This window comes from Manis pentadactyla, chromosome 12, assembly GCF_030020395.1.
Source record: "Manis pentadactyla isolate mManPen7 chromosome 12, mManPen7.hap1, whole genome shotgun sequence".
NCBI classification, from domain to species: domain Eukaryota; kingdom Metazoa; phylum Chordata; class Mammalia; order Pholidota; family Manidae; genus Manis; species Manis pentadactyla.
Window position 1 is genome coordinate 3,286,970 of NC_080030.1, and position 133,915 is coordinate 3,420,884.

General features: G+C 56.8%; 10 protein-coding genes across 24 annotated transcripts; 5 read left to right on the top strand and 5 right to left on the bottom strand.

Moving 5' to 3' along the window:
• Nucleotides 1–4,031: 4,031 nt before the first annotated feature.
• On the bottom strand, nt 4,032–7,198 carry CLEC4G (C-type lectin domain family 4 member G). The gene is made up of 9 exons (XM_036890831.2): nt 7,094–7,198; nt 6,674–6,775; nt 6,295–6,348; nt 6,039–6,101; nt 5,800–5,904; nt 5,389–5,478; nt 5,038–5,186; nt 4,835–4,950; nt 4,032–4,561 (listed from the first exon to the last, which is right to left on the bottom strand). The coding sequence occupies exons 1-9, from the start codon at nt 7,146–7,148 to the stop codon at nt 4,423–4,425; spliced, it is 873 nt and encodes a 290-aa protein (XP_036746726.2). The 5' UTR covers nt 7,149–7,198; the 3' UTR covers nt 4,032–4,422.
• A 15,933-nt stretch (nt 7,199–23,131) lies between these two features.
• On the bottom strand, nt 23,132–26,123 carry CD209 (CD209 molecule). 3 transcript variants are annotated; one of them, XM_036890826.2, is made up of 8 exons: nt 25,987–26,122; nt 25,780–25,851; nt 25,596–25,676; nt 25,237–25,299; nt 24,889–24,966; nt 24,509–24,660; nt 23,904–24,016; nt 23,132–23,515 (listed from the first exon to the last, which is right to left on the bottom strand). In XM_036890826.2, exons 1-8 carry the CDS (start codon nt 26,024–26,026, stop codon nt 23,374–23,376), a joined length of 741 nt encoding a protein of 246 aa, XP_036746721.1. In that variant the 5' UTR covers nt 26,027–26,122; the 3' UTR covers nt 23,132–23,373. The 3 variants fall into 3 exon arrangements, with proteins under 3 accessions (XP_036746721.1, XP_036746725.1, XP_036746724.1); XM_036890830.2 differs by lacking the exon at nt 25,596–25,676 and having other exon boundaries at nt 25,987–26,123; XM_036890829.2 differs by lacking the exon at nt 25,237–25,299 and having other exon boundaries at nt 25,987–26,123.
• Nucleotides 26,124–40,939: 14,816 nt separating this feature from the next.
• EVI5L (ecotropic viral integration site 5 like) lies at nt 40,940–66,815 on the top strand. 2 transcript variants are annotated; one of them, XM_036890689.2, is made up of 20 exons: nt 40,940–41,097; nt 50,700–50,883; nt 51,967–52,156; nt 52,522–52,746; nt 52,830–52,904; nt 53,477–53,602; nt 54,682–54,825; nt 54,975–55,064; nt 56,212–56,309; nt 56,388–56,448; nt 59,316–59,369; nt 60,234–60,266; nt 61,240–61,380; nt 62,910–63,038; nt 64,268–64,408; nt 64,485–64,640; nt 64,733–64,879; nt 64,957–65,052; nt 65,131–65,226; nt 65,340–66,815. In XM_036890689.2, exons 2-20 carry the CDS (start codon nt 50,747–50,749, stop codon nt 65,628–65,630), a joined length of 2,430 nt encoding a protein of 809 aa, XP_036746584.2. In that variant the 5' UTR covers nt 40,940–41,097; nt 50,700–50,746; the 3' UTR covers nt 65,631–66,815. The 2 variants fall into 2 exon arrangements, with proteins under 2 accessions (XP_036746584.2, XP_036746585.2); XM_036890690.2 differs by lacking the exon at nt 60,234–60,266.
• PRR36 (proline rich 36) lies at nt 53,611–73,884 on the bottom strand. Of its 3 annotated transcripts, none has more exons than XM_057489690.1 (8): nt 73,754–73,852; nt 73,477–73,623; nt 72,917–73,191; nt 72,706–72,805; nt 72,355–72,467; nt 70,994–72,261; nt 70,144–70,960; nt 53,611–53,841 (listed from the first exon to the last, which is right to left on the bottom strand). In XM_057489690.1, exons 3-8 carry the CDS (start codon nt 73,182–73,184, stop codon nt 53,819–53,821), a joined length of 2,589 nt encoding a protein of 862 aa, XP_057345673.1. In that variant the 5' UTR covers nt 73,185–73,191; nt 73,477–73,623; nt 73,754–73,852; the 3' UTR covers nt 53,611–53,818. The 3 variants fall into 3 exon arrangements, with proteins under 3 accessions (XP_057345673.1, XP_057345671.1, XP_057345672.1); XM_057489688.1 differs by lacking the exon at nt 53,611–53,841 and adding an exon at nt 69,071–69,908; XM_057489689.1 differs by lacking the exons at nt 53,611–53,841; nt 73,477–73,623 and adding an exon at nt 69,071–69,908 and having other exon boundaries at nt 73,754–73,884.
• Nucleotides 73,885–77,944: 4,060 nt separating this feature from the next.
• Nucleotides 77,945–85,114, top strand: LRRC8E (leucine rich repeat containing 8 VRAC subunit E). 4 transcript variants are annotated; one of them, XM_036890777.2, is made up of 3 exons: nt 77,945–78,016; nt 81,174–81,317; nt 81,890–85,114. In XM_036890777.2, exons 2-3 carry the CDS (start codon nt 81,180–81,182, stop codon nt 84,095–84,097), a joined length of 2,346 nt encoding a protein of 781 aa, XP_036746672.2. In that variant the 5' UTR covers nt 77,945–78,016; nt 81,174–81,179; the 3' UTR covers nt 84,098–85,114. The 4 variants fall into 4 exon arrangements, with proteins under 4 accessions (XP_036746672.2, XP_057345675.1, XP_057345674.1 ...); XM_057489691.1 differs by lacking the exon at nt 77,945–78,016 and adding an exon at nt 78,173–81,039 and having other exon boundaries at nt 81,175–81,317; XM_036890776.2 differs by lacking the exon at nt 77,945–78,016 and adding an exon at nt 78,173–81,006 and having other exon boundaries at nt 81,175–81,317.
• Nucleotides 85,115–86,272: 1,158 nt separating this feature from the next.
• MAP2K7 (mitogen-activated protein kinase kinase 7) lies at nt 86,273–96,142 on the top strand. Of its 4 annotated transcripts, XM_057489693.1 has the most exons (13): nt 86,280–86,563; nt 88,160–88,207; nt 91,189–91,330; nt 91,486–91,552; nt 91,670–91,783; nt 91,853–91,972; nt 92,140–92,247; nt 92,334–92,513; nt 92,602–92,682; nt 92,794–92,936; nt 93,504–93,549; nt 93,653–93,783; nt 96,037–96,142. In XM_057489693.1, exons 1-13 carry the CDS (start codon nt 86,440–86,442, stop codon nt 96,044–96,046), a joined length of 1,314 nt encoding a protein of 437 aa, XP_057345676.1. In that variant the 5' UTR covers nt 86,280–86,439; the 3' UTR covers nt 96,047–96,142. The 4 variants fall into 4 exon arrangements, with proteins under 4 accessions (XP_036746678.1, XP_057345676.1, XP_036746680.1 ...); XM_036890784.2 differs by lacking the exon at nt 96,037–96,142 and having other exon boundaries at nt 86,284–86,563; nt 93,653–95,833; XM_036890785.2 differs by lacking the exons at nt 88,160–88,207; nt 96,037–96,142 and having other exon boundaries at nt 86,283–86,563; nt 93,653–95,833.
• A 57-nt stretch (nt 96,143–96,199) lies between these two features.
• Nucleotides 96,200–99,275, top strand: TGFBR3L (transforming growth factor beta receptor 3 like). The gene is given in 8 exon segments (XM_057489694.1): nt 96,200–96,303; nt 97,011–97,176; nt 97,178–97,301; nt 97,303–97,350; nt 97,352–97,492; nt 98,063–98,190; nt 98,270–98,728; nt 99,111–99,275. Coding segments are annotated over 7 exon segments (1,131 nt in total). The 5' UTR covers nt 96,200–96,233; the 3' UTR covers nt 98,724–98,728; nt 99,111–99,275.
• A 669-nt stretch (nt 99,276–99,944) lies between these two features.
• On the top strand, nt 99,945–102,606 carry SNAPC2 (small nuclear RNA activating complex polypeptide 2). Its single transcript, XM_036890786.2, has 5 exons — nt 99,945–100,171; nt 100,702–100,821; nt 101,243–101,311; nt 101,600–101,876; nt 101,958–102,606. Exons 1-5 carry the CDS (start codon nt 99,989–99,991, stop codon nt 102,287–102,289), a joined length of 981 nt encoding a protein of 326 aa, XP_036746681.2. The 5' UTR covers nt 99,945–99,988; the 3' UTR covers nt 102,290–102,606.
• A 1,103-nt stretch (nt 102,607–103,709) lies between these two features.
• On the bottom strand, nt 103,710–105,190 carry CTXN1 (cortexin 1). The gene is made up of 2 exons (XM_036890788.2): nt 104,986–105,190; nt 103,710–104,687 (listed from the first exon to the last, which is right to left on the bottom strand). Exon 2 carries the CDS (start codon nt 104,665–104,667, stop codon nt 104,419–104,421), a length of 249 nt encoding a protein of 82 aa, XP_036746683.2. The 5' UTR covers nt 104,668–104,687; nt 104,986–105,190; the 3' UTR covers nt 103,710–104,418.
• A 482-nt stretch (nt 105,191–105,672) lies between these two features.
• Nucleotides 105,673–117,119, bottom strand: TIMM44 (translocase of inner mitochondrial membrane 44). Of its 4 annotated transcripts, none has more exons than XM_036890780.2 (13): nt 116,985–117,119; nt 115,187–115,288; nt 112,928–113,098; nt 112,370–112,450; nt 111,680–111,829; nt 111,250–111,389; nt 110,869–110,954; nt 110,323–110,415; nt 110,107–110,231; nt 108,891–108,941; nt 107,272–107,361; nt 106,539–106,649; nt 105,673–106,270 (listed from the first exon to the last, which is right to left on the bottom strand). In XM_036890780.2, the coding sequence occupies exons 1-13, from the start codon at nt 117,027–117,029 to the stop codon at nt 105,878–105,880; spliced, it is 1,638 nt and encodes a 545-aa protein (XP_036746675.2). In that variant the 5' UTR covers nt 117,030–117,119; the 3' UTR covers nt 105,673–105,877. The 4 variants fall into 4 exon arrangements, with proteins under 4 accessions (XP_036746675.2, XP_057345678.1, XP_036746676.2 ...); XM_036890781.2 differs by having other exon boundaries at nt 105,873–106,217; XM_057489695.1 differs by lacking the exon at nt 112,928–113,098.
• Between the last annotated feature and the right edge of the window lie 16,796 nt (nt 117,120–133,915).

The following is a 133,915-nucleotide window of genomic DNA, read 5'->3' on the forward strand; positions in this document are numbered from 1 at the left end:
ACCTCCTGCAGGTGTCTGCCCTCTGTGGGCGGGAAGTGGCCCCAGCCCCTGGCGCCTCTGGCACCCCTCCAATGACGTCTGCGACTCCCCAGTTTGTGTGCGGACATGTCTGCTTTGCGCATACATCAGCTGGGGCACAAGCTTCAGGCGGGAACAGGTAGGCCTGTTGTCCCCACCGTGTCCCCGGCCCAGGGCTTAGGGTCAGGGCTTCCCAGGCGTCCTATCTGGACAAGAGCCCTGACTTCCGTGAGGTATGACCCCTCCCTGGGCAGCTTTAGACAACATACAGCCACTGTCTTAACACTTCTGAAGGTCAGAGTCCCACAGGGGTGTCACTGGGCTAAAACCAGGGGCTGCCGCCCTCCTGGGGGCTCTGGGGGGCCGTGAGTCCTTGCTTCTCCTCAGCCTCTGGAGGAGCTTGGCCCACGGCCCTCTGCCCTCTCTCCAGCTGGTGCTGTGACTTCTCCCCAGCCCTCTGGGGCTCTGCTCCTTCCTCACCTCTCCCTCGCTCTCATTCCAACCTCCCTACCTTCCTCTTGTAAAGAACCTCGTGATGGCATCGCCCCCCACCGCCCCCCGTAACCCAGGATCATCTCCCACCTCCAGATCCTTCATTTAACCCCACGTGCAAACAGCCTGTTCCCATGTAAGGTCACATGCCCACAGGTTCCGGGGTTGGATGGGGACATCTCTCAGGGGCTGTTGTCACCCCCAACATTCCTCCGAGGGGTAGATGCTGTTGGTGTTGTTATCCCCACCGGATGGATGTAAAAACTGAGCGGCAGAAAGTCGAGGTCACACGCCCACCCTCACCCAGAAGGAAGCAGCTAAGCACAGGTGTTTGCGCTGGGCTTTCTGTGCGCGCCCGCCAGACTCACCCATCCGGGCCATCACTGTCTCGGGAGAGCTGGGGACATGGGAGAGGGGCGAGTTTGCGGGCGGGTGGGAAGTGGGGCAGATGGGGAAGGGGCCTGCGAGGGCTAGAGGGGAGTGTGCCCTGCCAGCTCTGGGGGCTTCCCCGGACGCCTCAGCCAACCTGGTATGAAGCCTCGGGATCCCAGGGGGTTTCCTGGAATACGGGGGAGGTTGGAAAAGACAGGCTACTCTGTTACAAGGCCATTTCCTTGGAAAGTGGGGTGACGGGTGGGGCTGGTCTGTGCAGGAAACCTGACTGGGCTCTGAGGTCACCCCAGATTGGCTGACTCAGCCCCAGAGTATGTGGTCATGTGGCCACTAGGGGGCTGCTAGGAAAAGGTCAAAGGGCAGCTGGAAGCCACCCATTTATCCCCTACACTGCCACATTCCCCCCACACCCCGCTTCCCAGCAAGAGCCCCTGTGGCCTGTCCAAGACAGGCACCCCTTCCCCCTCTGCCCGCATCCCCCGCCTCCTCCTTCAGGCTGGAAATGCTGAGGATGGGAGATTGCTTTGCCAGAATGTCCCACCATGCAGGCTCACCCCCTTCTACACCTCCTCATCGCCTGCTCCTGTCCCTTCTAGACTGTGACTCCCCAAAAGCCGTATGACAATTTTCAGGCACACAGAAGACTTGAGTTTAAGAATGAAAAAATCATCCTTAGACGCTCCAGTCAACCTATCGCGAGTCTATTCATCCATCTCCCCCTCCACCCACCCTCAGGCCAGCTTATTTTGTGATGCATTTCACAGTAAGTTGCAGGCACTTACAAAGAGCAGAGAACCCCCCCAACTTCCTGCTTTTCCCAGCCCTACCATCTTATATTGCCATGAAAACAACAAGTATTATCAGGCACATGCTACCGTCAGCGCCCTTCTGTCCCTTCAACTTGCAGCCTCATTTCCTCCGCTCCCGCTCTTCCCTATAGATAAAGGCCCCCCCTGGCTCTCGAACGGCTCAAGTCTCTCCACAGGTCAAAAATACGCTCCCCAAGCAGCTGGAGCCCCAAATATTGCTGAGTGCTGAGGTGTAACATGGTGCCACAGCTTTGGAAGTACGTCCGGCAGTTTCTTTTAAACACTCACCTATTATCTGACCCACTCCCAGGGCTTTACCTGAGGGAAATGAAAACTTTAATCCATAAAAAGATCTGAGCAAGAATATCTGTGGCAGCGTAATTCAAACTAATTCACACTGGAAGCAACGCAAATATCCATCAACAGGTGACCAGATACACAAATTGTGGTCTAGCCACGGAAGGGAAGAGGAATCAGTAATGAAAAGGAACTGGCTATAGAGACACGTGGGAGCACAGGTAGATCTCAAAAACAGTGCGCCTAGATAAAGAATCCAGGCACAAAGGCTACGTGCTGTGTGATCCAGTTTATATGCCATCCCAGGAAAGACAAGTCAGTCAACAGCGGTGGGAAGCAGATCAGATGTGGCCCAGGGCAGGGGTGGGGAGGGAGTTGTAGCAGGTGATGGAAATGTGCTATAGCTGCAATGCAGTGGTGACTACGTAGCTGTATACGCTTCTCAAAACTTGGAACTGTAAGCTTAAAGTGGGTGCATTAATATTTGAAAATATTCAATTGCAGTATAAAATACACATAACGTAACATTTACGTTTCACATTGTTGTGCAACAAGTCTCCAGAATTTTTTATCTTGCAAAACTGAAAGCCTGTATTCGTTAAACAGCTCCTCATTTCTCCCTCCCCCAAGCTCCTGGCAACCCCCACCCCACATCTACTTTCTGACCCTATGAATTTGACTCCTCCAGGTAACCCCCTAAGTGGAATCAGACAGTATTTGTCCTTCGGCGTCTGGCTTATGTCACTGAGCACCGTGTCCTCAAGGCCCATCCACGTTGTAACAGGTGTTAGGGTGTTCTTCCTTTTCCAGGCTGAGTAATATTCCAGTGTGTGCCCGGACCACATCGTGTTTACCCATTCACCTGTCAATAAAGCACTTGAGTTGCTTTCACCTCTTGGCTATTGTGAATAGTACATGGTTGTGCAAATACCTTTCTGAGACCCTGCTTTCAATTCTTTTAAATATATACCCCGAAATGGAATTGCTGGATCCTATGGTAATTCTATTTTTCATTTTTTGAGGAACTGCCATACTGTTTTCCACAGTGGCTGCACAATTTTCCATTCTGACTAGCAATACAAGAGGGTTCCAATTTCTCCACATCCTTGCTGACATTTATTACTTTCTGGTTTGTTTGTTTTTTGATAGACAGCATCCTAATGGGTGTGATAAATTGGTGCATCTCACTGTACATAAATTATACCTCAAAGCTGATTTTTTTTCACCTACCTGGAAACTCTCAAAGTTGATTTTAAGAACAATTTAAAAAAAAGAACTATATCTGGGACAAGGACAAACTAGGGCTATTTGAGACAGACATCTGTCCACCGTTGTTAAGGTAAGTGAGGAGTTGGATCAGTTTTAATCCATAAAAAGATCTCAGCAATTATGTTTAGTACACATGGTGTGGGGGATCACAGGGAAAATAGTGTAGCACAGAGAAGGCAAATAGTGAATCTGTGGCAGTTGGATCTCAAGTGATGACCACTATGTTACAGGTGTTAAGAATTCACTGCAGGTGTTTCCAGTGGTTCTGGTTGAGCTGAGTTACTCCCACGGGGAAGGCTATCTTCTCTGGGATGTATTTCCTGATCACCCTTCCTAGTGGACACAGAACCTAGGTACAGGAGACAGAAGGGACCTGCCCATCAGATCCCAGCAGCCCCTTTCTCACCTGTCTCAGGCTGCCTTAATCTCCACAATAGAATGACAGTGTCCTCAGGGCAAGGGGCCACCACTGCAGTATGTCAGCACAGATCCTTTCCCCAAGGGTCACTCTTTCCTGCAATCTTCCGTTGAACTTACTGCCCAGCTACACCAGGATGGCAGGTAAAGTGGGGTAAAGACAGTCTGGCTCATTCCTGTGTCTCCAGTACCTACAGCCACTGCAGGTTACTCACTGGATTTGGGGAGGGGGGTGTCACAGAGATAGGAGGTCACTTGGAGAAATTGGGGTCACTCCCAAGGATCATATCAGGGTCTCAGGGATAAATCTGAGAACAGCTAACCAGGAGCCAAGACTCATTTCTCAAACATTTATTGATGCTTCCTAGGGCGGCCAAAACAGCTCACAAAACTCCTATCTTTGAGGCCTCCCAATCTGGAGGAAAATGCAAGAAAACCAAACAGCTTCATTTCTTGAGTCGCCTGACTTTGGCTAGGGAGGGAGGTGCGGTCAAATCAGTGTCCAGGAGCCGGGATTTTGGAGGCGGTGGACGATACTTGATGCTCGCGTGGGAAGGGTTTGCGATGAGGCGGGAGCAGAGGTCCCCGGGCGCAGGGGCTGCGACCAGGCTGGGTTGGGCGGGTTGGTTCTCGGTACTAGAGGGGCGGGCGGGGCGGGGCCAGGACGGCGAGCCACTCAGGCTATAGGACGTGTGCCGGTGGGAGTAGCTCGGGGCACTGGGCGGGGTCAGCAGCGGCGCCTCTTCTCACAAATCCAATTATCCCTCTCGTTTCTGCACGGCGCATCGTTCCACATTCCCGTATGTAGCATCATGATGCAGTCCTCCTGCCCCTGAGAGTCATTGGGCTCCCCCAGGTTCCAGTGGCTGCAGCGGTGTGGTGCAGGTGTGGCCGGGCGTCTAGGCTGAGAGTGGCCTGAGGTCCCCGCCCTTAAGGGCTAGCCTGTTTATTGCATGGGTCTAACCTAGTCACCCTGAGGGTCCACGTTGAGCATGCACCTGGGTATAAGTTGCCAACCCCCAGAGTTGAGCCCTCAGCCAATTCCTGGGGTCTACGCATCCCAACCGAGGGCGTGAGATGGGGCCAAAGCGTTTCCCCTCGGCTCTGACCTGTCCTCCTCCCCAGGTCCCTTCCCTTACCTGAAGCTGAGGGTGACTCCGTCCACCCACTGGTAGCCCTGGACCCCACGCCCGCGGCGCACGGCCCTCAGGCCCAGCCAGTAACCGTGGCCACGCGTGTGCTGACTGAGGAAGCCCTGGGGGGGGAGGGGCCACTGAGCCTGCGGGCCCGCCTTCCGTCCCGCCTACCTCCCGGGCCACGCCCCCGCCTCCGGGCTGCGCACCTGCTCATCCAGGTTCCCTACAATCACGAGGTGCGCGCCCGCGCCCGCGCAGCTCTGCTGCGCCGCGTCCCATGTGGCCTGTGTCTTGGAGAAAAGGTAGCAGGAGCCCTGGAAGGGCAGCCACAGCGTGGGGCACTGCTCACAGGAGCCTGCGGGGTGGCGAGAGTAACAGGCGGATTGCTCCCCGGTGGAGCGGCGCAGCGGTGGAGAGGCTGGGGGGCGGACCCCCGGGCCCAGGGGCGGAGCCACAAGAGATGTGGTCGGTGTCAAAGCACCGGGCCCGGCGAATAAGGGCACCGCGAGGGTCTCGCGCAGGGTACCCCGTCCCCGCCGCCCCTCCGTCCTGCTCACTGTTCCCCAGCCGCGCGGCCTCCAGCGTCCGGAGCAGCTCACTGCGGATGTTCTCGCGGTCCCTGCCCGCTTCAGCCAAGCCCTGGGTCACTGCGAGGTCAGGGGAGTCCAGATTAGAGCCGGGGTCAGGGTCAGGAGCAGGTCATGATTAGGTAAAGGTGGGCATCCATGTGCGTGGTCAGTCCCGTGCAAGAGTGACCTCAGGGTCGAGGGCTCCAGAGCTGGGCAGGGTCCAGCTGTGGTTGGGATGGGGAGCTGTAGTCAAGGTCAGAGTCCAGCGGTCAAGGTGAGGATGGGAGATAGGATCGGGAACAGAGGTCAGAACCTCGGGGGTCACGGAGGGGCCGGGATGTGGGTCACGCGGGACAGCGCGGTGAGGGATCAGGGGTGGCGGCGAAACCCCGCCCTCACCGCGGTCTCCGAGTGCCCTGAGGGCGCCCTGCTGCTCGATGAGCCTCGTCTGCGCCTCCGCAAGCTGGGCGCGCGCGGCCTGCAGCTGCGCCTGCGTCCCCAAGCCTGGGAAGGTGGGAAGAGGACAGGGGTGGGATCGGGAGCCTGAGGCCTGCCGGGGCCGCCCCCGCCCGCCGCAAGCCCCACCCCCGGTCACCGCCTCCCACCGCGGCCCCGCGCCCCCAGCCCGCGCGTCTCACAGCAGCTGTTGCAGGCACGGACCTCTTCCTTCAAGGCCCCCAGCGCCGCTGTCTGCTTCGAGGCTGGAACAATGCCCCCGCGCCCCACCCCCACGCACGCCAGGTCACCCTCGGGCACTCACAGGACATCCTTCCCCAGGCCGGGGCCAGCCCGGGGAGTGTGATGTCCCTACCCACCCCCTACCCCGTCTCCAGGGTCCCAGACGATCCCTTCCCGCACACCCCGGGGGCCCAGGAGCCGCCGTTCTGCGCGCACCGTTTGTCCTCAGCTGGTCCTGGCGGTCTAGCAGCGCCCCGCGCTCGGTGGTGGCTGTGGAGAGGGGAATCCTGAAGGGGCCGCTCGGGGACTAGGAAACTCTCAAGAGGGGGTGCAGGGACCCCGTCTTGGGATGCACAGAAGGGACGGGCAGACTTACAGCACACAGGACGTGCACACACGCGGAGGGGAGACAAACGCACAGGGATTGCACGCACATGTGAGTGCACACAGCCCCGAGTACACAAGCTGTTTACACATGCTCACGCTCAGACCTAGCGAGGGGTCCAGGATTCAGCTGGTCCTCCCCGGGGCTGAGGGAACGCCTATGTCCCCAGGGGGGTCCCCCACAACCTCCCCTCACTACCCACTCACTCACCCTTGGAAAATAGGACACTCAGAACGAGGGCCCACAGGACCGCGCTCACCACACCAGCCAGGACCAGGAAGAGGGGTCTCCGCCCCCAGCGTCCCCAGTGCCCTGGGACAACACAGAGCGACTCCTACAACAGGCTCATCCTGGACCCCTGGGCCCCAGCGCCAGAGCCCTGGACGCTTGGATTCCTTCCAGGAAACAGACTCAGAGAGGTTAAGCAATTTGCCTATGGTTACACGCCCCTAAGTGGCAGAGGTGGAATGTGAATCCCAGTCTAGTTGGTTCTACAGCCTGTGGTGTCTCTCCTGCACCCACTACTTGAACCCCGCTCTTGGATTTTCCCCTCCTTTCCCCCGCAGGACCCCAAACCCCTAGCCAGAGAGGAACCCAAGGGGGCTAGCAAGGCAGCCCCATTGTTCATACCTCCGTGGACCCCGTCAAACATATCGTCCCATTTGCCGTACTCCTCAGTGTCCATGGTGAGCAGGCACCCAGCCCTGGGCCCGGATAGAAATGCAACCCTTTCCCTTATCCAGCCCCACCCACTTTTCTCTTCCTTCCTTCCCAGCTTCTCTGAGTCTGGATTCCTGGTTCCAGGGACCTGCTGACCAATCATAGAGCTGGGCCCTTGCTGGGCTGGGCTAGGGGTATGGGTGCAGTGGGATTGGGGTAGGGTGGGGGTAGTGTGTGAGTGTCACACACACTCAGTGCTAGCCTCCGTGGACTGGTCTCTGCAGCCACATCTCCAGGCTGGTGCTGGAGGCATCACCTGGGGACTCTGCTCATCTCTTACAGGTCTGGGGCTGCGCTTCCTGCTGAGAGGGACTGGCTGAACCCACCCAAGTTCTGGCCCCCCCTGCAGGTTCCTGAGAATGCCCCTCGGACCTGAACCCGCTGCCAGCTCAGCTTCTCTCCTTAACTCCCTTGCAGGTGCCTGCCGGAGGCCGGGAGTGACCCTGACCTTCAATCCTCAGGCAGAAGGGAGAACACAGGTGTTTGTTGGGGGTGGTGGTCAGCTAAGGTCCTGGACTCTTATTGGGTGGGGGTGTATGTATGTAGTTTCTAGAAGCTTCTGTTTTTCTCTGCTGTGCAAAGGTGGGCAGTGGCAGGGCCTCCATTCCAGGGATGCTGTAATAAAGGCAAGAGGTTTTGAATGTCAAGGCCGGGCTCCATCCCCACGCACAAACCCCACTAGATGGGTCGTTCATCCTTCCAACAAATATTGGACACCTACTGTGTGTCGGGCATCATTCTAGGAACTGGCGTACACCAGTGCCTGAAATAAGCAAATCCCTCCCTTCCTGGGGCAAACATTTTTAGCCGTGGGTAGAGAGAGACAGACAGCAAATAGCAAACATAATAAAAAGGTAGGTTTTATAGCATAGTGGTTCTCAACGTGGGGGACACTGGGCAATGTCTGGAGACACCTGTGGTCGTCACAGTTTGGGAGGGGGGCTGCTAGTGCCCAGAGAGCAAGCATGCATCTGAACAGCCTGCAGTGCACAGGACATCCCCCATGTCAACGATGCAGAGCAGGAGCCCTGATATCACATGTGAAGAAGCTGTGAGTCCACCAAATGAAAAAATGAAAGGAAGCCAAAACCAGTTGGGATAAAAGGCTTGCACCCCGGGGCAGTGGCCCCAAGTAGCCACCTGGCGGAAAAGCAGGGTTACGTTGTTATCAATGACTGCCTCCACGCCAGCCCCTCGTGGAGGTATTTAAACATGCCACACCTTTCCGAATCCTCCCAGCAACCCTCGGAAGTAACAAACATTCTCTGCATCTTATTTAAAAAGTGTACTTGACTGGGGAGGATGGGTGGGTAGGGAGGGATAAGGGGGGGAGAAGTAGGGGGGTATTAAGATTAACATGCATGGGGGGGTAGGAGAAAAGGGAGGGCTGTACAACACAGAGAAGGCAAGTAGTGATTCTACAACATTTTGCTATGCTGATGGACAGTGACTGTAAAGGGGTTTATAGGGGAGACCTGGTATAGGGGAGAGCCTAGTGAACATAATATTCGTCATGTAAGTGTAGATTAGTGATAGCAAAAAAAAAAAAAAAAAAAGGGCAGTTCCTGTGTGGTAACCTCCAACGAGTTCTACACAAGGGTATAAAGGGCATATAAAAGTGTAGGCAAAGGGTCTGTTTGTGTTTATACAGAGGATCAAAGCCTAATTGGGCTACCCCGAAAATGAACTAAGATACGATATGAAAAAGAACTTCCAACATCTGCACCCTCTGGAAGACTCATGCCAGAAGATGATCATCAAAAAACCCCAACAAAGATCCACGCACTGCTACAGCTGTAGATGCACTCATCCCACCAGTTCCTGGACCTGCCATGGGAATGAGGAAGGAGATATCTAAGCTGGCCTGTGCATACAGTAAAACAACAAAATTGGACTGGATCTATACTGTTGGAACTCAACCAAGAATTTGGAGAAGTGCAAATTGTAGCGCTCCAAAGTCTTACAACTACAAACTATTTATTGTTAAAAGAACATATGGAATGTGAACAGTCCCCAGGAATGGGTTGTTTTAATTTGTCTGATTTCTCTCAGACTGTTCAAGTTCATTTGGACAATATCCACCATATCATAGATAAGTTTTCACAAATGCCTAAGGTGCCTAACTGGTTTTCTTGGTTTCACTGCAGATGGCTGGTAATTACAGGTATGCTTTGGTTATGTAACTATACTCCTATTATGTTAATGTGTGTGCACAATTTAATTAGTAGTTTAAAACCTATACATGCTGAAGTTACTCTACAAGAAGATATATCAAAGAAATAATCAATCTTCCCATGTTTTCTTCCGCCTGCTACTTCTATAGCTTTTCTTCTTCCCTCCTAATTACAACCCTTAAATAGAATTCGTGCCTCATATCAAATTTACCGAGTATCATAATTCTTCCAAGTGGTAAAGATACCTCAAGACAAATGCTGGGCATAGAAGCCACAGAGCATAAATATGCAAAGAAGTAAAAAGCTAACTTTTTCAAACAATAAGGCTTCTCTCTCACTTACCAACTTCACATTTCCCTGTATGGCCCCGGAAGATGACTGGTTAGCCAGAGACGGGTAAGATTCCTCAAGGGAGGAACAACCTAAGACAGGCACAGTCGCAGGGGGGCCATCAGGTGAGAAATTGGGGATCAACAGAGGTGAGGCTTAGAACCTCACCCCCCCGTTCTGAGAGAAATCTTCTGCATACGTGGATGTTTTATTGCCCTGGTCTAGCTTGGATTAACACATAGTCTACAGGCACACACCTGATCATCTACATGTGCTCTCTTACAACACTAAACTATGTTTTCTACCTTTATCTTGTATCTACCTACCACTTCAGCATTTTATTAAAAATAATAATAATAAAGAGAGAAATGTGGTATCCACATATAAATCAAGTATAAAAACCAAATGAGTATTCATATTTGAACTGACTGTTTATAGTTCATAATGCATGAGCAAAACCGAAAGTTTCTGTGATGACTGCCCTTGTACTGTTCACTATGTAACTTATTCATTATGTAAGAATTTGTTCTACATGTAAAAACTTGTTTGTTATGCCTCAGAAGATTGGAGACTGACAAAAATTAGGCTTGGGGTGGAATAATGATTGTGCATTGAGCATTGACTCCCCTATACAGAATTTTATTGTCGTTAACAACCATTTGATCAATAAATATGAGAGATGCCCTCACAAAAAAAAAAAAAAAAAAAAAAAGGACAGACTTCCAATGGTAAAATAAATTAGTAACCGGGATGTAATGTATAGCATAAGGAATATAGTCAAGATATTGTAACAGCCTGGTAGGGTGATAGCTGGAACCTAGAATTATGTATATAAATGTTCTACCACTGTGTTGTACACTTGAAACTCATGTAATGTAATACTGTGTGTCAACTACCCTTCAATAAAAAATAATTATTAAAAAAAAAAAAAAAAAAAAAAGTGTACTTGATGCCCATCTTCCCGCCTCATTCCAGGGAATAATGAGAGGGACGGTACATCAGAAAATCAGATGAAGAGACAAAGAGAGTTTAAAAATAAATAAATAAAAGGAAAGCAAAGAGAAAACAGATGAGGAAGGGACAGAAGGGACGTCAAAAGTGGGTACACAAAACTCAGACGGAAGGGCCAAGCTCTTGATAAATGCAGCTTCTTGATTTGTTGAGGCAGGAAAGCAGGGTCGGGTGCCTGGAGGCGTGCAGAGAATTTTATCCGAGGAATCGCTCCAACCAGGTGCATAGACTGGTCCTCATGGAATGTTCCATAAACATCACAGCAATTTTCTACCCCTGGGCCAAGGTAGGCGGCTTCATGGCCTGGCCGGTCAGCAACAGCCAGCTTGCTGTACTCATGGTCCACCTGTGGGATTGTGACAAATTACAAGCCACTGTTGTTGTAAGCCAGCAGCTTGTCGGATGGCCTGTCACTCTGCAAGAGTTAACTGAAACCACTGTAAACACTGGGCCGCAAGCAAGTGCAGCACTAACAGAGTTTGGGGTGAGCCGGGAGGGGTCCGCTTTCTTCCGTGCACCCAGGAAGGCAGTGGGTGTGTCAGAGAACTTCCCAAGACAGAGGAGAAACAGCCTTTTGTCTTGCCAATGGGTTTCAGCCCTGGGAAAATTCGCTATGGATGCAGTGTGACCAAAGAAAATGACAGCAAAATGTTCTTGGGGTGAAAGGGTTATACCCAACTTTATTCCCAGGTGGCAGTTCAGTCATCGGAATCCTGTTCACTCAGCGCGAGTCTGCAGGCAGCAAGCCGGTCTCTGCCTCTGGGTCCCTCTGTCTGCACAGCCATCCTCTGGGCCCCTCTGTCCACACAGCTGTCCTCGGGCCTCTCTGCACAGTTGTCCCGCACAGCCATCCTCTGGGCCTCTGTCCTCGGCGCTGCCACCACTCCAGCCTCTGCTCTGCTCTCCTGCAGCCTTGCAGCCCTGCCACTGTGTTGTGCCCAGAGCACTGGGTGGAGCTCTTTTTATAGAGTCAACAGCCATGTATCGCCCACAGGTGTGCAGTGAGCTAGTCAAGCAGGGCCAGGTGAGAATCCTGGCCACAGGAACCTCATTTTATCCACTTTTTTTTCTGTCAACATCAAAATTCTTAGAAGCAGGAGTCTCCTCCCCACTCAGGTCCCATCTGGTGCTGATCTTCCCCAGTGACGCACTTGCCCCTCTGATCCTTCCTCCTGGAACCCAGCCTCTTGTGTGGGTTTCTCTGGGGTATGTCATTCAGGTGGCCACAGCCTCCTCCCTAGGTTTCGGGGACACCTGCTCTTGGGGTGTGTGAGCTGCTGTATACCAGGCACTTTTCTAGGCTCTGAGATTCAGCAAGGGACAAGATTGGCAAAAACTCCTGTTTTTAATGGAGAGTCCAGTCCTGTGGAAGGGAGGACAATAAGCAAAGGAAAAAATACGTGCCGTGTGCAATCATGCCCTAGAGCAATAAATACAGACGCTATATTAGAGCATCCCACCAGGGAGAGGGGGAAAGGCCAAGCTCGGTAAGGAGGTAATGTGTGATGCGAGGCCGCAATTTTAGGCAGGGTGGTCAGGAAGGCCTTTCCGAAAAGGCACCATTTCTTTGGAGAATGGTCCGACAGTTGCTCAGACAGTGAAATGCCGAATTACCCCCTGGCCCAGCAAATCCTCACCCAGGTGTGTACCCAAGATAAATGAAACCGTACGTCCCCACGAAAACTTGGGCATGAACATTCAGAGCCACTGATCCATAATGGCCAGGAAGTGGAACTGAGCCCAATGTCCAGCAGCTGGTGAGTGGAGAAATAAAATGTGGGTAAGTTCCTACAGTGAAATATTATTTGCCCATAAAATGAAGGTCCTGATCCACGCCTCCAGGTGGGTGAACCTTGAAAACTTTCTGCTGAGTAAAGGGAACCGGACACAACTGGCCACATAGTGTACGGCTCCATTTATATAGAACGTTCAGAGGCAGAGACTAGATTAGTGGCTGCCTACAGCCAGCAGAGACGGGGAACCGGGAAAGACAGTTAAGGGGCCTGCAGTTTCTTTGAAGGATTATGAAATCTTCTTACACTGGTGGTAGAGATGGGCGCACAACTGTGTGAATACGGTAAACTCCAGCAGTTTGTCATATTCTTGGAAGGGTGAATTTCATGGTTTGTGAACTCTATTTCAATAAAGCCAGAAAGGAAGGAGGGAAGAACAGAAACCCTGTGAGATTCACAGCATCATGACATCTATGTCATTACACACACGCACAGCCACACTAGGTATCACACACGCCGGAGTGGATGCCTCTGGTGTGGAGGGAGGAAGAAGACATTAAAAAGCATGGTACTAGAACAGACACTTCTCCAAGAAGAAATCCAGATGGCCAACAGGCATGAGAAAAGGTGCTCCGCATCGCTAATCATCAGAGAAATGCAAATTAAAGCCACAATGATACATCACCTCATACCAGTAAGGATCGCCACCATCCAAAAGACAACAACAAATGTTGGCGAGGATGTGGAGAAAGGGGAACCCTCCTACACTGCTTATGGGAATGTAAATTAGTTCAACCATTGTGGAAAGCAGTAAGGAGGTTCCTCAAAAAACTAAAAATAGAAATACCATTTGACCCCGGAATTCCACTCTTAGGAATTTACCCTAAGAATGCAGCAGCCCAGTTTGAAAAAGACAAATGCACCCCTATGTTTATTACAGCACAATTTACAATAGTCAAGAAATGGAAGCAACCTAAGTGTCCATCAGTAGATGAATGGATAAAGAAGATGTGGTACATATACACAATGGAATATTATTCAGCCATAAGAAGAAAACAAATCCTACCATTTGCAACAACATGGATGGAGCTAGAGGGTATTATGCTCGGTGAAATAAGCCAGGCGGAGAAAGACAAGTACCAAATGATTTCAACTCATATGTGGAGTATAAGAACAAAGGAAACCTGAAGGAACAAAACAGCAGCAGAATCACAGAACCCAAGAACAGGCTGACAGTTACCAAAGGGAAAGGGACTGGGGAGAATGGGTGGGTAGGGAAGGACAAGGGGGAAAAGGGGGCATTATGATTAGCACCCATAATGTAGCAGGGGCGGGGGGGACACGGGAACGGCAGTATATACAGAGAAGACAAGTAGTGATTCTGTAGCCTCTTACTACGCTGATGGACAGTGTCTGTAATGGGGTATGTGAGGGGGACTTGATAATAGGGGGGTCTAGTAACCATAATGTTGTTCAAGTAACTGTACATTAACGATACCAAAATAAAATAATAAATTAATAATAATAATAATAAAAAAACACTACTCAGAGGACAATTCAGAGCCCAGGAAGGTTATTTTCCAAACTGGATGCGTCCCACACCTCTTCCTGGAAAGCCCGTCTTGCCTTTGTCATCAGAAATGGAGCTTGTGACAACAGACGCTGACCGCTGACTGAGCAGCAGGATCTCGCCGCAGGGCGGAACCTGCTGGGAGCCCACGCCCTCCTTCCGGGGCTCGGGGGGACACCAGGACACAGGGGGCGTGAGGGCTCAGTGGAAGGAAACAAAAATACCCCACACGGATTGTGCAGGCTCATTAGAATATGTTCTTTGGAAAGACTCTAGATGGAGCAACAATGAAATCGTTTCAGGGGAATCCGAGAGGGTTTTCGGGGAGAGGTAACATTGGCCCTGGGCTGTCCAGGGCATGCACGGGGTCGACAGAAAAAGGAAGGGTTACCGGGTAGGGCGCGGCCAAGACAAACACAAGGGGCAGGGAGGAGAGTCTATTTCCTACCTGTGTGCAGCTGAAGCCACCTTGGGAAGCCCTGGGGAGCTGCCCAGCCTAGTAAGGCCACCAGAGGGCTGCCCAACCCCTGTCCTATGCCCACAATTCGCTGCAGTGGCAATAAAAGGGAAGGGAGTTCCCAGGCAGGAGGCTGGCCACAGACCTCTAACCTCCAGTCCTGGCCCAGAACAAGGAAAGGGGATCCATTTCCAGGGGGCCAGAGGTGGGGAACACATGACCAGTGATTTTAAAGCAGTGTGATGAATGTGGGAGGCACGGGGCCCTATGAGGACTGCGGGAGACATCTGACTCAGCTTGGAGGATCTGGGCGGGCTTCCTGGAGGAGGAGAGGCCTGGAGAAGGAGTCAGAATAATTCCAGAGGAGATGGCTGGATGAAAGCGTGTTCCCAGCATGATATTAGCAGATGCAAAGATGGGGAGGGGGACTCTTTGGAGAAGCTGAAACTAATTCAGGAGCAGTGGTCTGGGGCTGGAGGGTCAGCTGGGGCCAGTTCGTACGAGGACTTGAATAACGGGGACAAGGGTTTGGACTAGTGTGGGAAGAAGGCAGAAGTCCCAGGATTCACCCAGCAGTTCTGATTCTGACACTTTCTCCATGGAGGTGGTGTGAGATCCCACAAGTTCTGATCCCCCATCAGAAGCTGCCCACACTTCTGCCTGGCTGACTCCAAACTGGGGGGGGGCTCCCCTGACCCCCATTGAAGGTTCTGGAATTTGTTAAGCTGGCTCACAGAACTCAGAAAAGCGCTTTACACTTGGACAAAGACCACATCTCTTGTTTATTGTACCACAGGAAGCAAGCGGGGGCCGGGCAGATCTGACGACATCCCCCACTGACCCCGAGTGGGGCTCTGACACCAGAATGATTCCCGTGCTGGGCCAACAGGGCCAGACCTTTGTCCCCCTCCACCGGCATGAGCTGTGCCAGGAAGGGGCATGACCTTGGGAGAGGTGGCTTTCTGTGGCTGAGTCTGTCCCCAAAGGGGCTGACACTTGTCCGCCCACAGCCCTCCAAGCAGTGGGGTGATGTGTCTTTCCTTGAAGGGGATCTCGGTCTACCATGTCACCGAGGGAGGAGGGGGCTGGCTCGCCTATATGCTGGCTCCCATCCGTCATTGCTTGACCAGGGGCGCTAATTCCCGGGGGCTTGCAGCCTGATTCAGGAGGAGCTCCAGCAAGCAGAGAGGCCCTCTGTTGGGGGGCAGGTGATGGCAGATAGACATTGAGCAGACGGAAGCCATGCATGGATGTGATAAAGCTCCAGGGGACACGGCAGCAGCACAGGGCGATCTGAACTGAGTGATCTTGGCAGGAACACAGAGTAGATCAATGCAACACGTGCGCCCTGATCAAGTCCCCCACTGGGTCGCTTTATTCAGCTCCAAGGACCAGGGTGCCCAGAACTACAACCTCTGAGCCGAGGGGGAACCTCAAGGCATCACAAGAAGACGGAGCTGAGCCCCTGGGAGATGAAGCATCTCAAGGGGAAGAGTCTGGAACTTCTGTCAAGATCTCAAGCCCCTCGGACCAGGAGAAGGGACCCCGGTGTGAATGCAGGGGAAGCTCTGCAGACCCAGCAGCGACAGGGCCACAGCTTCTGGGCTCAAGAACAGAAACCAGCCTTCAGTCCCTGGGGGAGGAGGCAGTGGGCTCTGTGCAGGTCCAGAGCTCGCCAAGATCACAGCTGGGGTCGTTCCAGCCGTCGCCGCCAAACTCAGCGCAGTCTTCTTCCCTGTTGCTCTTGGGATCTTCTTTGCTCCAAGAAGTCATGCAGCTGCAAAGCCTGGCCTGTGAAAATCACACTAAAGGCTCCTGCCCACAGTCGCCACCCGCCACCCCTGCCCCCTGATGGACCCTGGTGCTTCCCCTGGGGGCCCCACCCCACCCCCCGTGACATGTCATGCATCCCCTCTCTTGGTATCTGTGACTATAACAGTCTCTTCAATGGCAACCCCATCTGTCGACCTCACTCCGTATCAGACGGTCTATGCATACGCTCCATTTACAAACACCCACCCAGTCCGCAAGCTCCTCCTGCAGCTCTGAGTGTGGCTTCGGGGGCACCTGCCGTCCTGTCTGAATGTGGGTATGAGAAGACTGCCTTCCCCGACTCAGTGAAAGTCCCAAACTCTTAGGTCTAGGAGTCAGGAAGTCGGGGGGATTCCCAGGTAAAGCTCACATGTGGGTTTGAGGACCTCACCGAGATGCGACTGAGCTTCCCTTCTCCTGAGATTTACCTGAACGATGGGGGTCCATCGTCCACCCAGTGCCGCGTGCCTTCGTGTCACAGGTGTGAGAGTCCAACCCAGGTTGAGCAGTGATTCTTGGAAGTCCACTGATGAGGAATTTGGGGGGATAGAGAGGGGAGGTCAGTAAAGAGCTCTGAGCCCCCACTTCCTGGGTTCAGCATGTCCCTGGTCTCTTGGCAGGAAGTTTTTTCAGGCCCAGCTTCTGCCTTCTAGTATCCCAGATCTGGAGCCGCACAGGCGCTCAGGATGTCTGAGCGTGTCCCTCACGTCTGTATCCTATAGCACACACCTTCCAGCTTGCAGACGTATGCGCAGAGTGGGTCTCCCATCTCACGCACGCACCCCTGGGTTTCCCAGGGGCTAAGCATCTCTGAGTGAAGTTACTCAAGACAGAGTTTAATATCCTGGAAAAGAGAGAACCAAGCCTTGAGAGCTGACCCCCTGTCTCTGTCCATTCTATACTGATAACTTGAAATCAGCCACGGTGGGTAACGGGAATGTTTACACCAGGGAAATTGGCAAACATTTCCATTCAGGACTTATTCCCCCCAGCTCAGAGAGCTAGTGGTTAAACATTCGCCATCCCTGAGGTTTGTTTATATCATATGCATGCCCCCAAACACTCACACATGTGTTCAGACCTTGTTCGTATCTTCTTGCAAGGTGCCTGGCACCCCCGGATTCATACCCTTCTCCCACCAGATGTTGCACGTGGATTAAGCAGCCTCCCTTCCAGAAAATCCCCTCTGATTATCTCATCTCCAGCTGGTCGGTGGCCAGAGGCATGTCCCAGACCAGGCTGGGTCCCAGCAAATGCCTGCTCCTCACCACTTCTGATTACAAGAGGTGGGCCCCCACTTCCAGGTAGGCAGCGACAGAGTCATGCCAGTTGCCTTTGGAACTGGAGAAAAAGTAACCACTCCCGAGAGGCAGCAAAGGTGGGCTGTTGGGGGAGGCAGGTCAGGGCTGGGACTCAGCTAGGGCACTCCACCCTATGTCTGCCCACTGTCCGAACCCTTTAGTGTCACGGTCTTGATTCTGCACCCTACATGGCCCATCCCCCTCTGCAGGCCTGAAACCCTCCCTCAGCCCCAGGAGAACCCAGGAATCCAGCCCAGAGCCTGGCTTAATTTAGTGCCCACTGTGTGCCTGGCCCGCTGGGAACACCACGTACAATCATCCTCGTTCTGCGGTGTTCTCATTTCACAGAAGAGGACACTGAGGTTCAGAGAGGAGCAGTGACCCTAGCAGAGCCATGGGACCCCGCAGACCCATCCAGGCCCTAGGACCCTGGCGGTTCCCGATGGTCACCTCTGGCTTTGAATGCTCCAGCCCCTGGGACCTGGGGATCTTGGGGACTGTGCCAAGGAAAAAAAAAGAAACAACAATTATTAACCACCTACTGTGTTCCGTGCCCTGCACTGGGCCCTCAAGGGCATCGTTTCTGAGAGTCAAGATCTTGGTTAATCCCATTTGAAGATGAGGAAGACTGACACGTGGAGAAGGGGTGCACCCTGGGGGGGCCGGGACTTGCCCCCCCTCCAGTTCCCCCTACACTAGAGGTGGGAGAGCCAGTGGGCAGCTGACCAGGGAAACCCAGAGTGCGGGAGTCCAGATCCAGCCTAGGGGTGGGATGCCCGAAGGTGCAGGATGGAGTCAGCGTATGGAGAGACAGGACACGGAGTCAGATGGAGGTGGTCTCTCGACAAAGTGTTGATGACAGCTTTATTTATACCATTTTTCACAAGGATATGATTATTTTTTATTTTTCTGATGATTAATTAGTATAGGCAGTTGGTTAATAAGTATAGGCAAGCTTTTTTCTTTCTTTTACTTTCTAATCTATTCATGGTTGGTCAAGCGTTAGACAGGTGATTGTTTTTCTGTTCTTTGACCAAAACGTTTCCCATCAACATGGACTCTATTGTGTTTTACGTTTCTATGCAACACAGTTTCTAAGATGTGCATGTGACCATAGGAGCGTGCAGTATGTAGCAGCGACTATGGAGTCTTATCAGCTCAGGGTGTAATACAGGTCACCTAGTGCCACAGTTAGCTAGGATTCTTTCCCACAAAAATATTCTTAGAGGCTTTAATAAATTTATAATCAATCTAAAATCATAAACTCATACTTTCACCTTATACCCCTTTATAGGGCACAGTAGGCAGCAAACTAAATTTCCCCTTCTTATCTACATTTCTCTCTCTCCTGTGTGGATACTAAAATCTCCCTGACATATGCTACCCAGGTCTCCATGACTCCACTACTGCAGGGACTAAACAAGTTCTTACATGGTGAACAATGCAAGGGCATTCATTTCATAGAAACTGTTTCTGTTTTAACTACAAACCTTAAACTATAAACAATTATGTCAAATATAATTTATGATTATTCATTTGATTTTTATACTTTATATGTGAATCTAATAAAATGTTAATGTAGTAGGTAAATGCAAGATATAGATAGAAAGCATGATTTAGAACTGTAAGAAGGCAGGTGTAGATGATCAGGTGTGTGCCTACAGACCAGGTCTTAATCCAAGCTGAACAGGGGCAACAAAACATCCACAGGTGTAGAAGATTTCTCTCAGAACAGGGGGGGTGAGGTTCTAAGCCTCACCTCTGTTGATCCCCAATTTCTCACCTGATGACCCCCCTGCGACTGTGCCTGTCTTAGGTTGTTCCTCCCTTGAGGAATCTTACCCGTCTCTGGCTAACCAGTCATCTTCCGGGGCCATACAGGGAGATGTAAAGCTGGTAAGTGAGAGAGAAGTAATATTCTTTGAAAAGGTTAGTTTTTCACTTCTTTGCAGATTTATGCTCCATGGCTTCTATGCCCAGCACTTGTTTTGAGGTATCTTTACTTCCTGGAAAATTATGGTACTTGGTAATTTCACGTATGAGGCACAAATTCTAGCAAAGGGCCGTAATTAGGAAAGAAGAAAAACAAACTATAGAAGTAGTAGAGGGAAGAAAACATGAGATGATTAATTAAGTGTCAACAGGGTTATTCTATTTAATATTTTCTCATGACTCTATTTCTATAAAACTTCCCATCACTAGTTTCACTAGCATTGTAAACAAGGGGGGCATTCTCAGTGGAAGTGGGGTGGTCAATGTTTGACTAACTAACAGCAGGTTTCAGTACTTTATGCCAAGATCGCCATTTGGCCCCTGCGTGTTCCATTCTCCAGGAGCACCGTCCTGAGAAGCTTTTGGGAAGTTTATGTTCTCCTCCTTTCCATGCTGCTCAGCAAAGGTTAGCTTAGCTCTTGGCAATAATGCAAGCAAAAAACAAAACCAACAGTATAATGGAGAAAAACAAAATCAAGGTGGGTGGTAGGGGGAGCCGGCTGCGAAGGCCGCTGCTTTGCGGGGGTCTTCCTCCAGCCTGAGCTTCACTACACAGCTGGAGTAGCATGGCTCCCGGCACAAGAGGGTCCCAAGTCCTGGCTTCTGGCCCTCCCTCCCCCCAGGAATGGACCCTCCCAAGGCTATGCCTACAGCCAAAGCCCAGGTCTGGGAGCCCCAGACCCTAGGAAGAGGAGATGGGCAGTTCCAGCACGCCTGTGTCCCTGCGTCGACATGAGCAAGGGAAAGCCTGCCACAGCCTTACCTCCACAGGCCCCCGGAATCTGTTGGTGCCCACGCCCTGCTCCCCACCTCCAGATCCTGTTCCACCGGAGAAGTTCTGGAAGCCAGATCTGTCACAGTCAAAGTCTCTGGGAGAATGTTCAGTCCTGCTGGTTACATCTTTTCCTCCTCTGAATGGGCAGAGCACCGACTCAGCCTGGACAAGCTGCGACCAGAGCCAGCCAACCCCTTGCCCCTCCCCAGGAGCCCAGGCCCCCAGGCAGCCTCGCCCAGGGTGCCCCGCTGCTGTACCATGAGCCCCTTGGAGTCGTGCATGCCCATGACCTCCTGGGGACCACAGTTTTTATTCCCACTCTGTGATGCCGAAGAGAAACAGACAACAGGCAGTGACGTGCCACTGGAAAAACTCAGAGGAAGAGGATAGAGCTTTTGACCTGGAAGAGATGGACAGAACCCTCCAGGAATCCTGGGGAGGCAACACGTGTGGTCTGGGGTCGGCAGCCAGGAGAGGTGGTCCCTCGTGGCACGGCTGCATGTGGAATGTTCTTGGTGAAATCCATGGAAATTACAAGGAAAATGAAGCTAGTTATGTCACCTCCACAAAGGGTTATAGGGGGGCGGGCAGAGCCCCCAATCTTCCTGGAGCCCCCAGCCCCTCTGACTTCCACTGTCTGCTTTTCTTGGCTTATCGGTGGCATCATTTATGGTGATTCCTGGACTGCTTTTGGGAGTTGCAGCTGAATCATAAATGTTGGCTTGTTTAATGCCTGTGATAGTTGGGCACCTTTCTAACTACTTTATACATGACTTCATTTAATCTTCCCACCCTGGAGTAGATAATATGACCTCCACTTTACAGAAAGGGGGAAAAGGAAGGACAGGGGCAGGACCACAGAGCACCCGGACCTCCGTTCTGCTGGGACAGGCCTCTGGGAGCCTCTCTGCCTCAGGAGTTGTCCCTGCCCAGGAGCAAGAGCTGGGGGCACGGGTCCACCCGTTTCTGCCAGCCAAGGGCTGTCCCCAGGAGTATCAGCTCCCTGCCTGGCTTTTTTGAGAACTGAGCACAATTCTGTGGCCAGAGAAACCCTCAGGGGTTGGCAGGAGCTGTGGGGAAGCCACACGTGTGTCAAGACAAAAGAAAACCGGTAAATTGGTGGTTTCTCAACCTGTTCCCTCCACTAACAAAACAAAAAAACCCCCACTGAAGTAAGTACATTTATTGCAGTGGCAGAAGAGGGCACCATTGAACTGCATAGCTCCTAAAATGCCCCGTAACAGAAAAAAAAAAAAAAAAGAACTTCATGAATCCAGACAGAGAAATTGCAAACATTTAGACTTCCAGTCTAACCCCTCCAAGTTCATTCTAGCCTTTTTCCTGTCCTTATTTGTAACTTCTTCCTCCAACACGGAGAAACCTGGCCGTCATCATCCTTGGTGCATTTGCTAATAATGAAATAGCCTCCAAATTTCAAATCCATGCCTCTGTAAGAAATGATCATCCCGTTGTTGCATGAAGCGCACCTCCTGGCAGATTCTTCAAGAATCTATTGCGGGTCAGCGAAGCTATCTTGTGTCTGAGTTATCTCTGTGGCTACCAGGGTAGCCAGGGCTGGATAAGAGAGTGCAAGGGGGTGGCCACTCACTCTGAAATGTCCCCGTCCATCGAGTCTCAGCCCACCCATTGAGCAGGTGTGGTTCTGGCCCATCATTCAGAATGAGTCACGTGAACCCAACCCAAATGTGGCCCACTTCCCCTTGGGGCAGAGCCTGAGGCAGGAGTTCAGTGCAAGAGGTCGCTTTGTGGTGTCACATCCTCGGAGAGCGCCAGGAAGGAAGTGGAAAAGTGGCACAGAGAAGGGACAGAAGCCACACGAAAGAGTGGGCATTATTGACAAGGTAGGCAGCTGGCTGCGGCTGACCTCTGGAAGTTCGTGTGGAACATGGCCTCAGAGTTGTCTAAGTCAAGAGCAGACAGGGGTGGGGTATTATCCGTCAACTCCCATCAGTCATTGAGATGTATCCTATTTAGCATAACGAGGTGGGCAGAATAATATCCCCTGAAGGATGTCGGGGTCCTAATCCCCAGAAACTGTGGACATGCTGTGCTACGTGGAAAAGCAGGAATTAAGGCTGCTGAGAGAAATACGGTTACTGATCAGCTGACCGTAACATAGATTACACTGCGCTGCCCACGGAGCCAGCGGTAATCACAAGGGTCTTTAAAATGTGGGCCAGGGAAGCTGAAGAATTTTCGATCCATGAAATACGAGAAAGACTTTGAAGAACCGAGGGAGTCCCCAGGCTAGGAATGCAGGTGGCCTCTAGAAGCTGGGAAAGGCAAGAACACAGATTCTCTCCTAGAATCTCTGCTAAATCTCCTGGAATCTCCTAGAATGCAGCCCTGAAGCAATCAGCCCAATGACACCCATGCTGGACTCCCAACTCCCAGGGTTGGAAGATAATAAATGTGTGTTGTTTCTGCAGCATCAACAGGCAATGAAAACACACACCCAGAATTAACGTGTCTTAAATAGATATATGAAGAAAATCACGAACCTTCCCTGAAGCCCATTTTCAAGGTCCCTGAGCAAATAACTGGTTCTTGAATGAATGGATAGATAGATAGATAGATAGGCATATACTACATAGATGCATATTCCTGACCAAAATTACACACTGGCTCAAAACCGTATCTGGGAAATAAAATGCCCGGTGATAGAGAAAAACATCTTGAAAGAAGGCAATGTTCTAGTTTCCATCACACATATAATAAAAGTATAGTAACTGGAACTAATTGGCAAAGATATAGATGGTAAATACACCAAAATGCATACAGCAATGTGTGACTTTATTAACGGGGTGTCGTGAGGGGGCAGGGAGCTGAGACCACCAACGGAAGAAGAAAGGTGGTCTACAGACTATTGAGAAATGGCCCTTCGGGAGAAAGAGGTGTTAAACTGTAAGGATTTAGAAGACCTTGGTTCAGGAGGATGGGAATTCGCCCAAGGGGAAACCCTAGGTGGGTGGGGCCGGGGGCCAGGATGAGGGGTGGGGTCGGGACGGTGGCCCTCAGAGCCCAGGGCAGGGTGTCGAGGGCTTCTCGCAGGTCCAGAAATTTTCTGTGCTACATTTATTGTCATTCCAGCCATTTCCGCTCAGCTCTCCACAGTCTTCATTGTCATGATTGTTGGGTTCCCCTTCCTGCCAGAAGCTGTGAAAACCATCGGGGGGTGAGCCCCCCCACAGAGCCCACCCCAACCCACCCTCTGAGGAACTGGTGCCCGGCCTTTGACAGCAGAAGTCCAAGGACCAGCCAGAAGGTGCTGAGGAATTCAGAGGCAGTGTTTTCAACGTGTGGGTTCAAGCTTCACCTGTACCAGAACCAGCTCTGGCCAAATAAGGATGCAGATTCCCGGGCCCCCGACCTAGACTTAGAGAATCAGACCCCCACCCTCATCCCGGGGTGCATCCCCGGCTGTGCGCCTCCACCAAGGCCCTCGGAGGATAATTTCCAGTCCCTGAGTCTGAGCAGCCCCGGTTCGGGGTGCGGGTCTCTTACCTGCCCACCCCTCCTGGGGCCTTTGTCTCGGGGAGCTCACCTGAGCAGGAGTGGGGTGTCATCCACCCATTTCCAGGCCCCCTCGCTGTGGTGGTCGCTGAGTCCGATCCAGATGCGCTGGTTCTTTCTAGCATTCCAAACGGTCAGGAATTTCTGGGGTGGGGTGGGAGGGCGTCAGGAGGAAGAACCCTGAATGCCACCCATCCGGGCCATGTCTGCCAACATTCCCACGGTGCCCTGCTCCCAGGGGAGCTCTTTCTGCAGTCCAGCCGACTGCCCGACTTAGGTCGTATGTGCTCACATGTGTGTGTGCATGCCACGGATGTGTTCATGTGCATCCATGTATGCCACGGGGTAGCTGGTGTCTCAGTTCTCAGCAAAGTGCGGGGACGGATTATGGGTGATCTCAAGGGTAGCCTGAGTTCCCTTTCTGCCCTTACATGGGCTGCACTCATACTTGTTTTGCTCCCACATGACCTCCAAGTCCATATGGTTCCTCCTCCAGGAAGCCTTTCCTGACTGTGCCTCCCCACCCCAGCTTGGCCACCGAGCCTCCAGCTCTCACGGGGCAGAGGGTGGTGGCAGAAGGCTTTCTGCTGACCAGTCGCAGGGCCCAGCCCCAGACCGGAACCTTGCCCGGCCCACCTGCTCCTCAGTCGTGTTGACGATCACCAGCTGGGCCTTCATGCCCTGGCAGGCAGCGACGGAAGCTTTCCAGGCGTCCTTGGTCTGGGAGAAGAAGTAGCAGTTTCCCTGGAAGAACTCCCAATTCCAGGAGCAAGGGCGGCACAGGCCAGCTGGGGAGGTGGGGAGGGGCTGGGGCTGGCACCGCAGCTCGGCTCCCGCGCCCCCGATGCCTGCTTCAGACCTTAGGGACCCAGGGCTGCACTCCTGTTCAGCTCTTAGCTCAGTCTCCAAGAAGCTCATGAGAAAGCTCCTCCTCAGACTGGCAGCCAGAGAAGGGGGGTCCCCAGCCCCACCTGCAACCCTGAACCTCCCCCCTGACCTGGGCATCTGGCCCTTACCGAGGGTGGCATTCATCCAGGTCAGTTGCTGGAGGATGTCCTCAAAGCCTGACTGTCTCTGCTTCTGAGACACATCCTCTGGAAGAGGAGGACTTCGACTATTAAGCACCTACTGTGTGCTTGGTGCAGAGAGGGCCCCGGAGAACATTATCCATGGATTTCACTCCCGAGAGCCCATGATACAACTGAGGCTCCGAGAATGACTTGCTGGACACCGGCAGCCCCCGGGACCCCATGCACGGGGTCCAGTCTCCTCCCCAGCTTCTGTTCCCCCTCCCTTCACCTTGTCCAACGTCATGCAGCCTTGGGACCCTCTCCCACCTCGGAACCTGCCATCCAGCCTCTCACCCAAGCACTGGCTCCCCTGAGGGTCCGACTTCTCTCCCTGCAGGGACTGTTGGAGCCTGGAAACTACAACAGAGCAGAGAATTCCCCTGAGTGCTGACTGTAGACCTGACTGTGTCCAGCCCTGTTTCAAGGTCTCTGACAGTCTAAGCACCCCCACCCACGGAGGAAAATGAGCTGCGTGTCACAGTTGAGGAAACGGCTCAGAGAGGGCTAGTCACCAGCTCATGGTCACACAGGAGCTGACATGGAGCCCAAGAGCCCCAGCCCTAGTGGGTTCCGGGACTGTAGAAAAGGGCAAAGACCATTCCAGAGGCAAAACACAAAGTGGCCTGTCTCCAAGCCCCCAGCCCCTGACTCACCTTGAACCAGAGTGGTCACCAGGAGCATGAAGAAGCCCAGGGCGGTGAGAAGCAGCACAAGAGGGGCCCGTGTCAGACATCCTGCAGCACCGGCAGATGGGCGGGGCTGGGGGCTCGGGGACAGACCCTGCGCCACCCCGCCCAGCCTGCAGGGCGCCTTCCCAGGTGCCACCCGCCTCAGTACCTGGTAAGCTTCTGGAGTTCCAGGATAATCCAAGGTTTTTCTGCATTGATCGCCGGCCCTCAAATATCTCCTCTGAATAGGACAAAACACATTCAGCCGAGCTTTGAATCCTGCTGGACCCTGATGTCAGGCCAGACCCAGAATCCCCCCAGGACCCTGGCGCCCTGCCCTCCCCACCATCACCCCAGAGTCGGGGCCCAGGCTCACTGGAGCCATCTGGCTCCTCGGCGTCACACATCCCTGCCATCTCCCTCTGCTCTCTGCTCCTGTCTCCTCTCTGGACTATGGTCTTTATAACCCCCTGGAGCACCCCCCGCCCTCGCAGCCTGTCCTCTGCAGTCCATCCCTCCCCAGTTCAGGAAGAAGAATTGCAACAGGACGGGGAGACCACTTCCTCTCAGAAAAGTTGAGGCGGAGGGGGGGGGGTAGATGAAGGGCCCGATGCAAGTAGGAGAGAGGTCATGTAGGGTGGGGCAGAAGCCGCGTGTGCGACTCTGCTGCCAGAAGGCACTCTTCCAGGCCCTGTCCAGGGCTGGGACCTCCGGCCCCACGTCAGCAGATCCTCGGCTTCCTCCGCTGGGCAACGGAACAATTAGCCCGCCTCCCACGGGTGTTGAGATTTCATACAGTGCACCAGTAATGAGCATAAATCACCTATTCTAATGATAGATACTCAGAAGTCCTAGCACTTAGCCCGTGACCCACAGATCTCTGTGGTGTGTTCTTCCTCAACACAAGTAATAAACCCGAATTTGTTCAGCCACAGGTGTATTCCTGGTGGTGTTTGGCTGGTGGGGGGGGTGGGCATTGACAGTTCACACAATCACCCTACAAGAAAGGGGCAGTTATTATCCTGCTTTACAGATGAGGAAACTGAGAAACAGAGAGGGCAAGCAACTGCCTGCTCTCACACAGCTCGTAAACAGTAGGGCTGGGAGCTGGACCCAGGCAAGTTGACCTCTGAGTCCTTGTCTAGCCACTACACTAAGTAATTACTATTTTCCCCTTTTTAATTTTTAAGCATTTCATAGAGAGTCACTTTGAAACTATGTGTATCAAACTTTCAGTTTATATATGTATGGACTCCTGGATTTCTCTGATTCAGTTGGTTATATATTGCTCTTTTTTTAATCCAAAGTGAATATTTTATAGACAGCATATAATAGGATCATCTTTTTTTTTTATCCATTCTGTCAATCTCTACCTTTATTTGGAGAGTTTAATCCATTTATATTTAATGTAATTACTGATAAGGTATGGTTTATATCTGCCAATTTGCCTTTTTTCTTTAGATTATTTTATTTATGTCTTTCTTATTCCTCAGTTCCCCCATTCCTACCTTCTTTCGTGTTAATTAGATGTTTTCTAATGTATCATTTTGATTATTTTATTTTACTATATATGTTTGAATTACTTTCTTAGTGCTTACCCTGGGGATTACTATCAACATTTTAATCTATAGCAGATTAATACCATGTGCCACTATTATCACAAATTACACCTTTATACATGTGTGCCCATCAATTTAGACTTGTAATTGCATGATACAGTTGTCTTTTAAATCAGAGTAAAAAGGAGTTACAAACAAAAAATTACATTTACCTACATAGCTACCTTTACTGGTGCTCTTTATTCCTTCATGTGGACTGGGGATGCTGTCTAGTGTTCCTTCATCTCATCCTGAAAGACTCCCTTCATCTCTTTTATTATGGTGAAATACACATAAAATAAAATTTACCATTTAAACTCTACAGTTCAGTAGCACTTACTACTTTCACAATGTTATTGAATGTTGTTCAGCCATCATGACTATCTAGCCCCAGCACATTTTCATCACCCCAAAAGGAAATCTTATACCCATTAAGTAGTCACTCCCCATTCCCACATCTCCCCCACACCACAGAAACCACTAATCTACTTTCTGTCCCAAGGCATTTGCCTATTCTCCATATTTCATATAAATGGAATCACTTTCTTTCTATGGCTGAAGTGTGTTTTCCTGGTTATAAAATTCTTAGTTGACAGGTTTTTTTCTTTCAGCATTTAGAATATCCTCCTGCCTTCTGACCCCTGTGGTTTCTGATGATGAGAAATAAGCTCTTAATCTTACTAAAGATCACTTGTACATGATGAAACCCTTTTCTCTTGCTGTTTTCAAAATTCTTTGTCTTTGTCTTTGTCTTTCCATAGTTTGATGACTATGTGTCTAAGGTGTGGATCTCTTTGAGTTTCTCCTACTTGTATTTATTGAACACCAGGATGTGTAACCCAACACTTGCATCAAATTTTGGAAGTGTTCAGCATTTGAAGAATTATTTCTTCAGATATTCTTTCTGTTCTTTTCCCTCTTGCCTCTCTTTGACACTCCCATAATGCATACATTATTATACTTTTTGATGCCCCACAAGTCTCTGAAGTTCTATTCATTTTTCTTCATCTGTTCTCCAGACTGGATAACCTCAATGGAATGACTTTCAATTCTTGCTGATTCTTCCTTCTGCCTGTTCAAATCTACTGTTGGAGCTCTAGTGAAATTATCACTTCAGTTATTGTATTTTTTTAACAGTTCTTTTTTATTTTATTTATTTATTTTTATTTTGGTATCATTAATGTGCAATTACATGAGCAACATTGTCGTTACTAGACTCCTCCTATTATCAAGTCTCCACCACATACCCCATGACAGTCACTGTCCATCAGTGTAGTAAGATGCTATAGAATCACTACTTGTCTTCTCTGTGCTATACTGCCTTCCCTGTGTCCCCCCTGCTACATTATGTCTGCTAATCATAATGCCCCTTTTTCCCCTTATCCTTCCCTTCCCACCCATCCTCCCCAGTCCCTTTCTCTTTGGTAACTGTTAGTCCATTCTTGGGTTCTGTGAGTCTGCTGCTGTTTCATTCCTTCAGTTTTTGCTTTGTTCTTATGCTCCACACATGAGTGAAATCATTTGATACTTGTCTTTCTCCGCCTGGCTTATTTCACTGAACATAATACCCTCTACCTCTATCCATGTTGTTGCAAATGGTAGGATGTGTTTTCTTCTTATGGCTGAATAATATTCCATTGTGTATATGTACCCTTCTTCTTTATCCATTCATCTACTGATGGACACTTAGATTGCTTCCATTTCTTGGCTATTGTAAATAGTGCTGCGATAAACATAGGGGTGCATCTGTCTTTTTCAAACTGGGCTGCTGCATTCTTAGGGTAAATTCCTAAGAGTGGAATTCCTGGGTCAAATGGTATTTCTATTTTTAGTTTTTTGAGGAACCTCCATACTGCTTTCCACAATGGTTGAACTAGTTTACATTCCCACCAGCAGTGTAGGAGGGTTCCCCTTTCTCCACATCCTCACCAACATTTGTTGTTGTTTGTCTTTTGGATGGTGGTGATCCTTACTGGTGTGGGGTGATATCTCATTGTGGTTTTAATTTGCATTTCCCTGATGGTTATTGTATTTTTTTACTCCAAAATTACTACATGGTTCCTTTTTATAATTTCTATCACTTTACTGATATTCACTGTATGGTGACCTATTGTTCTCATACTTTTCTTTAGTTCATTAGATTTTATTTCTTTTAGCTCTTTGAGCATATCAAAAATAGCTGATTTAAAGTCTTTGTCTAATAACTCCAACATCTGAGCTTTCTCAGGAACAGTTGCTATTCACCGCTTTTTTTCCTGTAATATTTTCATGTTTTGTATCTCATATTTTTTTGTTGAAAACTGGATAATTTGAATACTATAATAAGACGTCTATGAAAATAGATTCTCCCTCCTCCTAATGTTTGTCATTGCTGTTTGCTGTGGTTATGTTTTGTTTGCTTAATGACTTTTATGATCTAATTCTGTGAAATCTATATTCTCTTTCATATGTGGCCACTAAAATATCTAACCAGCTTAGTGATTAACTAAGGAATAGAAAGAAATTTCCTTGAATGGCTGAAACTAAAAAGCCCAAGGGTCTCTGTGTGCTCAGACATGACTTCAAGACTGCCAGGAAATTTGCCACTCTGTGTTAGTCTTTATTTCCTGCTTTCAAAAAGCCGCAGAATCAACCAGAAATGAGAATTTGGGGCCTTTCACATCTCTCCTGGGGATGCCCACAACCCTACACATGTGCACGTGGACCTTCCAGATTCCCAGGAATATGCTGGAACTTTTCAAAGCCCATAGGGACCTCTCAATCCTTAACTTCCCCTTTTACGATTTTTGGTTAGGTTATCATGTGGCCCAGCTGTTATCCATTGCTTCAGGCAGCTGTGATGGTAAATGTTTGACAAGTATACTTAGAGGAGAGACTTTCAGCAATGGTCAAGTTCAAGTGAGTTCAGTTAAAGACAAGACTTTTGAGTGAGGTCTTCCAGGGAACCACTAGACAGGTCAAATAATGACCCCTTCTTGGCAATGAGGTTTTTTTAAAAATTTCAACTGTGTTCCCTCCCTCTAGTACTCAGAAATAGGCTATTTTTCAAGACTACTTCTGAGTTGGACAGTGGGGAACAGGACTAGGGTAAGTTACAACTCCACCAGGCTTGCTATTCTTTACTGTGATTCACCCATTTTTCTTGACTAAATGCTCCCTGAATTACTGTAAGCTTTGGTTGATTTCCAGAGTTCTAAAAATGCTGATTCTGACAAATTTTGTAGTTTATTCCATTGCTTTTATGGAAGGACAAAATCTACTCTGCCACTTTTGCTGATGTTCCCTTTTTTTCCCCATTTTTTTTTTTATACTTAAATTATCTTTGACTTAAGCCAGTGGAAGCCTTTGATGCAGGCCTCTGTGTCTTTCTGACACATGCCTCTCATGTTTTTGCTGATCAGTCTTCCTTCCTGGTGGTTCATGACCTCAGGAATTTCCCAGGTGAAATCTGAAACTGGCCTCTGTGTCCAGAGGGTAGGGACAGAACAGAGAGGCATACCACTCCAGTTCGGGAGGTGGCGGCTTTAACAGGCAAGGTGCACACGCAAGGCTTTGTCTTAGGCAGCCAGAAGACGAATAGATCTCTGCACCTGCTGAAAAATCGTAAAAGTTTATATAGAGGACTTAATGGGGTTCCGTTATGCATACTGTCCTCTCAACGACAGAGTACTCCCTTGAGACTGGGTCCTTGAAAATGCCTCCCACTCTGGGAATGAGGGGGCAGAGCATACATTTCAAGGACAGGGGAGAGGGTGAGGGGACTCCAGTTGCCAAGTCCAGCCATGGGCCAGTGGTAAGTCACATCCTCTCCATGAATCTCTTTCAATACTTCCTTTCTGGTCTAACGAGATGTTCCAGGATTCCCCCCCACACCCCCGTCCTAACTTCTGGAATCACCCATTTTCCCAAGGAGCCCCAGGTGCATTGTGGAGAGTGGCCTTCAGAAACCAAGACCTGTGTGTTAACATGTGCTGATTATTACCAGGGTACCACTGGTCCCAGGAACACACAAGCACACACACATAATTCTCTATATATCTTGAAAATCATGAGTTTACACCAACATCTCCAATTAAATACAATAATCCTCATTCTAGTTTTCTCTCCGCTCATCTTTGTAACACCCTTCTCTGAGAGTGGGAAACCTGGTTCCCGTTATCCCAAATTTATTTACTTATTTATTTATTGCATCCACCGCCCCATCCCCACCTATAACCCTTCTACCTCTTCCACCACCATCTCCTGTCCTGCGTGGATGCCTTTCTCCACTGTGCTTGGGCACTAATCCCTCCCACCAGGCAGACAGACCCCGGTGTTGCTCTTTCCCACCGCACTTGGGCTCTGACATGCCAGACCTGGCCAACCCTCCACAGGGACGCCCTCCTGTCCGGATTTGGACTGCAACACGTTAGTGGCCACCATTCGCACATTTGCTCTTGCCGTCCAGGAACTGGCTGAGGGGCTCTGTTTCCCTGAGCACATCTCCATCCGTGCAAGCCCACCCACACCCAGAGCTAGTGTCTGCCTGCTGGCTGGTACGGAAGCCACCACCGCTGCCAGTTCACCTACGGAGGGCTCATTCTATCTCTGAAATCCAGCTCATCAAGGCTTCCTTGCATTTATACCCTTATCTACCCCTGTTGAAAAGTATGGATCATTCCAGTTGTCACCATGAAAGCGAGGGTCCGCTGAGTCCTTGTACACTCTAACCAGAAGGAGAAACCCTACCACGATTCCTCGAGCACTTATTATGTGCTAAATGCCTTTTGGACATGATCTCAGTTAATCCCTATAACACAGCTACTATTGTTCCCCTTTTTCTTATGAGAAAACAGAGGCTCAGAGATTACTTCACTTCATAAATGCTGCAGCCTGAGGCTCAGACCAGAAAAGCGTATCATTTCTATTTGCCTCTGTGCCCCCAACACAAAATGGCTCAAAAAAAGAGAGGGAGGAGGTTTGATGGGTTGCCTCTTATATTTGGGGAGCCTAAGGGAGAGAAGAAGGGCTGGATTCATGCAGAAAATTTGTTTGTCTACCTGCTATCTCCCTGAGGATGTAACCTTCTAGACCAAGGGCTGGCAAACATTTTCTGGAAAGAGCCAGGTAGCAAATACTTTATGACCTTGAGGGTCATACACCCTCCGCCTCAACAACTCAATTCTGCCACTGTAACGTGTAAGCACCACAGACAGCGTGTGAGTGAATGGGAAGGTCTGTTTCACTAAACTTTATAAAAACAGCTGGGGGCTTGGCTGCTCAGAGGCAGGAGGCCGAGTCTATTTTCTTCTCTGCTCTATCCCCACTGTCAAGATCACTGCCCAGCACACAGTAGGTACTCCATCAGAGTTTGTTAAATGTATGAGTAAATGAATCACGATGCCTGTATGTTCCTGAAGCAGAAACACCACCAGAATGGCTGGTGCTGGTGGACCGGTTGACCAGAGCGCAGGAGATCCAAGCTGGGTTATATACTGCAGGGCATTTGGAAGAGTTTGTGTTCCTTAAAGAAAGGGACAGGGAAACAAATCTTACTTTCTTTATAAAATACAAATCTGTTTGGGACTAACAGGCCTGCTGTTTCTCATGACAAGCCTGTGAGGTGGGTTTGGACTATAGACTGAATGTGTTCTGCCAGAATCCCTCTGTTGAGACTTAGTCCTCAGTGTGACGGTCTTTGGAGGAGGCCTTCAGGAGGTGATTAGATCATGAATGGGGTTAGCGCCCTTGTGAAAGAGACCCCAGAGATCTTCACCGCCTCCTCCACCATGTGAGGACACGGAGATGGCTGTCTCTGAACCAGGAAGTGGATTCTCACCACGTATGGAACCTGCTGGTTCCTCGATCCTGGACTTTCAGCTTCTAAAACTGTAGAAAGCAAAGGTGGTTGTCGGAGCCAGCCAGTCTATGGTATTTTGTTACAGCGACCGGAGCAGGTTAAGACGGTTTGTGTCCCCATTTCACACAGGGGGGGCAACTGAGATTCAGAGAGCTGAGGCCTGCTCGTGGCCACACAGCTGGAGGCAGAGCTGGGGTGCAAAGCCGGGTCTGTCCTGTTTGGCACGCCCTTCATGCCCAGCTGCACTTCCTGAGGAGGTGGTGGCTTTTGCAACTCCAGACACACATCCTCAGAGCCACAAGCAGCAACCCCTTGGGAAGGCCAGACAAGATTCTCTCTTGTGGGTGGGCTATTCTACCACATTCATTATTAGCACTGTTGCTTAGCATTCAATGACTCTTGACTGAATCCTGGACGAGCCATTTCGTTTTCCCTCCTAGGGCTCTGGAATCCTGCTGAAGAACTTTCATTTCCTCCTGGAAGTCACACTTTCATTTCCTGATCTTGGCACATGCTGAAAACGCCCCTTCTTCCACCACTGGTTCCATCTCTGCTCAAACAATCCGTCCTTCAGAATGGAACCTCCTTCTGGAAGCTCTCCAGTGTGTTCCACGATCCACCAAGCAGTTCTCCAGTTCTCAGCCGACACCACCTGGATGTCCCACAAGCTTAACTCAATTCTGACATCATCAACCTGGAGACAGCGTCAGATCTGTCTTTTAAAAGAGTCAAAGGAGTACATTTTAAAGATCTTACAGGCTTTATGCAGTGATTCATGAATCAGGCAGCCAGCCCATGTCACAGACAGCAAGGAGCTCTGAAGAGCTGCACAAGGGCAAGAGACGTTACAGGCAGAAGGGAGCAGAATAAGGAAGGTGTCCTAGGCAAAAAAGGGGGTTGGTGATTGCAAGGGAACTGTGCCTGTGCGGGATGGCAGGGGTCTGTCTACCAGGCAGATTGCCTGTCCAGCTCTGACCAGCTGATCCCTGATTTAAGAGTCCCCTTCTGGGAGAGCAGAAACTGTAATTAAGTCTTGGTTTGGTGAATGGGGCTTAGTTTAAGTGATGACATTTCAGACCTGTTGTCTTTTTTTTTTTAACAGATCACAGAGGTGCATCCTATAAGATCCCACAAGACTGTCCCCAACTTCACACACCAACTTCAGGTCCAGGTCACCTGTACTTTTGACCTATTGGCTATGAATCAGGGGTTCCCGTGATCCCTTCATGGGGTCTGATAATTTGTTAGAATGACTCACAAACCCCTGGTGAGACAGGAAGGCAGCAGGGTGTAACTCCTGTCCTGTTTAGAGTAGTGTGGGCCCTGGAAAAGGACACAGTCTGAAGAAACAGGGTACTTGAAATTGAAACAAAGTAACAGTTTATTCCGCATGGGGACCCACTGGTATAGAACAGCTCATTGCCCATAGTCGCATAGGCCCATTAGCTTACAACAGAGTATCCGGGAAACCTTCACAGACACAGATTAAAATATAACTAGCATTCTGGCTGCATCTATAGCAAACTCCCACTGCAGCAGGTATAAAACCCGAGACACCAACGGTCCCAGCGGCAACCCTCCCCTCCTTGCACCTGCGGGGAGTGGCACACTTCCTCTCATCCTGAATAAAGCTCTCTCTCTCTGTGACTCAAGAAAAACTCTGTGAATCTTCTGCCTTGTCAGTTCACAAAGTTCATTCTTGCAACTCCGTGAACAAGAACCCTGGCACCACTGGGAAACATTTATTTGCATTTACCAGTTTTTTTTTTTTTGGGAGGGCATCTCTCATATTTGTTGATCACATGGTTGTTAACAACAATAAAATTCTGTATAGGGGACTCAATGCACAATCATTAATCAACCCCAAGCCTAATTCTCAACAGTCTCCAATCTTCTGAAGCATAACGAACAAGTTCTTACATGGTGAACAAATTCTTACATAGTGAATAAGTTCTTACATGGTGAACAGTGCAAGGGCAGTCATCACAGAAACTTTCGGTTTGGATCACACATTATGAACTATAAACAATCAGGTCAAATGTGAATATTCGTTTGATTTTTATACTTGATTTATATACATTTACCGGTTTTTTATAAAGGATGTAGATGCTCAGCCAGATGGGGCGGTCCGGAAGGGTCCAAGCACAAGAGCCTCTGTCCCCCTGGACGTGGCCTGTGCCCCCGCAAAGGCTTCACCAACCGGGAAGCTCATCAGATCTTGTGGGTGAAGAGTTTTTGTAGAGTTTTATCTCCAGCCCCCAAAGTTGCAGCCTCCAACCACTTAGGTCTTTCTGGAGACCAGACCCATCCTGAGGCTAATTAGCGTCCCCCCCTCCGCCCCGTCCCTGTCACCTCATTAGCATAAACTCAGGTGTGATCAAAAAGGCCCTTTATGAATAACAAAAGGCACTCCTAACACCTAGGAAGTTATAAGGATTTTAGGAGCTCTGAGCCAGGAACCAGGCGTACAAACACCAAATATATTTCCTATTACACCACAGAAGCCATCCTGGATTCCTCCCAGGCTGTGTCAAGGGCCTCTTCCCGGCTCTCCCAACCGCTTCACACACCTGCAGAAATCCCACGCTTTCTGACCTGCCTCCCTCTCTAGTCTGTGAGTTCCACCTGGGGACACTCGCTCAAAGTAGGTGTTCAACAAGTGTCCAGCGGAAAAATGAAGTAAGCGGGCAGATGTTAGCTCATTCCCCTGCTCAGTTCAACCTGTACACGGACACGCACGGCCGCCCAGTCCTGCGTCCCCACCGGTTTTGTCAACTGTCTCTCGCGCTGACAGATCTCATCATCTTTTAATGCCGCTTCCTCCAGGAAGCCTTCCTTCCATACCCACTTGGAGCCCTTTCCCAAACTCATTGGGCTACAGAGACTCTATCACACCCCGTAAGCTTTGATCTGACAGCCGGAAGTTTTCCCCCACGATCTGCCCCCGATCAGAACCCACTTAAGCTCCGCCTGGCTCAGACAAGCGCCACCTGTGGCTTTCGAGCCATCATTCTCCCCTTCTTTGAAATGTGGGCCAGACTGGGCTGACCTCACGGAAACTTTCCAGCAGCGGAATTCTAGTCCCTCGGCTAACAACCACAGACCAGGAGACCACCGTGGCATGCAGGCAGGAGGGGTCAGGGCACCGGGAGACTGCTGGTTTCCCACCAGGCTGAACAGCGCCGCCTGGTGGTCAAGGCGCTTCAAACACAGGGACCACCCCTTGCTACCTCCTTCCCTTTGCAGGGCCCGAGTCCTCTGCCTGGCATGCCTCCCTTCCTCCATGATGTTCTTGACAGTGACATCGCAATCCTCCGGGTCTGCTTATTTTCTTCGTATTGAGTATTAGCCCCTCGTGGGCACTGCGGCCCTCGAGAGCTCCGAGAAGCCTGTGCCCCTCCGCGGCCGTTCTGCCTTGCAGTAAAGCGGGCTCCTGGCTGGGCTGCTGCATCAGCCCCGAAGGCTCCATTCCTGGTGAAGCAGGTGAACTGTGCCTCACATCTTGGAACAGGGAGACTTCCAAGAACATGGGCATGCTTCTCCCACCTTTGGGGAAACCCTCCTCTGCCCTCTACTGTCACCAGACTTCTTGAAAATGGGTTTTCCTCACTGTGGTCTTCCCCGCCCTCTTACCTCTTCTTGGCCTCCCGGCCTCCCACCGCTCTGGAAGTTCACATAATGTTGCTCAGTGATAGAATCCAGACACAAAGGGACAGACCCTGTCTGATCCCACTCCCAGGAGGTCCCTAGAGGAGCCCCATCCACAGAGACAGAAAGTGGGTGGTGGGGCTGGGGGCTGGGGGAGGGGGTGGGGAGAGAGTGTTTCATGAGAACAGAGTTTATATTTGGGGATGATGAGAAAGTTTTGAAACTAGATAGCGGCGATGTTGGCACAGCCTTGTGAACGTACTTAATGTCACTGAATTGTACACTTCAAATTGCAAGTGTTGGTTGGTAGCTAGATTAATGTAGTCATCAAATTAAATATATTCATGTAGTTCAAAGAAGAATTGGTTTATCCAGAGGATTAATCTTCTGGAGGTGAATTTCAATCAGAGAATTTCGATCAGAGATATTTTATAGCGTTCTACCTCCTTCTTCTATTCCAATAGCTAAAATGAGATTCGTCGTGGTGTTCTTTATGGATTCCCGTCTGTGAAACTGATAATTCTGCAACAACAAGGGCAGATTACTTGATCTTTCTGTGCCTCAGTTTTCTCATTTACAAATTGGAGATTAAAATGGTACCTACCTCAGAGGTTTGATACGAGGATTAAGTAAATTAATGTTTGGGTACTGAGAACAGGATCTGGCCCGTTGTAAGCATGTACCAGCCATGACCACCAACTATTTATTCTAGTAACATTGGTATAAATGGATGATTTGCTCTCATGTGCAATATATTTATCTTTTTTGCTTACTTACTGTTCTCTGAAATGTGGAGAAACAACTCTGGATTAGGAGTAAGGAATAATGGATTTTACTCCCAAATCTGCCAATAGTTTATTGGTGGCTTTGAGTAAACTGGGCCTCAGCTTCTCATTTACAGAATCTACATGGTTGAATCCCAGCTTTATAATACATAAGAATCATGTGAGGTGCTTGGGCGAAAGTGTAGATGTCTCAGCCTCTCATCAAACATCTTGATTCTGGAAGCCTGGGGATAGGCTGCAAGGAAGAACATTTTAAAAAAGTTCATAAGTGCATCAGATGCAGGTGGTCCATGGACCACACACTGGGACATATTAGACTAGATGACCTCTCATTTCTCCCTATTTGGTACTCAAATGTAGACAACTGTGATTCAAAGTCATAAACAAAATTGTTTCTCTGGAGGTTTAAATATCTTATAAATGTCCTATAAAATGCATGAAAACTCATTTCAAAACCTGTATTAAGTCTACATTGTGACTGCCTCTGGTTATTTGTTAAAAAAAAATTGCAAGTATTGGGTTACATACATGTTATCACAATTAAAATTTTTCCGAAAAAAAGGAAGAGGGCGGAAGCTGCTATAACCTCTAAAAGCCTAGGCTCAGACCTAGCCCATCATCATTTCTGACTGGTCAGAACCAGTGTCAAAGCCAATTCAAATTCAAGTCCTGCCTCGTCATAGGAGGAGTGAAATATATTAGGGCTTTTCTTCCCTCTATGAGAAAACCTACGAGGTCTAAGCTCACACTAATCGATGCTCATTACAAATTTTGAATCCAAAGTTGAACCCAGAAAAATATTTTGACTGTATTCAAATTTGTTACCAGCTAAATACTGAGAGAAGAGACTTTTGATAAATTTGAATATGCAAAATTCGACTTCGAGGAAACAATAACCGTGTGGCACACAGACACACACACACAGACACACACACACACAGACACACACACACACCCCACAGTGGTAGAATTGACCGTTGGTCAAAGTTGGACAGAAAGAGCCCAATTAATGAATCAAATGTTTCCAAAACGCACACAGTAAAAATGTTCCTGATAAAAATGATTTCCATCAAGTAAAAATGAAGTTTGAAAAAAATCTGGAAACAGTTTAACAGCCCTGAATAGGAAAGTGATCCAGGAATCTAATTGACTAAATGCGGTTCATGATTCAAAAGTCTTTTCCAACAGAAATGTGTTGGATTTTTTTTCCTACCGTGCTTATAAAAATGGAATCAAAGTGTCCCCAGAATAAAACCATCCTCTATGTGAAATTGGTAGTGTGATGAAGAGACAGTCAAACGTCCTGTGCATCTTCCCTGTGCTTGACTTTATTTCCCAGACACTACATGCTTCTTATTTCCTAAGCAATCTGGCCCTTGTGTCTCTCACATCCTACCTACCAGTCCAGGGAGCTGCGCTGTTTCTCAGAAGTTGTGGCTCACACAAGCTGTCCTTTCCTGAGGGGAATCACTAGCTGGGGACAACCTCTGGATACTGGGGCGAACCCCAAGACTTTGGCTTTTGTTCTTATGATGGCTCCTGAGTCCCCCACACTGAGGGACCACAGGCAGCCAGCTCAGGGCTGGCCCTGTCTGCTTACTCGGTCCTCACCACTTCCTACTGTCCCGACTTAATACCCTGCATCCCACGTCTAACCATGTCCACGAGGGCCTAAGGCCCCCTCCCAGGCCCACCCAGGAGTTGGGGGACAACGTCAAATTCACTTCAGCTTCACACTGCAAATCCAGTCACCTTGTGACTGTCAGGATGACGAAATGCCAGGCATACAAGATTATTTTTAAAAGGAGGGAGGTAAAGATCTGTTCTTTAAAAAAAAGATGGAGGGGGGAGATATAGGCATGGGAGAAAAGGAATTAATTAGATTTATTTTTACCACCCGGGATTTTAGAAATATGTTTTGGGGACTTTCCTGTCAGTTCCAGGATTTTAATAGATGCAATGCAGATAGTAAGAGAGAGGGAATAGTACAGAGGCAGAGAGAGAGTATAGATAATAGCAAAGAGGTGCAGACAGATTCAGAGCTATGCGAACAGAGAAATGAACAGGGAGAGGTGGGGAGTGGTCAGATGTCAGTGATGGCTCCCGAAACCAGACAGAACCCCCAACTATTTAGAAGGCTGAGATCTCAGACCTTGGAAGGTCCTGACACTCTGCATCCCAGCCATTTTTGTCTCCCCATTTTCAGCCCCTATTCTGAACTTACCGCATCGCCCGCCCTCTCTCCTCTGGCTGGGTGGTGCCTTCCAAGGCCCATCCCTTCCTCTCGAGGTGGAAACGTGTCCTTTTCGCCAAGTTTTGCCCACTGTCAGTGACTGTCCCTACATGTCCCTTCCTAACCCGAGTGACCCCCCACCACCACCACCATTCCTTTCCCTGGTTAAAGAGTGGTAGGACCCCCTTCATTTATTCATTCATCCGTTAGATATTTACAAGCAGTTCGCATGTCCCGGGCCCTTGCTGGGGGGACCCGGGGAGACCTGACTTAGGCCCTGCATCACCCCCGACCCTCGCCCCTGTCAGTCTGGGGAGGTGGGGGATGGGAGGGCCATGCAAACAGTGATAACACCTTCCAATCAGAGTTTGGATAGGGGAGCATCAGTTACAGTGAGCCTCAGAGACGATACTTAACTAGGCCTAGACTAGGGCAGGACATGGGCTGGGGTCTTCGGTGGGATTCTCACCCCCAACAGCCCCACCCCCAGCACAGCGGGGCTCCAAGCCGAAGCGATCTCACCACCTAGCCCTCAGCCTTAGGGAATTCTGGCAACGCCCATTCCCAGCCCCAACTCATTAGCCTCTCCCTTATCTGTCCCTGCCCCCTCGGTGCCCAGGCCACGCCCCCTAAGCCCCTCCCCTATTTCATTCAATGCAGGCCTCAAGCTCCACCGCCCGGGAGGCCCGACTCACCAATCGCACGACCCCATTGGTCAGAGAGCGTCACTTCACCGCCCTCCTTCAGTGTCATTGGCTCACCAGGTGTCAGTCTTGTTTATAGAGTGCCAACAGTTGCCAAGGCCGAGATTTGAGGGGCAGATAATAATGGACAACCTCAGCACGTCTCGTTATTGGGCAGAAAGCCCGGCTCTGGGCGGGGCTTGGGGCCAAATGCTCGCTGCCTCTGTCTGGGGTTCCTCAGGGCCGCAGCCTTCCCTCAGAGACACACCCCCTCCTTCCTCACGATTGGTCCCCTAAGGTGTTGATCAACAGGATTTCACAATCCAATAGGCAAAACTACCTGTCCTTCACTGCTCCCTTAATTTCAACTTGCTTCTCTCCTCAGAGGAGGCAACCTCCTGGCCGTAGCCAGGACCCGCCTCACGGAGTGGCCACGGATTGGCCAGACGCACCGTCACTCCTGGATAGTGGACGGAGCCTGGGTGCCCGGGGGTGGCGAATTGGCTGGCTGAGCCTTGGGGGCGGGGCAGCGGCTCCTGTCAGCGGGTGAAATGGCAGCGGCGGAGCCGGCGGCGGCCGCGGTCCCGGGGGGCGGCTGAGGGGGGCCGGGCCGGGGCTGCGGGGCGAGAGACGCGGCGGGTAGCCGGCGGCGGCCCGGGACAGCGAGGCTGGGCACGGCGATGGCGGCGCGCTCGGCGCAGGTAAGGAGGCGACGAGGGCCGGGCCTCCGGCGCCTTCTCAGGCCGGCGGTTCCGCGTTGCGGCCCGTGGGGGCCGGACAAGACCGAGAGTCGGGCCGCCCCGCCGCGGAACCCGCGCCGGGAGCCCTTGGCACCCCCAGCACGGAGCCCGGCCGAGAGCAGCACGGCCCGGCCCGCTCCCCCCCGGTTCCCCACGCCTCGGACCCCTCCGGGCACCCTCCCCACCTCGCCCCCTCCTCGGGAGGCCCCCGCAGGCCTGCGACCCCCGCTCACCCCTTCCGCGGACCCTCAGGACCCCTCCCCGGATCCCTCGGGCTCCCACCCTCCAACCGCAGACCCGCCCCCCAGGAGCGCCCCTCCCCCAGACCCGGGACTTCCCCCCCCCGCCCCGCGCCCGGTTCCCCAGGATCCTCCCCACCTGCAGACCCCTTGCCACCCCGTCCCTCCCCTCACTTCTGTCCTGTCTCTGGGCCCAGACCTGCACTCAACACCAAGGGTGCCAGCCTCAGAGCCCTACCCACCACTGACCCCACAGGACCCCACCCCCAGCCTCTTCGAATCAGGGTTCCTCCCACAGGTCTCACCTCAGCCTGGCCGCCCATCTCCCACCCCCAGCTACCCCATGCCCAAGGGAACCCCTAAAAATCACTCCTTGGGGTCCTCCTGCTGTATCCCGGATCCTGTCTCCTCTTGATGCTCAGGACCTCCCAAGAGATGTCTGAACCCCCCTCCCCACCCAGAAACACATTTTTCTGAGAGCCCTGCACATGCATGCACACACACACACACACACACACACACACACACACACAGGATGCTCAGCACCTCCTTGGGTCCCACCTGACTGGGTCCTCCTGGAGCCCCTGGCAGCTCCTAGCTCAGGCTGAGACTGGGAGACGCGCGCTGCCTGGCCTGCTGGGCCACACCAGCCTCCCAGAATCAGCATCCCCACTGGGGCCCTGGTGGGTGACAGGGTGACCCAGAATCTCCCAGCACCCCTCTGGACATTTGCCCCAGGACTCTTCCCCTTTATCCTTCTCTCTGCCTTGCCCTTCTTCAAAGGGAAGGACACTCACTCTCTCTCCTATACCAAAGTCTCCCAAAAGGAACCACTGCCCGCCCCCTGATTTATGCACACCCCACCCCCTGGCGGGGAGGGTGGGTGTTCAGACTCCTGGCCCTGGTTCTGAAGTCTGACCAGACTGGTAGGACTGCGCATCCCGACCCCATCGCATCCTCTGGCCTCCCATGGCAGGGTAGCCCCTGACAGCCCACACTGAGTTCCTTCACCCACGAACGGGGTGTTGTGGCAAAATGAAAGCTTCCTTCTCTCCTGGCGTTTGGGACCCTCTGGGGCTGAGCTGGGGCCACCAGAAGCAGACAGCTCTTTGTTAAGGAACATTTCCAGAAGGGAAAAAATGTGCTGAAGAGGCTCGGGTGGGACGTGAATGAGTAGTCAGCTTGGTTTGTCCCTCGGCCCAGCTGTGATGGGCCAGAGGAACCGTGTGTGAGCGTCCTTCTGGGCTGTGTTTCTCCCCACCTGTCCTGCCACCCGACAGCTGTACCCGCGGGTCCAACCTGTGGGCTCCCCTGGGCTTCAGTGGCCAACGGCGGGTGGTTTGGAAGGAACTGCAGGCGGCGCGGCCCCAGCGCGAGGATGGGGCGAGACGGAGAGGAGCAGAGATCACAGAGCTGCGGGCTGGCGTGGCCAGGTCTGCAGGGGGTGAGGCACTGGTCGGGCTCATGTGGAATCCAGATCTGTGCGGCCCTGCATGTCCTGTGTGGGCTCCCATGAGCCACATAAGCTTCCTGGAAACCCCCAGAGAAGCAGGCCTGGGCTTCTTTGTGGATATTCACCAGTGGACCGTGGACAGCCCTGGGAAGAAGCACAGATTGGCTCAGGGCCTCAACTTCTCCATCTGGAAAATGGGGGGGTAAAGCCTTGGAACTGTGCTTTGTCCTGCAGGGGAACCAGTGACATTAGGCTGTGGCCCCGAATGTCCGCTGGGTATCATGCAGTAGAGAAGGGGTTGGTGGGGTCCAGGAGGGTGCAGCACCTATCTGCAGGTGCCAGCAGAACCACTGGCCACCCTGGTTCCCTGGTTAATGCCTCACAGGCTGATGGCCGTCCCCCTGCAGCCAAGCTGCACCACAGGAAGCCTGCAGGGCTGAGAGATGGTCTGTGGGATTTGTGGCCACATAGGGACCTCTCGGGGACAGAGGGCAGGGAGAGGTTTGTCCTGCCCACTAGCTGAGGGGAGGAGGGAACGCAAAGACTCCTGAAGGTCACGAGGTGCTGGAAACAAACTTCACTCCACACCTCCCCCGGAGGGGACTTTGTGCGGACGCAGTGGGGCCAGAGCCTCCCCAGGAGAGACCGTGACCTCCTTAGGAACACAGGAGAAGGCTCCCTGGGAGGGCTGGTGGATGTATCGAGGCACTTCTCGTCTGGCTGGGGTACAGCTGGTGTCTGAGTGTGAGTGCTGTCACAGGTGCGGGGGGAAGGGGTGGACGTGGCCCCAGTCTCTGCTGGCAGGATACAGATGCTGACCCCCGCCACGTCCTGGGGGTCGTCACGTGCTGGGGTCTGAAGGACTGTCAGGTGTGGTCCCCGTCCCGCATCTAGTGACCCTCTGGACATCACCAGACAGGCACTGAAACCAGTCGCGCACACCAATCAGGCCCCTGCCCTGTGTTAGGCCCTGTGCCAAGCACCATTCCCCTTATCTCACTTAACCCTCCACAGCACACAGAGGCCATGGGATCCCAGCGTGTGTCCTTACCTCCATGGCCTGCTGCCTGCCGTGTGGAAGCATGGGGCGAAATTACATGCAGCAGGCTGCGCAGATGGGCGTTCAGGCAGCCTGGTGGTCTTGCCAGAGGCCCAGGAAGCAGCTGCAAGCTTGGTGCAGTCGGGAAATCATGCCTTGTTTGGTGGGCTCCACCCTATAGGCCTCCCGGCCCATTGCTGCCCACGAGGCACACGCTGTGGGACACTTCCTGCTGGATGGGACCCACAGTCAGGAGAGCTTGGAGGGGCGGCGGACATGCTCTAGACGTCACACGGAGGTGGGAAGGAGGCAGGCTAGGAAAACCAAGTCCTGGGGCCAGGGAAGAGATTTATCCCTGCCAGTGAGATTTCAAAGGCCGCACTGGCACTTTTCTTTGAGTTCTCAGCATGCCGTGATGTGCTGATGGGCTTGTTTCCGGTGGTCTGCCTCCCACAGCAGCCCGCGAGTCCCGCGGGGCCGCATGTGTCTGTCCACTCACAGCTGGTCCCAGGCGAGGACGGCACAGAGCAGGTGCTCAGCGAATCCGTAGTCGGTGCAGGGAGCTGACGGTATCCCCTCCCCACCCGCTTCTGAAAGGGGGTCCGGATCTCCTCCATAGGAAGGGGTGGGTTGTGTGCCTGGGAGAGCCCCTCACCCCTGTGCCTGGCGCCGAGGGCCTTCGCGACCAACAGAGGCAGCAGGGACAATGCCGTCTGGGCGTTGAAGAGCCAAGGGCCTTTGCGTGACACCTCTTCCTCCCCACCTGTTCCTGGAAGACTTGTGTTTCCCTTTGTCGTTCTCAGCACACGCAGCTAGAGAGAAATGAGGGGTTTGCCAGGAAGGCACCTGTGTCAATGGCAGAAAGTAGGCTGGTGATGGGGCAGGGGAGTAACTTTTCCTCGTTTTTTAGGTCAGGATTCCACAGGTCCTAAGGGTGCGTCCCTCAGATTTTAGCCTGAAGGTATGGGCTTCCGCCTCTGTTATTACCAATAACAGTGACAACAGTTTTACTGTGCTGAGTCTTTAAGCAGGGCTGCTCCGTGGGGCTGGCTGCTGAGGGGGGAGGCTTGCTTACTCATTCCACAATAGTGGTGGATGCCTGCTGGTGCGCTGGACTCCGGGGTCCGGGAGTGGGCGAGACAGCCCCTGCCCGCGTGGAGCTTCCCATCCGGCAGAGACACATACCACGCATGGGCCAGTGCCTGCCCTGCACACTTGACAAGTTTTGCTCAGGGATTCCTCCCAACAGGACCCATAAGATAGGTACCACCAATTCTGTTTTCAGATGAAGAAACTGAGGCAAAGCGCATCGTAGCCAGGACCCCACAGATAGAAGGTGGTGGAGGAGGGATTTGAAGCCAGGCTGCTGGCTCTGAAGTCCTGACTTCAGGCGCAGAGCTCTGCTGCACACGCAGCCATGGGGGTGGCGTTGGGGGGTACATGCACGTACATCCGGGGCAGCCAGAACCAGGGACAAGGGGAGGGCGGGCAGTGACCCCTGAATCCAGCTGTTATTACCAATAACAATGATAACAGTTTTCAGAGTTTTCATACCTTCAGGCTAAAATCTGAGAGACGCACCCTTATGACCTGTGGAATCCTGACCTAAAAAACGAGGAAAAGTTACTCCCCTGCCCCATCACCAGCCTACTTTCTGCCATTGACACAGGTGCCTTCCTGGCAAACCCCTCATTTCTCTCTAGCTGCGTGTGCTGAGAACAACAACCCAGTCCTCGTTAGATGAGGGGCAGCTAGCTGGGGGAAAGGACCCGAGGCACTCAGCCATTTCCCCAGGAGCTGGAGCCAGCCTGGGCTGTGGTGGCCCTGGGGCACGTGGCCTCTCCCAAAGCATCAGGTGCAGAAATGATCCTGTGCCTCCCATTAGCAGAGAGAGGTGCAGGACCAGAAGCCAGGGTGGGGAGGGGAGGCAGGGAGCCGAGATTGAAAGGAAATGTGGGGTCTTTATTCCTGCCTCTGAAAATGCCAGGCTCTGGAAGATGGCACCTCCCCAATTGCTCCCCTTTCTGTTGAAAGCCAATGGCTGCACTTTACCGAGTGGCCTGTACACTGGGCACGCCGTGTTTCACCTATGTTATTCCTGAAGTGAAAGAATGCAATGTGAGTGGCTTCGAGCAAAGGTTCTGGATTCAGAAATCCAAGTGAAAATCCTTTCTGGCCTCACTGGACCCTAGGAGCGACCCCTCGCCGAGGCACCTCTCATGCTGTGACTGTCCTTTACTGTCTGCGCCGGCTCACAATCCTTCTTCCTTCATAATTTTTAAGACAGACTGTTTTTTAGAACAGTTTTAGATTTACAGAACAATCCACAATGTAACAGAGAGTTCCCACATAGCTCACCATTTCCCTTTTCAGTGTAGTAACATTGTGCACTACGCTGCAACACTGTTACAATTAACAGGCCAGTATTCATACCTTCTTAGCTACAGTCCACACTTCATTCAGATTTCCCTAGTTTATCCCTAATATCCTCGTTCCCTCCCAGGATCGTGTCCTGGGTCCTCTGTGACGTATTCCCACCACGGCTCCTCAGACTCCTCCCGGCTGGGACAGCTTCTTAGTTTTTTCTTGTCTTTGATGACCTTGGCAATTTTGAGGACTGGTGAGGAATTTTCTAAAATGTCCCCTAATCCGGATTTGTCATGTGTTTTTCTCATGGTTACACTGGGGTGCTGCGTCTTCGGGAGAAAGACACCGAGGCGAAGTGTCCTCATCTCATTATATCAAGGGCACAGGCTGTCGACACGACATCACTGCCGGTGTTGACCTTGATCATCGGGGCTGAGCAGCACAGAAATGTTTTTCATTCATCCATCGGATGTTTACTGAGCACATACTAAATGCCAGATGCCGCTTTAGGAGCTTGAAGTAGAAATCAAGAAGATAGGCCCTCGCCCTCAGAATGTTCACAACCCGGTAGGGTGGGCAGGTGCGTAGAGGAGTAACCGCGTGGAATGTGTCTCGGGCTGGAGCATAGGGGGTCGTTGTTCTCAGGAGGAGAGGGAATAAGTGAGCCAGCACACTGGAGGCAGGGGTTCATGGAAAAAAACTCAAACCTGATCTTGGATAATGCCTTTCCAGAGACCAGCATGTGCAAAGACAGGCAGGAAGCAGTAGATGCTCCTGAAGGGCTGGGTGTGGTGGGGGGCAGGTGCAGAAGTGGGGGGGGGCCTCTACCTGCAGCAGGAGGAAGGGCCGCTCTGGTCAGGAGAGTGTGGAGTCTGAGGACTACACCGGGGGCCAGGCATCTCCCTGAACAGCGAGCCCAGACAGGCTCCTGCCTTAGCCACAAGGCCCTGCGGGGTCTGGCCTCTGCAGAACCTTCCAGCCCTCCACCCTGCTTCTGCACTGAGGTTCCTCTGCCAGCCCACACCCTCCTTTACCATTTTTTTTAACAGCGGTATCATTCACTTACATAAAATTCCCCCTTTTAAAGCAAACAGTTCATTGGGTTTTTAGTACATTCACCAAGTCATCACCACTGTAGAATTCCAGAGCTTTTCAACCCTCCAAAAAGAAACCCAAGAGCAGTTCCCACATCCCTCCCATGCCCAGGCCCCAGCCCTTTATAGCCACTGGTCGGTTTTCTGTCCCTCTACATTTGCCTGTTCTGGACTTTTCATCCGAGTGGAGTCACACGCTGTGAGGCCTGTGTCTGGGTCGCTCACCGAGCACCATGTCTCTGAGGTCCGCCCACGCTGTAGGACGTCAGAGCTTCCTCCCTTAAGGCTCAATAATATTCCATCATGTAGCCAGACCACGTCGAGTTTATCTGCTTACCTGACGGTGGACAGTCCTGTGGTTGCCGCTTTCTGGCTACTGTAAGTCTCACTGCTATGAACAGCTGTGTGCCAGGCTCCCACACAGACGTGTTTTCCGTTCTCTCAGGTAGATGCCTAGGAGCGCAACTGCCGGGTCAGATAGCAACTCTTTGTTTAACTTTTCAGTCTGCCACGCTGGTCTCCATTCTACTTTATCTTTTGACCCAAGCTTCCCTCCAGATCTGTAATAAAACTTTGGATGACTGTTCCTTGGCTTGGCTTCTGCCCTGTGCATGCTGCAGGCTGGCAGGGGCTGCATCTGTGCCCAGCAGTCTTTGGCCCTCAGATGGCTGTGGGTGTTCGTAGGTATTTGTGGGTGGGCCAGGGCTTCCATTCCTCAATATTTCTTGACTCTTACATTGTGCTGGGCTCAGCGTGGGGCAGCGCTATAGCAGGGGCCCAGACAGTGGTGATTCCTGCCTGGGAGTCTGACGGAGATGCCCAGGGGCCCAGGGCAATCCTGACTGGGGCTAAGGAGAAAGGAACGCTGGGAAAGAAGGTGTCACCATCACTGACATTTCTTTGGACATTTAAGCCCTGAGAGTGAGGTCACCAAGAGCAGGATGGAACAAGGACTGAGGCAGGCCTGGGGAGGTGGGTCTCACCTGCCTCGTTCCAGTCCATGTCCGCATGCCTAGAACAGCACCTGGCTCTCCCATGGCCCTCGGTAAGGCCCAGGGAGGGAATGGGTGAACCAGTGAGTCTCGGTGCTTGGGTGGGGGAGGCACCCAGAGCCAGGGGGGCGGCAAGCCAGTGTCCGTCCCCATCTACTAGTTCCAAGGGTCGTGAAGTGTGGTCAGCACGGGGGTGATGTTGTGTGTATGAGTGTGTGTGCACACACCGAGTGGTGTGGGTACGTGTGGGTGTGAGATGGTGTGCAGGGTGCATCCAGGCGTGAAGCTGCGTGTGCGTGTGGGTGTGCATGAGTGTGCGTCTGTGTGCATGCATCAGGAGGATGGCTGCTGGGACCTGGCAGTGTTTAGGGTCTGGGGAGGAGCTGAGAGGAACTTCCTGAGGGGTCAGAAGGTCCTGCTTCTCAGACGGGGAATCTTAGCCCTGTGCACTGGATCGATTTTATTTCCTGTATGAAGCACACATGCATATGTGACAAATAGCTCAACAGACTCTGCTAGTGGAAGGCCTCTGGTTGTTATTTTGTTATCAGAAACCCAGAGCTGAGCCATTCTCTCCGGCTCTTTGAGGGAAAGGTGGGAAGTATGCCCTGAGGCTGGGGCCCCTGGGCTCAGCAAGACCTGCCACACGTGGTCTCTTTCTCTGAGGCCCCCACTGCTCCCCAAATCCAGCTGTGCTTATGAGGCCTTGATCCTCACCTCCACCACCTTCTCCCCAGTCTCCCAACTCCGAGGCTGGGAGACACACGGTGCCTTCCCAGCCCCACCCACCCCGCCAGCAGGACTGATGCTTCCAGGCCAGCCCTTCTTGTCCACAGCCCGTCTCTGCCGCAAGTCAGCCTCAGACTTGGACTCTGCAGCTGGCCCACGGCGGCCCCCATGTCTCTCTTGGGAATGACGGACTCCTGGCTAGGCAGTGCTCACTGGCTCCATGTCTAGGGCAGGTGGTCCCCGGCCAGCTGGGCAGTGGGAGGAAAAGGCCTTCCAGGTCTGCAGGGACTGGGCAAGGGCCTCTCTACGGGCCAAGCTGTCCAATCCAGGGCAGGCGGAGTCCAGGCCACATACTGTGGACCCCTGGCACAGAGCACGCTGGGGAGTGGGCGGCATGAAGGAGGCATCCACAGCAGTGCTAAGGGGGGCATGATATTCTTCCTGGGGACCCCTGTCTCTTAGACCGTGGGCGTCAGCCGGGGCTCACCAGAAGCAGTGTGACTGAGCAGAAGGAACACCAGCCCCAGGCCCTGCCTCCCCTCCCCTAGCCATTCTGACCTGTAGCCTCTCCCACCAGGGCGATGCCAGCTCCTGCCAGCACTGCCCACACTGGGCATAGCAGAACCCCCGAGGGGTAGGAATGGCCAGCGTTCAGGGAGCAGTCGCTAAGTGCCAGGCACTGTGTGGCGTATGGAGGCACTCTCAGTTCTCAGGCCCCTCCCAGAGAGGTCCCCTATGAGCCCCAGTCCGTAAGCTGAGTGACTGGCCCACGGCCACAGAGCCAGGTGTCAGACACAGGGCCGTTTGAGCCCAGAGCCCTTGCCTTTGGCATGGTGCTGAGCTGCCTCTCCTGAGGCTGGCAGGGGGCAGGAGGCCAGTATCCTTGAAGCCCCCAGTAGGGTGGCCGACATCCCCAGGAAGACAAGGAGAGATGGGCCCAGCACCCGCCCGGCGCATGGCAGGCCAAGATCAGGACACCAGTCAGCGCCTATAGCTCTGCGTCCGCCAGGACACAGATTCCCAGCACTGCGATGGCTCCTGGCTTCCCAGCCCAAGGGAGTCGCTCTCCCGGCCATTGGTAGCACCAGACAATTAACAGTAGAACATCTCCGCTCCGGCCGTCCCAGCAGCCCACTTTGGTTGGTGACATGGGGAAGGTCCGGCACGGAGGCAGGGTTCCCAGGGCAGGCCGCAACTGGGTGCAGGGACCACAGCTGTCAGGAAAGGCCGCCGAAGCAGGGGCTCCTGTACCCCCAAGGTCCCAGCAGGGGCCCAGAGGGACAGGAAGCCTTGGCCCCCAGCACTCCTGAACACTCAATGGTGTCAAGTAAAGAGTTGGCCTCCGGTGCCCAGAGACAGCAGTGTAGCTCAGACCCTGGCCATGGTCCTCCTGTCTCCATCCGCTGTCTGGACTCCACAGGCAGGGATCCCAGTGGCTAGCATCTGGAGTGGCCAGTTGGCGTGGCCATCAGCTGAGCTGGGGTGCGTGGGGATGAGGGATAGAGGGATACACTGGCAGCACAGACCAAAGATGGAAAGCCCGGGGTGAGGAAATGTACCCTGGCGAGCTGCATGCTCAGCTGGCCCCGAGCCAGCCGGACAGGGTGGGCACCCCGCCCTGTGCTGACCACAGGTGTCTCTGGTCCCCAGACAGAGCTGTGACCTGGCCCTGCTCTCTGCTGACAAGCTGGCCCACCATGGCGAGCCCCACTCTGAGCCCTGACTCCTCGTCCCAGGAGGCCCTGTCGGCCCCCACCTGCTCCCCCACCTCTGACTCCGAGAACCTCAGCCCTGATGAGCTGGAGCTGCTGGCCAAACTTGAAGAGCAGAACCGGTGAGTTAGGGCCTGGGGGCGAGGAGGGGCCTTGGGGGTGCAGCCTGAGCCCCAAACAGAAGTTCCAGGCTGCCCCCTCACACTCAGAATTGGGCTCAGCCTTGGGCAAAGTAACAGCCCACCAGAGGCTTCACAAGGGATGTCTGCGGTCCTCCTCTGAACCCTGCATGACGGCTCCCCCATTCTGGTGAGGAGACCGAGGGTCCAGGAGGCCCAGTGAATCTGGCCTCAATGACCAAGCCTTTGCTGGAGGGAGGAGGGAGGCCTCTCTGACTCTCCAGAACTGGGCCTCCCCCATTTTAAACATAGATTGACTGTAGCCCAGGCACAGCAAGGCCAACAGATCAGGAGAGGACTGCCATTATGTTACAGTCCCATGGGGAGGGGGCAGAGCACGGCCGGGGGGCCACAGGGGGGAGCACCAGGTCAGTCAGGAGGCAGAGGGAGCGAGGGGAAGCATGGGGGAAGATCCTTTATTGTCGTTCCTGCAAGAAGGCGGGCTGAGGCAGGGGAGGTGGGCTCTGGGGATGGGGGCTGCCCTAGCTGCCTGGCACCTGGCCTTGAGCTGATGGCAAGGGGAGAGTGGCCCCCAGTAGGACAGCCTGAGAAGAAAAGTGGTTGGTGGGTGGGTTCTGGACTGGCTGGTATGCACCCAAAAGGCGCAGAGGCAGGCCAGTCCCTCACCATTTCCAGGACTCCTTCAGGCCTGGGAGGGGCCGTCCCTCCAGGGTCAGAGAGGCCCCAGATGTCAAAGCATCAGAAACACGTGGCTAGCTGGGTACACCCAGCGAGACCCTCACCCTCTCTGCTCCTCATCTGTAAAGCGCAGATCTTAACCTGCCCCTTAGGGTTGGTAGGACACTAAATGCGCTAATGCACATGTGGCTCAGGTGCAGTGCTGGGCTTAGAATGGAGCCAGCCTCACCAGGAGCCCCAGGATAAGGACCGCGGCTCAGAGAGGTCAGGGCACTGGCCAAAGTCGCTCAGCAAGTGCCCCGCAGCAGGAACCACTAGAGCCAATCCCTGGCGGCCTGGGGACCCCTGGGGGGAAGGGGCCCACCTCCACCGGCCTTTCCTGCCCAGGCTCCTGGAGGCCGACTCCAAGTCCATGCGCTCCATGAACGGCTCCCGGAGAAACAGCGGCTCCTCGCTGGTGTCCAGCTCCTCGGCCTCCTCCAACCTGAGCCACCTGGAGGAGGACACGTGGATCCTGTGGGGCCGGATCGCCAATGAGTGGGAGGAGTGGAGACGCAAGAAGGAGAAGCTGATCAAGGTGGCGGGGGCAGCGGGTGGCCTGCACGGCTGCGGGGCTGCCAGACCGCGGCACCAGCGGAGGCCAGGGCTCCCAGCAGGGGCCCCAGGGCAGAGGGGAGATGTGCACGCACTCTCGGGGTGCCTGGCCAGGGCGGGAGGAGACAGCATTGAGTGGGGCTGGCGTCTCAGGTGCCCATTGGTTTCCTGCCCCAGCGCGTTCCAGGACGGAGAGGGGGCGGCTGGCTAAGCAGGGTGGACTCCGTGCTGTGCACTGGGCCCCGGGCCGGGGGTGGGTGAGCCCCGTGTCAGGGCTGGGCCTGGTGGCGGGGCGGCTGCACCGCTGAGTCCAGCGCCGCCTTCTGTCCCTTGCCCGCCCCTGGCCAGGAGCTGATCCGCAAGGGCATCCCGCACCACTTCCGGGCCATCGTGTGGCAGCTGCTGTGCAGCGCCACGGACATGCCAGTCAAGAACCAGTACTCAGAGCTGCTCAAGATGTCCTCGCCCTGCGAGAAGCTCATCCGCAGGGACATCGCCCGCACCTACCCTGAGCACGAGTTCTTCAAGGGCCAGGACAGCCTGGGCCAGGAGGTCCTCTTCAACGTCATGAAGGTGAGGCCCAGGGCTGCCGGATCACTGCCCATGTGGGCCCGCCGTGGCCAGGCCTGCCCCGACGCGTGTGTGTTCCTGCGCAGGCGTATTCGCTGGTGGACCGGGAAGTGGGTTACTGCCAGGGCAGCGCCTTCATCGTGGGCCTGCTCCTCATGCAGGTAGGCGGCCTGTGGCCAGACTTGCCACCGGGGCCAGTACCCTGGCTCTGCCCCACAGTGCTCCCTCCATCCAGTGTCCTCATGGGTCGTGGCCTCCCTGCCCATCCACCTGTGGCCTCTGACAGCCGCCAGGCCAAGCCCCAGGCAGTGGGCACAGCGGGGTTGGAGGGGCGGATGTCCTGCCCAGCCCTCTCCCAGGGTTGGAGGAGGAGTTCAGGTGGGGGGCTCAGGCCAGCCAGTGTGGTGTTTCCTGGGACCGGGGGTTTCCTCCAGAGAATCCAGGCTTAGGAAGGAGAATGGAGACAGGGGGGTGTGGGCCAGAGGGCATCTGTGGGCTCTGGAGGCAGCCAGAGCTAGGGTTCATCCCAGCCCCCCATTTCCTGCCAGGAGGCCATGGGCAGGAACCTCAGGCCTGGAGAGGTTTCCCATCAGTGAGCCAGGGGTGACACTATATACAGGGATTTGTTGCGAGGGTCCAGGCAACCCAGCACAGTCTGTGTGCAGGAAATGTAAATGGAACAGAAACGGCACAGCGCCATGCCCCGGGCGCTTTCCACCCACCTGTCCCGCAGATGCCCGAGGAGGAGGCCTTCTGTGTGTTCGTGCGGCTGATGCAGGAGTACCGCCTCCGGGAGCTCTTCAAGCCCAGCATGGCCGAGCTGGGGCTCTGTATCTACCAGTTCGAGTACATGTTGCAGGTGAGCAGGCGGTGAGCCCGCTCCCCTGCAGCCTGCACCCGGGTGCCGACCCAGGCCCCCGTGGGTCTCTGAGTGACAATTCCGTGGAAATCACTGCCAGTGGTCCTGCTCAGGAAGGGCCTGTCCTGATGGGCCTATGGGACACTGCCCAAGGGTGCTTCCAGGGACGCGGCGGCGCTGGAAGGAGGGAAAGTGTTGTCTGCCTGCCCATGCTGATTACTGGAGAGCTGCAGCCGTCTCTGTTTATAAATAGGTGTATAAATAGCAGCCCCTGCAGGGCCCGCCAGGCTGGCAGACAGAGCCTGTGTGCGTGCATACACACATACACACACACACACACACACCCCTGCCTGCTCGGGAAGCCGGTTGCAAGCACAGGCCCCCAGAAGCCCCCAGGCCCACACCTCCCCCAGCCAGCACCTGGGAGCCCCGGGCCTGGGAAGGAGCTCCCAGCAGGCAGGGAGACAGCCGACAGTCTGCTCTCTTGGTGAAGCATGTCCAGGGGGTCCTAACAACCTTTTCCAGCCGCAGTTTCCCCAGTTTCTGTCACTTTCCAGCAGTCTGAAGTTCAGGCCAGTCAAACATGTGTCCCCTGAGCTCTGCTGGGCATGAAGCACCACAGGGCTGTGGGGGGACCAGAGACTAGCCAGTCACGAAATACGGGGTGAGCTGCTATGTGCTCACGCCATGCTCCTCCCCTGGCTCTCCTGGTGAACTTGGGGAGTGACGTAACCCCCACTGAGCCTCGGAAGCTTTCTCTTGGGGCAATGATGAGAGTCTCACAAGAAGCTATGCCAGTGCCTGCCCCCCACCATGTACACCCAACACCCACGACCAGCTGCTGCTCCCACCGGGTGGTGCCTGGGTTCCCACCTCATGCTACTCAGGGCACTTGGCTGCTTCAGCGTCACCCAGAAGCAGTGCGGAGGGTGCAGAGGAAGGGAGCTAGGGCTGCCCGGGGCAGGTGGGGAAGGCTCCCTGGAGGTGGGGGTGCAGAGCCCAGCACTTCCAGGAGGGAGCCTGTGGACGCAGGCGGCTGTGCCTCCCAGTCGCCTCAGTGATGGCTTCCCCACCCCCAGGAGCAGCTCCCGGACTTGAACACCCACTTCCGTGCCCAGAGCTTCCACACGTCCATGTACGCCTCATCCTGGTTCCTCACGCTGTTCCTGACCACCTTCCCGCTGTCCGTCGCCACCCGTGTCTTCGATATCTTCATGTACGAGGTGAGGACCCTGTACGCCCCTTCCTGGACACCCCACGCTGGAAGCGACTCCCAGCTGGGCCCAGGCCCAGGGAGGGCAGGCCCCAGGGGAGGAGTCAGACAGCTCCGTGGGACACCAGGACCCCGACGCACTGAACCGTGCCCTTGCAGGGCCTGGAGATTGTGTTCCGGGTGGGCCTTGCCCTGCTTCAGGTGAACCAGACAGAGCTGATGCAGCTGGACATGGAGGGCATGTCCCAGGTAGGCCACGGGGGCCGGGCTGGGTGGGACTGCCCCCCATCGGGGGCACCTGGGCAAGCCAAGCCCTCCGGAGAGCTGGGGGAGGGCCCAGATGCCAGGGAGGAAGGACTGTTGAGCCTCCTGATTCTTTCCCATTATCCTGGCCCCCAAGGGGTCCCTGGGGGCCCAGCGTGGGCCATGAGGAGCCCCCGGGCTCTGCCAGACAGTCCAGGGCCAGCAGCCTGGCAGCAGGGACAGAGGAAGACCTAGGCCAAAGCCGAGCCCTGGGAGGTAACACCACCCTCTCCTGCTCCCGGCTCCGGGTCCCCCAGAGCCTAACGCGGCGAGTACTAGCCAAACCACCAGGCCTTGGGTGGGGTCTCCCCCAGCACCTGGGCCAGCGAGGGCCCAGGAGGGAGTGGGGGGCCTGGGGCAGCCTCCCGTCCAGCCCCAGCCAGCCAGCCGCCTTGCCCTGCTTCTCACGGCCGTGTCCCCGTCCTGCGGGCCCCTGCCCCTCCCAGCACCCTCCAGCTGGCGCTTTGGGAAAGAATGCACAAAGGCCACGGCTGTGTCCACGAACACGGGCATCTATTGTCCGCATCTGCCAGAGGGGACCAGCCGGGCTGGGGAACAGGAGCCAGCCTGGCCTCAAACCGCAGCAGCTGCATCCTCCAGCCGCCTGCTTTAACCCTTTGCAGGGGCCCCGGGGCCCCGGGATGGGGGCTGTGGGGGGGGCAGACCACAGAGGTTCCAGCCACCCATATTCCTCGACCTGTTCAGTCTCCTCTCGCGGCCGGAGGGCATCCGCGTGCCTGCCCATTCCTCCCGAGGGTCCAGGTGCTCAGAGCCCACCGCACGCAGCCTGGCCCGGCCCTCACGAGCTCCTGCAGCCCGCTCTTCCCCCACAAACCCGAGTCCTGGCTGCCAGCTGCTGCTTCTGCCCCTTCCCGCTTCTCACCCGCATCCGCTGGCTCTGCGCACGGTGGCCGGAGTGCCCACAGCGGGCCGGGCCCTGTGCCGAGGGCATGGCATGCCTGGCTGGCTGGCGGCCGCCCGCCCTCCCTCCTGGAGCGCGCAGGCCCCCCCTGCAGGGAAGCGGGGCGCGGCCGGGGCCCGGGCGGTGCCTGTGTTCAGGACCCCCATGTGGTGACTGCCGCCGTCCCCACAGTACTTCCAGAGAGTGATCCCGCACCAGTTCGACAGCTGCCCGGACAAGCTGATCCTCAAGGCGTACCAGGTCAAGTACAACCCCAAGAAGATGAAGAGGTCAGTGCCGGCGGGGATGCTGGCGGAAAGGGGGTCCCCGCGGGAGGGGGGCAGCCTCGTCAGCCCTCCCCTCCGCAGGCTGGAGAAGGAGTACGCGGCCATGAAGAGCAAGGAGATGGAGGAGCAGATCGAGATCAAGGTGAGGCCCCGGGAGGTGCGGCCGGGACGGATGCCCTGGGGAGCGTCCTCCCGCTCGGGGCAGGCGGCCGCTAGGGGGCGGCCCTGCCCCGCGCGCTACCCGGCCTCTGCCGCCGAGGGGTCCGCCCTCCGCCCGGCCCAGCCTGCGAGCGACGGCGGCCGGGGGCGGGAGACTCGGTGGTGCGCAAGGCGGCCGGGTCCCTGCCCTTGTGGGGCTCCCTTGTAGTGGGGGGACGGCCACTGAACCAATAAGTAGAGAGTATGGACTCCAGGAAGTACTGTGGATAAAAACGGGGCTGACCAGGGAGCCGCGCGGGAGGCCCAAGCAGGGCAGCCGGGGTGTCAGGCCGGGCTGCAGCGGCAGGAAGGCCGCCCTGGATGGTGGGGGCCCCGAGGTGGGGGCGGGACAGGGTCTGCGCCCACCTGTGGTTTCTCCAGCCTCCCCTCCCTCCCCTTCCGTTTTCATCCTTCTACACATGATTTTAGTTATTCGCTCAACAAGCATTGATTGAGCACCTACTGTATGCCAGAGGCACAGCAGAGACCGGTCCAGTGAGGGAGGGGGACAGACATGACGACAAACCCCAGCCTGGCTCTGTCCTCTTCACGGGCACAGTCCCACAGTGGCTGGGACTGAGCCCCACAGACCAGGGCTTAAGTCCCAGCTCTTCCAAGGACCAGTTGTGTGACCCAGGAAGGTGAATTCACTTCTCTGAGCCTCAGTGTCCCCCCTTCTGCAAAATGGGGGTGATGCTTGTTCAAGTTATTATTACTGTTATTACCACCAGCACCACCTTCATCATCATCTCCACCTCTTCAAAGAGACAGAGGCAGAACTTAGATTAGAATCCGGGTCACCTGCCCCCGCTACCTAAGGGGGAAAGAGGGCATCGCTGGCCTGGCCCTCTCTGTGGGTTTTCCAGAGTTTTCAAGCATCTCCCTCTCTCAGGAATGGCAGCTTGACTGATGCACCAGTCCAAACATGTGCCCATCTTGCCCCACACACAAGACAAGGGCGTGATCCCGTTGTTTACCACGAGGGCCACTTGTATCTGGGGACACAGCAGATCCTCAGTCCACATGCCAAGCCCAGAAATTTCCCATGAGAGGAGCCTGAGAGCCCCACAGGTTTTCAAGGATTCAGGCAGATGCCTTCCCCCAGGGCCCTGCCCTTTGCTCTTTCACATTTATGCTGTTTTAAACATACCTGGGATTTGTTTTAATCAGGTATGGTAAGGTGACAGACACAGAAACAACTGCCTTTGGAAGAAATTTATTACAGTTCCCAAGAGAAGGGGACACGCCTCACCTTTCGGGGTGCACAGGGAGGCCCAGGGTCAGGCAGAAGGCAGGCAAGACAAAGCATGGGCATGAGTCTTTACTGCACTTTCCACAGGAAGGCAGGGGCCAGGCGGTGTGAGCAAGTGTGAGCGAGTTTAGCATGGGCTGGTTTGAATAATTTCCGCCAGCTCTGAGCTATAGGAGTGGTCCCTAATTATCCTGGGACGTTTAAGACAGGGGAACTCTTGGCTGGGAGTGTGAGAGTCAGATAGGGAGGTGGTGGGTGGGGTGTGGGCTTCAGATGGGCTGGTCTGCGTGTGAGAGGCTGGCAGGCAGTTGTTCACTAACTCTAGGAACTAGCTAGCCCTGGGAGGGTAGGCTCCCCAGGAGCAGCAAGGCCACAGGATGTCAAGGCATCGAAAATACAGCACATTTAAAAGAAAAAAATAAGGCCAATTTGCACACAGCCCCCCGAGTCCTTGTTCACCCGTCTTCCATCTGGAGTGAGCAGAAGTGTGCTGTCAGTCAGGTATATCTGACTCCCCCCCTCAAGGCTTTCTGTGCTTAGGCAGCGGTTGGTTGAGGCCAGAGAGGGGAGAGCAATCCAAGGGCCAGGTGTCAGGGCTCTGGCTTCCAGATCTGCCACAGAGACCTGAGCTGGATACAGCCCTGACTCAGTTTCCCCAACCCGTGACACGTGTTGATGACCATCAATCAAGTCTGCTATTCTCTCTGACCGCAGTTGCTTCCTGAGAGTGTCTTGGGTGTTTCCATCCCCTTCTTCTCCCTGGGAGAAACCAGGAACTGGTCTGTGTGTGATCCCCAGGGAGGTGGGACCCTCACTACCCTGCTGACCCAAACTATTTATGTACCTACTTCTTAAGGGGTACCTCCGCTGGGACTAGATGCAGGGCATATATAAACCTTACCTGCTTCCCAAAGGGCCATGAGGGGATGTAGAATCACAGATACCTAACCCAAATCCGTCAGAGCAGGAGGAAAAGCCAGAGCCAGGGAGAGAAGCTCCAGAACCAACCAAGGCCAGGGCGAGTGACAAGTGTCGTGCAGAGCTGGCACTCAGTGGCTCACAGAAATTGAGCTGTCCACCCGACAGAAGCGTGAGTGATCAGCAAGTCCCCCCTCACCTGGACCTGAATGCCGAGAGCAGTTTGTTGAATAACTGAATTTAACCAGGGAGCTTGAAGAAAAGCAACCAGGGGCGAGGCCTGTCTTCCCCCCAAAATGAGAGACCTCTGCCCTGTGGTAGGCGCCATATTGGCCCCTGACAGGCCCAAGCGCGGGGTAGAAACAGACTCCCAAGGGGGGTGGGCGTGCTCACTGCCCCCCTCCCCACCACACAGAGCGCACATCCATTGAAGCCATCACATTATAAGGTTTGTTTTTTAAAAATAAATCTAGTGAGCCGTTGGGAAGGAACTGGCCCTGTTTTCTGGAATCACTGACCCAGAACATAAGACACTGGCTGCATCCTGCCTGGAGGTGGCCAGGACCCCAAGGGGACAGACACGCACCTTGTGTGCACGAGTGGGAGGGAGCTCTGACACCCTCTCCCCCGTCCCCCCACAGAGGCTTCGGACAGAGAACCGGCTCCTGAAACAGCGGATAGAGACCTTGGAGAAGGTGAGGGGCTGTGGCCACCAGCCTGGATCCCCAGGCCCCAGGCCCCAGGCAGCACCCAGCAGCTGGAGGGCCCCGCCCAGGCCTGGCCCAGCTGGAACCGGCGGGCTGAGGAGCAGGGTGCGGATCCCGTGGGCCCTCCCTGAGCCCCTCTCAGATGTGGACTGCCGGATAACTGGGGCCCTGGGGAAATGTCCCTTGAGGTTGGTCAGCTGAAAACTACACAATCCACCTGTGTCCCGTGTCCCCCCCACCCCCAGGCTGCCCGGGTTGGGGAAGGAGGCAGAACTGCTTCCTTGACTGAGGGGCCCCGGAACTGGGCCACGACGCACCCCACCCTGTAATTTGGAAGCCTCACCCTCAAGAGAAAGGAGACTCAGAGCAGCGGGGGGAGTGGCCTTGCCACCGGCACCAGGGTGGGGTGCCACCGCCACGGCCCTGGCCCCGACCTGTTTTGAAAGATGGGGTAAAGGTGGGCCCCATTTCCTGCCCCAACGCCTGGAGGCTGGTTCTACCTCCCAACTGGAACACAGCCCGCGGCCCAGCGCGGCCACCCTGCCGTCACCCCGGATGGCTTCCCCTTGCTCCGGCGTGAGGGCCAGGGCGCTCAGCTGGCCGGCCAGTCCCGAGGGGCAGGCCCCTCCCCGCGGCACGCAGACCCCTCCCCAGGACGGAGCTGCTCTGGCTTGGACCTCCGGGTCCTCTCCTGCTGGTTCTCTGGGTCTCCGGGCCCACTCCTCCCGCCCCTGCTTCTAGAAGTAGTCCAGCGCGTTAGTGACGAGTGGTTCTTGTCTGTCTCCCCCTCTCCTGTCCCCGCGCCTTCTGCTCTGCCTCCTCCCCCTGTCACTCGGACCCCTCGCCGGGTAGGAGAGCGCTGCTCTGGCTGATAGGTTAATCCAGGTACTGTAGTTTTTCGTCTCCCCTTCCCTCCTCCTTCCTGGCCAGGGACACGACACCAGGAGGCACTCCTTCCCCGGCCGCTGCCACAGGGGGCGAGGAGGGCAGACCTGGCGTTGCGCATGGGGGTGCCTGGGGACCGCTTCACAGGGGAGACAGGCTGTCCTGGGGGGAGGGGAGAGCATGTGAAAGCAGGGTGCATGTGGGTGCGTCTGGGCTACATGCACATGTACAGAACACCTGTGACCTCCAGGGGACCCTGAGGGTGCATCAGCGACGAGCCCTGGTGTGTGCACTGCGCTGAGCACGCGTGCGTGCACACACACACACACACACACTCCCCGCCCTCGTGCCCCTCTGCTTCTACCTGCAAGCCTGCCAACTTCTCTTATCTGCTTCTGCTACTGCCTCATCTTGAATGGCTTTATCTGGAAACTTCTGCCTGCCACCCAGTGGCTCCGAGCCTGGGATTGGGGGGGGCCCAAATTGGGTGTGGTGATAGGATGAGGCTGGGGGTGCTCTTAGCCCGGGCAGGTGAGGGCCCCGTCGGCCAGAACTGCAGGGGTGTCCAGGAGCGGTGTATTCCCCCTCCCAGCCTTGGCCGGGCAGGCCCCCACCCTCACCAGCAGGGAGGGCCAGGCCTCCGCGCTGCCGTCGGCCCTAGATAACCACTGTTTCTCCTCACCCGGGACAGAGGCCAAGAGCCAGGAGTCGGGAGCGGAAGGCGCTTCCCGTCTCCATTTAAGCCCTCAGAGCCTGGGCCCAGGGCGGGTCTGCCCCTCCAGGCTCCTCCCAGTGTCCTGCCCCTGCCTCCCCACCCACGTGCTCAGGCCCGATGAGGCGCCCCATCCCAGGCTCTGAGTGCGGGAGGCTCGCCCCTCACCCTTCAGCTCACCTCCCGCTCTCCGGGCCTTCCCCGAAGGTGGGCCCTGGGGTGTGAGCAGAGGGTCACGGCACGCGTCCCCGCTGTGCTCAGGGGCAGGTGACACGGGCGCAGGAGGCCGAGGAGAACTACGTCATCAAGCGGGAGCTGGCGGTGGTGCGGCAGCAGTGCAGCTCGGCGGCCGAGGACCTGCAGAGGGCGCAGAGCACCATCCGGCAGCTGCAGGAGCGGCAGGTAGGAGGCCGGCCCGCGCCCGGCTGCCTTCCGGGCTCCTGCGCCAGTTCGCGATAAGCCTTCCCGTTACTTTGGGGGGGCTGCGGCGAAAGCGGGGAGTTGGAGGCCACTCAGAGCGGGTGCAGTTTCGCCCTTAGCCTCAGCACGGGTGCCCCCCAGTAACCAGGCTCTCTGCAGGGCTCCCGCCCTCCGCTGAGGCGGCTGTGGTCCCTTGGGGGAGCCCTGGAGTCTCCCAGGGGCCAGCCCTCCAGGAGAGCAGCTGAGACGAGGGACAGGAGAAGGGGCTCCCTCCTCCGGAGCCCCTCGCTTTACGGTCAGAAGAGGGTCTGGTCTGAGCTAGCGGGGTGGGGGCGCGGGACCAGGCCACGTCTGTCCTGGGTCAGGAACTCAGACCAATGGTGGGAGGGCCCTGGGGCTGGAGCACGGTGGCTGGTCCGCTGCCCCGGAGGGGGCTCTCAGGCCCCACCTACCTGCTGGCCTGCGGGCAGTGCCGCCAGCGCTACAACCCCACGGCTGCGGGGGCAGCAGGGCCAACGGGGAACCAAGGCTGGCTCATCCACCCTGTCGCTCAGTGCCCCCTTTGGGGTCAGAGGCTTCACCTGCCACCCCGGAGCTCTGGCTGTTAGGGTGCAGAGACGGGCAAGGCCGGGAGGCAGGTGCTGGAGAGGGCGCTTCTGGGGCACGGTCTCCTCTCCAGGGCAGGCCTCAGGGGAGGCACAGCCTGGCAGGGTCCCGGGTCAGTGTGGGTCCCAGAGTCCTCCTGAGCCAAGGGGGGCCACCGGTACCCAGGGGCCTACGGGACCCACACGGCCGAGGGCAGTGAGCAGGCCCGGGAGCTGGGTAGGAGGCTGTGAAGGAGGCCCTCACGTGGAAGTGGGTGGCCGCCAAGGGGGCCAGGCCACCTCCCAGAGAACCGGCAGCAAGATGGGGCCGCAGCTCTGGCCCAAGGGACTTCCCTGGCCCACCAGCCAGGCCTCTGTTACGGAGCCAGGTAGCAGCCATCACCCCTGGATTCCCCACCGGGGCACCTGTAGGAGCTTCTGGACACCCTGCAAGAAAGGGACCCCTGCACGCTCCTTCCTATTTTGAAATGGGGGATGGGGAGGAGGGAGGTGGAGAGGGTAAGTGGGGAGCAAGAGCACCCTAGCCTGACTCTGCCTGCACCTCCGCCCACATCTGGGCGCTGACCATGCACAGGAGGGGTGCCTCCGAGAGCCCGTCCTCTGCTAGCCACAGTGAGCCTGGAAACCAGTCACTGGCGTCCCTCAGGCAGCCCATGGCCAGGGGCAGACCCCTTCACCAGGTCCCTTGTGTGGTTTCCCAGCAGAGGCTAAGCACAGAGCACCTGAGCCTCCAGGATGGGGGTGAGCTCCCCCCTGGAGGGGGACCCGGGGGCTCCCATCACCCCCTCTACCCATGCCCTGAGCCCCCTCACAGCCCAGGGGTCCCAGGGAGGGCCCAAGGCCTGGGCCCTGGCAGCTAGTAGGAAGGCTGTCTGTGCCCCAGCTACAGCCCCTGCCTGCCCCCAGGACAACCCGCGCCTCACAGAAGACTTTGTGGCCCACCTGGAGACCGAGCTGGAACAGTCACGGCTGCGGGAGACGGAGACCCTGGGGGCCCTGCGGGAGATGCAAGACAAGGTCCTAGACATGGAGAAGGTGCGACTAGGCGGTGGGTGGGCACTAGGGGACTCTGGGAGCTGCTGGGTGCACTTGGAGAGGGGCATGGCCAGGCCTTAGCCAAGAAGGGATGGTTGGGGGGCCAGTGGGGCATAGCCAGGAGTCAGACACCCCACCCCCGCCGAGAAGCCCGGGGTGCCTCCCTGGCCCACTTGTCCTCTGTATCTTCCCACATGGCCTCCCCTAGGGTCTGGGCCCTTGGAACATCAGGCCCTTACTCACAGACCCTCCCAAGCCCTGGAGGCACGCGCACACACACGCATGTATGCACAGCTCCTTGAGGTGCACGCCTGCCCTCAAGCAGCCAGCCATGTGGTGGCTGTCCTGGGCTCCCTGGACACATGTCCCACCTGTGTGTCTCCCCCAGCCCTGGGTTCCAGGATGGAGAGGGAGGGAAGGCCCCTGCCTGTCAGGGTTGCTCTCCCAGACTCCACTCTCATGGAAACAGCACCCAGGGGGCTGATCGGGGCCACCTTCTCCCACCTACAGCCCTGAAAGGGCCCCAGGCCTCCTGGTCTGTCCTCAACTCCTTTCATGCTGACTCAGTATTGACTCAACACCCACAGAGCCTGGGGAAAAAGGGAAGTGTCCTGGCCACTAGGACCCCTCACAGACTGGTAGGAGCTCTGCATTATCTGGGGCGCCCACCCAGGTGGGCGTCTCGGCCCTAGCCTTGTGTGGGGCTATCTGCCTCACAGTCCTCATCAGCCAGCCCAGCAGCACTGGACAGAAGTGGCACCTGGTAGATCCACGGCCCTCCCTCCAGCCCCCAGAGCCAAGCAAGGACCAGTGAGGACCTTAGGCAGCAAGCTGGACTTCTGTCCAAGAAGCTAGAACACAAATCCCACCCCTGAGCCCTTGGGACGCCCTCAGCCCCTTCAGTGGGGAGGAGCTGCCTGGCCTGGGGTGGGGGGCAGGGACAGGGTGCTGTAATCCGCGGGCTTCTCAGCTCCCCCTGGGACAGGTTCTGGGTCTCGGGTTCTCAGGTGGGTGGGCGGCAGGAACGTTTATTGGGGGTGGTGGTGGCCTAGGACAGTCCCGTCACAGCAGATGCTGGCCTGCTTCTCGTCCTGGGACGGCTCCCAGCTCCTCCTGGGTGCAGAGTGCACCCACTCTCAGCAGGGCTGCCCAAGGTGGCTCTCGGGGGAAATGTGCGCTGGGGTCCCGGTTCTGCAGCCCCTGGACTCTGATCACTTCTCTTCCCGCAGAGGAACAGCTCGCTGCCCGACGAGAACAACGTGGCGCAGCTGCAGGAGGAACTGAAGGCACTCAAGGTGCGGGAGGGCGAGGCGGTGGCCTCCGCGCGGGACCTGAAGCTGCAGCTGCAGGAGCTGTCGGACACCTGGCAGGTGACGCGCACGAAGCGGCCAGGCGCGCCCTCGAGGCGGCCCTGCGGCCGGGACTGACCCTGGCCTCTGCCCCCAGGCCCATCTGTCCCGCGGCGGCCGCTGGAAGGAGTCCCCGCGGAAGATGGCACTGGGCGAGCTGCAGGACGAGCTGATGAGCGTGCGTCTCCGCGAGGCCCAGGCGCTGGCCGAGGGCCGCGAGCTGCGGCAGCGCGTGGTGGAGCTGGAGACACAGGTGGCCACGCGCTGGGGACGGGCACGTGGTGTCGCGGCAGGGCCCCTCGGCCGGGCCGTGACCCCGCCCCCGCCCTGCGTGCCCCCTCCCAGGACCACATCCACCGGAACCTGCTGAACCGTGTGGAGGCGGAGCGCGCTGCGCTGCAGGAGAAGCTGCAGTACCTGGCGGCGCAGAACAAGGGGCTGCAGACGCAGCTCAGCGAAAGCCGCCGCAAGCAGGCGGAGGCAGAGTGCAAGGTGCGCGCCCGACCGCGGCCTGGCTGCGGGGGCTCCGGCCCACCGCGCGCCTGACCTCCCCTCTCCCTCGTCCGCAGAGCAAGGAGGAAGTGATGGCCGTGCGCCTGAGGGAGGCGGACAGCATGGCGGCGGTGGCCGAGATGCGCCAGCGCATCGCCGAGCTGGAGATCCAGGTGAGCGGCGGGAAGGGCGCGGGCGGCGGGCCCCAGGGCGGGTGCCGCCCTGACCCCGCGTTCCCTGGCCGCCCGCAGAGGGAGGAGGGCCGCATCCAGGGCCAGCTGAACCACTCGGACTCCTCGCAGTACATTCGCGAGCTCAAGGACCAGATAGAGGAGCTGAAGGCCGAGGTGGGCGGCGCGGGCGCGGCGCGGGGGCCTCGGGGAGCCGAGCGGGGGAGGCCGGGGGTCGGACGCCGCCCGCGGGGCGTCCGTGACCGCCTGCAGCGCCGGTCCCGCCCCAGGTGCGGCTGCTGAAGGGTCCGCCGCCCTTCGAGGACCCGCTGGCCTTCGACGGGCTCAGCCTGGCGCGGCACCTGGACGAAGACTCGCTGCCATCGTCCGACGAGGAGCTGCTCGGCGTGGGCGTGGGCGTGGGTGTGGGCGCGGCGCTGCAGGACGCACTCTACCCGCTGTCCCCGCGCGACGCGCGCTTCTTCCGCCATCTGGAGCGGCCGGCCAAGGACAGCGAGGGCAGCTCTGACAGCGACGCCGACGAGCTGGCTGCACCCTATAGTCAGGGCCTGGACAACTGAGGCCGTGCCCACGCCCGGAGCCAGGGGCCGCTGCCTGTTCGTCCACGGGCTGCTGGACTGCAGAAACTGACTCCCACCCAAGGGCCCAGCGCAGCAGGTGAGAGGGTAGGGCCGGAGGCTGAGGATCCGCAGAGTCCTGGCAGGCCGCCCCTCCCCAACAGTGTTCACACGTCTTGGTCCGCACCCCTCCGGGCCCAGTTACCCGGGGGGGGGGGGCCCTCTTAGCAGCCAGGGCAGGGGACAACCCAGAGGTCCTGGGACTGGATGAGCAGGAAGCTCCCTCCTTCCAGCCGTTCTGGGACAAGGGCGGCCAGGCCCGGAAGGGCCTAGGAGGTGGAGGAGGCCTGAGGAAGAAGGGCAGCTCCAAGCTGGGCTGTACCTCCCACCATGCTCCTGGGGACCCTGGCCGCAGGGGACACACGGCCAGGCTGGGCTTTCCTGCCTGGTGCAGGCATTGTGGCCCCTGCAGCAGAAACCAAAGCCCCGCTACTGTGTGCAAGGCACCAGGTGTGTGCGGCTGGTGGGAACCAGCCCAGGCCAGGGCAGTGACTGTCTCTGCTTCTGGGGCCCAGAGCAGCTGCGAGGAGGTGAAGACATCCCCTCTCCCCAGCGCCCCACATCTTCCTCTGTGAGATGCCCCTGTCGTACCGTCTTGGCCAGTGATGGAGGGGCTCCCCGACCCAGGCTAGCCTCTCTGCAGGGGCCCTCAGCCCCCACTCCCCTTCCTGTGCCCCTAGCCTCGCTCTCCAGCCAGGGTCAGGGCCAAGCCCAGGGGAGGAGGCTCCCCGAGGGAGCTGCCTGCCCTCGCCTGCCCCTGCTGGCCGCGCAGCCTCTGTGGAGTCAGAGCTGAGAACGGTGCCAAAGTCCAGCGATGTCCCCAAATCCCCACCGCCACCCCCGCCTCGTGACCCCCGGGGCTGATCCCTGGTGCTCCTGGAGCCTCGAGCAGCAGCGCCACAAGCAGTCTCCCTGGCGCCCCCTGGGGTGGGGACCCATGCTCAGCCCCCCTTCCTGGTCACCCACTTCTCAGTGTTACAATGTCTGGAGACCAGAGTGGGCATCTCGGGGCTCTCCTATGTGCCCCCACACTGCCCACCACCATTTTGCACACTGCCTGTTCACACTCCACATGTTGCCCAGGCGGGAAAGATGGAAAATAAAGTGTATTTACACAGTCACAGATAAGGGACACTGAGTGTGGAGTGCCTGGAGGAACTGTAAGCAGACCAGGTCCCCAGCCCCTTTCCTGCAAAGCCAGTGGGCTGTCCTCGCCCTTGGGAGCCTCCTTCCATCTAAGAGAATCAGGGGCAAAGGTCACAGCAGGCCAGCTAGGGTGCCAAGAGGCTGCCCGGGATGGAGGCAGCATGGAGAGGAAAGCAGGACATTCACTGAGGGGTGGGAGCAAGTGTGGGGGCTGGGGGAGAGGGCTGGTGGAGGGGAGCACGTCAAAGAGGACCCCAGAGGTCAGGATGCCAGACGGATCCTTCCAGCATGCATTTGCAGAAGGGTGGCTCTGGAGATGGGCAGGGAGGAGTGGGTTGGGGGCATGATTCCCACTGGGGGCACTCAGCTTGGGCTTCCCCCGAGAGACAATGGGGAGTGTGAGGTCTTGGGGCTTCAGGAAGGTGCAGGATCTGGTTGTGTTCATTCAGCACACGTTTCCTGAAACCTTCAGGGTGCTCTTCTTCCATGCCTGGTTCTGAGGGACTCCCAGTGCAGCAGAGACAGACATGGGTTGGGGGTCGGGGCTGAGCCTGCGCGCTAGTGTGTGAAGTGTTGGGGGATCAGGGAAAGCTTCCTGGAAGAGGCTAAGGTGTTGGAGCCAGATCCAAGGGCAAAAGCATAAAGCCAGATGAGGCAGGGACCAGCAAGGGGACACATTACACCCTGTGACAAGGAACAGGAGAGAGTGGACGTGGCCATACCAGGAACTGGCTTCTCTGCTCTGGAGCCACAGTTTGTGCTTTGAACTGAGGGCACCGGGTAGCCAGGGAGAGCTTAGGTAAGGGGACCACAGTTGGGGGGTCAGTGATGCCAGGGCAGAGTCCAAACTAAGCTGGGCAGTAGGAGCAATGAGTGGTGGCTTCCCTGGGGGAAGGAGGCCCAGAGGCAGAGTCCTTTGTGGGGTTCCCCCATGGAGCTTGCTTCCTGCACACACCGGCTCCCAGGGTGGCGGTGGCAGGGCCCCAGTGGGACAGGGCCAATTGTCTCCTGTGACCCCAGGCTGTGAGGTGGCCACATCTTGGGTGGGGACAGGCAGGACTTGGTGATCTGTGTCTGACAGAAACCTGGCTACAGAGTGGACTTCGGGGACTGGGTCTGGGGGCAGAAACAGGGCTACGGGCCTAACACGGGGTCATACCCTGTCCTTTTACCTGCCCTGGGGGCTGTGGTCCCCACTGGCCTCCATCATTCTTGTTATGAAGCAGAAGACCCTTAAGGCAGAAAGGGCTAGAGGATGTGTTTCCTGTAGGGGAACTTGGGATAAAGGGCCTGGGCTGGGCTTGGGCAAAGGGGGTCCATGGTCAAGGTGACTGGGCCTTGGAAGGAAGGGCAAGGAATTCAGATGGGGAGATAAATGGGGACCGAGGATGGCTGTGAAAACGTTCACTGTGAGCCACAGGCGAGGATGCTTGCCTGAGGGGCTTGCAGAGGACATGCTAAGTTGGGAGAAAAGGTGAGGCCCATGGATTGGCAGGCACAAAGGGGCACGGAGAGGACACCTGGTGAGGAGGGGCAATGGGCAGACTACCTGGTCTCCCACCCAGCCTTAGGCAAGGCTACTTCCCCAGAGACCCCGCCTGGCACAGTCAGCCCCCTGGGGACACGGGATCCTTGGTGGGGCCCTAGGCCCTATACTGGGTCCTGATGAATCTCGGGCCCTGCTACAGGCCTGCCTTCTGCACTGGAGCCTCCTCCATGAGCAGAGGGTAGCGCGCCCAGAGTTGGGAGGGTGCAGGTGGGTACGAAGTCGCCCTCTTTCGGGCGACCCCTCCCTCCCAAACGCACCCCAGGGTAGCCAAGGTAAGGGGGTTGTGCATTGTGAAGAGGGGCCTCAGGAAAGGCCCCAGACTTGCCCAGACCTGAGCCAGCCCTTCCCACGTGTCTCCCCCCAAGGGGCGCCGGCTCCCCTGACGGAGTGTAGAGACAGTTTTGGTCTTTTGTCCACGCCAGCCACACACTGGCTCAACCTCTCGGTCGCGCGGCTCCACCTGGCCCAACGTCAGACGGCAAAAGGCTCGCGTTCACGCACGTGGGGGCGCGGCACTGGACGGGTCGCACCGCTGCCCGGTCTCGCGTGCCCTGTCTTATCCTCCGTACAGGAGCCGCGCCGCTGCCCAGTGTGCGCAAGGCCTTCAGCCGGGCAACAATCTACTCGCGCACAGCCGCCAGCACCGCCTCCGGCCCGGCCCCAGCGGCTACCGCAAAGGTGCCCAGGCTACAACTTCCAGGCTTTATTGCAAACTGAGCTGCGCGCGGCTGACAACACAGGACATGGGGCGGGGCATAGGCCGAAGGGGACGGGGCTCCAGGAAAGGGAGGGAGTCCTAAGCCAAAGGGGCGGGGTTCAGTCAGAACCTTGGCCGTAGGCGGATGGGTCGGGAGACTCGGCCACAATTCTAGGGCTCTAGGGGACTAAGACCGATCCACAGACCAGGACTCTGGCGGAGGAGGGTGGGGGTCTAAGACAGGCGTATCGGAGGGGCGAATCTTAAAGCTGGGGCGGGGTGAGTGAGCGGGCCCGGGGTCTGGCTCAGTGGAAGGTCTCCACCTCCACCACGGTCCAGTCACCCTGTGGGGAAGCCACGTCGTCCGGGGAGAAGCTGGTGACCGAGGTGATGCTGGCGCGGGACTCGTCCAGGGGAGACAACAGTTCGGCCCAGCGGCCCAGTTCAGCATCGCTGAGCGCAGTCCGGGCACCGGCCCCGACGCCACCGGCCCCCGAGTCCCCGGGGTCCCCACCGCCGTCGCCGCCCGCGGCACCTTCGGCTGCCGCGAGCAGCAGCGTCCGGCTCAGCAGGTGCTGCACGACGCTCGCCTGCAGCGCCCCCAGCGGCAGCTCGCCCAGGCGCGCCGGCTTTGCGCCCCGCGGGACCACCCCCGCCGCTGCTGCCGCCGCCGCCGCCGCCGCCTTCCCACCGCCCGCGCCAGGCCCAGACCCAGGATCCAGCACGCCGGAGGCGGCAGGCGCCGACTCGGGCCCTTCGGCCTCGTAGATAGTACACAGGCCCTCGGCGGAGCTCGTCCCGGCAGCGGGAGACCAGGGAAGCGGCTCCCCTGCGGGGAGAAGGTCACGCTGTGCCCGAGTGGGAGCCCCGCCCGCCGCAGGCCCGCGCCCTGCCCCGCCCCTCCACGACCAGCCCCGAGCGGAGAGGCTTCGCCTCCGACCCCTCCCCTGCCCTCCCGGCCCCGGCCCCAGGACCCACTGCCCCTGAGGAGCGCCTCGCCCGCAGCCCTGCTCCCTGCACTCCCGCCTCACCCCCTCGGCTCGGCGGTATGGAGGGCTGCTCACCTGGGGTGCCACGAACGGCCAGCGGCGGCGCGGGGCTGCGGCTCCAGGAGGCCGGGTGGCAGGCGGCAAGCTCGGCGTCGGCGGGCGGGGAGCCCACAGCGCCGCCCTCCGGCCCGCTGTCGTAGCCGCGCAGCTCCTCAGGCGTGCTCGTGGCGCTGCTGCTGTGGCCCGCTAGGTCCGGGCCGCTCAGCGTGCTGGATGGGCTGCGCGACGGCGGCGGCGGAGCCGGGGCCAGCGCCAGGGTCAGCCGCGGGCCTGAGACCGGGGCATCGGGACCTGGGGTCGGGGGACGGCGTGGGGCGTGCAGAGGGGGTGAGGCCAGCGGAGAGGGGGATGCCTGCAGAGGGAGCGCGGCCAGGGAAGGTGGGGCCTGCGAAGGGAGCGTGGTCAGGGGGAGCGGAGGGACCTGCAGCGTCGGGGAGGCAGGGGGAGAGGGAGGGGCCTGCGGAGGAGGCGTGGCCAGGGGCTGCGGAGGGACCTCCAGAGTGGGGGAAGCAGGAGGAGAGGGAGGGGACTGCAGAGGGAACAGAGCCCGGGGAGGTGGGGCCTGCGAAGGGAGTGTGGCCATTGGGGAGAGAGGGACCTGCAGAGGGGATGAGGCAGGGAGGGAGGGCGTGGCCTGATGAGGGGGCGTGGTCAAGCGAAAGGGAGGGACGTGCATAGGGGGAGGAGGGGTCTGTAGAGGAAGCGAGGTCATGGGGAGGGGAGAGACCTGCAGAGGGGGTGAGGCAGGGGGAGAGGGAGGGGACTGCACAGAGGGCAAGGCCAGGGAATGTGGACCCTCAGGAGGGGCTGTGGCCATGGAGGAGGGAGGGACCTGCAGAGGCGAGGCAGGGGTAGAGGGAGGAACCTGAAGAGGGGGCAAGGCCAAACACGGTGGGGCTGGGTAAGGGGGCGTGTCCAGGGGAGGGGGAAGAGAAGGAGGGGCCTGCAAAGGGGGCAAGGCCAGGGAAGGCAGGGCCTGCAGAGGGGCCTCAGCTGAAGACGGAATGGCCTGCAGAGGTGGTGGGGTCTGTGTAGGGGGCAGGGTCTGGGGAGAGGGCAGGGCTGGAAGAGGTGTGGCCAGAGGAGATGGTGTCTGCGAGCGAGGCGTGGTGTGTGGAGGGGGCGTGGCAAGGGGAGAGGGAGGAGCCTGCAGAGGCAGTGAGAGCAAGGCCGACGGAGAGCACAGAGGACCCTGCGGGGAGAGGCTGGTCAGAGAGGCTTGCGAAGGGGATGCGGCCAGAGGAGGGTCCTGCGTTGGAGGCGTGGCCAGCGCACAGGGCGGAGTCTGAAGAGGAGGCGTGGTTAAAGCGGAAAAGGACGGCGGGGTGGGTGTGGCCAAAGGATAACGCGGTGTCGGAAGAGGGGGCAAAACCGGAGAAGAGTGGGTGGGGGTCATACTTTGCGGAGGGGGCGCCACTGATGGAGAGAATGGGACCAGAAAAGTGGCCGAAGGAGAGGCGGGCAAGTCCGGAAAGGAGGCACCCTGTGTGGGTGGAGCCTGAAGAGGGGGTGTGGCTGGAGGGGAGGGGAGGGGCTGAAGAAAGAGTGTAGCTGAGGGAGGAGGGGCTAGTATGAGGGGCGTGGCCAACGGGCAGGGTAGAGTCGAGGGGGGCGTGGTCGGAGGCGAGGGCGGGAGCGTGTCTGGCAGGCCAGTGGCTGTGGTGAGAGGAGGCGGTGCCGGCTGTGCGGGCAAACCTGGCGGAGGGGGTATGGTCGAAGGAGTAGAGGTTCGAGGACCGGGGACTGAGCTCCTCCTTGGGGGCGTGGCCTGTGGGGGGCGCAGAACCTGCTGCCCTTTCGACTTGGACTGCGAAGAATGCCCCGGAACGCGGGGTGTTCCTGCGAGCGAGGCCCCAGAGCGGGCTGGAGAGGACAGAGGAGTGGCGCTGGAGGCCGGGGGGCGCGAAGCTGGCCTCTGGAGGCCCCCGCCGGCGCTGGGTCGCCTCCTGGCGGCGGCGCTCGGCTCTGCTGTGCTGCGCTCCGGGGCGCTGCCCATTGATTTCTTGGGGGCCTCGTTCGGAGGCCGCGGCCGAGCACTCGGGGCTGCTCGGGGGAGACCCACCTCAGCACCCGCAGCCCGGGACCGACGGGAGATGGCCGGGGAAGAGGTGCCTGGAGGGGGCCCCGATAAGTCTGGGGACAAAGCAGAAGGCCGAACGGTCACCGATCCTTCCCGGCTGGTGCCTCTCACTGCCCAGGAACCCCGCTCCTCCCCAGGCCGCCTACCTCTCCGTGCCGCGGCGCTCAGGGCGCTCCTTCTGGGCGCTTCTGGGGCTTTTCCTCTGGCCGCAGCTTCCTCAGCTTGGGGCCGGAGCCCCTTCTGCCCAAGAGGGCCTCCCCTGGGGACAGGAGGGAACGCGCTCAGGGCAGAGCCCCCGCCCCTGCTTCCTCTCCCAAGTTTACATTTTCCCGTCTGTGAAAGGAGGCACATGTGCTCCTGCGGGCCATTAATGGCTTTCCACTGGCGCCCACTGACGTGCAAGGGCTCCCACGCCCCAATTCATGTGCAGAATTAAAAGGTTCCAGATAGTGACACTAACCCTTGGCTAAGGGACTAGGGGAGAGGAGGCGTGTTACCTGGCGGTGCCGCTGGAACGCCCCGGGCTAGAGATAGAGGCCGGGCCGGGGGTCTTGGCAGGGGGCCGCTCCCCTCTCCCAGCCACCGGGGGCCTGGAGGCTGCGGGTAGAAGGCGAGTCAAGACCATGCCAGGAGACGGGCAGGAAACTGGGGCCTCAGAAAGAAAGGGGGTAGGAAAGTGGCGTCCGAATCGGGGAAAGGGGCCGGTACCCGGGCTCCGGGGGCCGGTCCCGCCGCTCCGCGTTGGTCCCACCCGGGAAGCAGTCTCTGGGACGACGGCTGCCCGGACGCCCCCAGCTCGCTCAGCCAGGGGCCCTCGCCCCGCAGCTCCCGCGGCTCCCAGAACTCGGAGGGCCGCGCTGGTTACTGGGGGAGGGGGTCGGGGGGACCCTGGGGGTCTGGGGGTCGGAAGGCCAGGAGGGCGAGAAGCCGGCGTCCGCGCGGTGGCCCCAGCCCTGGCCTTGTCCCTCTTGTCCATGCCGCACCTGCCGGGGACGCAGAGATCAGCATCAGACCGCTGCTCTGACCGCAGGAGCCCGGGTCCTGGCACCCCACTGGCACTTCCCCAGCGTCGCCACCCATGGACATCCAAGCCCCAGTCTGGATCCACTTCCCTCCCCCCTCAGCCACCCACATGCTCACCAGCTCAGCTGCTCAGGGCTGTTGTCCCCAAGTTCCACCCCCGCGGTCCTCCCCCAAAGTGGAGAGGCCCGGCCCGCCGCAGCCCACCGACTCTGCTCCCTTTCAGGACCCGAGATCCACGCCCCTACCCCTCGGCTCCTCCGAGACCCAGGCCACCAGACTCGAGAAAGGGGGATGCCACGGGCTCCAGATGGAGGATCGGGCGCTCACGGCCGGGTCCCGTTGCCAGCCTCCAGCGCGCTCTCCGGGCCTCCCCGCGGGATGCGGGCACCTGCCTGGAGGAGTAGAGGCCCCGCTGCCCGCGAACGGGCTCGGGGAGACAAAGAGCCGCGTCCCGGGCGCGTCCCCGCCCCCCGCCGAACCCGGGTCCAGGCCGCCGCCTCCACCTGCTCGCGCCGCGCTCACCTCGGGCTCCAGCCGCCCGCCGCTCTGCTCCGGTCTTCTGGGGTGGGGCTGGGAGGCCGCGGGCGCAGGGCGGGCGAGGGGAGGGGGCGGCGGGCTTCAAGCGGGGAGCCGCGGGCGCGTGTTTGATCCGGACCCGGGAGCGCGCTGAAGCGGGCAGGCGCGTGCTGGAGGGAGGGCGGCGCGGCTTCTCCGCGGCTGCGCCCAAGGACCCGGCCACCGCGGGAGGGACCTGGAAGGAGTCCCGCAGGGTCCCAGCCCGGCCTCGCCGCGACCAAACACACGCACCTGCCGTGGCCCCCTACCCGACCACCTGGCGACCAAGGCCCGCCTGCACACCGATAGGCTGGGCCCTGGCAACCATGGGGGCGGGACCAACGCCAATCGACCAATCCGGCCGCTCGATGGCCTTGGTCCCTGTCCTCGCCTTCGCGACCGCCCCGCAGGATCCCCTGGGGCCTATTCGCCTCTCACTTCCGAAGACTTTTCCCAGACTCCGGAAAACCCCCTACTCCTTGGGGATTGAGGGGTGCACCTCGGATTTGGGGTCAATAGAGAAAGCAAGGATGTCAAGGAGGGGTGAAGTCAAGTCAGCAAAGGCTTCCTGGCAGAGCCCCGCTTTCGCGGGGACAAGGTTAAGGGAGGCGGGCTAGGAGGTGTCAAAACGGGGACATGAAGGGGCAGAGACAACCCCGTTGGAGGCTGGCCAACCCAGGCCAGCCAGCGGGAGTGGGAGGTGCCATTTTGGCAGGGGTCTCTGTGGAGAGCCTTGCTGGGCTGGGGACTGTGGCATGGAGGGGGCAGAAGTGTGAGGAGGGGGTGTTCTTTGGACCCTACCCTTCCCATGGACCCTCCCCCATTCTGGGAGAAGTGCTCCTCACCACTCCCCGGGGCACTGCCTTGCAGATCCATTCCGGGTCTCACCTTCTCCCCAGGTTTACCAAGTGTCAACTGTGGGGGCCCCTCCTGGCATGACCGGAGCCCAGTGCCCCTGCCTGCCCACCCACCCACCAGCAGCACCCTCCTGAGTCACATCAGCCCACCCAGAGGTCCACCCTCTGACCTCCTGTGGTGCAAGGTCCCAAGTCTACACTGAGTCCATTCTGCATTTCACCGGGCTCTGGACTCTGCCTTCCTGCAAGAACACTCCTCCACTGTCCATCAACAGGGGGATAGATTGCACAAACCCAAGTACACCACACAATGGAGTATGCCTCAGAAATAAAAAGCAGCAACCTATGGAGACAGTGAAAACAGGGACAAACCTCAGAAACATTCTGCTAAACATAAGAAGTCACACATGCGTGGCATGCACCATATGATTCTATTTATATAAAATTCTGGAAAATACAAGCAGATCTATAGTGATTCCAAGCAAATCAGTGGTTGCTGGGGCCTGGTGGGGGAGGAGGACTATTGAACCCCTCAGATTCTTGACCCTCAGAAACCGTGGGAGACAATAAATGCTTGTTGTTTTAAGCTGCTAGGTTTGGGGGTAATTTGTTACACAGCAATAGATAACTTACCTCAGGTTCACAAAACGTTTGAAGCTGGGTATTGAACAAGTGGTGGTGAGAATGTGGGGGGAATTTGAACCCTTATGCACTGTTACAAATATAAAGTGGTGCAGCCACTGTGAAAAGCAGTATGGCAGGTCCTCAAAAAATTAAACAGAAAGGACAGTATGATCCAGCAATCTCACCTAAAAGCGAGGACTTGAGATACCTGCACACCCGTGTTCATAGCAGCACTATTCACAACAGCTAAGAGGTGGAAGAACTCGAGTGCCCATTGGAGGAGGAAAGTGGTGCATCTACACAATGGATATTATCCAGCTTTAAAACGGAAGGACGTTCCACTACGCTAATGGACAGTGACTGCAACGGGGTGGGGGTGGGGGCTTGATAGTATGGGTGAATGTAGTAACCAAATGTTGTTCATGTGACTCCTTCATAAGATCGTATATCAATGATACTTAAATAAATTTAAAAAAAAAGGAAGGACATTCTGTCTGACACCTGCTACAACGTGGGTGGACCTTGAGGACACTGTGCTCAGTGAAATAAGCCAGAAGTAAGAGGATGAATCCTGTCTGATCCCACTCTTAGGAGGTCCCCAGAGGAGCCCCATCCACAGAGACAGAAAGTGGGTGGCAGGGCCGGGGCTCAGGGAGGGGACAGGGAGTGAGTGTTTCATGGGGACAGAGCTTCAGTCTGGGAAGATGGAAGCTCTGGAGTGGATGGTAGGGACGGCTGCAGAATGCCATGAATGTGCGTAAAGCCACTGAACTGTACATGTAAGAATGGTTTTAAGATGGTAAATTCTATGTTATGCAGATTTTGTACAATTTTTTTAAAGGCTGGATGTTATCAATGTGGGAAAACTCAGGCACTACCAAGCAGGCAGCCTTTCTGGAGAACAGCTGGAAAGCGGTGTGAGCGGGTGTCCTGGGACCCAGCCATGCCGCTAAGCATCTACATTGTGGCAGATGCCCCCTCCTCCTTATACCCTGAGCACCCACAGTCCCCACGTGCAGGGGAAGTCGGAAGTCAACACCCCTCCCCCACCCAGAGCCACCTCAGCGGGGACAGACAGGAGCTGAGGCATCAATATGTCAGCTCTCTCACCCCTTGGATGGGGACAATCGGAGGCATGTTCCCCATCATCTCCCAGAGCTCCCCAGCTGAGTGGAGCCTCTTTGCCCACAGGCTTGTTCACTCATTAACACACTGTCATTAATGCTTACTGACTTCTGCCCCTTCTCAGCCTCACCTCCGCACTGCCCCACCACTAGTGCTGCTTGGAATTGCCTTCCAGATAAACTTATCTGCATGCAGTTCCTTGTCTCAGGGTCCACATCTAAGACAAAACCTCACTCATCCACCCATCCATCATGTACTGGATGCCCGCTGGGTGCCAGACACCACTCCAAGTGCTGGGGCCACAGTGGAAGCAGAGGAGATGTGTGTCTGAAGTGCGTGGGGCTTCCATCCAGTGACCAAGAGATCCTTGCACAAGGGCCCAAAGCAATGTGTTATCAGGATGTTCTGGCAGAAAACTGGAATCTGCCCCTCCAGGCGCAGTCCCCAGCTTCTCCAGAGGCACAAAGAAGCCCGGGGAGACTATGCCCAGCCCAGCCCTGTCATATCACAAACTAACCTTCTCCTCATGTGCCATTTGTGTCTCCTGCCCTGCTGGGACAGAGGCTTGGAGAGAGGACGGGCCTTGCTTATCTTGTGCACACAATGAAGGTTTGACTTTTGGTGGCCTGTGGTCGCGTCCACACGGAACTCACTGAGGTCCAGTGCCCAAATGTGGTGCCCATTGTGGCATTTCACAGAGGAACCTAAGCCTATGGGGTCCCAATGCCCCGGGTCAGGTCTCAGGCTGTTGCTCATCTACTGAACTCACTGGGGAAGGGTCCCTCTCTCCCACCTTGACCAGGTCCCTGAAGTTTTGCAGACAGAGCAGGTCAAGGTTCAACCACAGAAGCCTGAGGGCCAAGTTGGACGATTTGCACATCTAATCCAGCCCAGGCCTCCTCCACCTGGCCCATGGGGAGGAAAGAGTGGGGGTGGGAAGGCAAAATCCTCCTTTCCAGAAACCCTCCTCCTAGCCTGACTCCCAGAGCCTTCTGACCCCTGTGCCCCCCACTGGGACCTGGGAGCATCTTCCTACTCCTCGCTATCCAAGCAGAGGACAGGCGTCCAGGCTGGGCAGGGTCAGGCAGGCGAGCACCTTCTGTTGGCTTCCTGAGGGTGGCTGGTCAGGGCAGGAAGGGGAAAGCCCCCTCCCCTCCTCTCCTGGTCGCAGGTTCCTTGGTGGCTGCCCCCGGTGTGGGCAGAGGAGGCCCTCCCTTGGGTTCTCTTCAGCCTGGCTCCCTGCAGGGTGACCCCAAGTTGGTTTTGGGAGCACAGCACCTCCACCTCCTTGTGTCCCCAGGCGCTGCAGCTGCCCCGAGTCCTAAGGTCCTTGATCCTCAGTCCTGGCCCCTCCGGCTCATCTCGGGACTGCTGGGCTAGGGTCGCCCTCCTATCGCGGTCCAGTGGGCTAGGGAGTAGGGGTCAACCTGCGAGCACTGCCTGGGGAGGAGGAGGAGGTGGGGCCCGGGCTGGGGCTCCCGTAAGCCGGTGGGGCGGCTCCTGGGCTCCTGTCCCGCCCCCGGCCCTGACTCACCCAGGCTGGCCGGGGAATTCTGCAGGAGTCCCAGCCACTCTGCTCCCAGACACCAAGCAGTCGGGCCCATCGTCCAGCCCTGAGCTGTGGGTAGGTGGCTCTCCCTGATGGGGATGGGGTTGTGGGGGCGGGGAGGGGGGTCTGGAGGTCCATCCCAGGAGTGGGGGGCACTGTGGCCCAAGCCCATCCTGCTCCAGGCACTCAAGGAGCTGTGGAGGGGCTTGGGGGGAGAGAGCCTCAGCCGTGGCTAGCCAAGGGCATTGCTCCAGGGGGGCAAAGGGCGGAATGAAGATCAGCGGGCTGGGGGAGACCCCGGGGGGCTTGACCCCTTTCCCCCTTCTTGCCTGTGGAGCCAATAGCAGTAGCACTGTCTCTGGGACCCCCCCAACACCCCAGAACCTTACCGCGTGTGGTCCTAGGACCCCAGGTTGTCCCACTCTGGGACTCTTGAGACTCCCCAGACCCCCAAGTCCTAGCAGGGAAGGTTGGAAAAGTAGGAGGTTGGGAGTCCCCAGGCCTGGACCTGACCCTGGGTCTGTCACCAAGGGGCCACCCTCCCCAGCCCCGTACCCCAATTTCTCTCTTGTGTAAAAGTCAAAGGTTGGACCTTGTGTTCTCCAAGGCCTGTTGCTGTGTCTTCTTTGGCCCCCAACACAGGCTGTGGGTGGGGAGAGGGGCCAGATCAGAAGAACCCTCCATCGCCATGGTTTGGGGAGCAAGGTGGGGGCCTGGGGAGGGCCTAGGACAGGAGAAGCAGGGGTGAGGCATGGATGGGCCAAGCTAAAGCTGGGTAGGGGGCATGAACCTGGTCCTGTGCTGACACGGACCCCCAACCTGGCCTGCAGAAGAGCCGCCCCTGTTGCCCCTTGGCCAGAACCCCCTCTGAGGTTCTTTCAGGAAAGATGCTGCATCTCAGTGAGAGGTTCTCACTCAGGGTGAAACAGAGCAGGTGCGACCAGACAGATGGGACCTGGGGGTCGTGCCTGAAACGCCACTTGTACCTTGAAGCCTTGGGCAAGCTCTGTCACCATGCTCGAGTCTGGGAAAGGGGGGCTCTGGCTCCCACGCCCACAGAGGTGGGATAAAACGAGGCCCTGAGAGCACCTGGTGGCTCTAAGTTGCCTGTAGCCCTGCTGTTTCCTCGGGGCTCCCCGCCCCTTGAGTTGCCCCACCAGCCCTGCTCAGACAAAGGGGGCCCAGCCTTATGTCTGCAGAAGCTTAATGGCAGGTTGGGACCATCAGGTTTGAGTCATGGAGACAGATAATGATAACTGCAGCATGTGCCCTGGGCGGTGTTGTGTGTGTACCTCGTTCCATGGGGGCCCCTGGGCCTTCCATGGAGACCCTGCCCACACCCTGGCTCCTGGGCTCTGGTCCTGGGTGTGTGTGCTTCTGGTCCTTGACTGTGGTCCCTCGCCGGTGGGTGGCGGAGCTTCCACTGCTGTGGGCTGGGCTCGGTCATGAGGTTGGTCCCTGCCTGCGTGTGTGGCATTCCTGCCACAGTCCCCAGGGTCACTGTTCTTAGGCTGGACGGCTGAGCAGTGTTCCCTAGAAGGGACAGGTTTTCTGGGCAGGGAAAACCTAGGGGCTGGACCTGGCAGAGGGTGTATGACCGGCTCCCTGGCCCTGGATCTGCCCTCAGCTCAGTGGATGCCCCCAGGTGTCCCTTTTGGTGGCTGCAATATTCATGCAGCCCCTGGGGGCTGCTGAGCTGCCCCTGGTGACAGAGACTGGCTAATGCACTGGGGCGTTTCTCCTCTGCTTTTTGCTTAGGACAGGGTGTGACTCTGAGCGTGAGGGACTGACATGTGCCGGGCATCCTGTACTCTGTGCACCCCCTAGCGTGCGCCTGCTCCTGGGTGAGTCAGGGAGCCCAGGAGCCAGGGTGTGGGCAGGCATGTGCCCATGTTGCATGCCATCACTGGCAGCCTCTGGGGGGATTAAGGGCTGCAGTGGACTGCCCTGCCCTCAGCAGGATGGGCAGGGCCTGCAGCCTGTATCCCTGCCCCACCCTGCCCCTGTCCCTGCCCAGGAGTCACCCCAAGGCCTTCAGGGCCAGTTGGGACCAAAAAGAGAGGCATGGAGGTGTCAGAGAGACGATGGGCGTGGGTGGGCCAGGTTTCCCCCAGGAGAGGGGTGGGAGGTTGGAGGACCTGCCTGCGGTCCAGAGACCACCCCTTGCTGTAGAGCCTGTGCCCAGTAACAGGCTATCAGAAGGACAACAGGCTCTGGGAACCCACGGGAAATTGGGCTGTGTAGACTGTGGAACATGGGTGCCGGGAGGGTAGGCCTTGCTGTCTCCCTTCCCTTCCCTTCCAGCCTCAGGAAGAGAGGAGGATTTCTTGGGAGGCCACCCTGCAGCCTGGCTGTGGGGGTGACGTCCCAGCTTGTGGCCCGTGCCCACCCCGCTGTGACTTGCCCCTGGCTGTCCAAATCTAGAATAATGATACCTTGGTCTGAAAGGAAGCCCAGGGACAAACAGAGTGGGCAGGCCGCCCAGGGGCCTGGCAACCCAGCCCTGTCTGTGTGGTAGGTGCCACCCTGGCTTTCTCCCTGGGAGCCGCGTCCGCGTCCTCTGCTCCTCGCCATCCTGGCACCCCACCCCAATCAGAGCCCAGGTGTCTGTCCTCTGCCTCAGGTCCTGGGCATCAGCCCACCTGGAAACCCTTGTGTCCTGGTCACCCCACCCCCTCCCGGGGGCTGAGCAGCCTTCCACTGCGCCACTCCCTGCTGCCTCTGGGCCCGTAACCAGAGCCAGGCTCCAGCCGGCTTTTCCAGTTGGAGGAGGTGCCCGGAGCGCCCCTGAAGGGGGTGGGGGCCCACACCCCGGAAGTCCTGGGCCCAGGGGCACTCTCTGCTCCAGGGGCAGAGGGAGCCTGGCCTGGCTTCAGGGACACCGGGTTTCCGGAGACGGAGCAGCAGAGCGAGTGTTCCTCGGGCTGCTCCGTGACAAGGGGTGGGAGGAGATGCCTGGGATCCGGGGGAAGGCCACGGGCACAAGCCGGGGGACGGCCGCCCATCCTGAGCTCTGAGAGGGCAGGCGGCATCAGAACGGGACCGGGGGCCGGGCAGTACAAGTGGTGAGAACAGGAGCCTCTTGGCTCCAGAGGGAGGTGAGTTCTGGGGGAGGGGGAAGGGCATCTGCCAGACCTGGGGCCGGGGGCAGAGGCCTGTGTCCAGCTCCTGTGCAGGCCGTGACCAGGTGCCCCCTGCTGAGGGTCCCTGGGTGCCTGCCTCCTCTCCCACAGGCAAGATGATTCCGGTGGCCGAGTTCAAGCAGTTCACGGAGCCGCAGCCGGCCTTCAAGTTGCTCAAACCCTGGTGGGATGTGCTGGCCGAGTACCTCACCGTGGCTATGCTCATGATTGGGGTCTTCGGGTGCACGCTCCAGGTGAGGGCGGGGCCTCCGGGGGTGGGGCCTGGGAAGTCCGGAAGTCCATTGCCGGTGACTGGGATCCGAAATCAGAGTGGACAAGGTCTCTTTCTTCCAAGGGCTTGGGGATGGCACCTGTTCCACGCCTCTCCTAGATCCTCGTGGCTTCTGGCAGGCCACATTATAGATGACCTTCTCCCTGTGTTTCCGCATCGTCTTCCCTCTGTGCGCGGGTCTCTGTCCCCTTTTTTCTTGTCATAAGGACACTGTCATGGTGGAGGGGACCCTTCCTAATGCCCTCGTCTTAACTCGATTGTGTCTGCTTTGCAGGCTATTTCTAAACAAGGCCACATTCGCAGGTATTGGGGTCAGGACTTCTGTATCTTTCAGGGGGGACACAATTCAACCCAACTCCTTTTTTTTAAGACAAAGACTGGTGCTCTCAGGTTTAGTGACTCTTTTGAAGCCACAGCCCACTGAGGGCAGTCAGGGTTCGGGGACCCCCCCACCTTCAGCCTGCTTCTCTCCCCTCAACTCCTCAGGCCCTGCTGGCCCCCCTCAGCCTCTGTTGCCCTTTCCCCCATCCCCAGGTGACACAGGACAAGATCATCTGTCTGCCCAGTCATGAACCCCGGGAGAACTTATCAGAGGCTCCGTGCCAGCAGCTGCTGCCTCACGGGGTCTCCGAGCAGCTGGGGGGCCCCCGGGAGGTAAGCGGCCTCAAGAACAACCTGGACCTGCAGCAGTACAGCTTCATCAACCAGCTCTGCTACGAGACGGCGCTCCACTGGTACGCCAAGTACTTCCCCTACCTGGTCGTCATTCACACGCTCATCTTCATGGTCTGCACCAGCTTCTGGTTCAAGTTCCCAGGCACCAGCTCCAAGATCGAGCACTTTGTCTCCATCCTGGGCAAGTGTTTCGACTCGCCGTGGACCACGCGGGCCCTGTCCGAGGTCTCTGGGGAGAATCACGAGGCATCCTCGGCAGGGCTGGGGAAGGCAGGTGAGGGCGAGAAGGAGAAGGTGCTGGCAGAACCTGAGAAGGTGGTCACTGAGCCTCCGGTCGTCACCCTGCTGGACAAGAAGGAGGGCGAACAGGCCAAAGCTCTGTTCGAGAAGGTCAAGAAGTTCCGCCTGCACGTGGAGGAGGGGGATATCTTGTACACCATGTACATCCGGCAGACGGTGCTCAAAGTCTGCAAGTTCTTTGCCATCCTGGTCTACAGCCTCATCTACGTGGAGAAGATCAGCTTCCTGGTGTCCTGCCAGGTGGACACCTCCGAGGTCACGGGCTACGTCCGCTTTTGCTGTAACCATACCAAGGCCCACCTCTTCTCCAAGCTGGCTTTCTGCTACATCTCCTTCGTGTGCGTCTACGGCATTACCTGCCTGTACACGCTCTACTGGCTCTTCCATCGGCCCCTCAAGGAATACTCCTTCCATTCTGTGCGGGAGGAGACCGGCATGGGTGACATCCCAGACATCAAGAATGACTTCGCCTTCATGCTGCATCTCATCGACCAGTACGACTCGCTGTACTCCAAGCGCTTCGCCGTCTTCCTCTCCGAGGTCAGCGAGAGCCGCTTGAAGCAGCTCAGCCTTAACCATGAGTGGACGCCCGAGAAGCTGCGGCAGAAGCTGCAGCGCAATGCGCAGGGCCGGCTTGAGCTGGCCCTCTGCATGCTCCCGGGGCTGCCGGACACCGTCTTCGAGCTCAGTGAGCTGGAGGCGCTCCGCCTGGAGGCCATTGGCGATATCACCTTCCCCCCGGGCCTCTCGCAGCTGGTAAACCTGCAGGAGGTCAGTCTGCTGCACTCACCCACCAGGCTGCCCTTCTCCTCCCAGGCCTTCCTGCGGGACCGCCTGAAGGTCGTGCGCGTCAAGTGCGAGGAGCTGCGCCAAGTGCCCCTCTGGGTGTTCGGGCTGCGTGGCCTGGAGGAGCTGCACCTCGAGGGGCTCTTCCCCCCGGAGCTGGCTCGGGCAGCCACCCTCGAGAGCCTCCGGGAGCTGAAGCAGCTCAAGGTGCTGTCCCTGCGGAGTAATGCCAGCAAAGTGCCAGCCAGCGTGACTGATGTAGCAGGGCACCTGCAGCGGCTAAGCCTCCACAACGACGGGGCCCGTGTGCTTGCCCTGAACAGCCTCAAAAAGCTGGTGGCGCTGCGGCAGCTGGAGCTGGTGGCCTGTGGGCTGGAGCGCATCCCTCACGCTGTGTTCAGCCTGGGTGCACTGCAGGAACTTGACCTCAAGGACAACCACCTGCGGTCCATCGAGGAGATCCTCAGTTTCCAGCACTGTCGGAAGCTGGTCACGCTCAGGCTGTGGCACAACCAGATCGCCTACGTCCCTGAGCACGTGCGGAAGCTCCGGGGCCTTGAGCAGCTGTACCTCAGCCACAACAAGCTGGAGACCCTGCCCGCCCAGCTGGGCATGTGCTCCAGCCTCCGACTGCTGGACGTCTCCCACAACGGGCTGCACTCCCTGCCGCCCGAGCTGGGCCTCCTGCAGAATCTGCAGCACCTGGCGCTCTCCTACAATGCCCTGGAGGCCCTGCCCTACGAGCTCTTCTTCTGCCGCAAACTGCGGACGTTGCTTCTCGGCTACAACCATCTGAGCCAGCTCTCGCCCCAGGTCGGGGCCCTCAGGGCCCTCAGCCGCCTAGAGCTCAAAGGCAACCGCTGGGAGGCGCTGCCCGAAGAACTGGGCAACTGTGGGGGTCTCAAGAAGTCGGGGCTCTTAGTGGAGGACACCCTTTACGAGGGCCTGCCAGCAGAGGTGCGGGAGAAAATGGAAGAGTGAAGCCAGGGTCGGGGGCAGGCTGAGGTACTCCCGGTGGTTCACCCCAGAATCTCTACTACTGTCTTCTCGGGAGGTAGTCCAGTGGGCCCAGGCCAGGAGAGGAAGAGCAGATGTGAGCCTTGCGGGGCCTGAGCCAGATCCTGCGACTGGTTTGTCTAGGGAGGGATGGGAGTCTGTGGATTTGGGGTAATGTCACAGAGAGATTAACTCAGGATTCACAGACCAAAACCATGCCTGTGTCTTTGGCTGGCTGGTCTGCTCCCAGCCCTGGGCCAGAACTGCTGCCCTTCCCCCTGGATGTTCAGTTAGTGCCACATATGGGGGAGGGTCACATCCCAATGGGATTTCAACCCTTCCCCCCTGACCAACCCCAGATCTGGGGTTCTCTCCCAAGGAGGGCACACAGACACAGGGGACCAGTGTGGCCCCCGCTCCCCACGACTTTGATACTAATCACTATTTATAAGTTGTTGGCCAACGATACCTGCACATACACAAACTCAGAAAAACGGTTCTCATATTTGGTGGTGCATCAAAATCAACATCCCCAAAACAGAACATCTGGGGCCCCACCCCTGAAAGACTGACTCAGGAAGTTCCTGGCCTGGAAATAAGCATCCCACAGGGTTCTGATGCCGGTGGTCCTTAGTGCTGTCTGTTGGGCAATGCTGACAGCACAGATGTCCGGATGTCTAGAGCAAGGATTCTGAACCTTTTTAAGTCCTAGACCCTTTGAGCAGCTGAGAAAAGCTGGACACCTCCTTCCTCAGGAAAACGCTCATGTACGGGCCACGTTCTGCAAACAATTTAAGCAGTCAACGGATACCCCCAAGCCCCTCAACATATCCATTCATGGACATCCTAAGGTTGGCATACCCCGGGGCTCAGAACATCTGTGGAGATTACATTTCTCTGAGGATGGGCACAAGCTTTATCTTTCCAATATTACCTGTGCCAGGCAGTATATACCAGTAGGTGCTTAATAAATAACACTAATTACAAGAACCAAAATTCTTATCTCTGGTGTCCAAGCCTTCTGTTTCACCAACTACAGTTAAGTGGTGACACTCACATACCAGGATCGAGGGTGGGAGTCTCCTGGGAATAGAGGGACAGAGAGACCTTAACAAATCAGGAGAAATTAGGCGGCATCTTCTGCCTAGCTTTTTTATGAAGGACCTCTTTTCCTGTGCCTTCCCTGTGATTCTCCTGACTCCACACTTTTGTATCTGCTCCATCCAGAAGTCACCAAAGAAGTCCCCACACGCCTTCAACGCCCAGCAGTGTTCCTGAGCTGGACCGGGAGAGGGCAGGGCCCTGGGCTCAGCCAGTCTGACTCTGACCGCTTTAGACTGGACACCTCTTAGGTGTCTGCAAAATGCGGGTGTCCTCCTGGCAACTGAGAGCACAGGCAAGCTGCCCTCGAGGAACTAGGATTTTGGATGGGGACATTTCCCCAGCACCCATCAGACCAGTTAAAGAAAACGTCCAGGCTGCTGAAACACCTAACCCCAGGGCGCGCCTTGTGCACAGTCCATCCAGGAGCTGGGCTCACATTCCAGGGCGGGACAGATGGAGGGCGGGGTCTTTAATAAAGTCCCACGCGGGTCTGACCTGGAGCTCTGGCCTTGACCTTGGCCCTGTCGCTTAAATCAGGGTCATGCCGCTGGATTCCTGGGGCTCCTGACAGCGGCCCGAGCCCTATGCCGCCTCTGCCGTTTGTCCTTGGGCGACACTGAGCTTGCTGAAATGGAGAGGGAATCCCACGAGTGCCTAATTAGGGTGAGAAGGCAGCAATTAAGCATAACAGGATCCTAATGAAGTGCTATCCGAGACAAGAAAGGCAATTCTGAGAGGGCGTGGGTGCCAGAAAACAGGTCCAGTCACGTAAGAACCAGGAAGAGACTGAGGTCACAGCAGCAGAACACCGGCAAGAGGCGCCGAGAGCTAAGGCTGCGCGTGCGTACCAGGAGCCACACGCTTGATTTCGTCTCCCACTCTATAAGCATGCGCGCTGCTTTCCCCTCAGGGTAGGTGGGCTTTCACACCACGTCGCTCGCCCAAGAGCTCCAGAAATCGCGCATGCGCATCAGGTTCGGGAGACTGCACATTGCCAGCCGTGAGCTCTAGGTGGAGTCATCCCTCCAGGCTCGAGACGAGTACGCAAGCGCAGAGGTTCGCACGAGGGAAGGGCGGGCGCGCGCCGCGGGCATGCGCCAAGCGGGGTGAGACGGCGGCTCGGCCGGGTCATCCAAACGCAGGCGCAGTGCGGTGTTTGTCTGCCGGACTGACGGGCGGCCGGGCGGTGCGCGGCGGCGGCGGCGGCGGCGGCGGCGGGGAAGATGGCGGCGTCCTCCCTGGAGCAGAAGCTGTCCCGCCTGGAAGCAAAGCTGAAGCAGGAGAACCGCGAGGCCCGGCGGAGGATCGACCTCAACCTAGATATCAGCCCCCAGCGGCCCAGGCCCAGTAAGCACGGCGGCTTGGGGGAGGGGGCGGGCGGGGCGGGGCGCGCGCCGCGGGAGACCCCGCCCACGCAAACAGGCCCCGCCTCCGCTTCCGGGGCGCTCTTGCTCCTCCTCTCCCCGCCCCCCGCTGTCGGCTCGCGGGGAGAGGGTCACCGTGACCCGGGGGCGTGGGGACGGCGGGCTCCCGGGGGGCGCTCTCCCGGCCCGGGGGTTCACCCTTGCGGGGTCTGGGAGCCTAGTTACCCGGCCCCAGGCGAGGCTCCCCCCACCTGGTGACCCGTCACCGTGATTCCCGGAGCCGCGGTCACCCACGTTGAGTCGCGTACCCCCTACACCACGAGGCCGCGAGCCCATCCAGGTCCCCCGCAAACATGCACACATCCCTTCCCACCAGAGGAGTCCACTCCTGCCGGCCCCCTCCCCACTGTTTGCACGTGGGCCCGTGTCATGTGGGTTCAGCGGGTGATCCACTCACACCCATGCACACCTGGCCCGAGATCACTTGAGCGCATGTAACCTTCTTTTTCTGACCAGGTGATTCTTCGCCTTCCCCTCTGTGACCGTGTCCGCCTAGCCTGGGACCTTGTCATTGGGTTCCCTGACCCCCTCCCACACCAGCACCAGGCCCCATCTTCTGTAACTGGTTTCATTGCCACCATCTTGCGATGGGTCCCTCCAAATAGACTCCCCCAACCCCCAGCCTGGCCACTTTGTCGCCAGGGTCAAGTGATTTCCCCCCACCCCCACCTAGCCGGGGACCCCTGAGGCCAGTGTGACGTCCAGGCAGGCCGGCAGCACATGTACACCTGCCCTGTGATCCCACCGTCTCAGTGCTCACCTCCCTGGCATTTTGTCATCTGGAATCAAGAGCCGTCCCCACCCCCAACACCCACACCTGGCCTGGAATAATTTCTAGTCTCCTGGTTACCACCCCTGCTCCCCCAGCCTCTCCGCTGGAGGGCATCAGATTTTCCCCTCCTCGCAGACCTGATGAACAGCAGCCCCCTCCCCACATGCTTTCTGTGTGTCTCTCAACCAGCAGGTTGTTCTCCTGTGTATTTTCTGATATGGTCCTTATAGATACATAGGTCCCTGTGGTGTCCTGGCAGGAGGAGGAAGACACCTCCTTATCTGGGTACCCCACCCTCTCCCTGCTCACCCGGCCTGACCACAGCTCACATCCCCAATACCTGTGTGGGGTCTACTCCCCTCCCCTTTCTGACCTGGGATGACTTGGGTTCCTCCCTGGAGGTGGTCTGTTAGGGGGCTCAGAGAAAGCCCCGAGGCAGTGATGCTGGGCTGGGTGTGAGGCCTAGGGCGCCTCACGGGGTGACTGTCCTGGCTGCAGAGCCAGGCGCGGCAAGGTCCCCGGCGGGCAGGCCCCAAGGAACCCCCTCCAGGCATCTGTGTTTGTCAGCTCATGCCATCCTCCCCGCCCTCCATCTCTGTCATCTGTACCCATCTCTGCAGTTTGGTGCCTCCCCTCCCTCCCCACCTCCTCCTCGTTATAATTTGATTTCTTTTCTTTTGGACAAATCGGTTGTTTCTGTTGTGATTTATCGTGGTGTTGTTTTTTTTCTTCCTTTTCCCCATCCAGTTATTGTGATCACTCTAAGCCCTGCTCCTGCCCCGTCCCAACGAGCAGGTACCAGCCTTTTTATCATCGCTGCTTGGACATCTGCACCATTGACTTAACCGCTGCCCCGCAGAATGCCATCCCCACCCCCATGCTGTGTGTGCGCGTGCGTGCGTGCATCTCCTGTCCCACTCTCTCTCCTTCCACACCGTCAGTGTCTGGGCCTCCGGCCCCTGCCTCGGTCAACTCTCCCTTCCCGCTCTGCCCTTCCTGTTAGACTCAGGTTTGGACCCCCTGGAAGAAGAAGTGGGCTTCCTTACTGATGGGGAGTCTGCTGCCTTCAGGAGGGTCCCGCGTGTGCATGCAGGCACGTGTGTGTGAGTGAGGGACAGATGGGTGTGCCAGGCAGGTGGGCCAGCCTGCTGATTCATTTCAGCAATTCAGCGAACACACGCTGTCCCCTGCGTGCTGTGCCTGTTCTGGGCACTGAGGAACTGAGTCCTCCTCGTGCAGCTGACACTCCGGTGGGGGTGGGGGGTGGGGGTGCGAGGAACAGCAGCAGATTCAGGGTTGAGGGCGGCCGGGGGCCGTGAGACAGCTGTGAGAAGAGGGAGTGGAGCAGGGCCGGGGCTCCTGCAGGGGGCGGTCGGGGAATCTCTGGAGAAGGTGGGATTCCAGCAAAGCTGTGGAAGGTGGGGGAGCACGTGAATGGAGGCAGAGGCCCGAGTAGGGCCGGGCTGCGGGCGGGATGGACGTGGATGTCTTGGCCTGGAGGGGCTTGCAACTGCAGTTGGCTGCCTAGTGCACGTGTGACTGGCTGTGTGTGTGAGACGGTGGGGACTGGCTGTCCTGGGGGCTCTGGCCTGTCGCCTGCCTGTCTGCACGAGTATGGGGGTCTGTGTCACGTCGTGTGTGTGTGTGTGTGTGTGTGTGTGTGTGTGTGTGTGTGTGTGTGTGTGTGTGTGTGTGTGTGTGTGTGTGTGTGTGTGTGTGTGTGTGTGTGTGTGTGTGTGTGTGTGTGTGTGTGTGTGTGTGTGTGTGTGTGTGTGCGCGTGCGCGCGCGCGTGCGTTGGGCTGATAGTCTGGTACGTCGGCGGCCCCCGTTGGCCCTGTGTTCCTGTCGCGCTCTCTCTGCCTCTTGCTTTCACTCTGCCCTCCTAACCTGCTGTGTGGCCCGGCACCACCTCTGGGATCTCTGTTTTCAGGGCCTCTGTGCCTCTCCCTGTTCCTTAGCTAGCCGACACCAATCCCCCTCAAATCCCCACTGCGCTTCAGTTTGAGGGGCCTGCTGGAAGCCTCTGTCCCTCGGAAGCCTTTTCCCCAGGCTTGGGGGCAGCCCTCAGGGCTGGGTAGACCTGGTGAGGGAGGAGCCCCGTTGGGGCACTAAGGGGTGTCCAGAGGGTAGGAGTGTGGTCCTCGTCCCAGAGCTCTTGACAGTACAACCGCCCTCCCCACCACCAGCCAGGAGATGAGAACCTGGCAGTGTCCCCAGAGAATCCGGGTTCAGGGGGAGCATGGGGGTCCTAAGGCTCCCCTGAGATTGTTGAGCCGCAGAGGGAGGGATTAAGGCTGATTCTGGCCACAGCGTGACAAAGCAGGGGGCCGGGCTGCCAGGAGGGCACACAGGAATCATGGCCTCCCGGCCAGTGGAGACTGCTGGGCTTGACCATGTCCCCCGTGTCCCTGGAGCTCTTCCTTTGCTCCTCCCAGGTCCTAGCAGGCCCTGCGCTCTCCCTAGGGCTGCAGACCAGTCTCACAGACCTGCCAGCCAGCTGCCAGCAGCTCAGGCATATGTGCCCCTGCCCATGGGTCCCGGGCCCACATCACCAGGTGCCTGCAGAACTGGAGGGGGGAAGGTGGGCCAGGCAGGAGCTACTGAGGGAGGGGCAGCCCCTGAGGCCCCTTGGCCACCCCCCTGAGAAGGCGAGCCTTGGAGCGTGCCTGTAGCCAGTGCCCTTCTGACAGGGGTCAGTGGAGGATCATCTCTCCTCCAGGGGCCACCCCAGCCTCTGGTCCCCCCACACTGTTGCCAGCCCAGCCAGGGAGGCTCCTAGCCCTTTGGGAAGCCTGCTGTCCTGTCCCAGGGCTTTCTCTGGCCTGTCTCTGCAGCACCTCCCCTGGGCAGCTGGGCCCCAAGCCTTGGCTCCCATCTGTCTGTCTGTCTCCTGACCTCCGGCCACCTAATGCTGCCTGCCCATCCCGGGGTGCCCGCTGCCTGCCCCGCTGCCTGCCTGCCTGCCTGTAGCATGCCCAAGCTGTCCGCATGCAGGCTGCTGGGAAGAACCAGACGCCACTGGCTGGCTCAGCACCCCCTCTCTCAGTCCCAGCAGCCCCTGGGGGGGCTGCGCCACCTGGGCCCCCTCACCTGAAGGACTCTGCCCCTCCTGGCGTCCTGCCCCCATCCCTGTTGTCCCCAGCTCCACAGGCTGTGCTGGGAGGCTCAGAGATGAGCCTGCTGGCCAGAGGGTGGCCCTCGCTCACCTTGGAATAGAACATGGACAAGGCAGGCAGAAGGCTGGGTTCCTCGCCCTCTGGCTCCCTAGGGTGGTCTGCCTGACTCTGGTTGGCAGCCAGGTTCAGTGCTGCCCACAGGGCCAGAGCCCAGGCTGATCCTGGTGGGCATTCCCTTCTCTCCTGGCCCAGAGTGTGGGTCCTGTGGCCCTGGGCCTGCTGCCTGGGTTGGGGTGGGCAGGAAAGGGACACGCCAGGGAGGCCGCTGGGCTGAGGGGTGCTGTCAGCCTCAGGCCTCAGTTCTCTGCCAGCACAGACTTGGGGACAGTGCCTCAGCCTCTGGGGACCACCCCTCCCCACCAGCCCACTCCATCCCCTCCCAGGTCAGTGGGGTAGGAGAGGGCACCCTTAGAAGGGCCCAGGGGTGGGAGGGAGGCCCCAGTTCCTGTAGCCCAGCAGGTAGGGGCAGGCTCTGCTGGCCTACGTGAGGGATGTCAGGGAGGGAGAGACCAGAGCCGTGAGTCCCCCGAGTGCCAGCCCTGAAGCTGGGGCCTACTGGGAGCTAACCCCCTCCCTCCCCCTGGTTCTCACCACCCCAGCCCTGCAGCTCCCGCTGGCCAATGATGGGGGCAGCCGCTCGCCATCATCTGAAAGCTCCCCGCAGCACCCCATGCCCCCTGCCCGGCCCCGGCACATGCTGGGGCTTCCGTCCACCATGTTCACACCCCGCAGCATGGAGAGGTGAGCCATCACAACAGGTCAGCCGGCCAGTGGGGGTTATCTGCAGGTCGGTGTTGGGGGGGGTCTAAATCTGTGGGAATCTCTGAGTGCTGGGACCAGGTGGCCTTAGATTGGTTTGGACCCTGTCTACTGGCACCCATTCCCTGTCCCCCCAGCATCGAGATTGACCAGAAGCTGCAGGAGATCATGAAGCAGACAGGCTACCTGACCATCGGGGGCCAGGTACCACTCCTCATGGCCCCTGGCGGGGGGGTGGGCAGGCCCCGCAGCGGGACTAGGTTCTCTGAGGGAGGCGTGCCGGAGCCCCGTGGGCCCTTCAGCTCTGGCTGTCCTCGCCAGCGCTACCAGGCAGAGATCAACGATCTGGAGAACCTGGGGGAGATGGGCAGCGGCACCTGCGGCCAGGTGTGGAAGATGCGCTTCCGGAAGACAGGCCACGTCATCGCTGTCAAGGTGAGCCCCGCCCCTCCCTGGTGGCCCCACCCCCGCCACCAGCGCTAAGGCTCCCTTCTTCCTTTGCAGCAAATGCGGCGCTCTGGGAACAAGGAGGAGAACAAGCGGATCCTCATGGACCTGGACGTGGTGCTCAAGAGCCACGACTGCCCCTACATCGTGCAGTGCTTCGGGACCTTCATCACCAACGTGAGCCCCCCCTGCCGCCAGGGAGGCCTAGGGGCTCCCTTCCCCTCTCCCGCTGGTAGCCTGTGGGGGGTGGGGGGCAGTCTCTTCTTGCTGCTTCCTGAGTGTGCCAGGCTGGAACAGGATGGGAGGGAGGGTGCAGCCCCCCAAGCCCCCTGCTGCCTCCGCAGACCGACGTCTTCATCGCCATGGAGCTCATGGGCACGTGCGCAGAAAAGCTCAAGAAGCGGGTGGAGGGCCCCATCCCGGAGCGCATCCTGGGCAAGATGACGGTGGCGGTGGGTGTCCGGCTGGGGTGTGGCCGGGAGGGCGGCCCCCAGGCCCTGGCCCCCCTCACCGGTGCCCTTTGCTGTCCACACTGCAGATCGTGAAGGCGCTCTTCTACCTGAAGGAGAAGCACGGCGTGATCCACCGGGACGTCAAGCCCTCCAACATTCTGCTGGACGAGCGAGGCCAGATCAAACTCTGTGACTTCGGCATCAGCGGCCGCCTGGTGGACTCCAAGGCCAAAACGCGGAGCGCCGGCTGTGCTGCCTACATGGCAGTAAGTGGGGGCCCAGTGAGCGCGTTAGGGGGTCTGAGTGGCGCACGGCCAGCCGCAGGGGCACATCCTCTCCTTCTCCCCCTGGCAGCCGGAGCGCATCGACCCCCCGGATCCCACCAAGCCAGACTACGACATCCGGGCAGATGTGTGGAGCCTGGGCATCTCCTTGGTGAGCTGGGGTCCCGGACTGGAGACAGCACCCTTTCGGGATCCGGACAGGTTCAACACGCGGAGGGCAGAGCCTGGCCGCCACTGCCCCAGCTGCCCGTCTCTCCCCCAGGTGGAACTGGCCACGGGCCAGTTTCCCTACCAGAACTGCAAGACGGACTTCGAGGTCCTCACCAAAGTCCTGCAGGAAGAGCCCCCACTCCTGCCCGGCCACATGGGTTTCTCGGGGGACTTTCAGTCCTTCGTCAAAGACTGGTGAGGAGCCTCTGCCTCATCCTGGGCCCTGGGAGGGCAAGGCCAGGTTGGCCCAACACTCTTGGTTGCTGGGGAGGTTTGGGAACAGTGGGGGGGCCCTGGGGTTGGGGTGGAGCTTGGTACAGGCAGGCCGGGGCTGGCGCCTGAGCCCCAGGAGCCAGGAATGGGGTGTGGGCCTGGGCCCAGGGGACTGCTGGCCCAGGGGTGGTCGGCAGGGTGGCCTTGTGGAGTTTCAGAGCAAGCAGAGGTGCCCCAGGGCTAAGGGCACATGTCCCGCAACCGAAGCAGTTAAGCCTGCAGGCCGTCCTTGTCTGAATCTCCCTGGGGGAGCCCCCCACTCCTCCGTCGGGCACCTCACAACCCACTTCGGGCTCGCATCACAGGTGGGACGCTCACGTGCCGGCCCCAGGGCCTCGGCGGCTCGGCAGCCATCTGTGTAGGACCACTGGGATGCAGCTCCTCCTCCCCAGGGACCTCAAGGATCTCTGGTCTGGGTGGGAGGGCAGTTGAGCACCTGGGGGCCGCCAGGCCCCCTCCCAGGCTGACTGCTCTTCCCTCCTTCCACAGCCTTACTAAAGATCACAGGAAGAGACCAAAGTATAATAAGCTACTTGTGAGTACCCAGTCCTCCCAGCCCCCTCCCCACCATGCCTGGGGCCTGGGCGGGACCAGAGGGAAAGCTGCCCCAGCCCTAAGAGCCACCATTGGGCCCCCAGGAACACAGCTTCATCAAGCGTTACGAGACGCTGGAGGTGGACGTGGCTTCCTGGTTCAAGGATGTCATGGCGAAGACTGAGTCGCCGCGGACTAGTGGAGTCCTGAGCCAACACCATCTGCCCTTCTTCAGGTAGCCGCGTGGCGATGGCCAGCCCTATGGGGGGCCGGGGGCGTGGCCACAGGCCCCCCCTTTCCCACCCGGCCACCTAGCTGCCCGCCAGGGGAGACCTGGGACCCAGATGGCCAGGACCCGAGGGCTGAGGACAGGAAGTAGGGGTGCCGACCTACCCCCGACTCCTTGCCTGGTGGCTGTGGACAGATGGGCCCACCAGGCCCCAGCCCGTCCCGTCCCGGGGTCAGCCGGCCCTGCAAGTCCCCGACAGACACTGTGAACGGAAGACAGCAGGCCGCCACAGACTCGCTATTTATTCAGTCATAACCTCTGGGCTGGGGCTGCCCCCAGGGCAGGGGAGAGCCCCCACCCCACATCCTCCTCACTGGCAGTGTGCTGCCACCCCCCAACCCCTGCTGTGCACATGCTCCACCTCTGTCTCCTCCGCTGTCACCCCCTCTCTACCTCTCTGGCTTTCCCCGGCTCCCTCCCCACCTCGCCTCTCCCCTGGCCCATGCCAGGCTCCACTGGGGACTCCTGGGTCCCCTTGGGTCTCTGGTGACAGTCACCATCGGCTGGCATCCTTGCCGCAGGAAGGTGGGCTGGGCCTTGTAACTGCAGCCAGACCTGGGCTGGTTGGTGTCCCTCTTTCTCTTTGATCTCAGGGGGTCCTTTTTGGAGTTTATTGTATTTTATTGTACTGGGTGGGGTGTTTGGGGGCGGGTGGGGGGAGAAGAGCTGTTCTCATGGGGTTTGTCGGTACCTTCAGAAACTCTTACCAAAGTCATGTTTAGCTGCTTGTGGGGGGCCCCTGCCCACCTGCCTGGGGCACATGGGGCTGGGGCCTGGGCCACTGTGCCTCGAAGGCCCAGCCCGGTAGAGGGGTGTCCCAGAGGTGGGCTCTGGGGGCTCCTTCTCCCTTAGGGCTGGAGACTGGCCACAGCTGGGGTGGGGGGTGAGTTGAGGACCTCAGGGCACAGAGGGAGCCAGGGGCCGTGGCCACCCAGGGTGGCCTTCAGGAAAGGCGGGTGTGAGTGCGGTGGAGGGCAGCAGACGCAGGTGCGGCAGGGAGGTGGTGGGGAAGTTGAAGGCGGGAGTGGGCCGAGGGGCCCGGGCAGGCGGAGAGCAAGGGTATGAGGAGGGGTGTAGGGGTTGGAAGACGTGCGACAGGGACAGAGGTGGGTGGGCTGAGGGCTGGGGGTGTGCAGGCAGGCATGCCCTCACGATAGCCCTGAGTGCCCCCAGACTCACCCAGAGCTGGCCAGTCTGCAGCCCCCAGGGCCGCCAGCAGCTGCAGTGGGAGGGGGGTTTCCTTTTTGTTGGTGATGCATGCAAATCACGTGGTCAACAAAATAACAAAAAAAAAAAAAAAAAAAAAAGCCCCACAAAACCAACACCAAAGGTGAGGAAGCTCGCTGAATGTAGCTGAAGCAGCGTAGACTTAGGCGCCACTGTATGCTATCTATCCTATGGACCTGTTACTCTTACACTCACAAAAGGCCGCATGTTTTAAGAGTACTCCCAGCCAGCCTCTGTCCCTCCCCCAGCCTCGGGAGCGGACAGCCACCTGCACTTGCCCCAAGTCCCCTTTGTGAGGGGATGGGGATGGGGGCAGGGTGGGGGGCCAACAGGCCTGGCCTCCCAGCCCTCCCTCGCCAGGCCCAGCCGTGGGGGCCTTAGCGGGCGGCCAAAAGGTCCCATGGCTGGTCCCAGGGCTAGTGCAGGCCCAAGGCCAGCTGCCTGGGTTTATTTTTTTATTTAACTATTTTCTGTTTGGTGTGTGTGTGTGTGTGTCTGCCCGCCCCCACCCCCCTTAAGTGTTAAATGGGAGGCCTGGGGGAGCCTTCCCCCACCCATGTCCTTCCCCTCCGTCACCAGCCACCAGCCATCCCTGTCTCCACCAGGCAGTGGGCGGAGTGGGCAGGCAGGTAGGGGAGCTGGGCCTGGCCCCGCCCACTGGCCCTCAGCCCCTTCTCAGGCCACCAGTATCACCCCATCCCTTTTAAAAACAAAACACCCACGTTTATAAATCCTTAGATGCTTGAGAATAAAACCCTTCCCTTTTCTTCCTCTGAGTCTGTGGTGTGTTGTGACCCTGGAAGCCTGGGCGGGAGGGCCCAGAAGCCGGGACCCTGGGGTGGGGGGCTGGGGCAGCAGTGCCAGCTGAGGCGGCCCCTGGGTGGAGAAGAGAGGTGGGCCTGGTAGGGTGCTGTTTCTAGTCACCTGCTTGTTAAGTGGCTAATGTGAGGACCTCCCCACCCACCCCACCAGCCACAGGTAGGGCAGGAAAGGAGCCCTTAATCCCCAGCAGGCCTTGGACACCCGCTGTCGTCGACCCATTAGTGCATCGCCCCCGCTCCCTGCTTCCTGGGGTGGCTGCCCAGCCAAGGGCAGAGACGCGTGCCTACTTGGTGGGCCCGGGTGCTGCCCGGCTAGCGCCTCTGCTGCTGGCTCCCCGCGGGTACAGCATGCTGGGCACCACGCTTCTGCTTCTGGCCCTGCTCCCGGGGACCACCACCTTGCCCAGCAGGCCACCTGGTATGTATGAGCTGGGGGACACGGTCACACAGCGCTTCTTGTCGTCCTTCTCGGAACGCCTCTCATCCACCCCGCCTGGGAGAGTGGGAGGTGGTGTCCACCCCATCCCCCATTTCCAGCTTCTCTGGGATCCCCAATTTCAAATAGTCCCAGCAGACAAGTTGAGGCCAAGGACTGGAAGGGGAGCAACGGGCAGATGACTGTCAGGGACCGATATGTGCGGGCGCCCCTAACTGGCAGCAATGGTTTGCCAGGACCCCGGCGGAGCGCTGGCTCCCAAAGGCGGCCTGCCCTTGCCCCAGGCCGCTGACGACAGACAGCCCCTGCGTCTCCGCTGGGGCTGGCGCCCTCCCCAAAGCCAAGCAGCCGCAGTCCCAGTCCGACCCTGTGCCGTCAGGCCCCCTCGACCGGGTGTCCGCCAGGGAGCCCCTCACCCTCCTGCGAAGTCCGGGAAGAGGGGCTTTTCCCAGGGGCCCGCCGCTTTGCGCCCAGCAGCAGCTGCTGGGCGCAGTCCCTGGGCTCTCCAGGGGGCCCATCATAACCACTCTTCCGCCCACGGTGAACGCGGCGTGGAGCCGAGAGTGGGTGAATCCTACACGGCAACTGCATCCATTTTCCAAAGGGGTCGAGGAGACTGGGTCACTCGCCTTGAGGGCATAAGGGGCAGCGCGTCTTCCTGGCTCTGTGCCATCCTTTCTCCCCACCAGCGACGCAGGGGACCTGGCCGCGTCGACCCCTTTTCAGCTTGGAGCTGTTGGACGCGGAGGACGCCTTCCCGCGCGGCGCGGGGCCGCTCGAGGTCCCGGCCGACAGCCGCGTCTTCGTACAGGTGCGGGTGAGGGCACGTGCCAGGGCCCGGTGGGCGGCAGGTGCCGGGGGCCGATCCTGATCGCCGCCCATCCCCTGAGCCCGTTCTGGCGTTTCTGCACGGGGGCTGCCCCGCCGACTCCTCGGTCGCCTTCCCTCCACCGTCGCCCCCCGCTCTGGGGGACTCCCGCCCCCACACGCTTCAGTTTCCGCCGGCGCCAGGTCTCCAACGCCTCGGTGGCAGTTCCTGCACTGCCAGCTGAGTCGCTGCTGCCGCCTCCGGGAAGCCCGACGGACGCCCGCGCCTCTGACGCTGCCGCCACCGTCGCAGATGCGCGGGCGCGTAGCCAGGAATCGGGGCGCCGGGGCCACTCCTGGGCTGGTACAAGCGCCTCTAGCATCTGGGGAGCTCTTTGGGGTTTGGGAATTTGGGAGTCGGGGCGCTTTGGAGCCTGGGGACGGGGCTCTCAGAGCTGGGGGTAGACACTGGGTCTCAGGCCGGGTGGCTCTGGGTACATGGACGACTGAGGGGCTGGTGGCGCTCTACGCAAGGGTTCCTCAAGGGACAGGGAGTGGGCCCTGGGTTCTCTCAGGGGCAGGGCTCTGGGTCCTTTGGGCGGAGATCTGAGGTGCCCCAGGGCTGGTGGCTGCATGCGGCAGGCCGCTAAGGGGCCACACTCTGGGCACATGTAATGTTCACAGGTAAGATGCTCAGGGGTGTGGGACCTTATTAAGGGACTGAAATCCGGGGTCCTTGTGGGCTGAGCGACTGCCTGCTTGTGTATCTTAAGGGCTGTGCTCTGGGCCCCTGAAGGGGCCAGATTCCCAGGGGTCTAGTGGTGTGACTCCTGATTGCTACAGAGGGCTGGGCACTTAGATCTTTGGGGGATCCAAGTGCCCAGCCCCTGGATTCCGGGGCCCGATCCCTGTCTCTTGCTCCCCCCTCCCGCAGTGTCTGCCTCAGGATGAGGCGTGCGCGGGCGCCGGCCGCGGCCGCGGCGAGAGCCTGGGTGCCGACAGCCCCCACCAGCACACGCTGACGCAGCCCATCATGGTCACCGTGCCGCGGCCGCCCCCCCCGTGAGCGCGCAGTCCTTCTCCGCGGGATCCCTGGGGCCGGGGAAGGTGGATGGGAAGGACATCTGAGACCTGGGCCCAGTGTCGGCGCTGTTCTCCCCACAGAGCCACCCAAGGGCGTCCCGGGCCGACCCATGCGCCCCAAGCCTGCCGTGCCGACCACGGCGGCCCTGGAGCCCGCGCCGGTGGTGGCGCTGGTGTTGGCCGCCTTTGTGCTGGGCGCCGCGCTGGCCGCGGGGCTTGGCCTCGTCTGCGCGCACCCAGGTACTAACCTCCGCCCTCTGGGACCTCCTTCCGGGCCCAGTCTGTTCGCGCGCGTCGGGATCCGAGGCGGCCGCTATCCCTGCGCAGGCCCTGACCGTCCCCAGACCTGCGTCCGCTGCTCCCGTAGCCGCCCCCAGGGGGCGCCCGACTCGGGCGCTACGCGCAGCACCCCCGCTGCTCCCCAGACCGCCTCTCCCTTCCAGCGTCCCCAGCACCCCAGCCCGCGCCCGAGAGACTCGCCCAGCGGCCCCCAGCCCAGGAGGTCCCAGTGAGGCAGGTAAGAGTGTGGGGCCGGGAGTGGGGAGTGGGGCCGGTAGGATAGCTGGAGGGGGCGGGTGATGAGAACACTACACAGCACTTTCTCTGTACCAGGCAGTGTTGTGAATGTTTGACGACTCTTAACTAATTTACTCTGCATAACAGCCTTCAGGTCGATATTTGTCAGAGGTCACAAAGTTTGGTGGTGCTGGGGTTGGAACTCAGGCAAGGGGGTCCCTGCAGCCGATTGCGGGCTCCTCACAGGCAGTAGGCGAGAATCGGGATTCAGACCTAACACCACGCTCACCCCGGCACGCAGACCGACGGAGGAGGCTAGTGATCGGCTGGGATGGAGTGGCCTGTGTCCTCTCCCTCACTTAACTTGGGTCGCCCCTTCCCAGGGATGGCGCGCCCCAGCAGGGTCCAGAGACGCATCAGCCACGGCCTCGGTCCAGGCCCGCCGGTACTTAACCGGCCTCCGTGGATCTCGCACCTGATGGGACCACGGTCCCTGCACACCCCTCTCCCACCCGGTCTCAAAATAAACATCTGACCTGACCTGCAGAGCTCTGAAGTCTGCGTGTACGCCTGGCGCGGGGTGGGGGGGCAGCATGCAGTGGCCCGGGACCAGGCCTGGTGGGATTCCGGTCTGGGGGCGGTTCAGACTGGAGGGGTGGGGCTGGGGGCGGGGCCATGCCCCCATTCAAGGGGGCAGATACAGCCCCGGGGAGGCCCAATGGCGTTCTGTCCCAATCTGAAAGGGGCACCCAACCCCTCCAGTTTAGATTTTAAGTAAGCCCCACTTCCCTCCACCCCTGCGGCTCACCCAACTTCTGCGATCTTCACTGTCCACTCCTACCTCCCCCCCTTTCCTGAACAGAGATACGAGCGGGATTACTAGCTCCGTTACAAAGATGAGGACCTTGAGGCTCGGGGCGGCTAAATCACTTGCGCAAGGTCCCCAGGGCTGGGCCACCGCTCTTGTAGAAGCAAAGCACGCAGTAGGCGTTTCACAAGACAGGAACGGAGGGCGGGCCCCGGATCTAAGGACTCAGCTCCAGCTCACAGAATGAGAGAAAATGTGGGAGGGGCTCTCGCCCTCGCCCGCCCCACGTCACTTCGGATGCCGGGTCCCCGGACGTCTCCCGTCCAGGCGGCGCCCCGGGGCCGGCGAGCGCAGAGCCACGCCCCCATCTGCCCCCGCCTCCGCGCGGTGCTTTCTGGCCCCAGCGGCCTCCGTAAGCCCGCCCATCAGGGAAACGGCACCTCCCTCGCCGGCATGAAGCCCCCGCAGCGGCGGCGAGCGGCGCCATCGCGCTATCTTGGCGAGGTGACCGGTCCCGCGGCCTGGAGCGCCCGCGAGAAGCGGCAGCTGCTACGCCTCCTGCAGGCGCGGCGGGGCCAGCCGGAGCCGGACGCCACAGAGCTGGCTCGGGAGCTGCCGGGACGGAGCGAGGCCGAGGTGAAGAGATCCAGGGAAGGGAACGAGGCTGGAGGCGGGGCGGTTGGGGGCGGAGCCTATGGGTGGGCGGGCCGAGGTGCGGCTGGGCGCGAGGCCGAGGGACGGGGCGAGGGGGAGGCCGCGCCGCGCGGGGGCTGGACGATATTGGGAGGACGGCTTGGCGGGGGCGGTGCCTGCGTGAGGCTAGGGGCGGAGCGATCCCCGAGTCCGAAGGAGTGGAGGCCTGAGACCCGCGAGGGTGCAGCGGGAGCCGGCATAAAGTGAGGTTCAAGTGAGATGCAGGACGGAGCGGGGAGGTGACTAGGACGATCATTATCCCGTGGGTGGGTCCTGGATACCGGAGGGCCTGGGTCCTACATCTTGGCTAGGTAGTTGGTCACACATGGGCCCTTGGCTCAAGACCCCGGGCAGCCCTGAGACCCTTACCACTTGCTAGGGGAGGCTAAGAGCGATGCGGGCCCTGGAGCGGGCAGTGGGCTTTGGCTTCTCCCTTGCCCTGGACCTAGAGAAGCCCATTCTCTCTTCCCTAGATTCAGGACTTTCTCCGGCAGCTCAAGTGCCGCGTGGCCCGGGAAGCCATTCAGAGGGTCTATCCAGGTGGCCCACAGGGTCGAAGGCTCCGGGAAACGCAGATCCCAGCCCCCATTGAGGTGAGGCAGGGCTAGGCTCTCCAGGGCCAGCCCCCTAGTGAAAACCCGGTAAGGGACTCTGTGGGTAAAATTCTAACATTTCCAGAGTTGGCTTCAGTTCATTTGCGTATCCTCAGGGGTGGAGAGAAGCTCATCTCCATGTCTATGGGTAATTACCTGGGCAACCGTAGGCACGTCTGAGAGTTTAAAAGGAGGGGCTGGCTGGCTGGCTTGCTTCAGGAGCAGAGGAGAGCCGGCCCTGGACTGCAGTTTGTAAGCAATACATGGGTTTTAAACTTTATTTCTCCCTTTGACTGATTTAGGTTTTTAGAGGTATTTTGCCCTGGGATTTCCTCTCCCCAGACTTACAGACTCCTAGGAGGGGCAGGGCTTCTGGGAACCCTCCCTAGGCTGACCTGTACCTTCTGATTGCCGCATCCAGGTATGGGTGGATCTGGCTGAGAAGATAACAGGCCCGCTGGAGGAAGCCCTGACTGTGGGGTTCTCACAGGTACGGCATCTTCTGGCGGGACGGGAGTGTCCCCAGAGAAAGGGTCATGAGTCTAAGTAAGGTGGATTTGGGTCCCGAGCCCTGCCTTTTGCCAGCTCTGTCACTCTGGCCAGTCACCGGACGCCCTGAGCCTCATTGTCCCCGCTTCTGAGGCCACCTCATGTATGTGATGCCTTCCTCAGGGTGACAGGATTTGGCTAGGAGATACATGTGGAGGGCGTGCAGGTCAGGGGTGTGGCCAGCTGGAGGAGGACTCACGCCATTCCTTCCCTGATCTCTGCCTGCCAGGTGCTCACCATCGCGGCCACGGAGCCTGTCAGCCTCCTGCACTCCAAGCCCCCCAAGCGCACGCAGGCACGTGGTAAGGTACTGCTGCTCAGGGCCCCTGGAGGGCAGGATGCCCCCAGCCCCGCCCCCGAGGCCCCCGGCCCCACCCCCAAGGCACCTTCAGAATCCGGGGCCAGCCCCTCCGGCTCGGGAGACCTATCTGTGGACTTTGAGAAGATCTACAAGTACCTGTCAGCCATCTCCCGCAGTCACCATGGCCCTGAGCTTTCTGCAGCTGGTGAGAAGCATGGGGGGCAGGGGCTGTGGGAGGGGGGGTCCCGGGCACAAGCCCTCCCTCACCCCTTCTCCCTATCTGCAGAATCAGCTGTGGTCCTTGACCTACTCATGGCCCTTCCTGAGGAGCTGCCGCGCCTGCCCTGCGCCGCCCTGGTGGCACATATGACAGATACATACCTAAGCCTGACGGCCCCTCAGCCAGACCCAGCCAGGGGGAGCCTGGGGCCCAAGGCTGAGGGCGGTGGGACGGGCTCCAGGGGCCAAGAAGAGGCCGACCAGGCCACCCCCCAGGCCCCTGAGAATGCTGGGCCTGGCGAACAGAGATCTGCTTGGCAAGCAGCTGGGGTCTGCCCCCTGAATCCGTTCCTGGTGCCCCTGGAGCTCCTTGGCCAGGTGGCTCCCCCTTCAAGGTGAAGGCCGTGCAGGTAGAGGCCACCCTAGACGTCTGTGAGTCCCTGGCCCTCAGTCCTGCTCAGTGGCCCTAGGTTGTCCTGAGGGTCAGGTCATGGAAGGCCCCCTGTGCGGTACATGGGTGGTATACATAGGGCAGCCCTTAATAAGATGCTGGATGCAGTGGGGTCTCCAGAGGACGCGCCATGGTCCAAGGGGCCCACTGAGGCAGCTGGGCCAAAACCATGGTCAGATTCTACCCCCCTACCTCCCACCCCACTTCCTGCCTCTCCGTCTGATCTGTGCCCTGTAACTGAATAAAGCTTTCGTCCGTCTGCCTAGCTCTTTTTCTCCTGTGAGTTAAAGTGTGTGGGGGGGATTCCGAAGTGCCGGAGGTGGGAGAGCCAGAGCTTGGGGTCCTGGGGGTGGGGGGACACGTCGGGGACAGGGGCGCAGTTGTTGGTAGAAGCAGCTGCTGCCAGGCCCATCTGAAATGGCCTTGGTTTGTCAATGGCCGTGAGGGGGACCTTTGGTGATTTTGTGGCAGTGGGGGAGGCCTGGGCCTGGTCCGACAGGAAGGGTTTCCAGGTGGGGGTTGCCTCACATACAGATGGAGGGGAGAGGGCAACTGGAGGTGGGGCTGGTCAGGGGGCATGGGGTCCCACCTCCAACCTCCCTAAGGTGTGGATTCAGGGTTAGGTCTGGGAGGGGGGCTGGGGGAACCCGGTGCCCTCCCATGGCACCCCTCCTCCCAAGCCTGACTAGTCCCCTGAGAGCTGGTGAATTGTCTGCCTGGAAAGCCTGTGCGTTCACACCGCCTGCCTTTTATAGAAACGCTCTCTTCTCCCCACACACACTGCACACGGCTCCCCGAGGGCGCACAACACATCCCTGGGGCAGGCAGTGGATCGGAGCCAGCCCACTCCATGATCGCAGCCCCACGGGGGCCACACTCAACGGTTTCCAAGGTCCACATGATGGTGGGCAGGAGGGCCAGGCAAAGGTTTGCGTGCTCACAGTGCCAGGAGGCCATGCCAGTTCTTGGAGACAACATCCGGAGCTGGCTAGGGCACCCATCCCAGCTCCCTACCAGGCTCAGTCCATTCCTCCATCTCCGGAGTCTCCCCAAATCAAGGGAAGGAATGGGGAGTCTGGGCTGTGTCTGGAGCTGGGGGGGGGGTCCATCAAGATGGTGACACATCCGCCCCCCCACCAGAATGTGGATCCAGGTGTTTCCACAGCACTGGGCAGCAAAGCGCGTGCGGAGGCCAGACGTGGGGTCACATTCCGCCAGGCAAGCATCCAGCCCTGCAGTGTGGACAAGCTACTCAAGCTGCCCAGACATCAGGCCCCCTGCCCGTAAGGGGCAGTGCTGACACTGCATCCCGAAGAGGGAACAGGCCATGCGCAGGAGGCGCCAAGCCAACAGCTTCTTGGCACGTAGTAAGCATTCAATAATAGCTTTTATTATCACCATTGGCTCAGAGGCAGGGGGAGGGCCAAGGGGGGATGGCAGGAAGGGTCAGGGGAAGTGGCCGGAGGGCCTACAAGGGGTCCAGGTGGTGACCAAGGGCGGGGCATGCTGACCTGCACGGGGAGGGCTGAGGGCGGGAGTGAGCCTAGCCGCGCCCTTCCCCCTCAGGGGGCGCCATGCATCCCGGACACAGCAGCACAGTCGCTCCTCAGGCTCGGTCTCCCAGGCGGGCAGCGCAGGCCACACAGGAGCGCGGCGTAAACCCCGCGCGGGGCCGGAGCCCAGCCAGGGGGCTCAGCGCTTACAGGGGATGGGGTGGGGGACGGGAGTATGGCCAGACCACCGGGGTCGGAGGGGGGACACGGGGCTCCCCGCATCCAGGAACGCACATGGTACTCATGCTCGGCGTTAGTCACCTACACGATGGCGGAGGGGGTTCCTCTTCCCGCCAGGGCTTCGGAGTCGGGACCGGTGTCACGGGGCGAGAGCAGGGCGGGACGAAGGCACGAAGTGAGGCTCCGGCCTGGCCAGGAGGGAAGATGGGCGGGGTAGGAGGGGAAGGGCCGGCTGGTCCTCACGCCCTCCCGCCGGGGGCTGGGTCTCCGGGAGGGATCCCGGCGGCGGCCGGGCCCCCACGGCATCCCCGACGGGTGGGCCCTCGGAGGAGGGCCCGCCAGGCTCAGACCAGCGCGTAGTCGAACTGCCCGCGCTCGAGCGCCTCCTTGTGGTCGGTCCAGGACGAGGCGGGCATGCGGCTGTAGGGGTCGAGCAGGATGCGCACGCAGCGCACCATCAGGAGCACGAGCACCACCAGCAGGCAGAGCACGAAGGCGAACACCGTGCGCTGCTCGGCGTCCAGGCCCGCGCCCATCGGGGGCCCCGTCGACGGCGGGGGCGGCTCGGGGGACAGGGTCCACGCCGCGCTCATGGCTCACATCGCCGCGCGCCCTGCGGAGGAGGGCACCCGGGTATCGGGATGAGACTGGCGGTCCGCCCCGCCTCTGGTCCCGGGCGACGCCCATACCCAGTCCGCGGCCCGCCGCCGCCGCGCGGAGACCCAGCCCCGGGCGTGCGCGCAGGTGGGGCCGCGGAGAGCGGGCCCCGGGAGCCCGACCCGGCCGGCGCACAACAGGTGCCAGCACGCCGCGCGGCCCGGCCCAGCCGCGTCCCTTTGTTCTCCGCGTCCGGGGAGCCATCCCCGCCCCCGCCCCCGCCCGCCAGCCCGCCCGCCAGCCGCGCCCCTCACCCTGGCTTGCACCGGGACGGGCACCGGGTGCCCGGCGGCCGCGCTCTCCTCCGCGACCCGCGCTCTCCGCTCCGGCCTTCCCCGCGGCGGCGGCGACAGCGGCGGCGGCCCGGGCTCAGCCCACCCCACCCGCCTGGAGCGGCGGAGACCGAGGCGGGCGCCGCGCGCTAGCCGGGCCGCCTCGCCTGTTCCCATGGCGACGGGGGCGGGGCGCCGCGGGGGGCGGAGGCTGTGCAGGGACCGCAGCGCGGTCTGTGACCCCGCCCGGCCGCCGGGAAGCCCCGCCCCGCCGAGGGGACCCTGGCAGGGGAGCCGTGAGCACCCAGGACCCCACCCTCCCCGCCCCCACGAGCACCTGACACCCCGACCTTTGCCCCGCACGCCCATGCCCATCACCCACAACCTGTTGGGGGATCCCAGCACCCCCACATATCACTTCAGGGCACTCAAGCCCCTGCAGCCCTGGAGACCCAACCTGAGACCCCAGCCAGGTCACTGAAAACCTCCGTGGCTTTTATCGCCCTTCACCTGGGAATAGGGTCCTGATCAGGCCACGCTGCTCCCTCTGGGGCTGCAGTTCCTTCAGTGACCTTGACGGCCTCCCCGCGAGCACCTGGCCAGCTCCCGCCCCCACTCCCACCCCTCCAGACCCTCAGCCCCGGCACAAACATCGCGGAACACCCAGGCTGTTCTCCTGCGCTTTGGTGTTTTATTTCCAAATCTCCGGCGTACATACAGAATAGTTAGGGCACTGTGAAAAGTAACAAGGAGCTAACTGGCCTGGCTGACACAGCCAGTGGGCCACTCTTGAGTGGCAGGGCCTGGGCCCCACCACCCCTCCTGGGAGGGAGCCCTGGGCCCTGGCGTCTTGGCACTGTCTGGTCCATGCGCCTCAGCGGCCCAAGCCAGCAGCCCCTGCAGGGCGGAGCAGGGACCGGGGCTGGGGCTGTCGGAGCAGCCTCAGCAGCTGTACCCTTGTCTGGTGGTGCAGATGCCCTGGGAAGAGGGTGAGGCAAGCCTCTTGTCCCCACAGGCCTCCCTGCTGCATGAGGACCTGTCCCTGTGTGTCCACCGCGTGATCGTCCAGCCCCAGGGTCCGTCCTGAGCAGTGCTCAAAGAATCTGCTCTGTACTGGAGGCGGAGATGTCCAGAAGCCGCCAGGCTGCGTAGGGGTTGAGCTCGTCCTGGTCTCGGCAGAGGGCCCACACATACAGCATGCGCAGCACCTTGTCCTGCAGGAGCCGGACAGGGGGTGGGGTAGGGGGAAGGCCAGGCCACAGGGACGCTGGGGGGACAAGGGAGGGGCTACCTTAGGGGGCCAGGGGGCCAGAGCAGAGGCTAGGGCCACTCAGCATTTGCTAAAATCAGACAGGTCAGACCCCTCTGACCTCCACAGGCCCCACTAGGGCCCTGGGACTTTGCAAGGCGCTGTCTTGCTGTCCCCATGGCATCATAGAACCTCCTGGCTATGAACTGCCTTCAGAGCAGGGTGGCCAGAAGCACCCATGCCACCGTCTTACGCCAACCTGTGCTGGGCTCCCTGCCTCACTCACCGGGTCACCCTCGACCAGCTCGCCCTTGGGGTTCTTGATCACCATCACCAGCTGGGCCTGGAAGGTGATGATCAGCACAGGGCCCTGCTCCATCATCTTGCCCATGGCCAGCTGCGGGCGAAAGGGTGGGCGAGCTTCAGAGAGGGACCCACCCCTTCCCTGCTGACCCCTCCCCGCTGCCACCCAGCCCCAGCACCCCGTGAGGCCATCCCTGTCGGGAACTGAGATCTGAACTGCTGAGCACGTGTGCAGTCTCCCTGGATCTGGGCGGGGCTGTGTGGATGCAGAGAAGCTCGCGGGGTGCCGACCTGCACAGGCCGGGGAGACGCAGGGAGCCTCGCAGAGCACTGTGTGCACGAGCAGGTCCACAGTGCAGGCAGGGGACTCGGGACCTCGCAGATGCCGTCCGCACAAGTGGGGGTGGAGGGGGGGAGCGCTGACATGCTTTCCACTCCCCACGGGGAGGAAATGGGGACACGCGGGGGGGGGGGGGCTAAGCAGTCCGAGAGCCCCCACCCTTCCTAGTGAGGGTCCAGGACAACACTGCTTTGGGGGCCCTGAATCTGGGGGTTTGCGCCCACCACGTGCCTAAGGATTCTCTAACCGCAGGCCTGTGGGAACGTCTCGGTGAAAGGGCCCCTGCCGCAGCAGCTCCAGGGTGGGGGCGCGGAGTGGGCTCCTCCCCACCGAGCACACCTTCCCAGCCCGGCAACAAGCCGAAGAGGACACTTACATCGACGTTGTCGATGTCCAGGACCCGGGAGTGGAACTGAAGGCCCAGCGCCTTGGCCTGCTGGATCGGGTGGGCCAGCTGGCTGTAGGTCTGCAACAAGAGGCACATGCACCAGTGGGGCCACCCACACACGAGTCCCCCACGGGGCCCTGCAGCTGCCACCACCCAGCCACGGCTGCAGCCCCCAGGAAACACTCCCCGCAGGCGGGCTTCCCGGCCCAGCTGCCCGCTTTCAGCTCTTGCACCTTCCAGAAACGTCTCCTGTTGCCTGCTGTTCCCCCACCAGGCGTGGCAGATGCCAGGGACACGGGTCCAAGTAGGGGGGTTGGTGCCAGTGCCACCCATTCACTGGCCTGGATCACACTCCCCCCCTTAGAAAGACTGTACCAAGACCACCGAAGGAAAGTGATATTAATTAGCAACATGGGTGACCCCCTCGGGACACGCCTGACATGCACTCCCTCAGAGGTAAATTGAGGTCTCTCTGGCCAGTCTTGAGCTTCCCCGTGTTCACCTCTCTGAATCTTGGCCTGGAGTCAAGCGCTTTTTCTAGGATTTGTCCTAACCCGTAGCTGCTCTGAAATGAACCGCCTGGCCTGCCTCCTCTGCGGCCACAGGTAGCCTGGCCTGCCAGGGAGGCAGTGGTGCCCAGATGGCACCCCCACTGCCTTGTGCCAGCTCCCATGCCCAGGACACGTGCAGCCTTGTCTCCGTCCTCTGAGGCTTCCAAGGACTCGGCAGGCAACCATGTTGGAAGGCACTGCGGCAGATCCGGTTTATCCGGAGGCAGCTGATCCACCGAAAAAAGGGAAACAGTGCCAATCCGATTCTTGTGAGGTTTCTTAAACATGACATTTAAAAACGCCCCTGTGCAAGGATTTGCAGGGCCCCCCGCTGGCTTTGGCAGACATAATCAGCCACGTCATGATGGTCCCAAAGTAAAACAACATAAATGCCCGTTGGATTAGTCACTGTGCAGGCGAGTATTTAAAAAGATAATGTGCCACCTTCTTCTCTGCTTTCCCCAAGTTGTTTGGGAGCTGGGTACAGAAGACAGGCAGCCAAGAGCCTGGGTTGCTCAACACAAAGAAGCTGGGGGAAAAGAAATGACCAGAGAAAGACACAGGTCAAGGCGAGGTGAGGTGGCCTGGCAGCGACGGAAGGAGCCAGGAGCCGGCCGGGCACTGTGTGTTCCTGGGGATGCCCACCTGCCTCTGGCGCAGCCCAGCGCTGCGCGGCCCTGGGCGCCAGAGAGGACTCTGGGAGCAGCCGGGCCTTGTCTGGCCACTCCTGGGGCAGGAATCTTTGGCAGTCTGTTTGGGGAGCTTGCCGTGAGGACGGCTAACTAGTCCACCAGCACTGTTTTGTGCTGTACCCTGGTGACCACCGAATCTGGCCTGGGGGGGGGAGGTGACGAAGGCCCGTGTGCTGAGGAAGCGTCTAATGCACCCCAATATTGTCCTCGTCCTTTGCTACCTGCTCCCTGACCCCAGGCCCCAGCCTGTATCCCCCGCAGCCCAGGTCCCACCCTTCCCAGACCCAGCCGCCCAATCAGTCTGTCTTCAAACTGTGATTTATTTTTCAGGCCTAAATGGAGAAGAAAAAAAGGAAGTACTCACAGCTTCATAGCACCAGTCTTTGAGAATGTCAAGCTCTCCACAAATCATGGCCTAAAAAGAGGGAAACAAAATAAGTTCAGAAGGGAGCGGGTTTCCAGGCAGGAGAACCTGGGCATGGTCGTCCCAGCGGGACCTTCCCTCTGCAGGCCCCGGGTCCCGGTGGGGCTGGCCTGCCGTGTGCAGGGCCCAGGCTGTGGCCAGAAACCCGGCCAGGGAGGCAAGGAGCCTCTGCCTGCGGCCCAGGGGGGGGGCATCTGCAGGGCCAGGCCCACCCAGCAGGCAGCCTTCTTCCTGGGTGGGCGCCCAAAGTGCGCTGGGTGCTGCTCCCCAGGAACTGGAAGAGGGTTGCGTCCCGTGAGGGGGAGCGAGGAGCCGGGTGCCTGTGGGGACTGCACGGAGGCTGCCTTCGGGAACCACTCCATTTCCAGCCCCAGCCACCCAGCCTGGAGCGGCCGAGGGACCTGGAGGCTGGGCAGGGAGAAGGAACCAGGAGGAGGCTGGTGGACAGAGGCGGCAGGAGGGGCAGGAGGCACTCAGGTGGGCCGGCCTTCTGAAGGCCGGGCCTGGCCGGGCTCCCACCACATTTGGGGGCTGGAGGCAGAGAGGCGGCAGGGAAAGGACAGCTGACCTCCAGTCAGGGGCCTCGGGGAAGGTGAGCTGGGGCGGGTCCCTGAACAACAGGGGGAGCTGAAAGCTGGGATTCGGGGCTCCCAGAGATGAACCCTTTCAGGAAAGCCCCCTTGGCTACATGCTCCTGCCCCCCTCGTGGAGCTGTGTGCACCCCAGGACCCTCCCTGAAGCTCCCCACACTCCCGAGCGGCCCCTGGCACCTGGGAGACAAGCTCCTGGCCGGGGAGCTGCTCAGGGCCGCCTTGAGTTTCAGGCAGAGCGGGAGGGAACATGGCAGCGGCCCCGCAGGTTTCGGTGGGCAGGGGAGGCAGGAGCTGCCCGACCTCACGACAGTCAGTCCCCAGAGCATGCACACGTGTGGGCAAAGCAGGAAGCACCAGAGCCACTCTCCCTGGGACCAGCGGGGCCACGGGCCACTCCAGAAGCCCTCTCAGAGGTGCGGGCTCACAGGGCAGGCAGTCAGGCCTCTGAGGACTGCGGGTGTCCGCTGAGCTGGGCCATGCAGGTGGTGTGCTTGCCCCGGGGCAGGCTGCAGCTCAGGGCCTGGGGCGCACCTGCGGGCGGGCGGCCCCTGGATGGCACACACCTCCAGCACGTTGGGGATGATGTCCTTCTCACACTGCCGCAGGAACCGGTCCTTGTCGAAGGCGGGGTCCACCCGCAGGATCTCTGTGAGCACCTCCGACATCTCCGTCTTTGAGAACAGGCCCCCTGGGGACAGCAGAGCCAGGAGTGCATGAGGGCCGGACTCTGTCTGCAGCTCGCCAGGGATTGCGGGGGATGGTCTGGGGCCCCCACTCACCCAGCAAGTCCGTGACCTTGTCTGTCAGCGCGCGGGAGGCCCGGATAAGCGCGTTGTCACTCTCATCATATCTCAGCTTCATCTCAAAGAACCCTGCGGAGGCAGGCGGGTCAGGGGCCCTCTGGAGAGGCGCCACCTTCCGGGCCAGGTGAGGACCGTGGGAACTACGCTGTGCCTCCACCATGCAGGAGACGCTCCTAGTGATCCTCACGGGACAAGGGCACACGGCCGGGAGCAAGGAGCGCTGACATCCCTTGGGAGGGAGCACCTCGCAGTGGAATCTGGCTACAGTGAAGGCTGTGACCCCGCCCCCCCTCAGGGTCCCTGCACTGAGATGCGCAGGGGCTTCCCCTCAGGCCACAGGCGCTGTGTAGCCACACCTCCACTGCTCCCTCGCTGGAAGGCCCTATGGAAGTGACTGGTCCTCTCTGACCGTCTCCTCCGCTGTAATGCGGGAGCCTGGCTTGTGCCAGCACACGGGCACAGTCAGTTAGTGTCCACTGTCACCGCCCTGTGTTAGCCAAGCCCTGCAATGTGAACACTCACGATTGAACACCACGTTGTTGTCCCTGAAGTCTTTCCACTGCTGGTACCACTTGGAGTCCTTGTGCAGCACGACCCCCAGGGCCTCCCTGGGGCAGATCAGGGCAGTGTGAACAGGGGCAGGTGGGGAGGAAGCAGCAGGATGCCAGGCCCGAGCTACTGGTTGGCTCCTGCCTTCCCTCCCCTTCCCACCACCCGCCCTTCCCCCCAGGTTCTCCAAGGGGCCAGGAAGCCTCAAGCAGGGAAACAGCTCGAGAAACGGACGGGGGTCTGGGCCCCCCATGGCCCCAGACAGGGACAGGCGGGCAGGGGCAGCAGGGGCAGGGGCAGCAGGGGCAAGGGCAGCAGGGGCAGGGCCCAGCTGCAGGCCCGGCTGGTACCTACTCGTTGGGTTCGAACACCTTCTCCCCCTCGGACTTCCCTCCTGAAAGCTCCTTCCTTCTCCGGAGCCGCTCTGGCCTCCGGTAGGGCCCGGTCTGCCCCAGAACGCTTTCGTCAATCTCCTTCTTCACAGACTCCACCCCCTGGAGGGAAGGGCAGCCGCCACGGAATGGGTGCCAGGGGCCTTCCCGAGCCTGAAGACGTCCGGGCCGCGGGCGCCAGCTGAGGGGCTGGCAGCCAAAGGCAGGCGGGGGCCCTGGTACATTGACCCGCGGCTCCCCAGCCCTGTGACACCTGAGGCCACCGCCTGGCGCCCCGAGCAGGCCTCCCAGCAGCAGGCCCCTGCACCCCCGGGGGAGGCCGGCCCTCCCTGGGGCTGAGCCAGGAGACGGGAGCCCGGGTTTGGGATCTGGGGCCTCGGCAGCCGGCTCACCTGGGAGAGGGCTTTGAAGGCGGCGGTCCTGCCCAACTTCTCCCCACCCTTTGACACCGACTCAGCCGACTGCTTGGCGGTCTTGGCGGCCTCCTCCACACCCTCCTTGATTTTCCGGCCAAAGTCGCTTTTACTGACTTCATCGAGACTCTACTGAGGCGGAGGGAGTGGCGTGTCAGTGTGCGGCCTTGGGGGCCCGTGGGAGCTGCCGGACCTAGGCCAGGCCAGGCCTGCAGAAGCGGGATCGGGAGCTCTAGCTCACAGCGCTGTGGGCAGAGGGACTGAGACCTGGGCATGATTTCTGGGCCAGACGCTGGGTCGATGGCCACCCCTGCACAGGCAGGCGCCCTGGGCCCCCACGGTCCCAGAGGAGCAGCAGTCCCGGGGGAGGAAGGAGAGGGCGGGTGGGCATGCAGAGCCCTGTCCACGGGAAGCAAACAAGCTAGGAGAAGGCCCCACCCTGAGCGGCCTTACTGCATCGCCCCCGCCCCGCGCCTCCCGTCCATTCCTGGGCAGGAAGCGGGCACCAGCCGTCCCTGTGGAAGCTGCTGGGCTCCTAACTCAGGTGTGAGCTGCCGGCAGGCGGGCAGGCCGACGTGGCCCTCCTCCCGGCCAGGTGGCTGACACCCATGCCGGCTGCCCGCTGCCCTCCTCCCAGGGGAAACAGGAGGCGGGGTGCCCGGTGCGCACCTCCTTCACAGAGCCCGTGATCTCCCCCAGCTTCCTCCTTATTACTTCGCTCGTCCGCACGGTCTCAGATTCAATGGTTTTCTGTGGGAAAGGACGTTGTTGCGTTTTGTTACGATACAATAGGTGCCTTACAACCAAAGGCGGGTGCTTGGCAGCGGCTCAAGAAGACACGAAGCAGGAATTAGTGATCCGAGTCGCACCAAAGCCCACTCCCACCCGTTTCGCTCAGAGAACCATGACCAGGAGAGTCTCAGGAGCATCCCACCCCCAAACTAGAGCGCGAGGGTTGCCTGGGGACCTTGGGGACGCAGGTTTTGACCCGGCCGGTGGGGAGGGCTCTGAGTCCCTTATCCTGTCACAAGCTCCCAGAAGCCAGCACTGCGGGCTGCAGAGGACACTGCCCTCATGGCAGGGAAGGGAGGCCAGGTGACCCACACTGGCTGCTGGCTCCCTGCCATCACTGTGGTGACCCCGCACCCTGAACCTGCGCTCTACTGGGCCATCGGGGCTGGGAAGCAAGCGTGCCAGCCGAGGGAGACGCGAAGCCAGGGGACTCACGTATTTCCTCCTGGCTTCCTGCAGCGCGTCGGACTCTTCCAACTTCCTGGCCTCGTCTCGAAACTTTTTAATACTTTCTTTCATTTCTTTGTTTTTGGCTAAGTCTTGTTTGATATTATCTAGCAAGCCAGAGAGAAAGCCTTTCCTGTTTCCAGAAGAATAGGATTTGGACTAAAAGGAATGTAAAAGAAACAGAGAATTTAAGAAATCTTCTCCTGTCTGTTGATGATGCATGTTTAAGAGTCAGTAGCCGTCTCTTTTAAAAGGGGGATAAAAGAAACTTTAAAAAGAGTCAGGCAGTAAATAAACTGTGGGTCCCCCCAGACAATGAAATGTTATTCATTAATAAAAAGAGGTGGGCTCTCAAGCCATGAAGCAACCTTGAAGGCATAATGTTCAGTGAAAGAAGCCAATCTGAACAGGCTCTATGCTACGTGATCCCAACTCTGTGGCATCCCGGGAAAGGCGAAACTACAGAGATGGTGAAAGGATCGGCAGCTGCCGCGGGGCTGGAGGAGGAGGCACGGCCAGAGCACAGAGGACCTTTAGGGCAGGGAAGCCACTCTCTATACAGTAACTGTGCATACACGTCATCGCACGTTCATCCAAACCCGAAGAATGCACAACAGCAGCAATACTGGCTCATCAGTTGTACCAAATGCGGGGAACTGTGTGCCCAGGTGGGAGGGGTGGGGAGAAGCCGTGGATGGGGACTCTCTGTACCTTCCACACCATTCTTCTGTGAATTTAAAACTGCTCAAAAAAAATAAAAGTCTACAAAAAAACAAAATGCCAGGCTCCGTCCTTGTCCCCCACACAGGAAACGCTGGATGAGCCACAGGTGGTTTGGAATCCTCCCGGGGATTCAGACACAGTCACGAGCAAAGGGCAACATCCAAGGTGGCCCTCGTCCCAGGACTGGAGCTGACAGGATTCTGGGGCTCTTCAAACCAAAGGAGCCTGCACAGGGCCCTAAACCCTGGGCTATGGGGCCTAGTGGGACCCCTTCCTCTGGGGCCACTCCCACGTCACCCGAGGGCCCTGCCTTGAGACTGGCACAAACCTCCCTCTCTGGCCCGCGGGATCTCTGTCACTGAGAACCCAAGCTCAGGGGTTGCCCCCACAGAGGAAAACCCAGCACCCCCAGAGGCCAGGCCCTGAGGAAGCCAGAGGAGAGCCGCACTCTGGGAGCAAGAGCCAGTGCTGTGCCTGCTGCGACACTGGCTTTGGGGAGAGAGCCCTGCATCGTCAGCTGTTGCTGAAAGCGGGCTCAGGAAAGAGAAAACTTCAAGAATCGCAGTGAGGGTGTCAACGCACAGGGACGAGCCTCATGTGCCAGCCATCCCCCCACCACCATGGATGTGCCGGCTCTCCACGGTGGCAGGGGACATGCTGCGTTTCAGGGGCGCCTGCTGCGCCAGCCCCCATCAAGCCCCAGAGAACGCTGCGCCAAGCCAGGGTGCTGCTCTGCAGGAGCAGGTGCTGGCCAGCCTTTCTCCAGGGGAAGCCCAATGGCTGTCCAGGACGGCACCACCGGGCAACCTACTGCTCCCTCGGGCTGCACACTGAGGGTATGCGAGGGGACAACTCAGGGGAAGGGCTGCAGGGCCCACCCCATGACCACAATGGCCCCAGCACAGGGGCAGGGAGAGAAAGCCTGTACGAGGCAGGCACAGGCGAGTGGCTGACTGCACGGGGGCGGCTGAGATGAGGCGGAGAAGTAAGGGAGCCTGAGGACTGGGGGAAGAGGGCCTGGTCTGGGGCTTAGAGAGGCACTGACAGAAGCGAGGCTGAAGAGAAGTGATGAGGGGGGCGAAAGCTCTAGAACATGCTATCTGTGAGGAGCAACGTAAAGGATGGGGGGAGATGTGGCCCAGAGAAACCAAGCCCCAAGAGAGGGTGACTCTGCTCCAGGGCCTAGAGGGCTGTCACCAGGAAAGGGAACGCGCCCTCAGGTGGAAGCCGCAGGGAGGGGGCGCTCAGCTCCATACCGTGATGCCTTTCCAGCTATCGGAGTTGACACGGCATGCCACTCTGTGGCAGGGCCCATCCCTGACCACGTCCTCTACTTCCTGGGACAAGGACAGGCCCAGGCACACCGGACTCTAGAACTCCGAGGGCCTTGGAGGTGGAATGCTCGCCTGTCAGAGGCCACAGGCAGTGTGGGCCATGTCCTGTGGCCCGGTCTTCTGAACTAGATCTGATTCTCCAGACGGCCCCCTCCTGCCTGCCTGCCTGCTTGCACCCTGAGTCACTCACCAGGGACTGCTCTCCACCTGGCCGGCGTATCTGATGGGTACCATGGGGCAGCAGTGCGAGGTTGTGGCTGGACAGAAACTGGATTCCGCTGCCGAAGCATCTCTGATTGGGAGAGAAAACAGAAAGATCCATTCAGATAAGAGGGTGACCAGGAAGCAAGCAGGCCACACTGAAAAAGCTGGGTCGCCTGCTGATCTGCTGATTTTCGTAGCATGCCCATTGCATGCTAGATGCTCTGCAATCTCCCCAAATTCTGAGAAGCCAGTGGAATCTGGTGGAAACAGAAAACACTGACCTGCACCTTAAGGGCTTGTATCTGCTCCCGCCTCTGAACGTGGGGGAAACCAGATGCGTCCTGGGAAATGCCATGCTATGGTGGAAGGCTCAACATGCCAGTTTGATTTCATCTCTTAGTCTTAAAATGGGCAAGCAAAGCCTCGAAGCTGGCAGCAGGTAATCTGCTCTCACAAGCTCACCCCACTTCTGCCGACCTTGGAGACTGGGCTGCCAGTAGTAAATACAGATTACCTGCCTTGGGCAGAACTCTGCAATAAACCTACCACGCCCTGGTCTGAGGTGGGCTGCAAGCAGGGTAACCTAGGGGAGTCACTTGGGCAAAGACCCTGCTAATGTCACATCAAAGACATTTTTTCTTGTACTATATGGTGAACTTGAGCTCCGTGAGACAAGGGCCTCTTCAAGGCTACACCTTTGCACCTGCAGGAGCCAGGCAACTGGTCCATGATCCCACAGAACCACCATCCCATTTCCACATCCCCTGGGCCTTTTCTCTCCCTGTTCCATGCTTCCTGTCTCTACGAATTCTAGCCATCATCTCAAACTTAGATGCCACCATCTCCCATAGCTACTCAAGAGTAACTCTGGGGAGTTTAAATAACCTGTTGGTATTTCTTTATGTACTTAAGCACATTATTCCTGGAGCCACTGACTCAGCAACAGTCTGAAACAGGAGATGGCTGTCTAACTTGGACCAAATCTGAGGCTGGTCCCCCCATAGGTCTTGTGCCCAAATCCAGACACTTGTGAACTCAACTTCTAAACCCTGACTCAACAGATAAGCAGCTAAGAAAAAAATCAGTCCCGCATTGAAGACACCTTCTTTCTCCCAACATTCAGATTCCCATGAGATATTTCCTTTCCCCCCGAGTCTGGCTCTGGAGTCAGAATAACGTGGTCTTTGAACCAGGTCAGCTACCCCGCCACTTCTGAGACCGTGGGCAGGATGCTTAACCTGAGTTCCCAGTTTCCTAAACTGAACTTGTAAAATAGCGACGAGCAGCTGAGTACGCTTTACATGCCCCGACTCCCACCGCCCCTAAGAGCCCAAGTTCTCAGCCAGGGCGAGAAGTACGTCCCGCACTTTCACGCCGAGGGTCAGAGGCGAGGCAGGAAATGCTCTGGCGAGGGGACCTGGCGTACAAACGCGACCCGTGAGCGTCACGGTCTTCTGCCTTCTCGTTCCTTTTTCTTCACGAGACGCCGCGGCCACCACGCACTCCCCGGCGCACGTGGGGTCTGAGCAGTAGGTGAGTGGTGATCCCCACCCCGCCGAGCTCCGCGCACTGCCGACCCCGGCCGGGCACGCTCGGCCCTCGCCCTCTGGCCTCGCTCCGGGCCCCCCGCCCCGGCCTCTGGCTGACTCCACGACCCAACCCTGAGCCTCCTGCCTAGCCCGGGGAAGGGCCGAGGGGACCACAGGCCTAAGGAGAAGGAGGCCCTGGAGGTCGCGGGCCCAGGACTTCCTGGCCCGCCCTCCCGGCGCCGCACGTCCGCTCACCTGCGGGCAGCGGCACCAGCTCCCCCGTAGGGCCGCCGCGGCCATGTTGGAGGGTCCCGTCTGACCTTCTCGCGTCGCGGTTCGATTGCGTCATCCTCCGTCTGCCTAGCGTTGCGTGTTCATGAGGAAAGCCAGCCCTAGGGCCGTGGTCTCGGAGAGGGAGAGGCTTATGATTGGGTAGGGCTCGGTGGGGGTGGGGCCTTGGAGCTCCGACTCCGATGGGGCGGAGCCTGATAGGTAGGCCTCTGATAGGGCAGGATTTCGAGAGAGCGGGGCCTGTGACTGGATGGGACCGTGGGGCGGGCACTCCTGTGAGGCGGAGACCTTTGGCTAAGACAGCGAAGGGGCGGGGATGCCCGTGCAGCTCGGGGCTTCCGGTAGCCGGAAGGACAAATTGCGGGACCGGCCTTAGGAACCGGTTCGGTTGGGTACTGGCCGTCTGATTGACCGGCGGACCAGCCCGACTGAGTCTGGCTCTTACTGACAGTGACCGACGGTGACCGACTGCCGGGCAAGCGAGCTGCTCCAGCAGCAAGAGCGAACAAACCCGTTTCGTGCAGCACTTCGGGGAGGCGCATGTTGGTTTGGTCCAGAACAGGTAGGGGAAGCTGAGACCAGGCTGGGTGTGGGCCGCTCCTGCACGGATTCAGGGAGTTGACACTCCGTGCCCTGAAACAGCTCAGGCCTCTGTCATTTCACCAGCAGGATGCCATTTTCCATTTAGAGAATGCCACCACCAAGTGATGGTACCTTGACTTGGCCAAGCAATCTGAGGCCGAGGGAGAGTGGGGGCTGATACCGCGGGGGAGTGAATGTATGTTGCCTTTGCTCTTTTTAAGCCTTTTGCATTATGAAACTGTGATACGGTCTATGAGACTTGAAAGGGAGGCAAAATACACTCCCTGGCTTCAGGGTTGAACAGATCTGCTTTCAATGTGTTTTACCCCAAGACGAGCAAACTAGTTAAGTGGTTGGGATATACAGGTTTGTGGCTGAGGTACAGGCTCCTTTGTTGTAGTTGAAATCATGGAGTTGGACGAGGTTTACCCAGGGAGACTGTGTCAAATAGGCATATCAAAGGCGCATAGGTAAAGTGGAGAAAGAAGATCCCTTAAGGGAGACTGAGCAGGACTTGTCACCAGGTAGGAAGAAGCCCTGGAGGGACTTGGAGAAGGCAGGTGAAGGAAGCAGCGTGGAATGCTGCAGAGAACGCAGGCAAGGCAAGGGAGGGCAGGCCAGCGGGGTATCCACTGTCCTTTGCATTTTGCAATGCGAGGTCCCTCGTGGGAGGAGCCGGAGGGCTTTGGTTGGATGGCGGCGGTGGAAGCCAGATTGCAGGCAGCTGAGATTTTTTTACAGCGGTGTGCTGGAGCCAGCTTGTACTGGCTGACAAAAGCCAACAGTCCAATTTTCAGGAATTTTGGAGCCAGTTGTTAAATCTAAAAATTTGTTTTTAAATTCATTGTATAAACTTGTGATCAAATTATAGACAAAGATAATAAATACTCAAACTCAACACTCCCTGATTATTGTATGACATGTACCTATGCTGCTCTGATTCTTTACCTGGATCACACCTGTATGTGAGGAGTGCTTTATCATGTGTGCTGCCGCGTCTCTTACCAATTCTGTTTAATGACGCCACATTAGTGGCTGGAAATCAGCCGTGGTGGGAGTATTTCTTATGTGAAATCTTCATAAGATTATATATCAAAGATTTTATATCAATTCCACAGGAATTGAGATACACCACTTTGTTAAGCAAAAAAACAAAAAACTCACAAAGATCAGGAGCTTTTCAGTTTGAACAGCTGTATTGAACATTAAATCAGCACATAGAATGAGCACAGACACCCCCAAGGAATCTTGGCTGTGCATGGAAGGTGAAGTGACAGCAGGAAGGACATATGGGAAGGGGGGAGGGTGATTTGTTTTTCCCGCCTTTTTATTTTGAAAAATTTCGAAACTGCAAAAACACTGCAAGAAGAGTATAATGAACACTCATATATAGCCTTCCCCAAATTCATTTTGCCACACTTAGTTTAGCATTCTATTCTATGTATACAAGCAGATACAAATGTTTGTGTTTGTTTTTCTAAGCCAGTAGTGTTGCAGACATATGATATTTCCCCTGGAAAACTTGTGTGTTTCTTCTAGGAGCATTCTCTGCAAGACCTCAATGCCATTATCACCCCCAAGATAGTCATTCTCATCACTAAATAAAATTCAGTCCACTAAAACACTGTTTCTTTTCCTCATTTTCTCTTTATAACTTTATAGTGACTCAGCTGGTCCTCTGGTTCAGGGTGTTTCACAAGTTTGCAGTTAAAAGTGGTAGGTGAGGCTGTCCTCTGTAATTTCTCTCATGAGTGTCTTGTAGTTTCCAGGGTATAGGTCTTTCACTTCCTTGGTTAGGTTTATTCCTAGGTATTTTATTCTTTTTGATGCAATTGTGAATGGAATTGTTTTCCTGATTTCTTTTTCTGCTAGCTCATCATTAGTGTATAGGAAAGCCACAGATTTCTGTGTATTAATTTTGTATCCTGCAACTTTGCTGAGTTCAGATATTAGATCTAGTAGTTTTGGAGTGGAGTCTTTAGGGTTTTTTGTATACAATATCATGTCATCTGCAAACAGGGACAGTTTGACTTCTTCTTTACCAATCTGGATGTCTTTTATTTCTTTGTTTTGTCTAATTGCCGTAGCTAGGACCTCCAGTACTATGTTGAATAACAGTGGCGAGAGTGGGCATCCCTGTCTTGTTCCCGATCTCAGAGGAAAAGCTTTCAGCTCCTCGCTGTTCAGTATGACGTTGGCTGTGGGTTTGTCATATATGGCCTTTATTATGTTGAGGTACTTGCCCTCTATACCCATTTTGTTGAGAGGTTTTTTTCTTAATTAATGAGTTTAATTCATTTCCATTTGTTGCAATTATTGTTATATTATAACATATTTCACAATTTATACTTAGTAAGGCTTTCTTTTTTTTCCTGCTTCCCAGTATATGGGAAGAATTCCTTTTTGCTAGTTCAAAAGTTATATATTTTGCTTTTGGCCTTCTAGTAGTTAGTAGTAACTGCTACAATAGTCCTGAATTTATTTTAAGACTCATACTCAATTTTATTTCCCCTTATTTATTTCTCGAACTTAATATTCCTATCTGCTCTTACTTCCATATCACTCATAGTGTCCCCTTAGATGTCAGTCTGATTCTTGTTTGTTGGCAATCTGCTTCATTCTAGAAATATTTAGAAACCATCTTTCATGTTCTTATGTCTGCCTCTAATTAGGTGTGGTTTTTTTTTTTTTGGTTTTTTTTTTAAATAATTATTTTTTTATTGAAGGGTAGTTGACGCACAGTATTACATTACATTAGTTTCAAGTGTACAACACAGTGGTAGAACATTTATATACATAATTCGAGGTTCCAGCTATCACCCTACCAAGCTGTTACATTATCTTGACTATATTCCTTATGCTATACATTACATCCCGGTTACTTATTTATTTTACCATTGGAAGTCTGTCCTTTTTTTTTTTTTTTTTTTTTTTGTGAGGGCATCTCTCATATTTATTGATCAAATGATTGTTAACGACAATAAAATTCTGTATAGGGGAGTCAATGCTCAATGCACAATCATTAATCCACCCCAAGCCTAATTTTCGTCAGTCTCCAATCTTCTGAGGCATAACAAACAAGTTCTTACATGGAGAACAAATTCTTTCATAATGAATAAGTTACATAGTGAACAGTACAAGGGCAGTCATCACAGAAACTTTCAGTTTTGCTCATGCATTATGAACTCTAAACAGTCAGTTCAAATATGAATACTCATTTGGTTTTTATACTTGATTTATGTGTGGATACTACATTTCTCACTTTATTATTATTATTTTTAATAAAATGCTGAAGTGGTAGGTAGATACAAGATAAAGGTAGAAAACATAGTTTAGTGTTGTAAGAGAGCAAATGTAGATGATCAGGTGTGTGCCTGTAGACTATGTGTTAATCCAAGCTAGACCAGGGCAATAAAACATCCACGTATGCAGAAGATTTCTCTCAGAACAGGGGGGGTGAGGTTCTAAGCCTCACCTCTGTTGATCCCCAATTTCTCACCTGATGGCCCCCCTGCGACTGTGCCTGTCTTAGGTTGTTCCTCCCTTGAGGAATCTTACCCGTCTCTGGCTAACCAGTCATCTTCCGGGGCCATACAGGGAAATGTGAAGTTGGTAAGTGAGAGGGAAGCCTTATTGTTTGAAAAGGTTAGCTTTTTACTTCTTTGCATTTTTATGCCCTGTGGCTTCTATGCCCAGCATTTGTCTTGAGGTATCTTTACCACTTGGAAGATTTATGATACTCGGTAAATTTGATATGAGGCCTGAATTCTATTTAAGGGTTGTAATTAGGAAGGAAGAAGAAAAGCTATAGAAGTAGCAGGCGGCAGAAAACATGGGAAGATTGATTATTTCTTTGACATATCTTCTTGTAGAGTAACTTCAGCATGAATAGGTTTTAAGCTACTACTTAAATTGCGCACACACATTAACATAATAGGAGTATAGTTACATAACCAAAGCATATCTGTAATTACCAGCCATCTCCAGTGAAACCAAGAAAACCAGTTAGGCACCTTAGGCATTTGTGAAAACTTATCTATGACATGGTGGATATTGTCCAACTGAACTTGAACAGTCTGAGAGAAATCAGACAAATTAAAACAACCCATTCCTGGGGACTGTTCACATGCCATATGTTCTTTTAACAGTAAATAGTCTGTAGTTGTAAGACTTTGGAGCGCTACAATTTGCACTTCTCCAAATTCTTGGTTGAGTTCCAACAGTATAGATCCAGTCAAGTTTGTTGTTTTACTGTATGCACAGGCCAGCTTAGATATCTCCTTCCTCATTCCCATGGCAAGTCCAGGAACTGGTGGGATGAGTGCATCTACAGCTGTAGCAGTGCGTGGATCTTTGTTGGGGTTTTTTGATGATCATCTTCTGGCATAAGTCTTCCAGAGAGTGCTGATGTTGGAAGTTCTTTTTCATATCGTATCTTAGTTCATTTTTGGGGTAGCCCAATTAGGCTTTGATCCTCTGTATAAACACAAACAGACCCTTTGCCTACACTTTTATATGCCCTTTATACCCTTGTGTAGAACTCGTTGGAGGTTACCACACAGGAACTGCCCTTTTTTTTTTTTTCTTTGTTTTTGGTATCACTAATCTACACTTACATGACGAATATTATGCTTACTAGGCTCTCCCCTATACCAGGTCTCCCCTATAAACCCCTTTACAGTCATTGTCCATCAGCATAGCAAAATGTTGTAGAATCACTACTTGCCTTCTCTGTGTTGTACAGCCCTCCCTTTTCTCCTACCCCCCCTTGCATGTTAATCTTAATACCCCCCTACTTCTCCCCCCCTTATCCCTCCCTACCCACCCATCCTCCCCAGTCCCTTTCCCTTTGGTACCTGTTAGTCCATTCTTGAGTTCTGTGATTCTGCTGCTGTTTTGTTCCTTCAGTTTTTCCTTTGTTCTTATATTCCACAGATAAGTGAAATCATTTGGTATTTCTCTTTCTCTGCTAGGCTTGTTTCACTGAGCATAATACCCTCCAGCTCCATCCATGTTGCTGCAAATGATTGGATTTGCCCTTTTCTTATGGCTGAGTAGTATTCCATTGTGTATATGTACCACATCTTCTTTATCCATTCATCTATCGATGGGCATTTAGGTTGCTTCCAATTCTTGGCTATTGTAAATAGTGCTGCAATAAACATAGGGGTGCATCTGTCTTTCTCAAACTTGATTGCTGCGTTCTTAGGGTAAATTCCTAGGAGTGCAATTCCTGGGTCAAATGGTAAGTCTGTTTTGAGCATTTTGATGTACCTCCATACTGCTTTCCACAATGGTTGAACTAACTTACATTCCCACCAGCAGTGTAGGAGGGTTCCCCTTTCTCCACAGCCTCGCCAACATTTGTTGTTGTTTGTCTTTTGGATGGCAGCCATCCTTACTGGTGTGAGGTGATACCTCATTGTAGTTTTAATTTGCATTTCTCTGATAATTAGCGATGTGGAGCATCTTTTCATGTGTCTGTTGGCCATCTGTATTTCTTTTTTGGAGAACTGTGTGTTCAGTTCCTCTGCCCATTTTTTAATTGGGTTATTTGTTTTTTGTTTGTTGAGGCGTGTGAGCTCCTTATATATTCTGGACGTCAAGCCTTTATCGGATGTGTCATTTTCAAATATATTCTCCCATACTGTAGGGATCCTTCTTGTTCTATTGATGGTGTCTTTTGCTGTACAGAAGTTTTTCAGCTTAATATAGTCCCACTTACTCATTTTTGCTGTTGTTTTCCTTGCCCGGGGAGATATGTTCAAGAAGAGGTCACTCATGTTTATGTCTAAGAGGTTTGTGCCTATGTTTTCTTCCAAGAGTTTAATGGTTTCATGGCTTACATTCAGGTCTTTGATCCATTTTGAGTTTACTTTTGTATATGGGGTTAGACAATGGTCCAGTTTCATTCTCCTACATGTAGCTGTCCAGTTTTGCCAGCACCACCTGTTGAAGAGACTGTCATTTCGCCATTGTATGTCCATGGCTCCTTTATCAAATATTAATTGACCATATATGTCTGGGTTAATGTCTGGATTGTCTAGTCTGTTCCATTGGTCTGTGGCTCTGCTCTTGTGCCAGTACCAAATTGTCTTGATTACTATGGCTTTATAGTAGAGCTTGAAGTTGGGGAGTGAGATCCCCCCTACTTTATTCTTCTTCCTCAGGATTGCTTTGGCTATTTGGGGTCTTTGGTGGTTCCATATGAATTTTTGAATTATTTGTTCCAGTTCATTGAAGAATGTTGCTGGTAGTTTCATAGGGATTGCATCAAATCTGTATATTGCTTTGGGCAGGATGGCCATTTTGACGATATTAATTCTTCCTAGCCACGAGCATGGGATGCGTTTCCATCTGTTAGTGTCCCCTTTAATTTCTCTTAAGAGTGACTTGTAGTTTTCAGAGTATAAGTCTTTCACTTCTTTGGTTAGGTTTATTCCTAGGTATTTTATTTTTTTGGATGCAATTGTGAATGGAGTTGTTTTCCTGATTTCTCTTTCTGTTGGTTCATTGTTAGTATACAGGAAAGCCACAGATTTCTGTGTGTTGATTTTGTATCCTGCAATTTTGCTGTATTCCGATATCAGTTCTAGTAGTTTTGGGGTGGAGTCTTTAGGGTTTTTTATGTACAGTATCATGTCATCTGCAAATAGTGACAGTTTAACTTCTTCTTTACCAATCTGGATTCCTTGTATTTCTTTATTTTGTCTGATTGCCATGGCTAGGACCTCCAGTACTATGTTAAATAACAGTGGAGAGAGTGGGCATCCCTGTCTAGTTCCTGATCTCAGAGGAAATGCTTTCAGCTTCTCGCTGTTCAATATAATGTTGGCTGTGGGTTTATCATAGATGGCCTTTATTATGTTGAGGTACTTGCCCTCTATTCCCATTTTGCTGAGAGTTTTTAACATGAATGGATGTTGAACTTTGTCAAATGCTTTTTCAGCATCTATGGAGATGATCATGTGGTTTTTGTCTTTCTTTTTGTTGATGTGGTGGATGATGTTGATGGACTTTCGAATGTTGTACCATCCTTGCATCCCTGGGATGAATCCCACTTGGTCATGGTGTATGATCCTTTTGATGTATTTTTGAATTCGGTTTGCTAATATTTTGTTGAGTATTTTTGCATCTATGTTCATCAGGGATATTGGTCTGTAGTTTTCTTTTTTGGTGGGGTCTTTGCCTGGTTTTGGTATTAGGGTGATGTTAGCTTCATAGAATGAGTTTGGGAGTATCCCCTCCTCCTCTATTTTTTGGAAAACTCTAAGGAGAATGGGTATTATGTCTTCCCTGTATGTCTGATAAAATTCCGAGGTAAATCCATCTGGCCCGGGAGTTTTGTTCTTTGGTAGTTTTTTGATTACCGCTTCAATTTCGTTGCTGGTAATTGGTCTGTTTAGATTTTCTGTTTCTTCCTGGGTCAATCTTGGAAGGTTATATTTTTCTAGGAAGTTGTCCATTTCTCCTAGGTTTCCCAGCTTGTTAGCATATAGGTTTTCATAGTATTCTCCAATAATTCTTTGCATTTCTGTGGGGTCCGTCGTGATTTTTCCTTTCTCGTTTCTGATACTGTTGATTTGTGTTGACTCTCTTTTCTTCTTAATAAGTCTGGCTAGAGGCTTATCTATTTTGTTTATTTTCTCAAAGAACCAGCTCTTGGTTTCATTGATTTTTGCTATTGTTTTATTCTTCTCAATTTTATTTATTTCTTCTCTGATCTTTATTATGTCCCTCCTTCTGCTTACCTTAGGCCTCATCTGTTCTTCTTTTTCCAATTTCGATAATTGTGACATTAGACCATTCATTTGGGATTGCTCTTCCTTTTTTAAATATGCTTGGAGTGCTATATACTTTCCTCTTAAGACTGCTTTTGCTGCGTCCCACAGAAGTTGGGGCTTAGTGTTGTTGTTGTCATTTGTTTCCATATATTGCTGGATCTCCATTTTGATTTGGTCATTGATCCATTGATTATTTAGGAGCGTGTTGTTAAGCCTCCATGTGTTTGTGAGCCTCTTTGCTTTCTTTGTACAGTTTATTTCTAGTTTTATGCCTTTGTGGTCTGAAAAGTTGGTTGGTAGGATTTCAATCTTTTGGAATTTTCTGAGGCTCTTTTTGTGGCCTAGTATGTGGTCTATTCTGGAGAATGTTCCATGTGCACTTGAGAAGAATGTATATCCCGCTGCTTTTGGATGTAGAGTTCTATAGATGTCTATTAGGTCCATCTGCTCTACTGTGTTGTTCAGTGCTTCCGTGTCCTTACTTATTTTCTGCCCAGTGGATCTATCCTTTGGGGTGAGTGGTGTGTTGAAGTCTCCTAGAATGAATGCATTGCAGTCTATATCCCCCTTTAGTTCTGTTAGTATTTGTTTCACATATGCTGGTGCTCCTGTGTTGGGTGCATATATATTTAGAATGGTTATATCCTCTTGTTTGACTGAGCCCTTTATCATTATGTAGTGTCCTTCTTTATCTCTTGTTACTTTCTTTGTTTTGAAGTCTATTTTGTCTGATATTAGTACTGCAGCCCCTGCTTTCTTCTCACTGTTGTTTGCTTGAAATATGTTTTTCCATCCCTTGACTTTTAGTCTGTACATGTCTTTTGGTTTGAGGTGAGTTTCTTGTAAGCAGCATATAGATGGGTCTTGCTTTTTTATCCATTCTGTTACTCTGTGTCTTTTGATTGGTGCATTCAACCCATTAACATTTAGGGTGACTATTGAAAGATATGTACTTATTGCCATTGCAGGCTTTAAATTCGTGGTTACCAAAGGTTCAAGGTTAGCCTCTTTAGTATCTTATTGCCTAACTTAGCTCGCTTATTGAGCTGTTATATACACTGTCTGGAGATTCTTTTCTTCTCTCCCTTCTTGTTCCTCCTCCTCGATTCTTCATATGTTGGGTGTTTTGTGCTGTGCTCTTTCTAGGAGTGCTCCCATCTAGAGCAGTCCCTGTAAGATGTTCTATAGTGGTGGTTTGTGGAAAGCAAATTCCCTCAGCTTTTGTTTGTCTGGGAATTGTTTAATCCCACCGTCATATTTGAATGATAGTCGTGCTGGATACAGTATCCTTGGTTCAAGGCCCTTCTGTTTCATTGTATTAAATATATCATGCCATTCTCTTCTGGCCTGTAAAGTTTCTGTTGAGAAATCTGACGTTAGCCTGATGGGTTTCCCTTTATAGGTGACCTTTTTCTCTCTAGCTGCCTTTAACACTCTTTCCTTGTCCTTGATCTTTGCCATTTTAATTATTATGTGTCTTGGTGTTGCCCTTCTTGGATCCTTTCTGTTGGGGGTTCTGTGTATTTCCGTGGTCTGTTTGATTACTTCCTCCCCCAGTGTGGGGAAGTTTTCAGCAATTATTTCTTCTAAGATACTTTCCATCTCTTTTCCTCTCTCTTCTTCTTCTGGGACCCCTATAATACGGATATTGTTCCTTTTGGATTGGTCACACAGTTCTCTTAACATTGTTTCATTCCTGGAGATCCTTTTGTCTCTCTCTATGTCAGCTTCTATGCGTTCCTGTTCTCTGATTTCAATTCCATCAATGGCCTCTTGCATTCTATCCATTCTGCTTATAAACCCTTCCAGAGTTTGTTTCATTTCTGCGATCTCCTTTCTGGCATCTGTGATCTCCTTCCGGACTTCATCCCATTTCTCTTGCGTATTTCTCTGCATCTCTGTCAGCATGTTTATGATTCTTATTTTGAATTCTTTGTCAGGAAGACTGGTTAGGTCTGTCTCCTTCTCTGGTGTTGTCTCTGTGATCTTTGTCTGCCTGTAGCTTTGCCTTTTCATGGTGATAGGAATAGTCTGCAGAACTGGGACCAGTGACGGCTGGAAGGACTTCCTTTCTTGTTGGTTTGTGGCCCTCCTCTTCTGGGAGAACAGCGACCTCTAGTGGCTTGTGCTGCGCAGCTGCGCGCAGACAGGGTTTCTGCTTCCTGCCCGGCTGCTATGGAGTTAATCTCCGCTGTTGCTGTGGGCGTGGCCTGGCTCGGGCAGCTGCTCCAAAGTGGTGGAGTCGCGTTGGAGCAGGAGCTGCTGGGAGGCTATTTATCTCCGTAAGGGGCCTGCCTGCTCCCTGCAGCCCAGGGGTTAGGGTGCCTAGAGATCCCGGATTCCCTACCTCTGGATTAAGTGACCCGCCCTGCCCCTTTAAGACTTCCAAAAAGCACCCGCCAAAACAAAACAACGACCACACACAAAAAAAAAATAAGAAAAAAAAATTTTTTTAATTAAAAAAAAAAAAAAGTTTTTAATTAAAAAAAAAAAAAAAAAAAGGGGGTGGTCGTTCGTTTTTCTTTATTCTCCGGTGCCAGCCTCAGGCCTCTGCTCACCGGTCTTTCTGCCCTGTTTCCCTAATATTGGGGTCCCTATCCCTTTAAGACTTCCAAAAAGCGCTCGCCAAAACAAAACAGCAAAAAAGAAAAAAAAAAAATGGTCGCGCGCTTTTCTTATGTCCTCTGTCGCCCAGCCTCCAGTGCCCGCTCACTGTTCTTGCTGCCCTGTTTCCCTAGTATTGGGGTCCCTATCCCTTTAAGACTTCCAAAAAGCGCTCGCCAAAACAAAACAGCAAAAAAGAAAAAAAAAAAATGGTCGCGCGCTTTTCTTATGTCCTCTGTCGCCCAGCCTCCAGTGCCTGCTCACTGTTCTTGCTGCCCTGTTTCCCTAGTATTGGGGTCCCTATCCCTTTAAGACTTCCAAAAAGCGCTCGCCAAAACAAAACAGCAAAAAGCAAAAAAAAAATGGTCGCGCGCTTTTCTTATGTCCTCTGTCGCCCAGCCTCAGGCCTCTGCTCACTGTTCTTGCTGCCCTGTTTCCCGAGTATTGGGGTCCCTATCCCTTTAAGACTTCCAAAAAGCGCTCGCCAAAACAAAACAGCAAAAAGCAAAAAAAAAAAAATGGTCGCGCGCTTTTCTTATGTCCTCTGTCGCCCAGCCTCCAGTGCCTGCTCACTGTTCTTGCTGCCCTGTTTTCCTAGTATCGAGGGCCCTGCACTCTGGCCCGGATGGCGGGGGCTGGGTGCTCGGCAGTCCTGGGCTCCGTCTCCCTCCCGCTCTGCCTGCTCTTCTCCCGCCGGGAGCTGGGGGGAGGGGCGCTCGGCTCCCGCGGGGCCGGGGCTTGTATCTTACCCCCTTCGCGAGGCGCTGGGTTCTCTCAGGTGCGGATGTGGTCTGGATATTGTCCTGTGTCCTCTGGTCTTTATTCTAGGAAGGGTTGTCTTTGTTATATTTTCATAGATATATGTTGTTTTGGGAGGAGATTTCCGCTGCTCTACTCACGCCGCCATCTTCCGCCCCTCCTCTCGGTTTTTTTTCTTTATCTGTTTGTTTGGTGTTGTATAAGCCTTTTCAAGCCAGGGCCTCTTGTCTTCCATTTTACAAAGTTGAATCTTTACTCTATCTTCAAACATTTCTTCATCTCCATTCTTTCCCTTCTCCTAGAGTTCTTCTTTTCTGCATGTTAGCAGTTTCTATCCTCCATATTCCAAAGCATTTTAAAAAGTATATTTTCCCCCTCTTTATGATTTCCTGCTGCCCCTTGGGAGGGTTCTTCAATCTCACCTTCTCTTTCACTAATTGGCTCTTCAGCTGTTTCCATCATGCTCTCCGCCCCGACTCTTGTATTCATTCTTTTCTTCAACTATTGTATTTTTCATGCTTAATATTTTTCCACCAGGTTCTTTTAAACAATTTCTTAATTTTTCTTCATATGATTAACATCTTCCTTTATTTCCTTAAAAACTTTTTATGATGCTTATTTTAAATTCTGGATCCATTCATCTCAATAATTCTGCTTCAGACAGGATACATTCAGTTTCTCGTCTCTCTTTCATAAGGGATGTACTTCTCAGGTGTCTAGTTATTTTGGCCTGTGAGTTCACGGTGCCATGATGGCCTGTGAACAGAGCACCTCGCTGTCCTGTGCTTACTCCACGGACACAGGAGTTCTGGGCTGTTTCTAATTTCTTTGGGGATGTGGCATCAAGAAGTCAGAGACAGCATCAAGGCATTTCAGGAGGAGTAGCAAGAGCAGAATTCTAAAAAGCTTCCCTCCAACCAAGTGAATTTTAATCCTGGCTCTTCATTAGACTCATATGTGGAGATTTTAAAAATGGCACCTTACCACAGACTAATAAACCAGAATTCCTGGGGATGAGGCGCAGAGGTGAATATTGATTTTCTCAACACTGCATTTTGCAAAAAAAAAATCCAAACCTGGACCATTGTTAACAGTGTGTCTGCTGGCCCTGCCCCTACCTTCGCCATCTTCCAGATTATTAACAGGAGAGCTGAAGGAGCCTTTTGTAGCCACAGCCAAATCAAATCACTCATCACTCAAAACCCTCCACTGCCTCCCTTCTCAGAGAAAAACAGTAATCTTATGAGGGCCTATAAGACTGCAATACTGTGATTTATAAGGAAAATATGCATTGGTCATTCAGGTCACCAAAATACATTTCTCATATATATTTGGTCTTCATCCATGGTTCCTGACTCACTTTGCTGAGAGTTTTTATCATGAAGGGATGTTGAATTTTGTCGAATGCTTTTTCAGCATCTATGGAGATGATCATCTGGTTTCTGTCCTTCTTTTTGTTGATGGGGTGGGTGATGTTGATGGATTTTTTAATATTGTACCAATCCTTGCTTCCCCGCAATAAATCCTACTTGATCATGATGGATGATCTTTTTGAATTTCTTTTGCTAATATTTTGTTGAGTATTTTTGCATCTATGTGTTCATCAGGGATATTGGTCTGTAATTTTCTTTTTTGTGGTGTCTTTGCCTGGTATGGTATTAGAGTGATGTTGGCCTCGTAGAATGAATTTGGGAGTATTCCCTCATCTTCTACGTTTTGGAAAACTTTAAGAAGGATAGGTATTAATTAGGTCTTTACTAAATGTTCGATAAAATTCAGCAGTGAGACCATCTGGTTCAGGAGTTTTCTTCTTAGGTAGTTTTTTGATTACCAATTCAATTTCCTTGCTGGTAATTGATCGGATCTGTCATTTATGAACATATTCTCCCATACTGTAGGATGCCTTTTTGTTCTACTGATGGTGTCCTTTGCTGAATAGAAGCTTTTCAGCTTGATATAGTCCTACTTCTTTATTTTTGCTTTTGTTTCCCTTGCCCAGGGAGATATGTTCATGAAGAAGTTGTTCCTGTTTATGTCCAAGAAATTTTTTGGCTGCTGTATTATTAAATCTAAAAAGACAATGATGACAAGGAAACTTTGAAACAAAATGACCTGTCATAATTCCAATAGTCGTTAACTAGTAATATTCTATGTTTTCTTCTAGACTAAAATTCTTTCTTTAGCGATATTTTTGGGCAAGTAAATTTCCTCTTGGCATAATATTGGAATAGGTTTTGACCCCTAATAAGCTGGGAAGAATTCGCCAGTTGTGTATCATCTGCCTTAAACTGGAAACTTGAACTGCACAGATGAACTACCTGCAATTATCATTTCACAACTGTTTTAAACAGTCTTCATGTACCTCCATCACAACAACAGCTGATAATGCCTATTTGGTGTGCAGAAGGGAAGGAAGGCATGCACTCTGGGTAAGAGCACGAGTCTCTTGTTCTCTACCTTGGGCTTAGGATCATCGGTCCTAACTTCCTCTTCAGTAAGGAAACCGAGTCCCAGAGGGGGAGGGGAACCACCCGTCAGTCTGACAGGACTGGTCGGCCGTGGAGCTGGGACCCCAGCCCCACCCGTCTTTAGGACGCCTCCACACCCAACGTGGCCCGTAGCTTCCCTGAGGCTGTGGAGCAGCCCACCCCCTGCCCATCGCCCCCGCCCGGAGACTCACCTGGCCCTGGCCAGGACGTTTAAATCTTGTGGCGCCTGAAGAACTGCAACAGTCCCTTTCTGCCGGCCCTCTGGCCCTCTGGCTCCAGCTGAAAGGACAGCCTGTAGCTGCAGGACAGAGGGACACCCGTGAGCCCCTGGAGCCACACGTCAGGGTCCCTTCTCCCAGAGCCTGCGGGCAGCTGCAGCCCACGCCTGCCTCCTGCCGGCCTCACCTCTGCTCCTCATCCAGGGGCTCTACGGCCTGGAGAAAGGACTGGAAGCGCTCATCGGGCTCCAGGTCGTACTGCCTGGCCACGCGCCTTTGAATCCAGATCTCGTCTAGGATGGAAATGACCTGGGGCAGAGGAAGGACAGTATGTAGACGAGGAGGGGGGTGAAGAGCGGGGGCACTGGGATGGTCCCGGATCTTTGCTCACACGGGAACCCGCCTTCCCTCCAGTGCCATCCAGCCCTGCCTGTTCCCACTGTTGGGTCTCCAGCTCCTCCTCCAGGAAGGCGGCCGTGAGGCCGCCCTCACCCGCCATCTGACAAAGCCTTTAGTGTCCTCAGCTCTGTGTGGCTTAACTCTCTCAAGACACATTAGACCCAGGGTATGGGGTGGACAAGGTCCTGCCCAGGGGGTCCTGACTCCATCCCTCACCTTTCATGGCTGGGAACTCAACTCTTATTTTATACCATCACCCTGGAAGGCAGCAAGGCAGCGAAAGTGCATGGGAAACAGCCCCCTGAGCCCAGAATGAGGCCGGAACGTCCCCACCCTTTCTCAAGGTGGAGGACCTCCAGGGCCCTCCAAGGGGCAGGCCTGCCCAGAAACAGCACCCGGACCTGGCCCGGGATCGGGGCTACCGAGAGGCGGGGAGGGGATTGGGGAGCTGAGGCCAAGCTTCCCACGCAGCTCTCTGTGATGGCAGACATGGCAGACAGGGAGACGGGGCCTCAGGCGGGAAGGCACTGCCAGCCCCCTGATGTGCTTCCTGCCCTGAAGGAGCAACATGCCTCCCCCTGGGCGGGGCCTGAGGGGGAGGACAGTCCTGCCCAGATGCTGCCCCTCTCGCCCTCAGCCCCGCCTTCCCTGGGGCCAGGACCGGGGCTTAAGTGGGTCTTCTCCTATGGGTCCAGCTCCTGGGGTGGAGGGGAGACTCTCAGAAGTAGTGGTGGCCAGATGCTGAGAGGTGTGGGCTCACTGGGGCTCTCTCCTCCCCAAAGCTCACCATCCTGCCCCCCTGTGCCCCGCTGGGCTCACTTACTTCATCGTTATGTTCTGGGAGTTGGTCTATGGGCACATCATCCAGAATATATCCAAGGAAGGGGACCATGCCCTGTGCCACGGGGGTGGGGAGGTGATGAGTCCCCACCTACCTCAGGGGCGCCCACAGAGCTCCTCCTGAACCCCACACCCGCAGCCCCCAGCTCCCTTGGACCACCCTGTGCTGCCTCCCTCCCCTCCTCCCTTCACCCTTTGCTCCTCTCCCGGTCCCTCCTAGGGCTGGCTTTTGGCCAATCCCAGGACCTGTGGTCCCTGCACCTGTCCTCCAACTTCTCCCTGTACCCAGCTGCTCTTGCCCTCCTCCTGGTCACCCCAGTGCTGGCAGCTCAGGGCTGGTGGCACCAGGTCACACCACCCTCACCTGAATCTCCTCGTACTGGGGTGTCCTCTTGTCCCCCTGGCATTGCATCAACAGGTGCTTCGCCACCTGCAAGGTCCAGGACACTCAGGTGCTCGTGCTCCCCTCCCACGCGGCCTCCCACCACCAGGCCTTGGTTGATGGATGCCTTGCGCGAGTCCCCTGGCACCTACGCTGTCCCCACCTCCAGCAGGCTCTCAGCCTAGAGCAACCCCAGCTCCAGCACACACATACTCATGGGAGTCCTTGGGCCACGGCCGCCGCCCTGAGAGGGTCAGGGGAGGTCCCTCTGCCTCCCAGGGTGCCCTGAGCACCCACTGTCACCTGGCTATCAGCACGGCTCCCCTCACACGACAAGGTGGGATGGGCACCAAGCTGAAGCCCGTTTTGTGCTCCCCGAACCCTGCTCACCTGGCAGGCCCGTACCCCAGGGTAATGGTCTCAGAGGACCCAGGGAGAGGCCGACCTTGCTCAGCCACGGGCCCCACTGCTGCTGCCAACCCCACGCCAGCCCCGGCCCTGACCGGGGGCCCGTCCTCTGGGTCCTCACTGGATGCCAGGCCCTCTGTCAAGTGGGGCCAGGGAGGGAGACAGACGAGGCCCTTCGGGGCCTGGGGGACCCAACTGCCCCCATCAGCTCCCCCCTCTCACCCCGCACACCTCAAGTCTGCCCAAGGCTGGGCCGCAGCACGGCAGAGGACTTGCCCCAAGGACCGCTCCCTTCCAGACCTCTAGCCTCCGTTTACCTCGTGGAAAGACTGCCGATCAGTCTTTTTGTCCTTCTTTTTAAGTTTCTTAAACATCCTGGAGCTTTTCCTAAGGGGCGGGGAGAGGAGGAGGGGACATGTGGCCAGCAGGT

Coding starts and splice junctions, on each gene's coding strand:
- CD209 (XM_036890826.2), bottom strand. CDS start 26,026: ATGGCAGGGATGTGTGACGCCGAGGAGCCAGATGGCTCCA. Junction 24,967..25,236: donor TCAGGGGAGCCAGTGCTTGG/GTGAGAGGCTGG, acceptor CTCCTCTTCCAG/AGGATGTGTCTCAGAAGCAG. Junction 24,661..24,888: donor CTGGATGAATGCCACCCTCG/GTAAGGGCCAGA, acceptor CCACCTCCCCAG/CTGGCCTGTGCCGCCCTTGC.
- TIMM44 (XM_036890780.2), bottom strand. CDS start 117,029: ATGGCCGCGGCGGCCCTACGGGGGAGCTGGTGCCGCTGCCCGCAG. Junction 113,099..115,186: donor CAGGTGGAGAGCAGTCCCTG/GTGAGTGACTCA, acceptor CATTCCTTTTAG/TCCAAATCCTATTCTTCTGG. Junction 106,650..107,271: donor TGGACATCGACAACGTCGAT/GTAAGTGTCCTC, acceptor TTTCGCCCGCAG/CTGGCCATGGGCAAGATGAT.
- LRRC8E (XM_036890777.2), top strand. CDS start 81,180: ATGATTCCGGTGGCCGAGTTCAAGCAGTTCACGGAGCCGCAGCCGGCC. Junction 81,318..81,889: donor TCTTCGGGTGCACGCTCCAG/GTGAGGGCGGGG, acceptor CCCCATCCCCAG/GTGACACAGGACAAGATCAT.
- PRR36 (XM_057489689.1), bottom strand. CDS start 73,184: ATGGACAAGAGGGACAAGGCCAGGGCTGGGGCCACCGCGCGGACGCCG. Junction 72,468..72,705: donor CGTTCCAGCGGCACCGCCAG/GTAACACGCCTC, acceptor TCCTGTCCCCAG/GGGAGGCCCTCTTGGGCAGA. Junction 72,262..72,354: donor GAGCGCCGCGGCACGGAGAG/GTAGGCGGCCTG, acceptor CTTTGTCCCCAG/ACTTATCGGGGCCCCCTCCA.
- MAP2K7 (XM_036890783.2), top strand. CDS start 86,440: ATGGCGGCGTCCTCCCTGGAGCAGAAGCTGTCCCGCCTGGAAGCAAAG. Junction 92,514..92,601: donor GCTGTGCTGCCTACATGGCA/GTAAGTGGGGGC, acceptor TCCCCCTGGCAG/CCGGAGCGCATCGACCCCCC. Junction 92,683..92,793: donor GGAGCCTGGGCATCTCCTTG/GTGAGCTGGGGT, acceptor TCTCTCCCCCAG/GTGGAACTGGCCACGGGCCA.
- SNAPC2 (XM_036890786.2), top strand. CDS start 99,989: ATGAAGCCCCCGCAGCGGCGGCGAGCGGCGCCATCGCGCTATCTTGGC. Junction 100,172..100,701: donor CGGGACGGAGCGAGGCCGAG/GTGAAGAGATCC, acceptor TCTCTTCCCTAG/ATTCAGGACTTTCTCCGGCA. Junction 100,822..101,242: donor AGATCCCAGCCCCCATTGAG/GTGAGGCAGGGC, acceptor TGCCGCATCCAG/GTATGGGTGGATCTGGCTGA.
- CLEC4G (XM_036890831.2), bottom strand. CDS start 7,148: ATGGACACTGAGGAGTACGGCAAATGGGACGATATGTTTGACGGGGTC. Junction 5,479..5,799: donor CAGGGCACTCGGAGACCGCG/GTGAGGGCGGGG, acceptor CTGACCTCGCAG/TGACCCAGGGCTTGGCTGAA. Junction 5,187..5,388: donor GGCCGCGCGGCTGGGGAACA/GTGAGCAGGACG, acceptor GCCACCCCGCAG/GCTCCTGTGAGCAGTGCCCC.
- EVI5L (XM_036890689.2), top strand. CDS start 50,747: ATGGCGAGCCCCACTCTGAGCCCTGACTCCTCGTCCCAGGAGGCCCTG. Junction 52,747..52,829: donor TCCTCTTCAACGTCATGAAG/GTGAGGCCCAGG, acceptor GTTCCTGCGCAG/GCGTATTCGCTGGTGGACCG. Junction 64,409..64,484: donor AGCTGTCGGACACCTGGCAG/GTGACGCGCACG, acceptor CTCTGCCCCCAG/GCCCATCTGTCCCGCGGCGG.
- CTXN1 (XM_036890788.2), bottom strand. CDS start 104,667: ATGAGCGCGGCGTGGACCCTGTCCCCCGAGCCGCCCCCGCCGTCGACG.